General features: G+C 50.0%; 3 protein-coding genes across 10 annotated transcripts in view; 1 reads left to right on the top strand and 2 right to left on the bottom strand.

The window, feature by feature from the left end:
- Positions 1–51232, bottom strand: part of Dnm3 (dynamin 3) — a 448226-nt gene extending 396994 nt beyond the window's left edge. For all 5 annotated transcript variants that reach the window (XM_042674266.1, XM_042674267.1, XM_042674269.1 and 2 more), the window contains exon 1: positions 51072–51232. In XM_042674266.1, coding sequence (XP_042530200.1) covers positions 51072–51232 — 161 coding nt within the window. The remainder of the gene's footprint in view (positions 1–51071) is intronic.
- Positions 51233–87104: 35872 nt separating this feature from the next.
- Positions 87105–101749, bottom strand: Mettl13 (methyltransferase 13, eEF1A lysine and N-terminal methyltransferase). 2 transcript variants are annotated; one of them, XM_042674271.1, is made up of 8 exons: positions 101551–101749; positions 99183–99948; positions 97305–97504; positions 94961–95156; positions 93294–93461; positions 91586–91804; positions 89237–89368; positions 87105–87569 (listed from the first exon to the last, which is right to left on the bottom strand). In XM_042674271.1, exons 1-8 carry the CDS (start codon positions 101719–101721, stop codon positions 87295–87297), a joined length of 2127 nt encoding a protein of 708 aa, XP_042530205.1. In that variant the 5' UTR covers positions 101722–101749; the 3' UTR covers positions 87105–87294. The 2 variants fall into 2 exon arrangements, with proteins under 2 accessions (XP_042530205.1, XP_042530206.1); XM_042674272.1 differs by having other exon boundaries at positions 91589–91804.
- Positions 101750–117569: 15820 nt separating this feature from the next.
- Positions 117570–141224, top strand: Vamp4 (vesicle associated membrane protein 4). Of its 3 annotated transcripts, none has more exons than XM_042674273.1 (8): positions 117570–117688; positions 121952–122063; positions 123974–124020; positions 126808–126858; positions 133221–133321; positions 134259–134338; positions 135701–135752; positions 140657–141224. In XM_042674273.1, the coding sequence occupies exons 2-8, from the start codon at positions 121998–122000 to the stop codon at positions 140683–140685; spliced, it is 426 nt and encodes a 141-aa protein (XP_042530207.1). In that variant the 5' UTR covers positions 117570–117688; positions 121952–121997; the 3' UTR covers positions 140686–141224. The 3 variants fall into 3 exon arrangements, with proteins under 3 accessions (XP_042530207.1, XP_042530209.1, XP_042530208.1); XM_042674275.1 differs by lacking the exon at positions 140657–141224 and adding an exon at positions 138093–138716 and having other exon boundaries at positions 126811–126858; XM_042674274.1 differs by lacking the exon at positions 140657–141224 and adding an exon at positions 138093–138716 and having other exon boundaries at positions 117669–117688; positions 121953–122063.
- The last annotated feature ends 1298 nt before the right edge of the window (positions 141225–142522 follow it).

The raw sequence follows: 142522 nt of genomic DNA, 5'->3' as shown, positions 1-142522 counted from the left end.
TAAAACCTCTAGAAAGAGCTGGAAAGAATCTGAACTTTCCCCACGGAGGATCTGGGATGGCATGGATAAACCTAGACCTTAAAGGGCTACGTAATGTCAAGAAGTGGATCAGTAAAACATGTTCTTCACAACACAGCGAGGAACAATAGGGAGCAAGAGGAGGCTTCTGGCAAGGTCCTGGCGTAGGCCTTGAGTATGACTTCATCTTCAGGACGCAGGCTCAGTGGCAAGCCCTCTGAGCAGGCTGGTTCTCACCCTGGCAAGTAGCTGCGGCAGGCCTTTACATGCCTCTACTTCCATCTGGCCCTTGTTTAAGTTTATTAAGCAGGCAGAATTTGCCTTAGGAGTAAGGAATGGATGCAGGCATTCAATCCCATTCCTATGAATGCACGTTTCTGCTGGTTACCGGTCCTGCTCTAGTACTCCCTCCATGGCAGTGAAAAGATTGTGGAGCCAAATCTTCTATTTGTAAGTCTCTCCTGCGCTCACGGGAGTCTCTACACGCCACAGAAGCACTCCGAGACATATTCTCATAATGAAGAGTGAGACACTAATGTGACATCCTGGAAACAGGATGTCAGCTAAAAATCACACGCCCGGCACAGGCCAACAGCGTGCGCAAAGGGACAGGTGCAAATCACACGCCTGGCACAGGCCGACAGCGTGGCAAAGGGACAGGCCTTCCAGAGCGCTGCGAATGACAGCACCCCCATTTGGTGGTGTTGCTTTCTACTCAGTAACGTTGACTACAGCCCGGGTGTATATGGATCAAGTGAGGTGTAACCCAGGATTGAAAACCAGGCCTTATCAAATCCACTCCAATCGGGTACCCTGTGCCTTGCTTGTGGCTGGACCATCCAGACCTCGGCTGGGGGGTTCCAGACCTCGGCTAGGGGTTCCAGACCTTGGCTGGGGAGGTTCCAGACCTCGGCTGGGGGGTTCCAGACCTTGGCTGGGGGTTCCAGACCTCGGCTGGGGGTTCTAGACCTCAGCTAGGGGGTTCCAGACTTCGGCTGGGGGGTTCCAGACCTCAGCTGGGGGCGTCGTCCTCCCTGTGACACAGCAGCGAGCCCTGGCATCTGTCTTCCGTCAGGCTTCCCTCAGGGAGGCACTGGTCTGCGCTGCGACAACAGGGCAGGCAGCCCCTGTGTCCTGTGTCCTGTGCCCTGTGTCCTGTGCCCTGTGCCCTGTGTCCTGTGCCCTGTGCCCTGTGCCCTGTGCCCTGTGTCCTGTGCCCTGTGCCCTGTGCCCTGTGCCCTGTGTCCTGTGCCCTGTGCCCTGTGCCCTGTGTCCTGTGTCCTGTGCCCTGTGCCCTGTGCCCTGTGCCCTGTGGCCTGTGCCCTGTGCCCTGTGTCCTGTGCCCTGTGCCCTGTGTCCTGTGTCCTGTGTCCTGTGCCCTGTGTCCTGTGCCCTGTGTCCTGTGCCCTGTGTGTCTGTGCCCTGTGCCCTGTGCCCTGTGCCCTGTGTCCTGTGTGTCTGTGCCCTGTGCCCTGTGCCCTGTGCCCTGTGTCCTGTGTCCTGTGTCCTGTGCCCTGTGTCCTGTGACCTGTGCCTCTGTGCCCCTGTGCCCTGTGTGTCTGTGCCCTGTGCCCTGTGCCCTGTGCCCTGTGCCCTGTGTCCTGTGCCCTGTGCCCTGTGCCCTGTGCCCTGTGTCCTGTGTCCTGTGCCCTGTGCCCTGTGACCTGTGCCTCTGTGCCCCTGTGCCCTGTGTTCTGTGCCCTGTGTTCTGTGTCCTGTGTCCTGTGTCCTGTGCCCTGTGCCCTGTGTCCTGTGCCCTGTGCCCTGTGCCCTGTGCCCTGTGTCCTGTGCCCTGTGCCCTGTGCCCTGTGTCCTGTGTCCTGTGCCCTGTGCCCTGTGTCCTGTGTCCTGTGTCCTGTGTCCTGTGCCCTGTGCCCTGTGTCCTGTGTCCTGTGCCCTGTGGCCTGTGCCCTGTGCCCTGTGCCCTGTGCCCTGTGTCCTGTGTCCTGTGTCCTGTGCCCTGTGCCCTGTGCCCTGTGACCTGTGCCTCTGTGCCCCTGTGCCCTGTGCCCTGTGTCCTGTGTCCTGTGTCCTGTGCCCTGTGCCCTGTGCCCTGTGTTCTGTGTCCCTGTGTCCTGTGTCCTGTGTCCTGTGTCCTGTGTCCTGTGCCCTGTGCCCTGTGACCTGTGCCTCTGTGCCCCTGTGCCCTGTGTCCTGTGTCCTGTGTCCTGTGCCCTGTGTTCTGTGTCCCTGTGTCCTGTGTCCTGTGTCCTGTGCCCTGTGACCTGTGCCCTGTGCCCTGTGCCCTGTGTCCTGTGTCCTGTGTCCTGTGTCCTGTGTCCTGTGCCCTGTGCCCTGTGTTCTGTGTCCCTGTGTCCCTGTGTCCTGTGCCCTGTGCCCTGTGCCCTGTGCCCTGTGCCCTGTGCCCTGTGTCCTGTGTCCTGTGCCCTGTGCCCTGTGCCCTGTGCCCTGTGCCCTGTGTTCTGTGTCCCTGTGTCCCTGTGCCCTGTGCCCTGTGCCCTGTGCCCTGTGTCCTGTGTCCTGTGTCCTGTGTCCTGTGCCCTGTGTCCTGTGCCCTGTGCCCTGTGTCCTGTGTCCTGTGCCCTGTGCCCTGTGACCTGTGCCTCTGTGCCCCTGTGCCCTGTGCCCTGTGTCCTGTGTCCTGTGTCCTGTGTCCTGTGCCCTGTGCCCTGTGCCCTGTGCCCTGTGACCTGTGCCTCTGTGCCCCTGTGCCCTGTGCCCTGTGCCCTGTGCCCTGTGTCCTGTGCCCTGTGCCCTGTGCCCTGTGCCCTGTGTCCTGTGCCCTGTGCCCTGTGCCCTGTGTCCTGTGCCCTGTGCCCTGTGCCCTGTGCCCTGTGCCCTGTGCCCTGTGCCCTGTGTCCTGTGCCCTGTGCCCTGTGCCCTGTGTCCTGTGCCCTGTGTCCTGTGTCCTGTGTCCTGTGCCCTGTGCCCTGTGACCTGTGCCTCTGTGCCCCTGTGCCCTGTGCCCTGTGTCCTGTGTCCTGTGTCCTGTGCCCTGTGCCCTGTGTTCTGTGTCCCTGTGTCCTGTGTCCTGTGTCCTGTGCCCTGTGCCCTGTGCCCTGTGTCCTGTGTCCTGTGCCCCTGTGTCCTGTGCCCTGTGCCCTGTGTCCTGTGTCCTGTGTCCTGTGCCCCTGTGTCCTGTGCCCTGTGCCCTGTGTTCTGTGTCCCTGTGTCCTGTGTCCTGTGCCCTGTGTCCTGTGTCCTGTGTCCCTGTGTCCTGCGACCTGTGCCCCTGTGCCCTGTGCCCTGTGTCCTGTGTCCTGTGTCCTGTGCCCCTGTGTCCTGTGCCCTGTGCCCTGTGTCCTGTGCCCTGTGTCCTGTGCCCTGTGCCCTGTGCCCTGTGCCCTGTGCCCTGTGCCTCTGTGCCCTGTGCCCTGTGCCCTGTGTCCTGTGCCCTGTGCCCTGTGCCCTGTGCCCTGTGTCCTGTGTCCTGTGCCCTGTGCCCTGTGCCCTGTGCCCTGTGTCCTGTGTCCTGTGTCCTGTGCCCTGTGTCCTGTGTCCTGTGTCCTGTGTCCTGTGCCCTGTGCCCTGTGACCTGTGCCTCTGTGCCCCTGTGCCCTGTGCCCTGTGCCCTGTGTCCTGTGTCCTGTGCCCTGTGCCCTGTGTCCTGTGTCCTGTGCCCTGTGTCCTGTGTCCTGTGCCCTGTGCCCTGTGCCCTGTGTCCTGTGTCCTGTGTCCTGTGCCCTGTGCCCTGTGCTCTGTGTCCTGTGCCCTGTGTCCTGTGTCCTGTATCCTGTGTCCTGTGTCCTGTGCCCTGTGTCCTGTGTTCTGTGTCCCTGTGTCCTGTGTCCTGTGTCCTGTGCCCTGTGCCCTGTGCCCTGTGCCCTGTGTCCTGTGCCCTGTGTCCTGTGCCCTGTGCCCTGTGCCCTGTGACCTGTGCCTCTGTGCCCCTGTGCCCTGTGCCCTGTGTCCTGTGTCCTGTGTCCTGTGTCCTGTGCCCTGTGTCCTGTGTTCTGTGTCCCTGTGTCCTGTGTCCTGTGTCCTGTGCCCTGTGCCCTGTGTCCTGTGTCCTGTGTCCTGTGTCCCTGTGTCCTGTGTCCCTGTGCCCTGTGCCCTGTGTCCTGTGCCCTGTGTCCTGTGTCCTGTGCCCTGTGTCCTGTGTGCTGTGCCCTGTGCCCTGTGCCCTGTGTCCTGTGTCCTGTGCCCTGTGTCCTGTGTCCTGTGTCCCATGTCCCGTGTCCCGTGCCCTGTGCCCTGTGTCCTGTGCCCTGTGTCCTGTGCCCTATGCCCCTGTGCCCTGTGCCCTGTGCCCTAAGACTCAAACCTAAAGTCTTACTCTACAATCTTGAGCATTAAACTCTGCTATAGTGTTTACATTGAGGAGTAAGAGCTGAGGTGTGTATTTGGACATGTTGATCTTCAGGTGCCTGGGACAGGTCCAAGTAGAGACAACACAGTATACATTAAACTGAAGAGCTGCAATGTGGGTGACAATTATGTAGCCTTCCCCGGAGAGGGCGGTTGAAGTTCAGAGACTAAGTGCATAGGACAGGCTGGAAAGACTGAGATCATGGAGCTCAAAGACTGAGCACTTCCCAGAGCAACTCTGACAGGGACAGAAGCCACCTGATGTCACTCCCAGAGCAACTCTGACAGGGACAGAAGCCACCTGATGTCACTTCTAGAGATGACAAGAATCACTCTAGTACTTTCCACTGTCTTCATTGTGAGTCCTAAGTACTAGTATTACATAGAAAAAAATTAAATTTTCAACATTCCCACAGAGAAGCAGAGGCATCAGAAGCACAAACTCCTGGCAATTCATTTAGTCTTCTAGTGCAACAAACGCCCTCACACGCCTACCACATGCCGAAGTCGCTTCGGGTACTGAGGCAAAGTCACCGTACGGTAGAGCAGCCCTGCCTCCCGCAGAGGCCCGGCCACTCACGCTCAGCAAGGTGTCCTGGGTAAAGTCACTGTACAGTAGACCAGCCCCGCCTCCCGCAGAGGCCCGGCCACTCACGCTCAGCAAGGTGTCCTGGCGCCCTGGCACACCCACTCTCCTCCCTTCTTTGAATCTCCTCTCTCCTCTCACCTCCTTTTAGCCAACTCCTACTTAAACCTCAACACTCAGCCCCAGGCCATGTTTTCTGAGAGCCACAAGACTCTCATCACAAGTTTGTCTAGCTTTCAACACACACCTGTGACACGGTCTAGTTACAGGTTGGTTCTGCTACCTTCACCGGCCTCTTTCCATGACAGAGTATTAAATAGGTTTAACATTTTCTACCTACAATTTCAGGAAGATTCCACATTCCTCACATACCTTGAACACAGAGGGGAAACCTTCCTATATATAATTATTGAGTGGCGAACAGCTCCGTGGGATTATATAACAAGAAGAACAGGCAATATGACCTACACTGTGCCAAAATGTAGTATGGTCACTTAAATATTCTATGATGAGCATGCAAGGTCTAACAGTGTACACCAAAATGCAAAATACCACGTGGGTCAATATGCCTGACTTTCTAAATACATGGAACATATTTAGACTTTGAGGAATTTGAAGGAAACAAATTTTTTAATCTAAGCAATACTATGCTTTTGAAAGTTAGTCCTTCAAAACATAAAAATTTGTTTAAAATTGATCTTCAAAGTATAATTTTCTTTGTTCCAAAATAATGCCTATGTGATTACCATCTTTTTTTGTTGGTTTTTTTTTTTTGGTCGGTCATGGGGCCTGAACTCTGGGCCTGGGCGCTGCCTCTCAGCTCTTCAGCTCAAGGTGAGCACTCTACCGCTTGAGCCACAGCGCCACTTCCAGTTTTCTGGTGGTTTATTGGAGATAAGAGTTTCATGGACTTTCCTGCTTGCGCTGGCTTTGAACCACGATCCTCAGATCTTGGCCTCCTAAGTAGGTGGGATTACAGGCGTGAGCCATCATTGCCTGGCTTGTGATTACTATCTTAAAACACTTCAAAATGATAACCCAAGATGGAGAAAAAGATGAGGAAACAAGGAAAAGAGAAAAGAGAATAAAACAAGGAAAGGAGGAAGAAAGAGACACAGAGAAACAAAAGCAAATCACTATCCAGTACTTCTCATCCCTGCCCTGAGAAGCACTGAGATCAGAGATGTGACTCCAGCCCCTGAACACAATGGTGACATTAAAATGACTCTACTTGCATGCCCAGAGACTTGTCAACCATTACAATGCCACTTTAATTGCTAAAGGAAGTAATTATGCCAAAATCTACAGATTCAATTGGAAATTTTCCACTGCAGTTTCTTTTTTCTTCCAAAATTGTTGGCACACAGTAATTTTATTAGCACTTCCAGATTTGTAAAAAGAACATGCACACACACACACACACACACACACACACACACACACACACACACACACACTGGTGCCAGTGTGGCACCAGTGGATCCACCTGTAATCTTAGCTACTCAGGAAGCTGAGATCTTAGGATCAAGGCTCAAAGCCAGCCTGAGCAGAAAAGTCCATGAGACTCTTATCTCCAATTAAGCACCAAAAACTGTTAAAAGTGGAGCTGTGGCTCACATGGTAGCATGCTAGCACCCAGGCCTTAAGTTCAAGCCCAAGGACAGGCATACACACACACACACACACACACACACACACACACACACACACACACACACACACATACTTTTTAAACTTATTGTAAAGGTAATGAATACAGGGGTTACAGTTACAAAAGTACACACACATGTTTTGCCACTACCAGTTACTCTGCAGTCTAAAGTATTCAAGACTAGCATTGTTTTGTTAAGAAAACAAAAATAAAAAGTTATAAATCCATTAGCAAGAAACACAGGGTTTTTTATTAACATTTTAACAAATGTTAATATTTATCCACAAAACTCAAAATTTCTAAACAATGAAGTTTAATTAAATCTAATTACTCAGTAACTGATGGTTCCCATTGAAACATGTATAAAATATAAAAGTTTCTGGATTAGCAATCTGTACACTGAAGAAGCATATTCTCAGTTTACAAATCTTAGGTGCTCTGGCCAGCATTAAACACTTTACTGATAAAGCAGTGCATTCTAGAATTTATAGCAACAGATTAACAAGTCTTGACACAAGCTAGTCAGTCAGCATTTACCAGATTTCAAATCACAAACTATAACTGACCTAGTTAGTAGCCATGAAGACAAATGGCAAAAGAGATGACTGCTAAAGAGACTGCTGGTCAATCCCACTCTGGACATTTACCCAAATAACCACACATGAGGCCACCCTAAAGCTACCAGCACAACCATGGTCACTGCAGCATTATTTACCATAGCTAAGGTATGGAACTAACTCAGATGCCCCTCAGTAGATGAATGGATCAAGAAAATGCAATATATATATATGTATATATATATATATGCAATTTATGTATATATATAAATACATATATATATGGGAATTCTATGCCTCCATTAGAAAGAATGACATTGCCCCATTGGTTAGGAAATGGAAAGACTTGGAAAAAAAATTATATTACATGAAGTAAGCCAGACCCAAAGAAACATAGGTTCCATGGTTTCCCTCATTTGTGATAATTAGTATTGTGTCTAGGATATTCCTAGCAGAGGATCACAATAGTTCAATAGTTATGTATATATGACCATATAAAATGATGCTAATCAAAATGAACTCCAAGATATGGAAAGAAGAGGTTTGTGTTTGTTGTTGTTTTTAATGCACTGTGTGAAGTTATTTCTTTTTTCTTTTGTGTTTTTCCCCCTATGGTTTATCCCCTGTTGTAACTGTATTTGATTTTGCCATCCTGGGTAATATATATATATATATATATATATATATATATATATAATTCCAGAGGAGGGAGTTGGGGGGGAGGGAAAGAGGGAGAAAAAGGAGGAAGGGGGTAACAATGTTTGGCACGTAATGGACTCATTACCTTACTATGCAACTGTAACTCTCTTACATCACCTTGACAATAAGATTAAATTTTAAAAAGAAAATGAAATACTTTCTATTGAAAGGCAAAAATAAATAAATAAATAAATAACAAATCTTCTGGTAGCTTACCCAGTTTCCAGGTTTCATTTCATATTAACAGATTTCCAATTTCACCAGAAATGTTGCTTTGCCCAACTTTAATAGATAAATAGATCCTCCTGAATTTCCTAGCCTCCCCAGTGGAGGTCCATGCTACTTGGTTCTCGGCAGAAAGACGCCAACAGAGGTTGCTGAGGGAGACTGGGATGGTTCATTAAAGTGGTCTGATCTCACTGATTCGTACCTCTTTGCCCTTCCTTTCTTCTCCCTGTCAGCTACACATGGCAGGAGAATTGAAGCAACCATCTTAACACCACAAGGTGATTTTTACAGATTGAGGTTATGTGCCCAAAATAGCACAGTTTAAAAGGAAAGCCTTACAAAGAACCCAAGACAAAGTCATGACATTAAAAAGCAGCCAAGGAAAAGCAGGGAGAAGCATATGCCCTAGGCCGGTGTTTTCCACCCATGTTTTCATTACTGTCCCCTGAAACACCCTGGACCTTCCATCCGGCCAGCGGCCGGCCTGCCTGCAGTCTCCAAAGAGATGGCGTACAAGGACGACAGCCAGCCAGCTTTTCCTCAGAGCCAGTGAATTCCCTTTCACCCCTGGAACACGGGTGGGAGGGAGAGGAAGCCGCTCCACTTGAGAAAGAGGCAGAATCACCGTCTCTGACCCCTCTCCGTGAAGCACACACATGACAGGCCCTCTGAACCTTGCCAAGTTATCCTTACAAGAAGCCACCTGGAGATGTTCACACTGGGGGGGGGGGGGGGGGGGGAGGAGTGAGGGCAAAGGGCAAGCAAGCCCCCAGGAGGCAGCACCACGCAGGCCTTCCCCGGTGTCCAGGACTCAGATGAGGAGATAATACCTCATCACCATCCGGGGTCCCGGATCCTACGGCCAGCTCCTTGGCGGGGGCCTAGCAGGAATAATGTAAAAAACCAGTTCTGCGCTTTTCTAAGACAGTGGAAGAGAGACAAACAATGGTGCTGGAAAGTTACTGGAGGAAGTCCATAGCCACTGGTAGTTGAGAGAATGAGAAATGAAGGACAGAGCCGTATTAGTGGAACCATTCCATTCAAATTTCCCTTTCTAGATTAGTTTCATTAAATGAATCTACAGCACTGATTTTTTTTTTAAGTACTGTTAAACACTTCCTTTTAAAGTGCTAAAATGTGGTAGATTAGAACACAGACTCTAGCACTAAAATGCCTGGGTTTGAATTCAGTATCCAAAACTTCCAGCTCAGTTTCCTCATCTGTCGCTTGGGACAGGAGGAATACTACACTTTTACCTGCTGGTTAGCACACAAGATACTCTTGCACAAAATGTATACTGCACAACACCTCCAACACAGTCCAGCGCAGCATCTAGTACAAAATGCACCAATAATCCTACAACAAAACATGAATAAAGAGGTAACACAAACTGAAGCCTCAGTCACAGAGCTGACATTTGCCAGTAAATGAGTTTGGAGAACATGATGTTTCGCTAAATGAGTTACAAAAAAAACTATATTCGATTCTACATTATTAAATTGGAGAGGAGACTGAAGTAGTGTATTAATACCCAGTACACAGGAAGTAGTTAGGTACTATCATCAAAGATCGTCATTACTATCGTCATCAGTTTTAGAACTAGTGGTTATCTAGCAAATCGCTTAGTAATTATTCAGATTTGTTATGAAACTACTAGATTTACATATCAACCAGCCATGGTTATCTTTTGCTGGTCCTCGGTATCTGGGGTCAGGTAACTACAGCAGTTTGTCACACTGAACCTAGACTTGGGACACGGTGAATTAGATACTATGCCAAATGAACACCTGCTAACACTTCCACTATTTTCTTTGCTTCTTTGAGAGTCACCAGCTTCATTCCCTGGGATCTCTCAGTGCCATCATTACCCTGAACAAGAAAAGCACACACACACACACACACACCAACAAAAGCAGCAACACACGTTCCAACCACAGCATGCTCAATTCCAATACAGAATGAAATGAACCCCTGGGTATTCGGCGTATTCCCACACGTGGGGTGTCATTTCTAGTCACTTAGAAGCACAGTGAAAAGACTCCAATACATAGAAGAGACCTCCCCGCATGAGAGAGGCGTTATTAGCCCTTAATGGCCCTCTTTCATGGCCTCTCCACTGACGCATCTCTGATTATTCCAATTACAAGGAACGAAATCAGTAATCGTGAGCGTCTATGGCTGAGTGTGTGCATGGTGAAAGGAGCGCTTTAACACACACACCACATATGTAACTGCGCGGCAGTGCGGGATCCAGGAGGCACAGTCCTCCACAGAGGGGGCTGGTGGAACAGCCCTGGCGAGCCGCTCCCCAGTCTCCCTCCTGCGCCGGCTCTCTGCTCCCCGCTGCCCGGGGCTCTGGGGGGCATGCGCCCGTCCCCCGCCCTGGCTCTCTGCTCCCCGCTGCCCGGGCTCTGGGGGGCATGCGCCCGTCCCCCGCCCTGGCTCTCTGCTCCCCGCTGCCTGGGCTCTGGGGCGCCCCGCGCTCGTCCTGGTCTTGCACACGACGCGTCCGCTACTTGCAGCCCCTTGCCTCATTTGTCCTTCAAGAAACAACTCCCAAGCGGCTCTCCACACCTGCCTAGGGTGCCCCTAAAGTCCCACATTATCTGCGCAAACACCGTGCAGGCCGATGTGTGACTGGCAGGCCGGGGAGGAGAGCCACCTGCTCCCCGTGCGCCAGGCCCCCGGTCCCAGCACCCGCCGCCTCAACCTGAGGAACACCCCGTCCACATCTCTGTGTTGTCCCGGGATTCCAACAGGATTCCACTGAGGAAAGAGAGCGTCCTTGACCCTCAGACCGCGCTCGCCCCTCGCCCCTCACCCCTCTCCTCTCCAGAGACAGCAAAGGTTACACAAAGTGGACAGAGCAACCTGCGCATTGGCTCCGCCGTCACTGCCGCCCGGGGCAGTGGTCTCGCTGGCCAAGACCCAGTGTTGTCTTCCTCAGGACTAGGAGCAGGCGCATTCATGTCGGAAGGAGATCAGAAGCAGCTCACGAGCAAAAGCTCCCCATGAGGCTTGCAGGGGTCCTCCTGCGTGGACCGCACGGCGGGGGGGGGGCGCAGCACTGGGGCGAGGCAGACATGACACCGCCGGAGTCCTGCTGACTCCGTCCCCCTGCTCTCTCGGCAGGTCTGGGCACAGCCAGGCAACCGCCCCCCCCCCCCCCCATGGCAAAGCCAAGAGCTGCAGAGCTGGTCTCGCAGGCCTGCTGCCCTGCCCCCGCTGGGGTCACCGTCCAAGGCCACTGGTCCCCCCTTCCTCCTAAAAGGCAGAGCATGACATCTGCAGACGTCACGCTGCTTAAAATGAGCTCCGCTGGCAGCGCACTAACCTCCAGACATTAGCATGAAAACAAAAGCGGCCAGCCATTCGCAGGTGAAAACAGACACACACAGGGCCACTGGCCAACGCTTCTCTTTCCACACACACGTGTATTTTAAATCACAGAACAATCTAACAGAATGTGACAGACATCTATGCCACCGTGTTCAAGTGTTTAATTTCCAGATGACTGAATTACAACTGGTTCCTTTTCTTCTATTTTGTTCACGCTTTTTAAATACTTTGTGTGTGTGCAGGTCCTAGGGCTTCAACTCGGGGCCTGCACTCTCCGCCTGAGCTTCTTTGCTCAAGGCTAGCTTTTGATCACTTGAGCCACAAGCTTTTGTGGGTGGCTAATTGTCGCTGAGCCCCACAGGCTTTCCTGCCTGGCTCGTCACGGGTGAGCCCGGTGTGAGGTGCACGGCAGCTTCCTGCGCTGTCTGTGCACTTTTGCTCTAAGTCTGAACCGATGCTAAAAGAAAACATTTTATCTGGGAAAGGCTGTGTTTACCACAAATGATGGCTGCCAAGCTTTGACCTTCAGCCCCTCATGAAGGTCACCCGCACCCCCAGCCCCTCCTGCAGGACAGTCAGTGGGAGGGGCAGCGCCCTCACCTTCGGCTCCCCCTTGGGGCAGGCCACAGCCCCTCCCAGAACAACCCCGCTGCAAAACCACAAAGGCAACCATAGCCGGGCATGCTGGCACACACTCAGAACCCCAGCGTTTGAGGAGGCTGAGGCAGCGGGAGCATTCCGTTCAGAGCCAGCTGGACTACGTACGGAGACCTCACCTCAACAATAAAAAATGAAAGCAAATGTATGCAATGATTTTCAGAAACCCCATTTTTAAGATCAGACATTTTGGTAAGATTTCAGCAAGTGTGTGAAGTGATTATTAGAAACTACGTCCAGTGTTCTCACACCGCCAGCCCAGGATGTGTGACTTTCCCATTGACCTTTTAATAATCAGGAAACCAAAGACATCTTTCTAGGGAATTCGTGCTTCTTACGCCCCCACACACATGTGTGTGAACACTGTACTAACATGAACTATGCCATCTTAGTCATATGTGCAGAGCCAAAAAGACCAACTTAATGATATTTTCTTTTTTTTTGGGGGGGGGGGGGTCCGGGTCGTGGGGCCTGAACTCCGGGCCTGGGCGCTGTCCCTCAGCTCTTCAGCTCAAGGCTAGCGCTCTACCACTTGAGCCACAGCGCCACTTCCGGCTTTTTTTTTCTGCTTATGTGGTGCTGAGGAATCGAACCCAGGGCCTCATGCATGCAAGGCAAGCGCTCTACCACTGAGCCACCTTCCCAGTCCCTTAATGATATTTTCTCCCAAAGGAAGTTGCTTATAAATTAATCCTAATTGTTTGAATTAAAGCAATTCAAATAATTGAATGAATTATGAAATTTTTTCATTCAGAGAGTCAGGGTAGTAGCTATAACTTTGAACTATCTTCTTTTGAATTCATAATTTAAAGTCAACTTTACACAGGGATTCACTGACTCAATTTATATAGATTTAATTATGTTTTATTTCTAGGAAAGCATCTGGTGGTTTTCTAGGAAAATGAACCAATTAGTCATTTTTTTCTACTTAGCCAGAAATCATTTCCATAGGAGGATGGGGGAAAAAACTTGAAAAAAAGCCCAATCTTTAAATAAAACCAGAAAACCTGTATCGTCTGAGCAGCTTGCAAAGAGGACTGTGGTCCTGGCTGTGGGCTTGCCCCCACACCGCCTCTGGGCCGGGCCAGCACCCGCACCCGCACAGAGAGCGGGTGTCTGAAGGAGTATTGGCTCCTCCATGGCTGAGACAAATGGGGCTAGTTCCCTACTAGCTTTACTTGCACCCCAATCCTCAGTCTTCAATGTCACCACACATCTGAAACTTGTCCAAGCCAAAGCAACAGAGAACAAGACCAGCTCAGAGTCGATGACTCCAACCTATCTAGACATCCATGCACGCATGTAGCTTCATTACTGTGTGACATATTATCAATGCTGGAAGCAGACAGTGAAAGCCAGTCTCTCACTTTCTGTAACAATCCCTGGTATGTGCAGTCTCTGCTAGTACCGGTCTAGTACGGAAACGTTCTATGGAGGCTTTTCCATTTCCCTTAGCCAGTGACTATCTGAACCTTCTGTCTTCGAGGAGGGCATGTCCGCTTCATTTTAACCTGTTCTCGATTGCTGGTTTGGTTTAACCTTCCGTTGCCTGACTGTCTCCGTTCCCGCCCCCCCTTGCGTTGGCCTCCTTGCCTTCTCTGTCCCAGGGGGTGGCCCAGTGGGGCATCAGCCCAGACGCCCACACAGTGGTCAGCGATTGGACCGGAACCCAAGACCACAGTTCTGATCTGCATCCATGCACACGGCTGTCTGCTCTCCCTCCAGAGAATGTGTATTTTGAGGGCAGTCTTTCTCAAATGTAAAAACTTTTCCATAGTTTTCATTGATCCGTAATCTATGAAGCCAAGTCCTGTTTGGGGGTTGTTTTGCCATCATTGTTGCCAGAGCAACAAAACAATCCTATTTTTAACATCTTTTTGATCATTTATAGTAGATGAATAAAAAAATCTGCAGGGGAAAGAAGAGTGTTAACTTTTATGTGGCTTCTAAAAATATTATATACATTTTCATTGGGTATATGTTCTATTTTAAATTGTTTTTATTTTTTAATGTTCCTTCAGTAAAAAGCCTTATTTAAATGAAAAAAATCTGCAGGGTCTGGGAAGGTGGCTCAGTGGTAGAGCGCTTGCCTCACATGCATGAGGCCCTGGGTTCCATTCCTCAGCACCATGTAAACAGAAAAAGCGGGAAGTGGTGCTGTGGCTCAAGTGGTAGAGCGCTTGCCTTGAGCTGAAGACCTGAGGGACAGCGCCCAGGCTAATTCAGACCCCACGAACGACCAAAAAAAAAAAAAATCTGCAAATTTGCTTGCAAAAGATGTAAACAGGAGAGAAAGCTATGTGAGCAAGGTGGTCTAATGAAACCAATTTATTCACTTAGATAATTCTTGGAAAAGAAAGCATACAGAAAATGCACAAAATATCTAGGAAGGCAGAGGTAAGGAAAAATGCAAGAGGAGTGTTGATTTAAAACAGTATTGCTAACGTTCTTATAGAAGAATTAGCTTTAATGTATGTATTTAATAGAACACATTGCAAAATTAGAATAGCCACTAACAGCAGAGGGCTCTCTCCCTATTTGTTCACAGAATAGGGCTCAATTACAGACAGTCGGGGCGTCACCTGAGAGAAAAATGAAGCGGGTACGTGGTATGATGTTTTGCCTACAAGACACTTTTCCGGGGTTTCTTGTGGGGGTGGGCGGGTGTGCTGGGGTTTAGCTCCGCGCCTGACTGGCCCTGCTGGGCACTCACTCCGCCACCCAGCCCTCCTGCACTGGCTGTGCACACGCCCACCGTGTTTTCCCCATCGCCTCGGATGTCAAGTGCATGCCAGGGTGCTTAGCCATGATGAGATGGAATCTTGAAAATGACCACGGGCGGGGCAGGCTGGGGGGGAGATGCCAGAGCCATCAGGTTGTTTCTACGCCCGTCAACCTCCTAAACACCTTGCCTGGGGTCCACAGGAGAGTGCGAGGAGGTGGGAGCACGGCTGGCTTCAGTGTGATGCGCTCACGCCGTCTGGCTTCAGTGTGATGCGCTCACGCCGTCTGGCTTCAGTGTGATGTGTTCACGCCTCTGGCTTTAGTGTGATGTGTTCACGTCATCTGGCTTCAGTGCGAAGTGCTCACATCTGGCTTCAGTGTGATGTGTTCACGCCGTCTGGCTTCAGTGTGATGCGTTCACGTCGTCTGGCTTCAGTGTGATGCATTCACGTCGTCTGGCTTCAGTGTGATGCGTTCACGTCTGGCTTCAGTGTGATGTGTTCACGCCTCTGGCTTTAGTGTGATGTGTTCACGTCATCTGGCTTTCAGTGCGATGCGCTCACGCCTGGCTTCAGTGTGATGTGCTCACGTCTGGCTTCAGTGTGACGCGTTCACGTCTGGCTTTCAGTGTGACGTGCTCACGTCTGGCTTCAGTGTGATGCGTTCACGTCTGGCTTTCAGTGTGATGTGCTCACGTCTGGCTTCAGTGTGATGTGTTCACGTCTGGCTTTCCGTGTGATGTGTTCACGTCTGGCTTCGGTGTGATGTGTTCACACCGTCTGGCTTCAGTGTGACGTGCTCACGTTACCTGGCTTCAGTGTGATGTGTTCGCGTCTGGCTTTTCAGTGTGATGTGTTCATGTCTGGCTTCAGTGTGATGTGTTCATGTCTGGCTTCAGTGTGGCGTGCTCACGCCACTGGCTCAGTGTGATGTGTTCACGTCTGGCTTCAGTGTGATGTGTTCGCGTCTGGCTTTTCAGTGTGATGTGTTCATGTCTGGCTTCAGTGTGATGCGTTCATGTCTGGCTTTTCAGTGTGATGTGTTCATGCCTGGCTTCAGTGTGATGTGTTCATGCCTGGCTTCAGTGTGATGTGTTCACGACTGACTTCAGTGTGATGTGTTCACGTCTGGGCCTCAGTGTGATGTGTTCACGTCTGGCTTCAGTGTGATGTGTTCACGTCTGGCTTCAGTGTGATGTGTTCACGTCTGGCTTCAGTGTGACGTGTTCACGTCTGGCTCCCGTGTGATGTGCTCACGCCGTCTGGCTTCAGTGTGATGTGCTTCACGTCTGGCTTCAGTGTGATGCGTTCACGCCGTCTGGCTTCAGCGCGATGTGCCCACGCCTGCTTCCGTGTGATGTGTTCACGTCTGCTTCAGTGTGGTGTGTTCATGCCGTCTGGCTTTCAGTGTGATGTGCCCACATCTGGCTTCACTGTGATGCGCTCACACCATCTGGCTTCAGTGTGATGTGTTCATGTCTGGCTTCAGTGTGATGTGTTCGCGTCTGGCTTCAGTGTGATGTGTTCGCGTCTGGCTTCAGTGTGATGTGTTCACGTCTGGCTTCCGTGTGATGCGTTCACGTCTGGCTTCAGTGTGATGTGTTCACGTCCCCTGGCTTCCGTGTGATGTGGCTTTGGTGTGATGTGTTCACACCGTCTGGCTTCCGTGTGATGCGTTCACGCCCCCTGGCTTCCGTGTGATGTGGCTTCAGTGTGATGTGTTCACGTCGCCTGCACCCCCACCCCGTGGCTTGGCATATGATTGCTCTACATGACGGGATGTACAAGAATCAGAAACCTTTAAAGTTGTTACATGTCTCAGGATGTCCTCCTGGATGTTTCCGGAACTGTGGGCAAGGCATGGCCCCGTAGAAGCAGCCTGTGGAGGGCTGTGAGGACGATGGAAGCGTAGCCCAGACGGCCTAGTCACCAAGCAGGTGCCGGCAGCTGAGCCAGCGCCCTCCGTCCATGCGAGTGAGCCCGGTGGAAATCAGCTGAGCCCCACACAGACTGCTGACCCCACGGAATTATGAGCCAAGTTAATGGCTATTGTCCTAAGCCACCAGGTTTCAAGTCGTTGGTTGTGAAGCGCTCTTCTAACAAATACAAAACTCAAAGCCTTAGAGAGAGGCAGATACCATTCATTTGGACCAAAAATACATGGAGGTATAACAGAAGTGTAAGGGAAAACATCCCAGAGTAGATACTATCTATCGTTTACTGGACAAAGAACCACTTCAGGAAGAAACAGAATTAACCAAATCTCTCCTGCTTCCATCACTGCTACAAACATCCAAAAGGAAGAGGAGAACTCAATCAGAACCCAGAGAACAGGTACCCCTGGGCAGCTACGAGAAAGTCCTGCGACTGCAAAGCTCTTTGTCTCCCAGAGACCAGAGCAGCCACAAGCCCTGGAACCAAACAAGATCTTGAACACAGCCAACTGCACATCTGCTCAGATCCTCTACTCCGTGCCACCCGCGGTCACCCGCTGTCAGGCTGCAAATGAGTGCCGTCACGGCAGATGATGTGACAAGCACCTGCACAGACAGTCACTGAGAGGAAGCAGATCCTTACCCGGAGAAGGTCTACGGAAGCCAAACTGGGACATGTCCTTCACGTCTGCCAATTTAGTATCCGAAAGGAAAACCTAAGGTTTGGCTCCAAAAGTGTTACACAACGTTTTCCTGTCAACCAGCAAAGCCTTCCTGAGGAAATGGGTGAGGGGGAAGAGGCCGCCAGTGACCCCGTCCCTCTGCTCAAGGCTGCCCTGGCTGAGACTGGACTCTTTCCCACTGAGTGCTCACAAGCCCAGAGGCGCCTGGAACGCAGCCTTGGCCTGGGCTCTCACCTCCCGAGCCGTGTGGAGAGAGGACCCTTTCGGCACAACAGCCACAGCATCTCACCCGTGACCTTCCATCCCGGCCCGGCTCTGGGGCGCAGCCCTCTGCCTCTTCACAACGGCCCAGTCCTATGAACTTTCCCAAGCAAAACGACAACTATACCTCCCTACGCTCTCTTCTGTAGCTTCACCAGGAGAAGACAAAAGTGGACAGAAGAACTGTCCCACTAAGTAGCATGACACACTACCCATTTCCTTACATTTTATGTTACTGGCAGAAGAGGAAATACCTTAAATATATTCTCCATCATTCAAAAATATGATCACAAAAGTCACTCCTTAAAAATTATGTCCTTTGGGCTGGGAAGGCGGCTCAGTGGTAGAGCGCTTGCCTTGAGGTGAAGAGCTGAGGGACAGCACTCAGGTCCAGAGTTCAGGCCCCATGAGCGGACCCAAAAAAATAAATAAAATAAAAATCATGTCCCTCTATTGTCAAATGGTCATTGTGGTTCTTTTGATAAATCAGTGTTCTGGACAACTGTTTCGCATAGAATTATTTGAAGAGGTAAATAAATCAATATAATGTGAATACAACTTTGTTACAAAATTAAGAAAAGTCTCAAGAGGTTACAAATAGTTTCTAAAATAAGTATGCCCTGAAAATTGGGTAAGTACCTACAATACAAATTTCACAACAAAAATACTTTTCAATAAATTATTCACAAAACAGTGCAAGTTTACCACATTCTCTGTCCAAAGTCAGCAGATAGATAAAAAGTACATACATACATAAACACATACTTTTTACTATTTATTCAGCTATGTATTTTGAGTAGATATCCTAACTGACAAAAACTTAAATATTTCTTCTTTTCTTATAAATAGAATGGACTCATCTGATTTTAAAATTTTAATAAAAAGTCAACTGCAGTTCTACTATCCACCAATAAACGAGCCTTTCCAGGCAATCTTTGTGGGAGGAGGGGGTCTGATTCTAGACAGGGCTTCTCGGTCTCAGCTTTTTCAGTCATAGCTGGTGCTTTATTACTTCTAGCCTTTTGCTACTAAATTGGAGACAAGAGTCTCCTTAATTTATCTGTCTGGGCAGGCTTCAAATTACAATCCTCCAGATCTCAGCCTCCTGAATAGCTAGAATTATAGGGAGGAGCCCCCAGCCCAACCTTTCTAAACGTCTTTACAGTTTTCATGAAAATATTGTCACAGGCTGCATATTCTTCTGAAACTTGCTTTGTTCTCTCAGTCGAATGTTTTTCCTTGGATGGTAAATACACCTCTTCACCATCAGCTTTGCAGGCTGCAGTCTATTTTGAGATGGACCAAATGTCTGGCATTCCATTTGTTCCCATCGTCTTCTAACATACACTGTATTAATAAGCCGGTGTCTTAATGCTGCTGAGTGTTTCCAGAACCAAGCCTTCTCAGGACGGGGGACAGCGGCTGCGGCCCAGAGCTCCCAGCACAGCGGGACCCTGGCCGGAGGCTGGCTGACCGCCCTCTGCACCACCAGACGTCACCATCTATCAGCATAAAACAGACAGCGTGGCCAAGCAAGGCGTCTACATCCTCATGGATAAGACATCTTTATGTAGTAAATTGTGTTTGTACAGGAAAGATTGTCTCACTGATGCAGCCTGACCACTCACTATGCACATATTGTTAATGTCAACTCTCCTAAATAAGAGGAGTTTTTGTCCTTAATTTGTTTTAAAAATGAATAGACTGATGGAATGGCTACCTTAGCAGAAAACTGACCACAGGAAAGTCTTTGGGGGAATTTTTAAACCACACACAATGAGCCTAACCAAAGTGAACTGAATCTAAAAAGAGACCTGACAGATTATCTGGCTTTTCCCTCTTCAACTTTAGAAGACATCTGAATATCCGAAAGGCGAAGGGGCCAGACTCACGCCAAGGTCACTTGTTCAACACATAGTTACTGAAACTCTCCTGCTGGTATCGGGGCCCTGTGCACACACACCGCACAGAGAACTCGGGCTGAGTCTGTGTGTCTCCTGCTGCTGCATTACAGGACTAGCTCTCACCGCTATGACAGTGTGGGGTCACTGTCTGCTTCTACGCATTTGTCCAAATATTGAGCTTTCTCTGGTCTCCATTCCTGAGAAAATGAATCTGACCGGGGCCCTGAATAGAGCTAACGTTTTAATAAAGCACACAGGCAACTACTTCCATAAGACCGTGATAAGCACGGGAGGATGTTTGGGCGCATTCCACAGGACACAAGCGTGCCGTGGAAGAAGGCATCCGCCTCATCAAAAGAAGGGTTTTATTCATCCTTATCAAGAGGGTTGTCCTCTCGTTGCAATATGAAAACTACACAGTAGTTACATTTGTAGCATGAAGTAGACAAGTCTTTTGTCCATATACACAAATCAGGGCATTTTAAGCCTAAGTCACATGCGGCTCACAGGCTTCCTTTGTCCTGGTCTATCCCGCGCTGGGCTGGGTTAGGCTATCGAGCTTTACATATACGTCATGAAAAAGTCATTTCACTTCACGGGACAGAGTATACTCTAGCCAGCCTTTATCAACTCTGCATGGTCGGTATTTACTCAACTACCGCTGCCCATGCTCCAACTTTTCTACTTCAATGTTCACTGCGGCAAAAAGAAAACCACCTCAATTAAATGCACTAGCATAATCACCAATGGGAAAAGTATAACTTCAGAAGATAACCAAGCTTTAGAGAAGACATATGGAATTCTAACTATTAACACACGGAGATACCTGAACGACTCTGCATAAGTACTGATGAGACTCTTCTGGAAGCTTAGATAAAAAGAACTAAAGTCTATTTTAAGAGACTCAAATACGTAAGTTCTATATCTGATCATTGTTTCCTTCACAGAGACAAAATCTAGGTTTATGTCCCAGGCATCACAGTGAATTAACACAAGACCAACATGGCCAGCCGAACATCTGGTCCAAGCTCCTTATTTGCCTTCTTATACTACAGAAGATACACAGGAAGGGAGGGAGGGAGGAAGGAAAAGAGAGAATGAGAGAGAGAGGGAGGGAGGAAAGAAAGGAAGAGGGGGAGAGAGAGAAAGAAAGCACAGAAGCAAGTGAGTGCGAAAGAGAGAGACAAGAAAGAAGGAAAGAAAAAGAGAGAGAGAGAGAGAGAAAGACAGGAAGGAAGGAAAGAAGGAAGGAAGGAAGGAAAGAAGGTGGGCAGGAAGGAGGGAGAGAGGGAGGGAGGGAGGGAGGGAGGAAGGAGGGAAGGAAGGAAGGAAGGAAGGAAAGAAGGTGGGCAGGAGGGAGGGAGGGAGGGAGGGAGGGAGGGAGGGAGGGAGGAAGGAAGGAAGGAAGGAAGGAAGGAAGGAAGGTGGGCAGGAGGGAGGGAGAGAGGGAGGGAGGAAGGAGGGAAGGAGGGAAGGAAAGAAGGAAGGGAAAATGTAAAGCCTGATTTCACAGACCCCCTTGTAACTAGCCGGGCGACAAAGCTTGGGCGGAGCTGTAAGACTGCATATCGACTGGTTTCCATCAGCACTCCCGGGAGGCTCCCGCGGTCACGGCCAGGGTCACGCTAAGTGAGAGGAAGACAGATGCGCAGCACCCGTCTGCTGATACAGATGAGGCACCTACACAGCCCACAGTGCTCCAGTGCTCACAGCAGCCAGACCTCTGAACCACGGGAGAAGATTCCAGAAGGAGACACTTGCTTCATGACTCCTATTTGTGGCTAAGGTAGAATGATACTGAAACTAGCAGTTGGCACAAGACGTCCAGCAGGAAACCAAAGCAACACTCCTCCTGGTGATCAGCTATGAAACGTCTTCCTGGGAGCCAGTAATTGAGGCCAGACCAGAATCTGACTCTGTCATCTTGCCAGGGATTAGATTAGCAAGTACCTTGCTCCCTGTAGCTAATGGCTTTACTTTTATTATTCTATTTTCTTCTTAAATTGTCTTCACTGTCTGCCAGTGACATCTGAATGCCGAAGTATCAGAACAATTACTTGTAAGCATTTAACCATCTGAATATTCTCATCGTCTCAAACATTCAAAGTAAAGTGGTCTAGATTTGCTATAGAAAGCGCTGCTTACAGTACATTATGTGATTCTCAGCTCTGTTCTCTGAGCAGTAACAAAAAGAATTCTAGATGTAAAAATAGGTCATTTTTTGCTCAAACTCATGATTTGGAAGCTATCACAAAGGAAGAATGTTCTAAGAATTTCTCCTCTTCCTTCCTTAAACAACAGGACTTTTCATATGTCCAACTATAAATGTGTTAGCTGGACTGACTGAGCATAGGGAGAATAATACTAAGGAAAGATTCAAAGTAGTTCACAAGCTACATGTGTGTCTGTTTTTCAGTCAGGAATAGCCGATTGAATTATGAAGAAGGTCCATAAAGTTAAGTGCAGTAATATAAGATATAGTCATTCCACAACACAGCCTCTGTAGCAGAAGAGAAAGCACACTCACTGTTAGGGTTTAGGAAATTTCTACCAAGATGAGAATACTGTAATAATTTAATAATTTCCCATAGTGACAGAGAATCTGATCAGATAATTTCCTCAGCCTGTTTCTGGTCCCCCCCCCCCCCATAGGCTTCTGTTGCTTTTTTAGAAAAATAGATGAAGAGAAAAACAAGAATAAAATAGAAGAAAAACTGACCTTAAACCTGAGCAACACATGCGTGGAGGTAATAAAAGCTGTTTGACAAAGATCCCAAACCATACTTGTGTGTCCCTGGGGGCCAGCGTAACACTCGGCCGCCTCACAACCCTAAGAACAAACCAAAATATGATACAAAAGAAAGCCAAGTCCTGGCCACCTTGCCCTCTTTGACGATGAATGGGAACATCGGGGCTCAAGCCGAAGGGAACAGACAGCGCTGGATTTGGTCTCCTGTCAGTTAACCCGAGTCTGCTCTCCAGCTCATGGGAAACCAGCAGTAGCGCAGACCCTTTGACCAGAAACATGCTTGGCCCTGGGAAAAGTCTGCTGTAGTTACAAGCCCTTTTTCATGAATAAACTCTCTTAGTCCTATCCAAGAGATAACAGGCCAATCTTCCCCAGCTTCCGAAAAATTAAAGAATTAGCTTCAAATTAATATTTCAAGACTATTCCGTTTGTGCTCAGTAATTTTATTAATGGCCTTGGAGAAATATAACAGAATCATAAAGTTCCTAATCCTTCAAGATTTATGATTTAAAGATCAAGAAAAAGATCTCACTTTTTTTAATCTATGTTTAAAATTTTTTATAAGAATTTCATTACTCTTCTGTAAAATTAGAATGTTGTTGGACTTATCTTTAATCTACCTTCTCATGCTTCTTAATCCAGTGTCATAATTTAACTAAAAGTTTGGTTTTATTTCTAAATTCTTTCAGGACCATATTAGATAACTGGGAAAAAATATACTTAAATGAAAACTTATTTATGTTACAGATGAGGAGACTGGCTATAAATACAGATATTTTCTTTTACTTCTGTGGTTTTAAGACCTCTCCTAAAGAAAAGCAACCTTTTACAATGCAGGTTTTCTAAATTAACCTTTCGAATGGTATACTTTCCTTTGAGTCATAAAAATCTATAAATGGTTTTTTCCATTTATAGATCCATATTTTTATGTGGGTTCACAGATGAAAAAAATGGAAAACATGTTCAGATTCTCAGTATGCCATATTTATAATTCTGTAATTTCCTTGAAAACATAAAAAAAATGCCACACACAGCAAGGCATTCCAATATAAAGTTAAAAGTATTCCTATGTAGAACTACCATTACAAAACCCAAATAATCTTTCATCCCAAAATACTGTAATTTAGCACTAACGGTGATACAAAGCAGGATTTTTTCTTTTTCTGAATTAGACAATGAATGTCATTTGATCAACAAAGGTTGGAGGAGCACCTACTATGTGCAGGTTGTGTGTTCTAGGTGTTAGAAAGAAATTCTAGTCTACGTGGAGCTCAGGCTTGAAGAAAAGGACACTCGTAGGAAGAAGCGCAAAGCCCCAGAGCGCACCCATGCCCAGAAAGACTCCAGGCTGGGAGCAGGGGAGAGGAGCGCGGCGGCGGGGCGTGGGTTTTGAGGAGGGCTTTGGCTAAGACGGCGTGAAACCACCAAAAAAAAAAAAAAAAATAGAAAAGATACGATACAGATTTACATAAGAGGAGGGAGAAAAACAGGAAAGTAAGGCAGGAGCAAGCTGTCTTTTGGTGGTTGTTTTGACCACTATTTGGAAATGTTCAAGCTTTTGTATAAAGGAAGAGAACAGTGTAATACATACGATGTACAACTTAGTCACTATTGGCCCTAGGCAATTACTTCTCCTCCCAAATTATCTTCAAATAAACCCTATGTCCTATCATGTCATCATGCACTAAATGCACACATGCATGCATATATACATATATGCATATATATACAGACGTATATTTAAAATATAAGTACTTTAAGACTTGCTGTTGTTTCTATGTGTATTAGGTAAACATGTCCCACATGGTTTACCTCCTCCAAAACAATGATGGAAGGTAGCGTCAGACAGTGAATGCCAGGCGAGGAAGCCCAAGCACCCTTGTGCCGTCCAGCCAGCAGGGAGGCAGGATCCCAAGTCAGGTGTTCAGGCCCAGATCAAAGCTCTTAAACACTCCAGAACAATATTCTAACAGCAAATACTGGGTTTAATCTTTCAGAGGCGGAACATAAGTGTGCGTTTTATATTGTAACTTCCAATTTGTCTTTGAAAGAGATACTGATGGAAAAGGAGCAAGGTACACAACTATTCCATGAAATCACAGTATCTTTAGAAGACACAATTCTGACAGAGAAATGGTAAGGCAGCCAAATAAGTCTAATGATATCAAGCCACCAGGCTCACTAATGACGCATGAGCATTTGCCAAGCAGTAAACGGTTGTTTGACTAGCAAAGGTGGATGATAAAAGCACAGTGATGCCAGATTCCAAGCTGGGCATAGCAGGTCTCATCTGCCACCTCAGCTACTTGGGAGGAAGAGGCAGAGGATTGTGAGTTCAAGGCAAGTTTAAGGTCAACATCAGTGAAACCCAGTTTTCACAAGAAATTAACAAACAAAAAAGGCAGAGGTGCGTAGCTCAAGTGGTAGAGCTCTTGCCTAGCAGTGACAAGGCCCTGAGTTCCATTCCAGGCACTACAAAAAATAAAATCCCTTTTCCTTGAAACTTCTCAGCATAAAAACTGTCACAGACACCACTAAAACCCTCCGTTGAGATGACTTAGACAAATGTTACAATATAATTCTTTAAATTTAACTATAAACCCTACTGGTTTCCTCAAAATTTTTTCAAATAATCACAAAATTAAGTCAAATTATCGCTAAGACATGAATAGGTGCATATGATATACACAGTTGCATTTATATATATTAGTGCCATCCGAGTTTAGTATCTGAAAAATTATGCATGCTTTTCTATAAGTATGTGACTATGACATTCAGTTTTAAAAATATCAAGAAACAACTCTCCTCTGAAAAGGGATAGAAGAAAACCTACTTCATGTTGCCTAAGTTCTCTCGAGAGTTCCAGGAAAGGAACCGTCTGCTGTTGGCTAAATAATGCACTTAATGGGTACTTTAGCTGTGGCCGGCGTCCTGGGCACAGACCTCTCCCACGGTCAAGAGCACTCAGGGGAAACCTAGACACCTTGCCCAGCCATGACTTCATCACGACCGGCTACTGTGACAGAGCTAAATCCATGAGGAAGTAAAGAAAAGATCTCCTAAGGAATGCTCAGTTGACAGTTGTCGGAGGTAAGATAAAAGAACATTTTCTTGCCAGGCACCAGTGGCTCCATGCCTGCCATCCTAGCTACTCAGGAGGCTGAGATCTGAGGACTGCAGCTCAAAGCCAGCCCAAGCAGGAAAAGTCTGGGAGACATTTATCTCCAATCAATCATAAAATGCCAGAAGCAGAAGTGGAGCTGTGGGTCAAGGGGCAGAGTGCTCGCCTTGAGCCCAAGAGCTCACAGAAGCACCCAGGCCCCAAGTTCAAACACCAGGACACGCACCAAAAAAGAAGAAAAAGAAAAAAAAAGAACATTATTTTCTTTCTGGAGAAAAAGAGACAAAATGTGTACTTTTTTCCCATCAGGGAGTTTGTTTCCAGGGCTCAGCAGCTGGCCTTTAGGTCAAGGAGACTTAAACTCCTTTACCCTCCGTCCCAGGCGTATGACTGCTCGGGTCAGACAGGCCGCCCTCCTCCCCCGCCCGCCCCGCCCTCGCCCGCTCCGCCCGCCCTCCTCCCAAGCCCTGGCCCACCCGCCCCACACAGAACCCGGTTTGCGTCCCTGCCACCTGCTCTGGGTCTGGGCACTAACTGTACACAGGGGCTTCAGGCCTGCGGATGGGTGCGTTAATCACCTCAACTCCCTACTGCCAATCAGGCTTCTGTAAGAGCCACCTGCCTCTCGTCCTCAGACTCACCTAGCCTTCGCTGGAGACCCAACTGCTCCCAATCAAACTGGTTTATCCCAACACACGAAAGCCAGCGCGAGCCTGCGGGAAGAGACCCAGCGTGCTGTCCCCCCCCCTCCTCTGGTCCCGCCGCTTCCCGCCTGCACGTGCACGTGTCCGCCCCTTGGCTGCGTATGGACCTGTGCCTCTTCTTTGGTCCATGTAACTGACTCACTGTTGCCACTTTCTCTACCTCCCCAGTCAGAATGTGCCCCCTCAGCTCAGGGATGGCTCCAGGGACGTCCTTCTCTAACTCCTACAATAGCTGCAGATACATACGTGCTCAATAAAATCCGCTGGCTGCAGAGTTGAACCTCTGAAGAGTGAGATTTTTCTAGATAACGTTTAGTGGAGATGGAGCACCTATGAGAGCTGGGCCCTGCACGTGACCATCAAAGAAACGAGGAACTACGCTGACAACCAGACCACACTGCTGACAAGACAGTGCCATGGGAGACACCATCACTTCACGGCAAGGGACGACTACTCAAGATCTTCTCATCTTGTATGATCCAACTTGACTTCTTAGGACTGACACCATGACGTGGCCCAAATACTTAATCCATCCCATAACCGCACAATAAACTGTGGATGGACGAAGCTGCCCGAGAGTCTGCACAGGTCGGGTCAAGCAAGGACAATCACCATAGGATAATGAGGGACGATCTCTGACTCCCCCGTTGAGGGAGAGGTGCGTTTGCTTTTGGTTTGTAACCGTGGGGTTGGAACACAGGGCAGGTGCCCTTCTGCTACGCCAGGCCTCCAGCCTCTTCTGCGCCAGGTGAGATGGGATCTCAGTTCCTGCCAAGGCGAGTGTCTCTTCCATGATCCACCCCGGGGGGCGGGGGGGGGGCAGCCTCACTCATGAAGTTGGCCTCTTCTGCCCAGATCAGCCTACAACCAGGATCCTCCACACCCCAGCCCCCACAGAGCTAGAATGGCAACTGGGCATCAACATTTGCCCAGCTGTTGGTTGGGAAGGGTCTCATGACCTTTTCTGCTGAAGGACGGCAGTCTCAACCCACCATCCTCCCCCCTCAGGATCCCCAATAGCTAGGATTACAGGCTCAGCTCCCTCTCTCTGTCTTAGTAACACATGAATAATAATTTTGCAGAATGCCTTATAGTTCATATAGGCTTGTTACAAATATGAATGAACTTGTTCTAAACTATTAAAAATACATCGTGTTGCTCTTCATCTGGTCCAAATTGGCCCAAATGAGAAAAGGACACTCAGAAACAGAGGCCGCCTGAGTGGAGACTGCTATCACTTCCAGAGCAGATCATAACTTTCCGCCTTTCTCCTAAAGAACAACAGACTAGGAGAAAAGCAACAGAATTCTGCCCCTAGCCAGCAGAAGTCAGACCGAGAGAGCAGCAAGAGGCTCCCCTCGGGGGTCCTCGCTACTAATACCCTGACTTCACTCTTCCTAGGAAACGCAAGTGTAAACCATTTGAAACCAAGAATAAATCGTCATTTCTTCATACATTATTTTTATGTGAGGTCAAGTATGTTCAGTGAGCTGTGAGAAGCCCAGGGAAATCCAAGGTATAGCCTTCTCTCATAAACTAGTAAAGACAAAGAAATCTAAGAGAAAAAAAAAAGAAGAAAAACTATTCCAAGAAATATTGTGGGGCTGGAAAGGTGGCTCAGTGGCAGAGCGCTTGCCTTGCATGCGTGAGGCCCTGGGTTCGATTCCTCAGCACCACATCAGCACAAAAAGCCAGAGGTGGCGCTGTGGCTCAGGTGGTAGAGCGCTAACCTTGAGCTGAATAGCTGAGGGACAGCGCCCAGGCCCAGAGTTCAGCCCCACAACCAACAAAAAAAAAAAAAAGAAAGAAAGAAAGAAATATTGTACATTTGATCATTCACTGCAAAGTCTGTATAAATATGACTTGAAAATCATTTCAAATTCAAGTTTGTTATAAAATTATGCTGTTCTGAAATCCCATTAAAATTATACTTCCTATTAAAACTGAATTCAAGATCTAAGTCATGCTGGATGCTGGAGGCTCAGGAGGCTGAGATCTGAGGATCACGGTTCAAAGCCAGCCTGGGCAGGAAAGACTATGAGACTCTTATCTCCAGTTATCCACCAGAAAACCAGAAGTGGCGCTGTGGCTCAAAGCGGTACAACACTAGCCTTAAACAAAAGAGCCCTGAGTTCAAGCCTCAGGGCCAACCAAAAACCAAACACACAAAAACTGATCTATGTCATAGGTGAGGAGCTCCATCATTTTCTCTGTCCACTGCAAGGCTTGGTTACTCTCAAATTCTCGTTACTCACCTATCCCAAGTCTTTCCTGATATCAACCAGACAGGAGTCCGGGGACATAGCATGAACCTGCGTGTTGCCTGTGGCTTAGAAATTGTTGGCTTAACTGAAAGAAATGAAGAATTGACTAACTTTTAAACCCACAGGTTCTAATTCCCGGAGAGAACATTTGATACGTGGCTCTGACATTTTACATGTCCCCTTTGGACAAAACAACAATGAAATTCTAACAAAGAAAAGGAAGTTGAGGCATGTACCTTACCTCATCTCCGATAGCGCCAGCGGGCGGGGGTCCTGGGGGTCCTCTGTAACTGTCAGCCACCCTGCAGCCTTGGGAGAGGCCTGTACTCTGAGCCGTCATGCCCCATGCTCATGGTTTCCAGTCTTTTTTGCTCCACATCCTTATCAGGGAAGTTATCTGAGCCACAGTCTACTTTTTTTCTATATAAATGTCAAGGATTTAGGCTGTATTAGTAAAGCTTGAGGGCTGTAATCAAGTAAACTCACAGCGCTGTGCTTTGTTTCATTTGGAACCGTACAAAGAATTGTTCGGCATCTTGGGAAATGTCCCCTGTGGAGTTTGAATCACCAAAATAGCATGCTGGCATCCACGGGCTCCTCTGCTGTGGGCACTGAGTGGTCACGCACTTCCCGTTCCGCTGTGGTCTCCATTTCAGCCCCAATACTGCAGACCAAAGGCCATGGCAAACTTCGGACGTTGACACTAGAGCTCCGTTAGACTCGTCCCTTACCCCACACCCCACCGTCTGACCGCACTATTCCCAGGGAACGCCAAACTTTCTCATGGCTTTCGGTGTTTATTCATGTTTTTCCTCTTCCAGAGACACGGTCTGCCTTTCTCCCTTCCCAACTCTGACCCGTCTCCAGGGCCTACACCTCAAGTGATAATTATTTCCTAAACTCTTCCCAGGTACCACCTTCTAACGTGAATTTCCTCTGACAAATACAGGCTGCTTGGACAACAGACTGTGTTCAGTGTAGCACTGTTATACTTTTATGCTGTTTTCCTGGTAACTTATCTTTTCCCCAGAAGAATGCTATTTGAGGTTAGGGAATACTATAGACCTCATTTTGATATATAATCGATTTTCCCAAGTGTTAGGCATATAATTAGTGCTCAGTATAAAGGTGTTGGCTGAAGATTAACTCTCCACTTTTTAATTAAGTAACTTGGATCAGCCTTTCCCCGAGCCCGGGATGATAGCAGGTGAGGGACAGCTAGGTCCCAGGTGAGCATGGTACTCTCCAGCCATCACACTGCAATGAGAATATAAGCAAAATATTAGTTTGCAATTGGTCTCACCTGAAATCTAGCTCCAGCAATGAGTACTTAATGAGAATACAGTAAGAGCCCATGAAAATAAGTTACCAGGTTGACCTTCAATCAGTAAATATTATACAAAGAGCTATTCATGTGGAAAAGATAGTGCTCCACAGTCTTATAGGGGAAGTTATGTGAGGCAACACTTGTTCAAGGATAGCCGGGCGCCGTGGCGCACGCCTGTCATCCTAGCTACTCAGGAGGCTGAGATCTGAGGATTGTAGTTCAAAGCCAGCCCGGGCAGGAAAGTCCGTGAGAAAACAGGAAGTGGCGCTGTGGCTCAAGTGGTAGAGTGCTCGCCTCAAGCGAAAAAGCTCAGGGTCAGTGTCCAGGCCCCAAGTGCAAGCCCCATGACCAAACGAAAAAGAAAAAAAAAAAATCAAGGATGCAGACAATATTGCCAAACGCCCTGGGAATGCAACCATCATGTAAACTCAAGAGAAAACTGGAGTTTGTTTTGTTTGGAACCTTACAAAGGTTCGTTCAGCATTTTGCAAAAACATTCTTTGTGGAATCTGAGTTGCCAATCTGCGTGCTGGTAACCACCGAGCCTGGGGCCGTCGGCGCTGCGTGGCCACGCATGTCCAGGGGTGGTACTTCCCCAGAACAGAAAACAGATGGCAGATACAGCCGATTTTACAAGGTCCTGAAGCTCAGGCTCTGTCCTCCATGAGCAGGGCTAGCAGCTCCCACCACAGGGGCAAAATATAGCTCTACAACCCCAATGATTAGCGGATGCAAGTGGGTCCCACACGTTAGCTACTCGACAAACGTGACGGCATCCTGCATTTATAAATCAACGTAAAGCCGACCTAGCTCCACCTTTCAACAGGTGAAGGTTAAAGTAGCAGGTACTAAGTTCTTTTCTGTCCTGAGGTGTCCTATGAAAGATGCATTGTCCGTGAGCGTTACTTTTCATTTTCAACTAATTATTGCAAGGTGAAGAGGTGAAATATTTTAGCAACAATATCAGCATCACAACTCAACGAAACGAATGATTGCCAGGCAAGACTTGAACGTGTTCATAATTAAGTAAATGGGAAAAAAAATAAACATCTAGAAAATCTCAGGTCAAGAGTTGTTTCTACATGGATAGGAGTCCAAAAAATATGGTAAATAAAATTAGAGAAGAGAAATTCTGCCGTAAAACCAATACAACTTGACATTAAGTGCACCTTAATTGTACTCTTATAACTACCTGCTTCTCTTCCTGCCAAAGAAGTACCTCTGAACAAACCCACCCATGAGTGAACAGCCTACCCTGGACGTGGGGATGCGGCTGAGATCCAAATGGTGAGCAAGCAGATGAGCGACCGTGCTGTGGGCCTGAGGAGAGGGGCACAGGTGGGAAGGTGAAGGAAGAGCGCTTAGCCTGTGGACCAGGTGCTTTCACACACTTGGACTCAAATGGGAAAGCAACAGCCTGGGCCCTGAAGCACTCACAACGCAATTTTCTCCAGACAACCAGACACTTAATGTTCTGATGCACAGCCTTGGAAAGGCAAAGGCAAGAGCGATTTCCTCTGTGACTGTAGCTAAAGCAATCGTCTGCAGGACGCCACAAGGCATCTTTTGTTCCTTCTCCCATGCAATTGCTCTATCTGTGGACTAGTGAAAATCAAAAATGACGTTTCTCACTAGAGGGAAGCAACTCCTCGCTTGATACAGCAGGCCCAAGCTGTCCAGCAGCTAACTTAGAAAAGCGGCAATTCTCCTTTCTTTCTGCCTGAAAAAAGTGGCCTGTCTCAGTTGTGACATCTCTAACTCAATTATGCATGGCTGCGGAGATGTCATTAAATCGGTGGGTGTGAACGTTTCAAACAGACCTGGCATGAAGCCGTTTCTTGCTCAAAATTTTCCACTCATTCGGGCAATGTGCGCATTGCAGCGTTGAAGCGGAAAACAAGAAAAATCACTTGGCTGGCTACCAAGTGCTTTCGGGTGGCTCAGCGGGCCGGGGCCTGGGCGGGCCACGAGGAAGATGGATGCCCAGCATGCCACTGCTCAGCACCCTGGCCAGGACGGAGGGGCCAGGGCCAGAGCGGACCTCCAAACATGGTCAGCACGAAAATCCTTTCTCAATAAACAGTGCTGCTCCTACCCAAGCAGAAGCGACTCCCCATCCTCCTCCACGGCCGGGGGTTTACAGTGGGTACAGAATGGTGACACCGGAGGGTAAGTCCTACCAGTTAGACTCAATGCAAGAAAGTTTGGAAACCACTCACACTGATTTCATTTCATCATCTTGTCTATATATGCATAAGAGTGGCCTGTGTGCAAGGTGCCCATGGCTCACGCCTATAATCCTAAGTACTCAGGAGGCTGAGATTTGAGGATTGCAGTTCAAAGCCAGCCCAGGTAGGAAAATCCATGAGACTCTTATCTCTAATCAGCCACCAAAAGCTGGAAGTAGAACTGTGGCTCAAGTGGTAATGCACTAACCTTGGGCAAAAATGTTTCGGGACAGCACCCAGGCCCTGAGTTCAAGCCCCAAGGACTCACACACACACAAAACAAGGCGTATGATTTTTAAAAATCTATTGCTAGGGCTGGGAAGGTGGCTCAGTGTAGAGCGCTTGCCTTGCATGCCTGAGGCCCTGGGTTCGATTCCTCAGCACCACATAAGCAAAAAGAAAAAAGCCGGAAGTGGCGCTGTGGCTCAAGTGGTAGAGTGCTAGCCTTGAGCTGAAGAGCTGAGGGACAGCGCCCAGGCCCAGAGTTCAGGCCCCACGACCGGACCCAAAAAAAAAAAAAATCTATTGCTAACGTCAGCACTTTTCCCATAAATATGAAAACAAAATTCTAATTTACAAAAAAATGATGTCATAATCTAGTTGACAGTGATTTTCTTTTTGGTTATGCATAAAATATTGATGTGCAGCTGAAAATTTGGACATCTGCAGTAGACAGAGTATGGTAGGTTATCCTAAATACAGATCTACTGACCAAGGGTATATGACGGAAGCCTGAGGCACACATGGCAAGGCCTGCGTGGTGAGGACGCGGCTGGCAGCCGGACATGTAACTCTGAGGACTATTATTTTAAAACGGACAGTAAAAATGAGGTATGCCTTATTGTGAGTAAATGAAGTTTTATAAAAACAAATCTAAAACATGTGAAAAATTAGTGGAGATGCCAAAAACCTATGCAGAGTGTTTTGGGAGCATCTAGCGTATATAATGAACTTAGAGGAGGAAGCATCTGAAAGGAACGTCTGTGCCCTGCATCTCCCGTGTGATGTTACCTAGTTGTCCACGCATAGTCAAACCATGCACATTTCAAACAAACTACTACATCAACATTCGGTTTCTGTAAAATAAAACTATCATAGTCAGAGCAGGAAATGGTACTGATAAAGAATCACTAGCCATTCCCACCGTGGACTAGCTGTTATCCTATCGAATTTCAAAACCAGGCGCCTCGCACTGGATACAGACTGGCTCAAAGCTGTTCCCGGCTGCCTTTCAGCTCCTGGTCCTCTGGGGTGGCCTGTCCGGAGGACCTGAAGCCCAGACCAGGCCAGGCTCCTCTCTACACGGTCTGTGATACCCAGACCAGGCCAGGCCCCTCTCTACACGGTCTGTGATACCCAGACCAGGCCAGGCCCCTCTCTACACGGTCTGTGATACCCAGACCAGGCCAGGCCCCTCTCTACACGGTCTGTGCAGCTCTTGCTGACGTCCAAGGCTGCAGCCCTGCAGTTATGCACACTGCTCACAAGTTAAAAAAACATGGTCTTTATGAAAGCTTTTAAAATAGGACCTAAAAGTCACCCTTAAAATAAGACCCTAAAGGAAGAACTGAGTGAGTGTCTGACAACGATAGCATCTTGCCATGAGCTCTGGGTCATCTCATTTATACAACGATGGACAGTTCCTGTGAACATTGTAAACATAGTATGCATAAAGACCTAAGGATACACACAATGTGACACATAGAAGCTCATACCAAATAAGCTATACAGAATAATACTGTGCTAGCTTCTGTCACTATTACAAAATACATGAGATCAACACCCTTCGAGGGGGAAAGGTTTGTTGAAATGTTCTGAGCTACCCTCTCACACTCTGTCTGGTGTGAGATTCCAGCCCACCGTCACCTGACCCATTGTGGGCCTCCACTGAGCGACTGTGTCAGGTGTTAGATAGCGCATCAGGGAGAAGCCTCCCTTCAGAGCCAAGAGGGAAAGAAAAGGCAGAGGAGTCGGCGTCCAGGTCCTTTCAAGCCTCTCCTAAGACCCCATTTCTCTCTCTTATTTTTCACAAACCACTCACCTTACAGAGAGATGCTCAGCGTAAGTTAGGAAACTGAAGCAAAACTGAGACACAACCAGCAGCCAAAACTGAAAGTCTGGTGTAGTGCAAGTCCTAAGAACTGTTTACAAGGGTTCAATCCATGTTCGGTTTTTAAGGAGAGAAGCTACTGGAAAACGCCAAGCCCACCACGGCGCCCTCCCATTCCCAACGGGCACCTGCTCCATGTACATAAACTGTGACCTCTGTGCTGCCGTGGCTCCAGCTAATAGCAACGCTCCTTTTCTAAGCCCAGCGCCTCCACTCGACGCAGTCTTCCTTCCACAAGTCCTGTCTGTTCCGTAGACAGCCGCGAGTTTGTCCCCCTGCCTGGCACGCCTCCTCAGCTCCGCCGGGGCCTCCCCCACCCCCAGCCCTGCCCCTCCCTGGCACCGCGCCGCAGGGCTCGCACAGCTGGAGAACGTCATGGAGAACGTGCAGGGAAGATCCAGATACACCGATTTCCCTCTATCCAAAGGTGGCCTTCCATGCACCCCCCATCACCTCCCCCCCCGGGTCTAAACGCAAGAGGAAGAAATGGGGAAGCCGCCTTGAGGGACACATGCCCGTCGTTTGTCCAGCAGCGTGTGCCAACAGCACGCAGCATGCTTGCAAGTCCTGCAACAAAGGCAATCTCCTCTTTCTGTCCCATGCAAATCCAGTGTAAATACTATTGGTACACTGTCACTGCGTGTGGGGACATAATTAAGATAATGCACATGATCTTCCTTCTGCAGTCACGGAAGTAAATGTAGAGAGTCCCACGCGTGCGAGAGCCCTTGGCATTTTGCGCAGGATACAAGCCTCTTTGGGTGATTTTCTCGCAGCTAAACAACAACAAAAACCTCATCGCCTCAATTGTGCTCAGAAGTTTTGCGATGTCCATTTAGTGTACACCTTCCACCTGAGCACTTAGAGGAAGCTCTCTAGACGAGCTGGGATCTACTTCCTCAGATGCAAGCACAGTTAGCCAGGCAAGGGAGACCCTAAGGGGCCTTCCAGGTGGAGGAGAGTCTGCTGCGCCACGGAAGACACAGAAGGGCTTTGCTGTGCCCCCGGGGCCTGGCTAAGGGTGAGATGCTGCAAGCGATGGGAGCAGAGAGGACAGATGGACAGACGGACAAGGGTCCCTAGGGAAGGATACAGTCTGTCTTCACCTAATAAAATTGGCTTTTGGGAGAGTCTACAGTTGTTGACTTCTGAAAGGAACGATTCCACAAATAATTTTTCTCTAATAAATGCACGCTGCGATTTCCTCAGCTATTCTCCGAATACCTCTTCGTCTTTTTTGTTGTTAGTGATCGTGGGGCTTGAACTCGAGGCCTGGGCTCTGTCCCTGAGCTCTTTTGCTCACTCCTAGCGCTCTACCACTGTGCGCCTCAGCTCCATTCTAGTCTTTAGTGGTTCATTGGACACAAAGAGTCTCACAGACTTTCCTGCCCGGGCTGCCTTTGAACCGCGATCCTGCAGATCTCAGCCTCCTGAAAGGCTAGGATGACAGGCAGGGGCCACGGCGGCTGGCCCTTCTCCTCTTCTATTTGTGCCGCGGCTGCTTACGTGGGATGCCCCTCCTCACTCACGCCCACGGTGCCACACGTCCCTTTGGCCTCACGACTGCCTCTCGCATGAGGCCCTCCCCCCACGCACCCTGGATCCCACCCGGATGCACTTCCCCAGTGAGTCCTGCCTCTCCCAGGTCGTCCGTCTTCTCCCCGCAGCAAAGAGCTGCTCTGCCTGCCGTCCCCCATCACAGGCAGGTGCGCCTCTCCAGGAGAGTCTCCCACGGGACGCCCCGTGTGCCACGCCACGCCCGCTCGCTTCTCGCCTCCTGCCACGCCACGCCACCTGCCCTTCTCGCTGGGTCCTAATGCCTTCCTCTACCTTCCAGCTCCTTGGTAGCCATGTTCTTGCTCTCCTGTAAGGGTCTTCCTCCTAGTCTTCTTTTTCCTTCTTCTACATACTCTCCCCCCAAACAATTTAACCTAGTTTAAAGATTTTCTCTCAACTAAAATGCAAACCAGAAATGTTGCCCTTTCTAAGTGCACCAGCCAGTGGTTTTAGTGTATTCGTGGTGATCTACGACCATCAGCACTACCTAATTCAACACTATTTTCACCACTCGCATACAAGGCCCCCGCTGCCTGCGGCTCGGCCTCTTCTAGTATTGCACATAATCACAACCTCTCAAGATACAGCGTTTAGATCTGACTTCTTTCGCTCGGTGTGGTGCTTTCAAGGTTCATCTATATTGTAGCACTTATCAATACGTTTATAACTGAATGCCTCAATTCATCTCCTCAGCTAAACCCTCCTCCGCGCCCAGACCTCTGAGAACTTACAGTTCATTCCCACACCTACATCCACACTCAGTGTCCAGCTCCCAACCTTTTCCTCATTCTTTCCTCTTTTAGGAAAAGGTAATAACTGACATCCGGCCACACGGTAGGAAGCTGAGCATTCTATTTCATTCTCCCTCTCTAATCTGCTGCAAATGGCGATGGTTCTACTTCCAAAATGCATACAGAGACGGGCGCCCGTGGCTCACGCCTGTAATCCTAGCTACTCAGGAAGCTGAGATCTGAGGATCACAGTTCAAAGCCAGCCCAAAGCTAGCCTGGGCAGGAAAGTTCCTGAGACTCTTATCTCCAATAAGCAGCTAGAAAACCTGGAATGGTGCTGTGGCTCAAACGGTAGAGAGCTTGCCTTGAGCTGAAGACCACAGCGACAGTGACCAAGGCCAGAGGTCAAGCCCTATGACCGACAAAAAAAAAAAAATGCATACAGGCTTTGTATTTCTGTTTCCACTGTCACCTCCTCCATGAAGATACAGTGGCAGCCACCTAAACAACTGTAAACCAAAGGATCCCTAACCCAACTCTCTGCTACTGCACTGCCTGCCCAACCCATTATCCTAACAGCATCTAGTGTTGTGCAGGAAAGCGGGAAGAGAACGTTAGCCACCTTCGTGATTCACTTATTTGCTGTCCTGGGATTCAAACTCATGCTAAGGAAGTGCTCGACCACTTGAGCCTCCCCCTCTAGACACTTAAATAAGTGTAAATGTTTTAGTAGCCACTTGAGAAAGAATGGCAAAGGAAACAAGCACACTACATTTCACAATACCTGTTATTCAACCCAACTTCTTCAAAATAATATTTCAATTCATATAAAAATAATAACAGTTCATGTATTTTTTTCAGAGAAAAATCTTTGAAAATTGGTGAGCTCTAAATGCAGAGTATGTCTCACGTTGGATACTCAATTTTCATCAAGATGCCTGATTCATATTTAACCATCATAAAGTTTATATAAAGTAGCTTCGTGCACTTCAGTTTTCCGGGAGTCAAACCCAATGTGCTTTTTCAAGTAGGCTTAAAACTGTATAAAGTTGCAGATTCAGCTGTATGGAAACACTGGCTACAATGGCTGCCTGAGGTCGAAAAAACACTGACCTACAGTGATCTATCTATCCAAGATGTAAAGCAGATTATGTCACCGCCCTGATTAAAATCCTCTCTTCCCCTGCTTGCTGTAGCCCTCTGGATAAACTCCTTACCTATTTCTGGCAGCCACAAAGCCTACCCACAACCCCTTTCCTCTCCCTTTCCTAGCCACACAGCTTCTTTGCCTCCAGGCTCCAGTGCCAGGGACTTACCTTAGGTTCTACCGATAAACCTAGCTCTGGGACATCAGTCCTTAGATCTCAGCCTCCTAATTAGCGAGGATTACAGGCGTAAGATGCTAGCGCACCCGTAGGTGAAGGTTCTTGAGAAGGACACGCATGAAAGGTGTGCTTTGGACAGATTGAGGGGAGCAGTCAGACTGGCAAGGCAGGTAAATGGGAGGGGGGGGGCGCCGCTGTCCAAGGGTATGTCCAGCCGACATTACAATAGTCGATCTGAGAGTAAAGAACAAAAGGGGGCTGAGAATTTTTTAAAATGGCAGTATGAATATTTGGGAGGAAGACTTTTAAAATGGAGAAAATGATTACATCATATTTAACTTACGTCATATACAATACATATCATATATATGTGTGTGTGTGTGTGTATAAAGTTTTTAGTTTGGCAACTAAAACAAATGAGACTGTTAGGAAAAGATTTCAAAACTTTTTTTACCAAAGAATACAGTTTATCGCTAACACCAACGGACATACTCATACCCTACGTCCCTGAGTACCTTGCGGAATGAGCCATCCCACACGCAATGCCCTTTTCTCTACGCGCACACTTGATCTCCGTAGCTAGCCGCTGAAAGCTCCTATGAGCAGACCCAGGGAGGTCTTCGCAGTGCTGTACAGCTTCCACTCTCACCTATCCCTAGAGACGTGCTCCAAACAACACACATTTTGCTGGAGTTGGTGGTTCACATGTGAAATCCTAGCTACTCAGTGGCTGAGATCTGAGGATCATGGCGGGAAGCCAGGTTGGGACAGGAAGGTCTGTGAGAGCATTATCTCTAATTAACCATCAAAAAGCCAGAAGTGGGGCTGGGGCTCCAAGGGTAGAGCACTAACCTCGAGCAAACAAGCTCACAGACAGTGCCCAGGCCCTGAGTTCAAGCCTCAGGCTTGGCACACATGCATGCACACACACACACACACACACACACCATAAGATTTTAAAACCATGTTCCTCTCTGGCACTTATCAAGTGGAACCATAGGTTTCAAGCTGAAAAGAATCCAAGTCCTTTTCCTCAACTCTCTCCCAACTATACGACATCTAGCTGCTGGCCGGCCACAAGTCCCCGGTCCCCGGTCTCTATCCTCAAGCTGGATGCTCACGCCTTCTCCGACAACACATTTGGACTGTTCAAGTCACCTTTATGTCACATTTAAATTTATCTGACGGGTAACTTGTACATTAACCTAATTCTGAGTTTTGGAGACATGTAGACTCACTCTGAGCCCGTTCCAGCAGACAGCTCCTCAGATACCTGGAGATGAGTGGCATCCTGACACAACTCCCGGGCTTCTCACAGACGCGCCTCCTAAGAACGGACGGCCTCTTTGCCCTCACAATGACAGCAGCGTGAAGAGCCATTTTTACTGAGTCATTGGGTTCTTTGAGGGAGAAGCTGGGTCCTTAGAGCTTCGCATAGTTCCAAGCATACACTGTTCTTTGTAAAGGACTCCATCAGCAAACGAGCTCATCTGCTAATGCAGTTTTCAAGCATGACCTTTCCCAACTGGCACTATCATCTCCCAACAAACAAGCTTAGGAAGCTCGCTTTGCCCTCAGAAATCAAATGAATTTCAGATAATGAAAATAGAAGCCCAGAAGCAATATTTGGCAGGCATGCACATTAATGAAACATCTTGAAAAAGGCAATTTTTACTGCAGACACATTTGAGATGTTTGAATTTTTATGGCATCTACATATTACTTTTCCATTAAAAGACAGTTAATTCAACAAAATACAAATAAAATTATGTTTCCACTGATCCTAGTTGAATAGAAGAGTGTAATATGAATTGCCCTGGCTGTCACAGAAAGATATGTCCAACTATCCAAATGTAGAACCATGAATTGGTCCAGAGCAGCCCTCATTTCAATAACTTATAGTAAGAAATAGATTTATGTTGTAGCTTAGAATGTACATAGACATGTACAAGACTGTGCAAGGCGTGTCACAGCTATGCGAGACATGATCTGACACTTTACCAAATACGCTGGCGTGAGGGCACGCTGAGAGGTCGTGAGAGGTCACAGCCCCCAGTGTGAAGACCACTGGTAACAGTTACTTCTGCCCTGCGGCTGTTCAAAGCCGACTCACAGCTGGGGATGGCTCGTCTCAGCCTGGGGTCATCTTGTGCAGTCACAAGGCGGCTGCCGCCTGGCAGCATCTCAGGGACATGATGAGATTGCAGCCCCTGACCCCTTTAGCCCCTGCAACAGGCAGGCCAGCCACACAGTCAGATTCTGGGGCAGCCAAATAGGGGCCGGGCCTGCAGAGCGCTCTGAAGCCACAGGCAGCCGGGAAAGACCCGGCCCAGATGGCGGGGACTGGGCAAACCCCGCTCTGCTCCTCCATCCACCTCCCTCACCTGAGGTCTCCCTCCCCAGGGTAAACCAAACCTCCGCTCACCTGGGGTCTCCCTCCCCAGGGTAAACCAAACCACCACCAACACACCCCCTTGCTCCTAACTCTAGCAGCAGGTAGACTCCCTTTTTCTTCTTCTTCCCATTACCTTGCCATAGACACTCAAGGGAGCCAGGGCCTCTCCCTCCCGCCCCCCCCCCCCCCCCCCCCCCCCCCCCCGCTCCTCAAGAAGAGACTCCAGACCTCCCGCCACTCCCCTTTCTTCAGACAGACACCATCCAGGAGGAAGTGGAAATTCAAAGTACATACTTCATAGCCAGTAGGCGCCTCCCAGTAGTACTTGGCAGGGCTTCTTATTTATTTTTTTGAAGATTAAGTAAAGCAGACTAGTCAAGTTTCTTAAGTTGGACCCCTAAGACTGCATTTTCCAGAGAGCTGCATCCACCCACATCCTACAGGAGGAAGCCGAACGCTCACCACAGCGTGGCTGCGGCTCAGCCGGTGTGGAGCAGGGGTCTGAGTGCAAACACTCTGCAGGGCTCTGCTCTGCCCTCTTTTACTACAGGACAAGAACAGGCTTCAGCTTCATCAGCCAAAAACCCTGGGCTCACAGCACATGGAAGGCTCGAGACCTCCTGGAGAGAAAACGCACCACACTGTCCTCCACAAAGCTTCTAGGACAGAGCACAGAGGTAACAGCACTCCAGCGACAGCCAGCCCACTGGTCCGGAGCCAAATCTGATGGCCAGCAAAGCAGGATTATCCGGAAGGTAGGCCGGGAACCAGCCTTCCGTGGCAAATAGCACGAAGGGGCATTATTTCAACATCCATTATTAAAGTTTTGGTTCTTCTTTCCTGGGCTGAAAAAAACCCTTTGACCAGCTGTCTCCTGACCCTGCAGGGTCCCCAACTGACGACGCCCTCCTGCGCCCAAGCCTTTGGCTGCTGCACCCCCCCCCCCCCCGCCTGCAATTCCTCTAACATTGCTACAAGGGTGGGAGACGTGCTAACTTCACAAGATCCGTCCCTTCCCTTCCCTAAGACGTCAGCCAGACGCACTCCACTGCGCTCTGTGAGCCCAAGTCTGTTATGCTCGTTAGCTGGGCAGCCTGTGACTCTTGGGGTGTTGCTGGTTTCCATTGTGATACATCTCATTTATAAGTTAAAATTGACAGGCATTGTTTTACTATCCTGTCAGGGATTCGGTTAAGGACTCATGAATTAAGGCAAGAAACCACGTTGTGGAACTCTTGGATGTGACGGGTCATACAAACTAGATGCCGGGCATGCATTTGAAGAAAAAGTTACCCGTGATCGTGCTAAGTGTGGGCACGGCCTTCGTCACCGAGGAAGACACACTCCACGCCAGCCACAGCAGAAGTCGGCCTTGGCGTTGGGGTTTTCCTTTGCCTGGGCTGAGGTTTGAACTCAGTCCCCCGCATTTGTGCCTCTGGCGAGCTTGACCCTGTGCCGGGCCTTGGGTCTAGAAGCCGGTGTCTGCTCTCCTGTGCATTCAACGGGACATCAGCCTGCTGAGAACCGCCATTCCCTCTTCAGATGAGGCTGCCACAGGTCAGTGGAGCCAGCTCTTTATGACGCCACGCCACCAGCAAGAGTCAGAGTGGCCCCTCAGCCCTGAGCAGAGGAGCGCTCCAGCCAGCGCCACACCACGCTGACCCCCTGCCAGTATTTGCTCTGAGGGGAGTTTAAGGAAACAAACGCTGGAGACAAATTGAATTGACCACTCTTTTATCTACTTAAATGCATTCATCTCCTCAATTCCACAACACAGACTCGATAGGCAATGAGTTTGGTCAGAAGCTGTACCTGTTCCAGCACCGTCAGATATGCTACTCAGGATTAGGTAATGACCTTGAAACACTGGGAAATGCAAGTGACAAACTGTCCACAGCAGCACCCAGCCCCCACCCCCCACTGCAGCTGGAGAACTAAGTTGAGCAGTGACACTGGAGCAAAGCCAGAGCCAAAGCAATCCTGGGCTTCCGAAGGTCCGGGTGGAATACACCCTCTCCTCCCTCCACTCCTGAGATAATTTCCATGATCAAAACAGACTTTCACTGGAGGAATGTAAATCCTTAAGAGAGAGCAAGACTATCACCAGGCAAAGTGAAGGCTGTGGAGTTGGTACACTGATACATTTCTGTTTAAATAGTGATATTTGCACTCATGAGATCTTCTTGACACACAATTTTGTGGAAACGTCTCCATTACAGCAAGGCCGAGCCCTGGCCATCACAACACAACTTCCTAGGTACTGCTCAGCTAGTAAATCATAAACTCACACTTTTTGAGACTGCACCTCTCTAGGTCGCCAAGACTGGCTTCCAACTCACACTGTTTGCTAGCACCAAACTGTGTTCCTCCTACCTCAGCCTCCCAAGCGCTGGGATTGCAGGTGCGTGTCACCAGAGCTGCCTAGAATTCACGCGTTAGCCATACACTTGGGCTAAGTCCGAAATCAAGATTCTGTTCAACGATGCTGAGGACTGGGAAGAGGAGGAGGCAGAGTGAGGAGTGGGCGGCTGACTCCAGGCTCCAAATCCTGAACCCCAAGTTCCACATTATCTAGCTGTGAGGGATTCTGACCTTGGACAGATCTCTTGCGTTCTCCTTCTGTGTACCCTGATGGGCTCCAGGAAGTTAGTGACAGTTCAGCCACGGGCAAGTTTCTTTCAGTGACCAAGTGAAATGCCACTTACGCTTCTGAAGAAGAAAACCCAAGCTGTCTACAATCTCCCCCACCAACCACACCCATGCACACCTCATGAACGGGGTACTCACAGGGTTAATTTACCAAAAACTGCTCTTCATTTATGCAATGCACATCATTTGGAAATTTTTCAGGTTTGCCTATTAAATATTTTCCCTGATTTTTTTTTGGGGGGGTGGAATATGCATACTAGTCTAGGACTTAAAGTCAGGGTCTTGAGGTCCTGCTTGGCTTTTTCCACTAACGGCTAGAACGCTACCACTTGAACCACACCTCCACATCTGACTTTTTGGTGGTTAATTGAAGATAACAATCGCTCAGATTTGTTTGCCTGGGCCAGGGTCAGCCTCCTGAGGAGCTGGGATTACAGGCGTGAGCTACTGGTGACCAGCTCCCAGAGAGTTTTTTTGTCTTCAGTGTATTCCACAACTTCAACTCTATGCCTTGCTCCAAAGGCAGCGCAGTGCCGTTGAGCCCCACCCCGGCCCCACATTTATGCTTTAATCTCCCAGTGCCTTGGCCTGCTCGCTACTCTTCTCTAGGCCCTATCCAAATAGTACAGTATCTCTGTGACAAGTGACAGGCCAAGTTCAAGGCCTTGTTGTTAAGTCAGACACAGAGACAGACCCCCCTCCCTGCTCCAACACCGAGACTTCAGTACATGCAGCCTTGAGCTAGAACGATACTGGCTGCCAAGTGGCAAGAACTCATACACGCTCTGCTTCCCACTTATATCCCAGTTCAATTTCAGAACTGGAGTTTGAAATTAATTGGCTCCAAGTTTTATCCCATTTAATTTGCACTGTGTTCAAAGGTCCTTGTTTCACAATTTGTTTAAAAGTTTATCCTGACCATTCTCTTTACATACCCATATCAGCTTCTAGGTGTTTCAATGTCTTGTATATTTTTACCCGAAATGCTAATAATTCAGGAAATGCACGCTCATTTACATTGCCAGCTCATCTGACCCTGGCGTTCCAGTAGGAGCCATCAGAATGCAAGGCCAGAGCTAAGCTTGGTCACTCACTAGCCATGCAATCCTGGACAAGTAATTTGCCTCTCTGAGTTCCCTCCTCTGTTGGTATGCAGATGTTAAAGAACAGGTCAGGATAGGAAGGGATGGGAAGGGAAACAAAGCAGGAGGCTGCAGTGCTTGATAAGAAATGTGCTCATTATCTTACCCATGTCATTGTAACCCCTCTGTACAGTATTTTCACAATAAAAATATATAAAAAAAAAAAAGAACAGGTCAGGAATAGAAGAGCTGGATATACCTGTTACCAGTAAAGGTTAAACAAATGTGTGTGTGTGTGTGTGTGTGTGTGTATAAGGGATCATGGTTCAAGGCCAGCCTAAGCAAAAAGACCCCATCTCAGCAAACAAGGAAGACATGCACCTGTAATTCTAGCTAAGTGAGAGGCACAGGTGGAGGATTGGAGTCTGATGTCCATCTTGTGGGGGCAGGGGAAGCACCAAACTGTGTGAAAAATAACTAAAGGAAGAAAAGAAACAGTGAGGTAAAACTTGCCTAGTGAGCCTGTGGCCCTGCGTTCAGATCCCAGCACTGCACATAAACAAGTAAATACAGCTGTGCGGGGAGAGGGAGAAAGAAGACCACACTGCTCTGTACCAGGCAGTGGCTGTCAGCTCTGGTAGGAGGGGGCAGTCTTCTTAAAACTGCGCATGACAGTCTATGAAACCTCCTCAGGTAACTCTACTTATCAGCCTTGCAAATGTGTTGCGATGGTCTGGGTGTGTCCTGGGGTGACCCTGTGAGGAGAGACCGCCGTGGGGGAGCTGGAGCGGGAGGCGACAAAGGCCACTGGGCGCTCTTCTCAGGGGAAGGGGACATGAGTGGGCTGCGAGCGCAGAGCAGGACCGGCCCCCTCCTCCCTCCACCTCCCTGTCCCGTGGTGAACCGGGTCCCCCAGGCACACGTTCCCGGCACAAGGCCATCCGCATGAGGCGCAGCAGAAACACAACGTGCTGTCTGAATGCTCTGCCGCTAAAACATGAATGGAAGAAACCTCTTTTCTTTATAAAATTCCCAGCTAAGACATACACGAGATTTAGGCTCTGCCCACAGAACAGCCAGTACCATGTTCTCCAACATAAATACTCAATGTTCCAGGCCTGGGGCTCTGGAGGACTATCTGCCTGACTTCGTTCTTTTTTGAGAGGACTAGTCAGTACTGTGGTTTGAACTCAGGGCTTCAAGCTTGCTAGGAAGGTGATCCACGGCTTGGACCTGGTATCCAGCCCTTTTAGTTCTGATCATTTTAGAGACAGGATCTCACTTTGTTCCCCGGCCAGCTGGACAAAGGTTCTACTTACACTTTCTACCACAGCATAGGCCACAGCACACAACTTGTGCAGCTGAGGTGGATCGCATGGACTTTTTGCCCAGACTGGTCTCAAACTGCAATCCTCCCAGTTTCTGCCTTCCAAGTAGCTAGTTGTACAGGCATGAGCCACTGATGCCCAGCTCCAACTTCATCCTTAGAAAGTCAAGTGCACTGTTGGAATCTGCCAGTCACAAGTCAATTCCAAAACAGGTATTTTACCCAGCCATGTTCCCCTAGATGCTTCTCAAACATTAACAACAAAGTTACTGTGATAATTAAATCCTACCAACTGCAAATTTATGATAACCTAAAAATACATTATATAAAGCTGATTCAGCAAAAATGTCTTGTGATTTCAAATTATAACAAACTAACCCTTTGATGAAGAATAGTTCATTTTGATTTTTATTGAACTGATCCTCAGGGATCTCAGAACCAGGGTTTTAATAGTTCCCACATATTGCCAGCACCATTCATTTAACAACTATAATCTTGGAATCATTTCTTTTCTTTTTTTTTTTTTTTGGGTCCGGTGGTGGGGCCTGAACTCTGGGCCTGGGCGCTGTCCCTCAGCTCTTCAGCTCAAGGCTAGCACTCTACCACTTGAGCCACAGTGCCCCTTCGGGCTTTTTTCTTTTTGCTTATGTGGTGCTGAGGAATCGAACCCAGGGCCTCAGGCATGCAAGGCAAGCGCTGTACCACTGAGCCACCTTCCCAGCCCTGGAACCATTTCTTGAAGGGAAAAAAACCCAGATGATTTCATATTTTAACAAAACCCTTTCATTTAATACAACATATCCTTAAATTAGTCAATTTTATTTGTTTCTGTATTTGAGTATTTCTGTGCCTGCTCTCATTTGCAATCAGAGGAGGTTTCCCTACTCAGTCTACATTCTTACAATCAGGCAAAGAATTTAAGAATGGCATCTAAGCTATATAAGTGATTTTTAGAGTTTTTAAATTATCTGGTCATGTCCAATCACAGTATCAAATGCCAACATTAGCATCAATAATCAACATCTTCATCACCTTCACAAGTAAATGAAACAATGTTTGAACAATCCCACATTGCAATAAACTCTCATCAGGGTAGCTGCTGTTTAGAAATCTTCCATTTGGTTTCTATTAACCACATAACCTTTTCTCGTGCAGAACTGGAACTCCATTTACCACTCAGGCTAGAATACAATGATGTGGAGTCTTCTGGCTACATAATCAGCATTGAAGAACTAATGTTTCTAACAAGTATACCATTAAAAATCGTTTGTGCATTAGCAACTCATGCAGTTTTCACTTAGCACTTCTATAAACCGGTTATACGCATTCCAAACACATATTTAAATAAAAAGCCCAATTACATTTTAGAAGGCTCTTCAGGAACGTCATATATAGCAAAAAAAAATGTTTATCTTTTACCTAATCCTATACCCAAGGAGTTGCCTCAAAACCCCTGCAAATGAGCAAGGCAGGGCACACACCAGGACGAGTGGAGCTATTAACTCAGCCTCTGTCTGTATACGCAGCATGCCCACAGGACACAGAAGAAGCCATTGAAAGCATTTACCAGAGAAATAACCTTCAAAGTGCTGACACAAATAGTAGAGAGGTGTTGAGAGTATGGATTAGAGAGTTTGAACACTTCTGGTCACTGCTTTGAATTAAGCATGTGAGAGTCTTAAACTTGCCACATTCTAATTTACTAATAGTTCTTCTCTTTGAGGTTTCTCCAGCTGAACCAATGGGCACAGTGAGTAAGCCTGTAATCCCAGCTACGGGAAGCACAGCGGCCGTGTGCAGCCGCGCATGCCTCTTGCCCCCTGCCTCCCAGCACAAGGGACACACGCAGGAGGATGGTAGCAAGACTCTTCCCTCCAAGATGGCCAAGGCAAGCGAGGGCCTCGCAGTGTGGTAACAGTGTTAGAGCACCAGCCTGGCAAGCACAAATCCACGTTCCAGCCTCAGTGCCACAAAAAGAAGGGAAAACAAAAGCAGCTTACAATATTCAATACAAACCGTCAGACTCAAGCCAACCAGCGAATACTCCAAGCATGGTCTCAGTATCTACTCGAGCCCTGAAGCCGCTCCTCTGTGCCAGCACATACTTCAGCCTGAACAACCCAGGGTCCTCAGGCTACACACACTGATAAACACATCACTTCAGCAAGGGAATCACAAACAAGCAGTTCGTGCGTGACTCAAAAATGGGTTTCTCGGGTGTTAGTCGCTCACGCCTGTAGCCTTAGCCGCTCAGGAGACTGAGATCTGAGGACTGAGGTTCAAAGCCAACATAGGCAGAAAAGTCTTACCTCCAATTAATCACTAAAAAGCTGGAAATGGAGCTGTGGCTCAGTTGGAAGAGCTCTATCTTTGAGCACAAAAGTTCAGGTATAGCTCCCAGTTCAAACCCAAAGAGTAGCATGCATGTGTACATACACATACTCACACACACATACACACACACACACACACACACACCATTGGTTTAAACAACTATAGTAAAATGAATTAAACACGTTAAATTCACTCAGTGGTGTCAAAAAAATCAATGAAGTAAACTGAGGGGGAAAGATGTGGTTAATCCACCAAATGAGGATTCTTCAGCATAAAAGAAACAAACAAAATACAAAAAAAATTACTTGGAAGAGAACATGCCAAACTCATGAACAAACAGTTTTTCACAAGCCATGTCTCTGGGTTTATGACTAAATTCATGAATCACACACTTGGTCAGGTCTTAAACAAAAACAGCTACATATAAAAGAAAAGGCCATTATTGATTACATAATTCCCAGACAAGAAAACACTATAAAGGGTTATAACTGGAATAAGAATAATGCTTCCTCTGATAAGGTTGAATTTGTCACCACAAATAGTGAACTTCACTTCCCCCAAGGTTGGGTTATAATTAAGACATGAAACTCCTCTGTAATTCAATAAACCAGAGTCTTTTTCATTCCAATTTTCTTCTAAATATATAAACTCTTCTAAATATATAGACCCTGATATGAAGATGCCACTTCTATAGATAATAAAGACTTTAGTATTTGTTGAGTATTTCCCCTCTGTATTTATTCTCTATTATTCAAATAGTAATTGATCATTGTTAAGAATTTTTAAAAGCACATTTCTCGTGCATTCTGATAAATGCTTTGGTTTTGATATTCATAATGCTTATTTTTCATTCCTTTATGAAAAATGTTCAAGCTTGACTATCTTACTCTTCTATATCTTTTTTTAACAAAATTCTCATTCTCATTACAAAATAAGATAAGGCAATCGGTGAGCAAAGGGACATGTGCCAATTTTATTATAAGGATTACTAGAATTTGCAAACTTGGCAAGAATTGAGATGGCCGCTGTGCCCTTAAAGTATAGACTCGTCCAAGTAAATGAAAGAAAAATGCATAAAAAGATGGCAATTGCACCTGGGAAACAAGTGCAAATCTTTGTCTAATATCCAGATGTAGCTACAAGACTCCAGCTGCTCAGGCCAGGAGACCAAGATGACCAAGGCAAAATATTTATCACCCCTTTCTCATCTATTCAGTGAATCACAAAAATGAAGCAGCCAGGCTCACTGCAGAGGACAGGCCCCATCTCATTTACGATTCGTCACCGTGTTCCTTGTCTTTCTCCTTCCCTCCAGGGGAGAACAGAAATGAAGAGCATCCTCTGAGAGACAGAGACAGGTGAGCGTCCTCTGAGAGACCAGAACGAGTGTCCAGCAGCACCACCATCGCCAGGCGTGTGCAAGATCCAGCTCGCCTTTCATACACGCTGCTAGGCACTGAGGAGACAGACAGAGACACAGAGGGACACACAAAGAGAGACAGAGAGAGACAGACAGAGAGACAGAGACAGAGGCAGACAAACAGAGACAGACAGACAGACAGGCAGAGACAGCCAGAAACAGAGACAGAGACAGAGAGACAGACAGAGACAAAGGCAGACAAGACAGGCAGGCAGGCAGCGGCAGAGGCCGGGCAGAGGCTGGACCGAGGGACACCGCAGGGAGCGGCGCTGCGAGCAGGCGCTAGGGCGGTAAAGGACTCCTAGCAGAGCGCGTCCCCCCAACCCCGCCCCGCGCGGTGTGGTGCTCGTGTGCGGCGCTGAGTGTGCGGTTGGATTCGGTGTGTGGCCTGAGGCCCGATCCCTCCACCCCCACCAGGGAAGGGCGGGGCTGCGGGAGGCCTGCAGACTTCCAGAAAGATCCCTGTTGGGCAGGGAGAGGTGCAGGCGCGACCCGGCCTTGCCCACACCCGTCCACGCCCCGCCCGGGGGCGCACGGCAGGCACACGCCAGCACATGCGCGCATGGGCGCACGGGCGCACGGACGCAGGGGCACACGCGGGCACACGGGCGCACGGGCACACGGGCGCACGCGGGCACACGGGCACACGGGCACACGCGGGCACACGCGGGCACACGGGCACACGGGCACACGCGGGCACACGCGGGCACACGGGCACACGCGGGCAGACGGGCGTACGGGCGCGCGGGCACACGGGCACACGCGGGCACACGGGCACACGCGGGCACACGGGCACACGCGGGCACACGGTCGCACAGGCGCGCGGGCACACGGGCACACGCGGGCACACAGGCACACGGGCGCACGGGCACACGCGGGCACACGCGGGCACACGCGGGCACACAGGCACACGGGCGCACGGGCACACGCGGGCACACGGGCACACGGGCGTACGGGCGCACGGGCACACGCGGGCACGCGGGCGCGCGGGCACACAGGCACACGGGCGCACGGGCGCACGGGCACACGGGAGCACGTGCGCACGGGCACACGCGGGCACACGGGCGCACGGGCGCACGGGCACACGCAAGCACACGCGGCCCCTCCTCCACAGGCGTCCCTCCCTCCCCACACTCGCCTCCCCAATAGGGAGGGGATGGAGGTGAGGGGGACGGGGGCGGGGCTCAGCCTTGCGGAGGTGAGCTGAGAGGGTGGAGGACGCGGAGATCAGGCGGGTGCGGATGGGAAGGGGCGCTGCGCACCCCGGGGCCGGCGGGGGAGGGAGGAGGGCGGTCAGCGGATCCCAGGGCGGGGGGGGGCGGTCAGCGGATCCCGGGGCGGGGGGGGGGAGGTCAGCGGATCCTGGGGCGGGGGGGGCGGTCAGCGGATCCCAGGGCGGGGGGGGCGGTCAGCGGATCCCAGGGCGGGGGGGGGCGGTCAGCGGATCCCGGGGCGGGGGGGGGGAGGTCAGCGGATCCTGGGGCGGGGGGGGGCGGTCAGCGGATCCCGGGGCGGGGGGGGGGGAGGTCAGCGGATCCCGGGGCGGGGGGGGGCGGTCAGCGGATCCCGGGGCGGGGGGGGGCGGTCAGCGGATCCCAGGGCTGGGGGGGCGGTCAGCGGATCCCGGGGCGGGGAGGGGGGGAGGTCAGCGGATCCCGGGGCGGGGGGGGGGCGGTCAGCGGATCCCAGGGCGGGGGGGGGCGGTCAGCGGATCCCAGGGCTGGGGGGGCGGTCAGCGGATCCCGGGGCGGGGGGGGGGGCGGTCAGCGGATCCCGGGGCGGGGGGGGAGGAGGTCAGCGGATCCCGGGGCGGGGGGGGCGGTCAGCGGATCCCGGGGCGGGGGGGGGCGGTCAGCGGATCCCGGGGCGGGGAGGGGGGGAGGTCAGCGGATCCCGGGGCGGGGGGGGGGCGGTCAGCGGATCCCAGGGCTGGGGGGGCGGTCAGCGGATCCCGGGGCGGCGGGGGGCGGTCAGCGGATCCCGGGGCGGGGGGGGGGCGGTCAGCGGATCCCGGGGCGGGGGGGGGGGCGGTCAGCGGATCCCGGGGTGGGGCGGTCAGCGGATCCCGGGGCGGACCCCTCACCCCCCCCCCAGACGCCCCGCCGGAGGGCGGGGAGGAAACGGCTTTGTATGGCAGGATGAAAGGGGGGGCAGCGGACCGGGCGCCCAGCGGCCGAGACCCGCCCGCCCCGCCCCTCCCGCCAACGGCCGCCCCCGCCGCGCCCCGCCCCGCGCTCACCTGCCCACGAAGTTCTCGAGCACCGAGCTCTTGCCGGCGCTCTGGCCGCCCACCACGGCGATCTGCGGCAGCTCCAGCAGGCAGCTCTGCCCCAGCGCCGAGAAGGCGTCCTGCAGGCGGTTCACCAGCGGGATCAGCTCCTCCATCTCCCGGTTCCCCATCTCCGCACAGGCCCGCCGCCCCGAGCCCCGCCCGGGCCGCGCCCCTGAGCCCGGCTGCGGGCCGCGCCGCCTGCCCGCACCGAGGTCGCCGCTGCTGCGCGGGGCTCGGACCCGCACAGTCCGGAGAGGTCCCGCCGCCGGGCCGCCGGGCTGACAGCTAACGGCCCGCAGCGCGCCTGCGCTCCGAGGTGGCCCCGCCCCCGGCCCCGCCCTCAGAGGTGGCCACGCCTCCGATCCGCCCCCGGCGGAGGCCCCGCCCCCGACGGCGGCCCCGCCCCGGCGTTCCCGCTCCGCCGTCCCAGCCCTGCGCGCGCACTGCCTCCCCGCTGCGACCCCGCGCTGCCGCCACCGCACGGCAGGGACGGGCCTCCAGCAGTGGCCGGGGTCCCGCCCGCCGCGACAAAGCCGGGTAGAAAGCTTCCAACGGCGGCAGGTGCAAACCCCCACCCCCCCGTGCGCTGCCAAAGCCCCCCAGTGCCCCAGGACCCTCACCAAAGCCCCCCAGTACCCCAGGACCTTCACCAAAGCCCCCCAGTGCCCCAGGACCCTCACCAAAGCCCCCCAGTACCCCAGGACCTTCACCAAAGCCCCCCAGTGCCCCAGGACCTTCACCAAAGCCCCCCCAGTGCCCCAGGACCCTCCCCAAAGCCCCCCAGTGCCCCAGGACCCTCCCCAAAGCCCCCCAGTGCCCCAGGACCTTCCCCAAAGCCCCCCAGTGCCCCAGGACCCTCACCAAAGCTCCCCAGTGCCCCAGGACCCTCACCAAAGCCCCCCAGTGCCCCAGGACCCTCACCAAAGTGCTCTTACCCTTCTCCACGACAGACCCCAACGGGGTTCCCGCCTGAGGAGGGGCACAGCCCACCCAGGTAGGCTCTCACTACCAGTCTTCTGACTCCTCCCGCCCCCCACCAGCTGCCACATTTAGTCTGACCTTTGACCTGCCCTCTGCCATCCACCCTGTCTCCTGAAGAGGATGAGATGGACGGGCCTCTCGCCAGGTCCTCCCCACCCTCTGTCCAGGGATAGGGAAATCAATGTCCTCCAGCTTCCTTAGAGCCTCTTTCCTCCACTTTCCGAATGTTACTGCCTCTCACCACTTGGTATATACACTGCAATATGCACCTGTGGTTGCTTCCATCTACCCCAAGACTTTCCTGTGCTATAACTCAACGTAAGTCCAGAGGAAGCTAAATTATGGTGCCATGTCCTCTTCCTGTCTGTACTTGATTGTCCCAAGAGAACCTCCAGCTTACTCCAATCTAAGCTCCTCTTTTCCAATCTCAGCATTTAAAGTGATACCTTGCCCTCTGGTCCTAAACTATAAGACATATAAACTGTTCACAATCATCAAAAAATACCATCAATCCAAATGTCCATCACTTGTGTGTTGAATGAATAAACCAACGTGATAAGTTCACATGGTGAAGTATTCTCTGCAACAATCAATGCATTTGGATTGCAGATGCATTATGTAGAATGAAAAAGGTCAGAAAACCTATCACTCAACTTTATTTATATGAAGTTTTACAATAGGCAAAGCTAGTCTACCATGGTAGAAATCAGGAACTGCAGTTGCCGTTGAAGGATGTAGACTGGTTGCAGAAAACAAACCTTTCTAGAACCACAGTTCTGGGATAGAATGACAAATGATAGAACGGAGATGATACAGATCATCTAGAAATCGGTTGGGATATGGACATATATTTGTCAGAAATTATGAAACTATAGCATTGACATTCTTGGCATGTCCCAACTTGTTTGAAGAGAAGACAAACGGCATTATCATCAACGGGTGTCAACCAGAACCATGCCTGGCTCTCCTGCTCAGGGCCTCCATCTGGCCAGGCAGGTGCTCCCCAACCCTGAGTCCCCTCCGAAAGACTCCCCCTCCATCCACACACACGGCAGCCAGAGCCTTGGTTTTTTCAGAGGACATAAAGCCACACAGGTCTCTCTCTAGCCACAGCTGTGCACACCAGAATGAGGCCTGACTCAGCCGCTATCCATCAAAGCCTTTCCTGGGAATGTGGGATCGAACATGAGATTGGCCATTATCTGATAGCCAGAGTACAGATGAGGAGTGAAACTGGCAACTATGCAAACATTTCCACCGATCGAATAGAGATGCCAATGATGCTGGTCATCACAGAAAGAGACAAGTTTTAAAAAAAGAGACAAAGAGGAATGCAGAAGGGTAGCAGACAATCCCAATGGGACTGTGTCCTCATTGCAGTTCATTTCTGATGTCCAGCTCAGTCCTTGAATACCAGGTGTTTTTCTCTGCCTCAAATGTACAAAATTCTCTTCTTCACCTAATATAATTCAACTTAGATACCTTTTGTTTACAACCAAAAAAAAAAAACAAACCTTTATGTGCATCCTAGAATATACACCAGCCAGCTTCTGGTGGCTCACGCCTGGTATCCTAGCTACTCAGGAGGCTGAGATCTGAGGATCCTGGTTCAAAGCCAGCCTGGGCAGGAAACTGGAGATACTTATCTCCAGTTAACCACCAGGAAACCTGAAGTGGAGCTATGGCTCAAGGTGGTAGAGTTCTACTAGCCTTGACAAAAAAAAAAAAAAAATCCCAGGGACAGCGCCCAGGCCCTTAGCTCAAGCCCCATGACTGACCAAAAAAATGTGTGTATATATTATGTTATTATATACTATATATACTATATATATATATATATATATTCTAGTGTTCTCCTTATCTCCATAAAAGGCCTGCCCCATCTAGACAACCTAGAAGCCCCCCTAACTCATCCTTTCTCCCCCTCATCCCATATGCCAGCTTAGCCACCCAATGATGTCCATTCTAGACCTCTGGGAACCATCTCCAGTTCATTCCTGGTGTTACCACTTTAGTCATGTCTGATCGCTGTCAATCATCTTCCTCTATACTACTCATTTATATGTTTCTGAATAGATTCTGTCATTGCACTGGGCACATTATATTAAGTCACTGATTTATACATCACTGCCTCTCACTAATTTGTTAGGCAGAATAGTAACTATGCAAAGAGACCCAATTTCTAAGCGCTGGAACTTGAGCTGCCTGAAGTAATAAGCAGAGTTCTGTAGATGTGATGAAAGTTACACATTTTTCCTTCCAGAAACTATAAAGTCGGTCTGAACATGTTTTTGCATCATCGTGTACTTAGTGTTGCTATTTTGAGATCATAAAAGATTCTTTGCGGGAAGGAAGGGAGTCAAGGATGATAGGATGGGAAATTCTTCTGGTCTATCCTCCAGTCCCAGTCCAACAAGGTCCACATGAATCTTAAGAACCCATTTCAGCTGTGTCATCTGACTATGAAAGACTGGTCATGGAGATGCAGTTTTGCTGGCCTTGGAGATGGAGAAATGGGGTCGTAATCCAAGAAATGCAAGCATCCTCTAGAAATGGGAAAGGACAAAGAAACACATTCTCCTAGACTCTCTGACCAAGAGCCTCCAAAACAACCCGGTCAACACTTGAGTTTCAGTCTGACTTCTGGCCATACTTCTGTAGAATAAGCTGATACTACAGAATAATAAACTTGTGTTGTTTTAAAGCAATAGGTTTGTGGGAATGGGTTACATGACTTTCAGTACCCAGTCCAGTGCTTAGCACCTTAGAAGACTGACTAGTTTGCTAGAGAAAGAGATAGCAAATTATATCATCTAATAAAGTTCCCAGATTCCACAACTCTGAGAGAAAAAGTGTCTGCTCTGTGGTATTTTGTTACAGCAAATTCACTTACAGTGCACATTTTGCTTAAACGACTGTTAAGGTGGAAATCAGGACTGAAGTAACAATTCTGTCAGGGGAGGTTCAGAGAAAAGATAGGCCTTGGACTCTGTGACATAAATTGGGAATACTAGCTCTTGCCCAAACTATTTTGCATCCTAATGTGCAGGACAAGGCTACTGTGCATTGGACAGGAAATGCATAGCCACTGTTCATTCATGTGCACGGAAGCAATGCGTATTGTCTTGTTCTCTAGGACTTAGCTCAAGTTGGTCCAGTGAAACTCACCATCCGGAGCTACTCTTGCTCACCCCTGCCCTTCCTTGCTTCCCATCCCAAAATCAGTTCTGCAAAAACACAGAACCAAGAGAAACTGACACACACCAAAATAGTCAAGTTCTTCCTAGATATAAACCTTTTCTCATCAATTAATCTAGATAAAACAAGTAGAAAAGGGGGAAATGTGAAGGGGAAAAGGAGAGGGGGAAAATGTGCCCGTTTCCATGATTCACCGCTTGTATTACGGGAGATCGAACCCAGGGCCTTGCATATAGTAGCAAAGCACTGAGCCACAACCCCAGCCTTTTCTTTCCCAGTCGCCTTCTTACTCCTTTCCCTTTCCTCCCTCCCCATCTTCTTCCTCCCTTTTCTCTTCCCCTTTCTTTCCCCCTCTTCCCTTTCTCTCTCTTCCCCTTTCCCTCCTTTTCATACAACTGCCACATTGAAGGCAGGTGCTGAAGGTGAGTCCCGCCAGACACACAGCTTATTGACCATACATATAACTTCAACCCTTTCAGCACAAACAGCCCCACGACTCACAGCTGTTTCCATAACCACCTCCCTAGCAGGTAGAAGGTTCCTCAAGGAACAAACCTTCTTCAGATATGGCTCAGCATGTAAGTAGTTAGAACTTAATATATATCAGACTTGCATGTAATTGAATACTTTTCTTCAGGGCTCTTTTGAGAAGAGACAATGCAATAATGTCACCATTTCACACCAGACAAGTGAAATTCCTCCCTTGAAATTAACATATTTAAAAAAAATACTAGTCTCATACAGTCACACTTCCTCTTACATGAGAATACTATCCATCTTGATCTCCTATAGCATTAGAGGGCTTAGCACCAAATAGCTTACCTAGTTCCAAAAAACAATCAATACACATATATATATATATACACATATATATTTATTTGTGCATATATATAGTATACATACATAGACCTATTTTCATGTGCTAAAAGAAAGTTCTTAAAGCTCTGAGCTAAAAAAATGACATGAACTTGAATACCTGAATTTAGGAACTCATGGTTTTCAAAACTAAATAACATTACTGCACATAATATATTTCCCACATATTGGGCTCAGTGTGCTATAAAATTTTATGAACCAGATTTTTAAGCATTTGTCATGTTTTCTATTGTAGCACTGGGTAAGTAATATTACTCTAAATGCAATTTAAGATCTATTTGGATCTTTCTGTTCTTTCTCCAGAGGTTTTCTCTTGGATAGATTTTAGGTCTTACTGAAAATCAACCTGCTGCAGACATATTTTGTGTTCTGTTAAACTCAATAGATGTCCAAAAGAAATAAATAGATTTCTACAAATTGCAGCCATTATTGTTGATGCTTAAATCTCCCAGAGTTTCTCTCCTTTGGGTCACAGGGATGGTAAGGGAATAAAGAATCCCAATATTTATCGTTCAAGTTCTTCATCAGCTGCCATAGGGAAGAAAACCAATTGTGGAAGAACCCCTCCAGGTCTCCTATTCGAAGCACTTCCATTTGAGATCTGACAGATGGAAACTCGCCGGTGGTCCAGTCAAAGCCTGGCTAAACTGACACACATGCTGAGCAGGAAATGGTGGATGGGCACGCTTACAATGTTGAGAATGAGGGCTAGGATGACCTCTATAACTTGTGTCTGATTCGACGCTAGTTTGTGCTTCTATCAAGTAGTATAGCTGTGGTCTCTCTAAGAATAATCCATATATACTGAAGGGAATCGGTAATCACTGTGGATTTCCTTTGAAAGGGAGAATATCCTAGAGCTTTTTTAATCACATTTGTTAAGTTTGGTCTCTTGACAAATACCTATCTACATCATATATTACATACATGTTTACATATGTACATGTGGGACTACATACATAGATCTCAGGTAGAGAGATGGCTAGGTTTAATCCCTGTGTCGGCTGAGGGATCCTTCAGTATTTTTGTATCCTATCTTGGCTCCATGTTAGAGAGAGGAGAACTAGGTCATGCTAGCCGCAGGAAAGGAGAGTCACCAGAAGAAGAGAGAGTTTTCCTACATAGCCATCGGTCATCCGTACCCTCCATGTGAGACCTTTATGATTCTCATCACACTGCGGGGGTCTGGATCTTCTCCTCCTGCTTTCTCCTAGAACCCTCCACCATGACCCCCGTGTCCATCCCACAGCCCATTCAGAATGAAATTGCCTCTATCCTCAACTTTCCTTGTGGTTCCTCATGAGACAGTTTCTTCTAGAGGGATCTCAACTGGTTGTGGTCATCTCCCTTATGCGTCCTGAAAGTAGGAAGTAGGTCGTGAATGGAGTCGGTGAAGCTGAGGCTCCCTGTTGCTGCTTCTAAATCAGCCTTCCCCCCTTTTCCCAAGGCTTTCCAGCTTTTCATCTGTTGCCGGGCTCTCCTCGTCCCTGCCTCTTTGTGTCAGCATCTGCCAATCCCAGCCCTGGGCCATCCCGCACTGTGCGTCACGGATCGCATCTCTTGACTCTCAGCCAGTCTCTAACGTGTCTATTCCAAGTCCACACTGAGGGTGCTCGGATGATGGCCTTGTGTTCTCGGTCTCTTCTCCTCCATCTCAGCCAGTCCTCATGGCATCTTGCAGCCCTTGTCATTACTGAAATCTACACTGACCCATCGCCCCAGATTCAAACTCTCTCAGCACTGTCTATTCTCGTCCCTCATTCCCGTCCGTCCCTTACAGGGCCTATCTGCACCGAGCCATTAATTCCATCACTTGCTTGCTATCCTTAACCCTTCATGTCCTTGGTTCCCCAATCCTGCCTAATTGCCAAGATCTGTCTTTGTGAAAAGCCTCTTCCACATACCTGATCTGAGGATCACAGTCTGAAGCCAGCCAGGGTAGGAAAGACCACGAGACTCTGTTCTCCAATAAACCATTTAGAAAAAGCTGGAAGTAGTAGTGCTGAGGCTCAAGTGGTAGAGCACTACCCATGAACACAAAGAGGTCCGGGACACGGCCCAGGCCCTCAGGTCAAGCCCCAGGACCAAAAATAAAAACAAAAACAAACCACTAAATAAGTAACCTAAAAGCAAAAAGGGCTAAGGACATGTCTGAAATGACAACTCATTTACCTAGTAAACACAAGGCCTGAGTTCAAACTCCAGTGCTACGTTACCAAAGAGAAGCCATAGGAATATTGCTTTTGGAAGTTAGGAATATTTCCCAACTTACCAAGCTGTCTGTTGATTATGTTTCCTTTTCTTGTCTCTAGTAATTTAGTTAGGATAAAATGGTTTCACTTGAGCTGAGCATCATGGTCTGCACTTGGAACTCCAGTACTCTGGAACTGGAGGCCAGAAGATAGAGAGTCTACGACCAACCCAAGCTACGTAGTCAGTTCAAGGTTAATCTGTGCCTCAAAGAAAGACCCTATCTCAACAGCCGGGCACTGGTGGCTCACGCCTATAATCCTAGCTACTCAGGAGGCTGAGATCTGAGGATCATGGTTCAAAGCCAGCCCAGGCAGGAAACTCCGTGAAACTCTTATCTCCAATAAACCACCAGAAAACTGGAAGTGGCGCTGTGGCTCAAGTGGTACAGTGCTCGCCTTGAGCTGAAGAGCTGAGGGACAGCGCCCAGGCCCAGAGTTCAAGCCCCTCAACGGACAAAAGAAAAAAAAAAAGAAAGAAAGACCCTGTCTCAAAAAAACAACAACAAAACTGATCTCACTTGCTGCATGTTAATGAGATAGGCTATTTACATAACAAATGTATAGATCCCCAAATGCACAATAGCTTTAAAGCAATAGAAATTGATTTTAGTTTTTGCTAACCTATCAACTGTACAGGAAAGTGAGACTGTTTGAATGGGTCTTCCATGCAGTTACGTCTACCAGATGCATTGCTCACTGCAACAGGCAGCTTCCTCCGTCACCTTGAAAGTTCTACCCAACAAGCTCACCAAACGAGGGGCAGTAAGCAAGAGTGCCCATGGAAGGTCGGCACGTGCCTCTTACTTCACACACATTCCACGGATGGAAGCAGTCATGTGACCACATCCATCCGCCAGGGACGCTGGGTAGTGCAGGCCGCCTCCAGGAAAGAGGGTTGTCAAAATTAGGAAAATACAAAACAAAGACACCTTGTATCTCTCTGGAAATCTTGCTATAGAGAACATTTCTATTGACTACAATGCTCAGAGAGAAATTAGATCCCACTGTACATGTGTATATACGATACACACACACACACACACACACACACACACATATACATATAACTCATTTGGTCTGAGATTGGGACTCCTCAGTCTCTATCACTTCTGCTCACTGGCTGCACTCTATCACCTGAGCCACGCCTCCAACCACAAGTGACTATGTATAACTAAGTGTAGCTATTTGAGTCCTACAGTTCTAAGTTACCAAGTTGTTTTCATTTATGGCAAGTTATTTTTCTCCTCTGTTTTTATTTACCTATTTATTTTGTGATGGTAGTGAGTGGGGCTTGAACTCAGGGCCTGGGAGCTGGCCTTTTAGCTTCTTCTGCTCAAAACTAGTGCTCTACCACGTGAGCCACACAGCTCCTCTTCCTCACCACATAATCCCTCATCTGTTCCAGTCCTTCTGTCTGAAGGTGTCTCCCAGGGGTCAGGTGTTGGATACCTCCAGTGAATGGATAACAAAGTTATGAGGAGAGCGGCGGGCTCATCGCTACAGAAGGAGCTTCTGTCATAGGACGATACGAGAAGGCCTTTGACCTTGATATTGGCCTTCCCATCCTCCAGAACTGGAAACCATAAATCCCTACTATTTGCATGTTATCCAAGTTGTGTTACTCTGTTATAGGGCACAAAATAAATTAAAAGAGTAACTAACAATGTTCAGTACAAGTTTGCAACAACTTAAAGTCAGCACGAACCGCTCAGAACCTCTACCAGCCTGGAACTCACAAAGGAGTCCTGAGAGGCCCTTAGATTCAAGAGGCAAGCAGTCCGGACAATGGGGAATGATGACATGTCCAGTCCAGCTGTCATTCCACATCCGGAAAGATCTCACAATCCACTCATCAACGATTATGAATGCTCTACAACACCTCCAGCCAGTGACAGCTTGAAATCGCGTTTCTTTTTATGGCCAAATGTTCAATCTTATACATCGTTCATAGAAAACAGAAGATGAAGAAAGCAGTTTTTAGGCTCTGCATAACAGTGAGAACTCTGCCATGATCTCCCCCTGCCAAGAAAATCGTTTTAGAAGCAACTTCACCTGCAGGATAATGAGGATTCTAACAATTTTCTTTCTTACCGGGGACATCCAGAGAGCCTAGTAACTTCATTACCTCAAGGAACACTCGCTGTGATTGGCAGTGGCAGACAGTATGATTTCTTGAAAACAAGGTTTCCTTTTTTTTTTTTAATTGTATGAAGGTTTGGTCTCAGCCCTCCCTCAGTTGAAGACATTTCAGAATATTCCAAATTTTCAGAGGAAGGATTAAGCATTAGAAAGGAAATTTGAGTTCTAACAGTAAACACAAATACAATGAGCAAGAAAAACCTAATCAGGACCTGATTAGAGATCTGACCTTACAATAATACATCACTCGGGTCAGCTGACACTGAAGTGAGGTACTATTTACTTCCTGAATGTCAAACTTGATTCTAAAGAGCTAACCTACTTATTTTTTTCCAGTTAATTTTCTAATCTTATTTTAAAACATAGCACCCAATATGGTTTCTATTCTCATATCATTTTCCACATCTATCTTTGTAGCCAAAAAAGCCCACGAGATGTGCTACTCTTCTAAGGATGTTCCGTTTTACCTTTTTTCTAATGGGAGGCTTATTGGTGTGCGTTCACCTTGGGAAGCTGCCATCATGGGAGGTCCTGGCCCGGTTGAAGGGGGACCAAACCAAGGCCGACAGGGGGAGATGGATGGCTCCCTTCCAAAGAACTCCCCAGCCTCCTAGTTAGTTCTTGCGTAGGTTCCTTTCTGAGACGTTCATCAGCATCACCCGCACCTGAGCTGAGCGGCGAGAAGCTCGTGAAGCGCAGGCAGGAGTTGCTGGTGGAAGGCAAGTTGGAAGCCTTGTCAGAGGTCACTCAGCAACAAAAGCAAGTCAAAACCCTTGGGTTTCAGGTAAGTCGCTGAGATACACTCAAGCCCAGGAACTGAATGAGGGAGGTGTCAATTATCCCATTTGTTTTTCTAGAATAGTACATTTTCCAAGCAAAAGTAAATGTGAAATGAATGGCCCTGTCTTAATAAAGACTGCCTCTGGTCGGGCGCCGGTGGCTCACACCTGTCATCCTAGCTACTCAGGAGGCTGAGATCTGAGGATGGAGGTTCAAAGCCGGCCTGGGCAGGAAAAGTTCATGAGACTCCTATCTCCAATGAACCACCAGAAAATTGGAAGTAGTGCTGCGGCTCAAGTGGTAGAGTGCTCGCCCAGGCCCAGAGGTCAGGCCCCACGACCGACTGCAAGAACAAAAAAAGACTGCCGCTGGAAACCCCTTCATCTGACCTCTTCACCTGGTTGAAAACGGCACCCTGTTCCCCGTGGTTAGCGGAGACAGGGTGAAATTCTGCTGTGCTGTCTTGCTAGAACTCCACTCAAGGGAGAAAATACATCAATTTACAGATTTTCTCTTGAATTAAAATGCAACAAGAATGAAAAGATACTCAAGTTGTGCAGTCTTCAGGGAAATGCGCTCAAAACCATACAGAAGGGAAGGGAAGGGAAGGGAAGGAACAGAGGGGAGGGAGACTGGTTTGGAAATAAATGTTCGGAACCATGGAGATACTGAAACCCTCAGACACCACTGACAGAGAAATATGCTGCCAATGTGTGTGAGAAAATGTCTGTCAAAGTAGTTTGCTTCTTTTCTGTGAATCTTGGAAGAATTATTTTTCTGGAAGGTTCCTACTTTGGCCAGGTGGCTTGGCCCTTGTTAATTACATTTTACATACCTCCTCTTCCTGAGCACTTTAATTAAGACATCCTATTAGAAGCTCCTTGCGGGTGTGTGTGTGTGTGTTTTCCGGTCATGGGGCTTGAACTCTGGGCCTGGGCGCTGTCCCTCAGCTCTTCAGCTCAAGGCGAGCGCGCTACCACTTGAGCCACCTTTCCAGGCTGCTCCTTGAGTTTTAATAACATCCTATTTATTAAGCTTTCTGCAAGCTTGAGCCTGGGTCAGCCAATGGGAGGAAAGGGGCGGGGCCTGCGGGGTTAGGGATGAAGAAGAGCCCCCTGCCAGCTGCCTGCTTGCTGGCTGGACTTTTTGCATCCTTTTGCAGAAGTAAACTCTGCTGTGTTGAGTTCCTTTTGAGTTAGTGTCTTATTATTATTATTAGTGGTAGTGGTGGTGGTCCTGTGGCTTGAACTCAGGGCCTGGGTGTTATCACTGAGCTCTTTTGCTCAAGGCTAGTGCTCTACCACTCCAAGCCACAGCCCCACTTCTGATTTTCTGGTGGTTAATTAGAAATAAAGAGTCTCATGGACTTTCCTGCCCAGGCCGTCTTTGAACCGCGATCCTCAGAGTCTGAATAGCTAGGAGTACAGGTGTAAGCCACCAGCACCCAGCAAGTTGGTGTCTTTATTCTTATGTGATACCCCAACACCCTGAGCTATTACGAATATATGGAAGACAGTTTGGTAATTCCTCAGCAAGATAAAACAATTACCCTATGACCCAGCAAATCCACACCTAGGTGTACACCTGGAAAACAGCTGTAAAAAGAAATTATAAGGGGCTGGGAGTGTGGCTTAGTGGTAGAGCGCTTACCTAACATGCATGAAGCCCTGGGTTCGATTCCTTGGTACCACATAAAGAGGAGAAAGCTGAAAGTGGCACTGTGGCTCAAGTGGTAGAGCGCTAGCCTTGAGCAAAAGAAGCTCAGGGAAGTGCCCAGGCCCTGAGTTCAAGCCCCAGAACTGGCAAAAAAAAAAATGTAAGCCACACACTGGTGGCTCATTTTTGTAATTCTGTTTACTAAGGATGTTGATATCCAGATCACAGCTCAAAGCCAACCTAGGAAGAAAGTCCGTAAGTCTCGCATCTCCAATTAACCAGCCAAATGCCATGGCTTACATGATCAAAACACAAGATGTGAGCAAGAAAGCCAAGTGCAAATAGAAAGCCCTGACTTCAGGTCCTGGAATTGGCGGAGGGAAAACAATCTTGTATGCCAGTGTTCATAGCAGCATGGTTTACAACGGTCAAAACATAGAACCAACCCAATTTCTATCAACATATAGGTGGGGAAAATGTGGCATACCACACCCTAAAAAATTACGTAGCCATAGAAAGGGATGAAGCACCAACACCTGTCAACATGGGTGGATGTTTAACAAACAAAACAGTAAGTGAAAAATCTGGAATAAAATAGTCAATACTGTACGGTCGCACCAATATGAAATAGCTAGGATAAACCTAGGAGCAGGACCGCATCTAGCAGAGGGGAGAATGAAGGGCGTTAGTGTGATACGTAAGGCTCATTTGGGGGTGGGAGGTGTAGGGCACTGTGTCAGAAGCAGGTGACAGTGACAGCTGCCCGCACTGAGTTGCTAAATGCCATTCGTTGCAGCTCAGAGTGGTTCAGATGCTGTGACAAGATGAGAAGACCAAGACGCCTTGAGTTCCTAAACTGCTTCATCACACGGGGCTGCTGTGTGCACTGCTCAAGCACAAAACAAAACTTCCAAAGGCAGGAAAGTTCAGCAGAGAGGGCCCACCAACGCACAGACAGACAGGGAGCCCACCAACACAGACAGACAGACAGGGAGGGCCCACCAACGCACAGACAGACAGAGAGGGCCCACCAACGCACAGACAGACAGACAGAGAGCCCACCAACACAGACAGACAGACAGAGAGCCCACCAACACAGACAGACAGACAGGGAGGGCCCACCAACGCACAGACAGACAGAGAGCCCACCAACACACAAACAGACAGAGGGCCCACCAACACACAGACAGACAGACAGAGAGCCCACCAACACAGACAGACAGACAGAGAGCCCACCAACACAGAAAGACAGACAGGGAGGGCCCACCAACGCACAGACAGACAGAGAGCCCACCAACACACAGACAGACAGAGAGGGCCCACCAACACACAGACAGACAGACAGGGCCCACCAACACACAGACAGACAGAGAGGGCCCACCAACGCACAGACAGACAGACAGAGCCCACCAACACAGACAGACAGACAGGGAGGGCCCACCAACGCACAGACAGACAGAGAGCCCACCAACGCACAGACAGACAGAGAGCCCACCAACGCACAGACAGACAGAGAGCCCACCAACACAGACAGACAGACAGGGAGGGCCCACCAACACACAGACAGACAGAGAGGGCCCACCAACGCACAGACAGACAGAGAGCCCACCAACACAGACAGACAGAGAGCCCACCAACACAGACAGACAGACAGGGAGGGCCCACCAACACACAGACAGACAGAGAGCCCACCAACACAGACAGACAGACAGGGAGGGCCCACCAACACACAGACAGACAGAGAGCCCACCAACACAGACAGACAGACAGGTAGGGCCCACCAACACACAGACAGACAGAGAGCCCACCAACACAGACAGACAGAGAGAGCCCACCAATGCACAGACAGACAGAGAGCCCACCAACACACAGACAGACAGAGAGGGCCCATCAACACAGACAGACAGACAGAGAGCCCACCAACACACAGACAGACAGAGAGCCCACCAACACAGACAGACAGACAGGGAGGGCCCACCAACACACAGACAGACAGAGAGCCCACCAACACAGACAGACAGAGAGGGCCCATCAACACAGACAGACAGAGAGGGCCCACCAACACACAGACAGACAGAGAGGGCCCACCAACACACAGACAGACAGACAGAGCCCACCAACGCACAGACAGACAGACAGAGAGGGCCCATCAACACACAGACAGACAGAGAGGGCCCACCAACACACAGACAGACAGACAGAGAGGGCCCACCAACACAGACAGACAGAGAGGGCCCACCAACACAGACAGACAGAGAGGGCCACCAACGCATAGACAGACAGAGAGCCCACCAACACACAGACAGACAGAGAGCCCACCAACACAGACAGACAGAGAGAGCCCACCAACGCACAGACAGAGAGAGAGCCCACCAATGCACAGACAGACAGACAGAGCCCACCAACGCACAGACAGACAGAGAGGGCCCACCAACACAGACAGACAGAGAGGGCCACCAACGCACAGACAGACAGAGAGGGCCCACCAACGCACAGACAGACAGACAGAGAGCCCACCAACGCACAGACAGACAGAGAGGGCCCACCAACACACAGACAGACAGAGAGCTCACCAACACACAGACAGACAGAGAGAGCCCACCAACACACACAGACAGAGAGGGCCCACCAACACAGACAGACAGAGAGCCCACCAACACACAGACAGACAGACAGAGAGCCCACCAACGCACAGACAGACAGAGAGCCCACCAACACACAGACAGACAGAGAGGGCCCACCAACACAGACAGACAGAGAGGGCCCACCAACACACAGACAGACAGACAGAGAGGGCCCACCAACGCACAGACAGACAGAGAGGGCCCACCAACACACAGACAGACAGACAGAGCCCACCAACGCACAGACAGACAGAGAGGGCCCACCAACACACACAGACAGAGAGGGCCCACCAACACAGACAGACAGAGAGCCCACCAATGCACAGACAGACAGACAGAGCCCACCAACACACAGACAGACAGAGAGGGCCCACCAACGCACAGACAGACAGAGAGCCCACCAACACACAGACAGACAGAGAGGGCCCACCAACACAGACAGACAGAGAGGGCCCACCAACACACAGACAGACAGAGAGCTCACCAACACACAGACAGACAGAGAGAGCCCACCAACACACACAGACAGAGAGGGCCCACCAACACAGACAGACAGAGAGCCCACCAACACACAGACAGACAGACAGAGAGCCCACCAACGCACAGACAGACAGAGAGCCCACCAACACACAGACAGACAGAGAGGGCCCACCAACACAGACAGACAGAGAGGGCCCACCAACACACAGACAGACAGACAGAGAGGGCCCACCAACGCACAGACAGACAGAGAGGGCCCACCAACACACAGACAGACAGACAGAGCCCACCAACGCACAGACAGACAGAGAGGGCCCACCAACACACACAGACAGAGAGGGCCCACCAACACAGACAGACAGAGAGCCCACCAATGCACAGACAGACAGACAGAGCCCACCAACACACAGACAGACAGAGAGGGCCCACCAACGCACAGACAGACAGAGAGCCCACCAACACACAGACAGACAGAGAGGGCCCACCAACACAGACAGACAGAGAGGGCCCACCAACACACAGACAGACAGACAGAGAGGGCCCACCAACGCACAGACAGACAGAGAGGGCCCACCAACACACAGACAGACAGACAGAGCCCACCAACGCACAGACAGACAGAGAGGGCCCACCAACACACACAGACAGAGAGGGCCCACCAACACAGACAGACAGAGAGCCCACCAATGCACAGACAGACAGACAGAGCCCACCAACACACAGACAGACAGAGAGGGCCCACCAACGCACAGACAGACAGAGAGCCCACCAACACACAGACAGACAGAGAGGGCCCACCAACACAGACAGACAGAGAGGGCCCACCAACACACAGACAGACAGACAGAGAGGGCCCACCAACGCACAGACAGACAGAGAGGGCCCACCAACACACAGACAGACAGACAGAGCCCACCAACGCACAGACAGACAGACAGAGAGGGCCCATCAACACAGACAGACAGAGAGGGCCCACCAACACAGACAGACAGACAGAGAGGGCCCACCAACACACAGACAGACAGACAGAGAGGGCCCACCAACACAGACAGACAGACAGAGAGGGCCCACCAACACACAGACAGACAGAGAGCCCACCAACGCACAGACAGACAGCGAGGGCCCACCAACACACACAGACAGACAGAGAGGGCCCACCAACACACAGACAGACAGACAGAGCCCACCAACGCACAGACAGACAGAGAGGGCCCACCAACGCACAGACAGACAGAGAGGGCCCACCAACACACAGACAGACAGAGAGCCCACCAACACAGACAGACAGAGAGAGCCCACCAACACACAGACAGACAGAGAGGGCCCACCAACACAGACAGACAGAGAGCCCACCAACACAGACAGACAGACAGAGAGGGCCCACCAACACACAGACAGACAGAGAGCCCACCAACGCACAGACAGACAGAGAGGGCCCACCAACGCACAGACAGACAGAGAGCCCACCAACACACAGACAGACAGAGAGCCCACCAACACAGACAGACAGACAGAGAGGGCCCACCAACACACAGACAGACAGAGAGGGCCCACCAACGCGCAGACGAGCCCTCCGCAGCGGCCTTCGACTACCACGACGGTGGTAGTTCTGGAATCGCACGCTTGTGTGTGCATTGGTGGGCTCTCTGTCTGTCTGTGTTGGTGGGCCCTCTCTGTCTGTCTGTCTGTGTTGGTGGGCCCTCTCTGTCTGTCTGTGCGTTGGTGGGCCCTCTCTGTCTGTCTGTGTGTTGGTGGGCTCTGTCTGTCTGTCTGTGCATTGGTGGGCCCTCTCTGTCTGTGTGTGTTGGTGGGCTCTCTGTCTGTCTGTCTGTGTTGGTGGGCTCTCTGTCTGTCTGTGCGTTGGTGGCCCTCTCTGTCTGTCTGTGTTGGTGGGCCCTCTCTGTCTGTCTGTGTTGGTGGGCCCTCTCTGTCTGTCTGTCTGTGTTGGTGGGCTCTCTGTCTGTCTGTGCATTGGTGGGCCCTCTCTGTCTGTCTGTGTTGGTGGGCCCTCTCTGTCTGTCTGTGTTGGTGGGCCCTCTCTGTCTGTCTGTCTGTGTTGGTGGGCTCTCTGTCTGTCTGTGCATTGGTGGGCCCTCTCTGTCTGTCTGTGTTGGTGGGCCCTCTCTGTCTGTCTGTGCGTTGGTCGGCCCTCTCTGTCTGTCTGTGTAGGTGGGCTCTCTGTCTGTCTGTGCGTTGGTGGGCCCTCTCTGTCTGTCTGTGTGTTGGTGGGCTCTCTGTCTGTCTGTGCGTTGGTGGGCTCTCTGTCTGTCTGTGTTGGTGGGCCCTCTCTGTCTGTCTGTCTGTGTTGGTGGGCCCTCTCTGTCTGTCTGTGTTGGTGGGCTCTCTGTCTGTCTGTGCGTTGGTGGGCCCTCTCTGTCTGTCTGTGTGTTGGTGGGCTCTCTGTCTGTCTGTGCGTTGGTGGGCTCTCTGTCTGTCTGTGTTGGTGGGCCCTCTCTGTCTGTCTGTCTGTGTTGGTGGGCCCTCTCTGTCTGTCTGTGTTGGTGGGCTCTCTCTGTCTGTCTGTGTGTGTTGGTGGGCTCTCTGTCTGTCTGTGTGTTGGTGGGCCCTCTCTGTCTGTCTGTGTGTTGGTGGGCCCTCTCTGTCTGTCTGTCTGTGTTGGTGGGCCCTCTCTGTCTGTCTGTCTGTGCGTTGGTGGGCCCTCTCTGTCTGTCTGTGTTGGTGGGCCCTCTCTGTCTGTCTGTGTGTTGGTGGGCTCTCTGTCTGTCTGTCTGTGTTGGTGGGCCCTCTCTGTCTGTCTGTGTGTTGGTGGGCTCTCTGTCTGTCTGTGCGTTGGTGGGCTCTCTCTGTCTGTCTGTGTTGGTGGGCCCTCTCTGTCTGTGTGTGTTGGTGGGCTCTCTGTCTGTCTGTGCGTTGGTGGGCCCTCTCTGTCTGTGTTGGTGGGCCCTCTCTGTCTGTCTGTCTGTGCGTTGGTGGGCCCTCTCTGTCTGTCTGTCTGTGTTGGTGGGCCCTCTCTGTCTGTCTGTGTGTTGGTGGGCCCTCTCTGTCTGTCTGTCTGTGTTGGTGGGCCCTCTCTGTCTGTCTGTCTGTGCGTTGGTGGGCCCTCTCTGTCTGTCTGTGTTGGTGGGCCCTCTCTGTCTGTCTGTGTGTTGGTGGGCTCTCTGTCTGTCTGTCTGTGTTGGTGGGCCCTCTCTGTCTGTCTGTGTGTTGGTGGGCTCTCTGTCTGTCTGTGCGTTGGTGGGCTCTCTCTGTCTGTCTGTGTTGGTGGGCCCTCTCTGTCTGTCTGTCTGTGTTGGTGGGCCCTCTCTGTCTGTGTGTGTTGGTGGGCTCTCTGTCTGTCTGTGCGTTGGTGGGCCCTCTCTGTCTGTGTTGGTGGGCCCTCTCTGTCTGTCTGTCTGTGCGTTGGTGGTCCCTCTCTGTCTGTCTGTCTGTGTTGGTGGGCCCTCTCTGTCTGTCTGTCTGTGTTGGTGGGCCCTCTCTGTCTGTCTGTCTGTGCGTTGGTGGGCCCTCTCTGTCTGTCTGTGTTGGTGGGCCCTCTCTGTCTGTCTGTGTGTTGGTGGGCTCTCTGTCTGTCTGTCTGTGTTGGTGGGCCCTCTCTGTCTGTCTGTGTGTTGGTGGGCTCTCTGTCTGTCTGTGCGTTGGTGGGCTCTCTCTGTCTGTCTGTGTTGGTGGGCCCTCTCTGTCTGTCTGTCTGTGTTGGTGGGCCCTCTCTGTCTGTGTGTGTTGGTGGGCTCTCTGTCTGTCTGTGCGTTGGTGGGCCCTCTCTGTCTGTGTTGGTGGGCCCTCTCTGTCTGTCTGTCTGTGCGTTGGTGGTCCCTCTCTGTCTGTCTGTCTGTGTTGGTGGGCCCTCTCTGTCTGTCTGTCTGTGCGTTGGTGGGCCCTCTCTGTCTGTCTGTGCGTTGGTGGGCCCTCTCTGTCTGTCTGTGTTGGTGGGCCCTCTCTGTCTGTCTGTGTGTTGGTGGGCTCTCTGTCTGTCTGTGCGTTGGTGGGCTCTCTCTGTCTGTCTGTGTTGGTGGGCCCTCCCTGTCTGTCTGTCTGTGTTGGTGGGCCCTCTCTGTCTGTCTGTGTTGGTGGGCTCTCTCTCTGTCTGTCTGTGTGTTGGTGGGCTCTCTCTGTCTGTCTGTCTGTGTTGATGGGCCCTCTCTGTCTGTCTGTGTTGGTGGGCCCTCTCTGTCTGTCTGTGTTGGTGGGCCCTCTCTGTCTGTCTGTGTTGGTGGGCTCTCTCTGTCTGTCTGTGTGTTGGTGGGCTCTCTCTGTCTGTCTGTCTGTGTTGATGGGCCCTCTCTGTCTGTCTGTGTTGGTGGGCCCTCTCTGTCTGTCTGTGTGTTGGTGGGCCCTCTCTGTCTGTCTGTGTTGGTGGGCCCTCTCTGTCTGTCTGTGTTGGTGGGCCCTCTCTGTCTGTCTGTGCGTTGGTGGGCCCTCTCTGTCTGTCTGTGTTGGTGGGCCCTCTCTGTCTGTCTGTGCGTTGGTGGGCTCTCTGTCTGTCTGTCTGTGTGTTGGTGGGCTCTCTGTCTGTCTGTGCGTTGGTGGGCCCTCTCTCTCTGTCTGTCTGTGTGTTGGTGGGCCCTCTCTGTCTGTCTGTGCGTTGGTGGGCCCTCTCTGTCTGTCTGTGTGCGTTGGTGGGCCCTCTCTGTCTGTCTGTGTGTTGGTGGGCCCTCTCTGTCTGTCTGTCTGTGCGTTGGTGGGCCATCTCTGTCTGTCTGTGTGTTGGTGGGCCCTCTCTGTCTGTCTGTCTGTGCGTTGGTGGGCCATCTCTGTCTGTCTGTGTTGGTGGGCCCTCTCTGTCTGTCTGTGCGTTGGTGAGCTCTCTCTGTCTGTCTGTCTCTGTCTGTCTTTGCAAAGAAGAGACTAGGGTTTGCTGACAGCTTCTCCTGAATGGGCCAGCCATTCTCTCTCTCTCTCTGTCTCTCTCTCTCTCTCTGTCTCTCTCTCTGTCTCTCTGTCTCTGTTCCTCTCTTTCTCTGTCTCTCTCTTCTATGTGGAGATGGTAGATTGGGGTTGCATTGTTCCTCCATTGCCAGCAATTTCACAAGCTCCTCCTACCACTGATGCAGCTCCATGACCACGAATTCTTGCACTGCTCTGACACTCGGTTCCCTGGGTTGGGCCCAGCAAGCCTGTGTGTACAGTAACGTTCCTCGACTTCCCAGGCTGCCCTGGCCAGTGACGTTTGCCCCAAGAGACACTGCTGCGTTCTGGTTCCTTGACACTTCCCGCGCAAAGTCCCCGGGGCATTACATGACATTCTGAATTTTTGTTTCATTGTTAAGGTGGTGTACCAAGGGGTTACACTTACACCGTGAGTACGTTTCTTATCAAACTTGCTACCCTTTCCCTCAATTTGCTCCTGCTTTTCCTTCCCCCCAACCCCCGATATTTTTAACAAAATATTTTTGTTATCCTTAAGTAGTCGTACAAAAGGGCTGCGACTCAACAAAGCGGTCACGGAAACAGTGTCCTCGTCAACCCCTTCATCATTCTCCCGGCCTGACAGCCCAGCCCCTCGGTTCTCGTTTTTGTGTGTGTGTGTGTGTGCACATGTGCGTGCACGTGTGTGTGTGTGTGTGCGCGCGCGCGCATGCTGTGTGCTAGGCTTGGGGCTTGAGCTGAGGACACTGAAGGCCTGGGCGCTGTCCCTGAGATTTTCGTCCAAAGCTAGTGCTCGACCACTTGAGCCGCACACAGCTCCACTTGTTAATTTTTTTTTTTTTTTTTGGTGGTTAATCAGAGATATGTGTTTCATGGATGTTCCTGCCCAGGCTGGCTTTGAACTACAATCCTCAGATCTCAGAACAGCCAGAATCACAGGTATGAGATTCCAGTACCGCGCGTTACTCTGTGAGGTGTGTGGCATCATGACTGCCCCCACTTCCTCGAGGTGATTCTAACTTTGCAATCGTGTCAGCATCGCCCTTACTTGCTCTCTCTCTCCAAAGCTTCAGAAATGGAGGAAGCAGCCGCGGGCCGGCTCCCCACAGCTCTGCAAACGGCATCCTCTACCCAGCAGGCATCTTCTGCCAGGAAATCTTTTCTTCAAAGACTGCAGACTGTGCACGCACTAATTTTATGTAAATCACTGATGCACAGAAGCTGAGCTCCCTGGCTTCTCCTCGGCTAACTCGACGGTATTTTACACAGCATTCCCACAGGAGCTGCTACAAGTAGACTCTGTGGCACACATTCTTTTTTCCCATTGAGTAAGATAGCACAGATACTGCATGGTTTTACTGCTTCATTGAACCAGCATTTCAGAACACCATGTCCGGCACTGGACATAAGGCTTGAGCCTGTAATCCTAGACTTCGGGGGTAGCAGTTCAAGACCAGACCAGTGAGAAAAGTTCCCAAGTAGGGCTGGGAAGGTGGCTCAGTGGTAGAGCACTTGCCTTGCATGCCTGAGGCCCTGGGTTCGATTCCTCGGCACCACATAAGCAAAAAAAAGCCGGAAGTGGTGCTGTGGCTCAGGTGGTAGAGCGCTAGCCTTGAGCTGAAGAGCTGAGGGATAGTGCCCAGGCCCAGAGTTCAGGCCCCACAACCAGACCCCCCCCCCCCAAAAAAAAAAAGAAAGAAAAAAGAAAAGCTCCCAAGTATCCATAGCAACCCTGAACTTGGTCTGAGGATGCATGCCTGTTATCCCAGCATGAATAAGAGGACTGTGGCCCAGGCTAGCCCCTGTACAAAGCAAGATCCTATCTAGAACATTTTGTTGGTGGTGGTGGTGGTCGTCGTCGTGGGGCTTGAACTCTGGGCCTGGGCACTATCCCTGTGCTCTTCAGTTCAAGATGAGTGCTCTACCACCTGAGCCACAGCACCACTTCCAGCAAATATCTCAAATATAACCAAAGCAAGCCAGGCACCAGTGGCTCACACTGTAATCCTAACTATCCAAGAGCCTAAGATCTGAGGATGTTGGTTCAAAGTCAGCCCAGGCAGGAAAGCCCATGAGACTCCTATCTCCAGTTAACCACCAAAAAGCTAGGAGTAGAGCTGTGGTTCAAGTGGTAGAGCACCAGCTGTGAGGGGAAAACCCAAGGAACGGTGCCTAAACCTTGAGCGCAGGCCACCCTAATGGCACACAAAGAAATAAGGTTGGTGGAGCGGCTCAAGTGGCAGAGCCAGTCAGAAAGCACTAGATCCCAAGTTCAACAAGTCCAATGTCCAATACCACCCCAAAAATGTCAGCGCCTTTTCTAAACACTGTTTCTGGACGAAGATCCATTGTTTCACTTTGCAAGTGTGGCTGTGTCACTTTTAGGAAGCCAGAGTAAAACGGCTTTTTCCTAGCCTGTGTCTCTTCTTTGGGTACGGGGTTTTGAACTCTAGGCTTTCTAGGCTGGAGTTCTCTCCGCTGAGTAACACCTCCAGCCTGTTTTGCTTTAGGCCATCTTTCATTCGGGGTCTCACATTTTTGTCGGGGGGGGGCAGGACCGTAAGCCTCCTACCTGGCCCCCCTCCCCCACATAGTTCTCATCACCGATGTGATCACCACCTGTGTGTTGGCACGGAGCGGGCAGGAGTGGGGGGTCTTACTAACATGTGCTGGGGCTGGCCTTGAACCACAATCCTCCGCATCTCTGCTTCCAAGAGGCTGTGATTACAGACATGGGCTACCAGGCCCAGCCTACTAGTAGCAGGAGAGGCCAGTTTCCCCAAGTTGCAGGTGAACCAACTGAGTTACAAGTGCTGACTGCCGGGCCTGGCGAGGGACGTGCGGCGGACATTCCCTGTGTGTCCCCGAAAGCCGTCTCCCCTCCTCTTCCCCGGGGCCAGACCTGAGCAGGGGCACACAGGGTCTGCCGTTGGGTTTGGCCAATGGAAAGGTCTCTCCCTCGCTTCTTGGGCCAAGTCACGACTGCCCAACTTGCTTTCCCTGAGACCCTGCGGCCGCCCTCATGGTTTTCCAGAGCCAGGCCCACACCTTTGTGAGTAGACTCTCTCTTCAATGCTCCTCAGTGGCCGAGGGTGGATGGGCCTCCTGTGTTGCTGGGATGTACGACCTGTTCCCAGTTTCTAGTCCTTGGAGCGAGTCCTCGCAGACAACCGCAGCTCTGTCTGTCAAGAAGCCAGCGCAGCGGGCCGGAGGCTGGGCCTGCGTGCAGGCAGGACAATTAGCCAGCTGCGGAGCTGCGGTCACCTGACCCCCTGTGACTCACCCTCTGTGGTCAACAGGCCCTGTGCTGAACAAACACAGACGCAGCCAGAGCTGCTGGGAATCAAGGCGTTCAAGAAGGCCCTGGGAATACTGCTCGGCCTGGGCCTCCTCCCTGGGGCCTTCCCCATCAGCCCTCCAAGCCACCCCTGCCCCCCGCCAGGAGCACAGATGGCTGAGAATGAGTCCGACAGAGGTGTGGGTGCGCTGCAGAGATCAGCAGCCCGGCCCCCGCAGCCCTGCCTCTTGCCTTCAACCTTAGCTTCAACAAGACCATGGGAAAGGCAAGTACCTGCCCTGGACTGGCTGGTCATCCAGTCTCTTCCCTATTTCCTGTCTTGGTTGAGGCTCCCTAAGATTTCTTTTTGAGTATAGCAGCTAGATGGCGTGATGGGTCGTAGCCTGTTCAAGGAGACCAGTACCAGAGGTCCAACATTGCAATAATGGTTGAAAGAGTAAACCACTACCTAGGCACTGGTGGTTCACACCTGTAATGTTAGATCCTCAGGAGGCTGAGATCTGAGGATCAAAGCTTGAAGCCAGCCCATGCAGGAAAGTCTGTGAGACTCTTACCTCCAATGAACACCAGAAAACTGGAAGTGGCGCTGTGGCTCAAGTGGTAGAGCACTAGCCTTCATCTGAAGAGCTCAGGGACAGCGCCCAGACCCAAAGATCAACGACTGACAAAAAAAGAAAAAGAGATGGCCTCATTATCTGACTTATGAAACGGTCACCCCTCTGTACATCACCTTTATGATAACTGTAAAAAGTAAACCATCTAAAAGGAACACACGGAAAGAAACCGTGTCCCCTGCCTGACCCTGCCCTTATAACCCTCCCAGCACCCAGCAGCTAACCAGGCAGACTTGTAGTACCGTATCACACAAGCCAAGCTGACTATCCACACCCACATACCTCCTCCCTAAGCTCTGTTAAAGAAGCACTGACCTGCGGAAAGTAAAATAGACATCCTTAGCATTCAAGGGAGTGCTTTACTTGGACCATTTTTCTTGTTTGCCATCCTGCATGGATGGCCTTCCACGCACCATTGCACCTGCTGGTCACGAGGCTATTGTGGACGTGAGGAGACAGGAGCCCTGGAAAGGGCATGGGGCTTGTCCAGCACAGACAGCTCGTGGTGTCAGAACCAGGAGGAGGACACCGCCTCTCCGGAGTCCCGTTCCACTCATCTGGGGACCAGGACTGGAGACCCAGCTCTTCCTCTGTGCTCAGCCACCCAGTCTCATTGGGTCCTTAACAAATGCACAATGCATACCCTCTTCTCCACCCCCAGCTCCAGCTCCTTCTGTGGCCCGCTCATTCCTCTCCTAGTCAGTAACTAGCTCTCTAGGGCTCTCTGCGCTGATGTCCAATGTATTCTCCACAGCTGGGGTCCTCTCTCTAAGACACAAATCCACGGCGTCTCCACTTCACAGACCTCTTCTGTCTTTGCTAAGAGTCAAACCTAATAATACCCTAGTATGGCTGGAACCCAGCTAGAACTCATGCTTGTCAACCTTCCTGCCGCACACCTAACTGTTACGGTAGCATCCAACCATCCCAAGTTTCTGGAACCCTCCAGCTCTTTCTTGTTCTCAGGCCTTACCCAGTCGAGTCCTCTGTCTAAAATGTTCATCCCTCTCTCAGCAAACTTCTCAGCCTACAGCTCATGCAATTAACACCTTTTCTGGAAGCTATTCTTGCCTCTACCAAACACGCGTGGATCCTTTTGTCCTATGTGTTCTGGGTGTTTCCCCTCACCCCCCATAGTTCATAATTTGTTTGTTCCACAAAATTTATATGCTCTGAAATGTAATCGCCAAGGTCATAGGTCAGTGATATCTGCAGGTAAGATTGGAGGGAGGTACTGAGCTGCGTGGTAGGGCTGTTTTGGATAAAGGAGTGTCTTTATAGACTAATCTGTCATCAGAGGAGTGGCGGCTTGGTTATGAAGGCCAGCTCTCTCCAGCAGGTGTCTACAGAGTCACAAGCAAGAAGATGACAAGATGAGGCCACTTGAGCTGACACCAATTTCTCTTCTTGATAAATTACCTGAGTTATTCAGAGGGCATACGGAGCCATGAGGGAGAATCAAGGGACCCTCAACTGAACCAACAAGGTCACAAAGGCACATTTTACCTACTTCCAAATGCTGACTTCACCAGGTCCAGATTCGCACACATCTACAGAAACCATGACTTGACCAGTCTTACACTATGCTACACAGTCAGCAAGGAAGACAGTTTTGCCAGGAGCCAGTGGCAATCCATTTAAATACAGCAGTTGTAAGTGCTGAAGAGGCAGATTCAAGAAATCTGAAATGTGGTCTGCTTCGTGGAGACACTTCAACCAGAATGAGAATGCACTTTTAAATAATGGGAACTGTATGACTAGTAACAGCGGCTCCAATGTCTTTAGTGTAGCTGCCGCTTTTATACATCTAATCCCCTAGACTCACAAAGCAGCGTCCCTGCAAAGTGGCTATACTTACTTCACAGACAGGAAAACAGGCAGAGAGGTCAAGATTGTTACTGATCAATCCTGCCTCCCAAACAAGGTTTTCCTGACATCAGAAATAGTATCTGGCTACATGTGCTTCTGCTAAGAGCTAAAGTAAGTGTTATTTGAGTCATAAAGATCCTATTCAGAAAAAATGGGGCAGAGAGAAGAACACTTGGACAAAAGTTAACACACCAAAATTAGGTGGTTCACCTTAGTTAGCTTCTAGAGTATTTGATAATTCCCTTAAACGTTCCCAGCATCTCTAGAGCTATTATAAAGATGAAATGTCTTAAACAGGTAGCTAGAACTAAGCATGTGCTTTTAAGTAGGAATTTTGATAAGCAAATACAAATTATAAAGTGTTGAGATCATGCTGCATACATCCATCATGGGATGGACTGTCTAATGATAGAACTCAATTCTAACAGTGATAGATTCTTCAAGATGTGGTGGAGGGTGGGAATAGAACGTGAAAGGGTAGAGAACCTTTGGGTTCTCTGGGAGTGATCAGGGGGCCTGTCTGAATGATCAGTAGCTCTCCAAATCTAACCCCATTAACACGATGCTCTTTGACCTGACTCAGGGCTAAAGGCCCCGAATTCTACCCACCAGGAAACTGAAGACCGTCTCTGTGAGTCACGGCGCTGGGCAGGTATGTGGCTGAGCTTGGAGTCATCAGTTGGGCAGAGCTGGACAGGCGCCAGGGCGAGACTCTGCAATTGGCTCTGGAACCGCCGCACGAGGGTGTGGCTGTTGGGAGGGGCACAGATGGACCGGTGGGCGGTGGGTGTGCGGGGTGGGGCGGGGCAGAACTTTCTATCCTGGCCTCTCCCTCTCATTCCACAGCCCCTGAGAGGAAAAGTGCTCCGGAGAGTACTGGAAAGGGGACTTTAATCATCATCGCATCATCCGGTCAGCGGGGGCCGTTCATCCACAGGGTCTTCTAGAGGGAGAAGGGTCCTTTTATTCATCTCAAGGCTTTTTAGCCAACAGATGACATTTACAGACGAAACCTAGTAACAATCAGAAGCTCAGACTTCGGTTTCTGACTTGAAGGAACAAAAAAATGACCACTTTCCATCCATTGCCGTAGTCCATGTCTCTTTTCGCCTCGTAGTTCAGTGTACTGAGAAGTTTGCTCCCCTGTGAATTCTTACAAATTCAAAACTCTTGGTAAAAGGGTGAGAGAAAGAACAAAGTCAGAGGTCTTGCGTGAGTGAGTGAGGGCCCAAAACCTGCATCATGGATGCCTGGGGATTTCACTGGGACCCAGGGACGGCAGAAATGTGGACTCAGCCACGGGACGCTTGAGAGGAGGCAGGGAAGGGAGTGGCCAGCCTCGCACCTACTCAGAGCCCCGCTCCCCACACAGCCATGGGAATCCTGGTAGCACGCCAGAGGCTAAACCCTTGGGGAGGAAAGTCATTTTTAAAGAGAAAAAATACTTATTGGATAATGCTATCTATTTAAAGGAAATAGAAAACCAGGATGAAATTATAGGGTATGAAGAGAAGCCAGGTGCGCCCTAAAAGATGGCCCTGGGGCAGAGCATGGCAGGGCGCCCTGGTGTTTCCTGGACTGGCCAGCAACTCAACCAGCATCCACATCAGATGGCTCTTTGTGGTTAGCCTTGAATGCTGTCGATGATGCTGTGAGCCTTGTACAGTGTGAAGAACTCAGATTTCAGGGGGGAAATGTGTGTGTGTGTGTGTGTGTGTGTGTGTATTATTAAAACCCTAAGTTTAGCCTTAGCTTAAAACTAAAACTTTTGAAGCCATAGTTTTTCTCAAATAGGGAAAAAGATGGCTAAAAAATTCTTCATAAGATGAAAGTCTTATCTGAATTCTATTACATGCTGTGATTTCTATTTCCAAGGAAGATGGACTCATAGGGACCAGATTTTTCTTTCCTAGTTGAAAAACTTAAGATACAAGACAATACTGGGCGCCGGTGGCTCAGGCCTGTCATCCTAGCTTCTCAGGAGGCTGAGATCTGAGGATCCCGGTTCAAAGCCAGCCCAGGCAGGAAAGTCTGTGAGACTCTTATCTCCAAGAAAGCACTAGAAAACAGAAATGGTGCTGTGGCTCAAGTGGTAGAGCACTCGCCTTGAGCTGAAGAGCTGAGGGACAGCACCCAGGCCCAGAGTTCAAGTCCCATTACCGACAAAAAAAAAAAAAAGAAAGAAAAAAGAGAAACATCATTCACAACAGCCATCGAAACAAAATATTTCAGAATAAATTTAGGCAAGAAAGTGAAAGAACTCTATAATGAAAATTACAAATCACTGAAGAAAAATTATAAAGGATACAAAATAATCAAAAAAAATCTATGCTCATGAACTGATTTAATGTTGTTAAAATGACAAAACTATTCAAAGCATTCTATGACTTAATGAAATTCTCATCAAAATAACAAAGACTTTGTTCACAGAAACAGAAATTTCAAAAATCTCTATATGGAAGCACAAAAGACCCAGAATGACCAAAGCAAACCTGAGCAAGACAAAAGTTAGAAACATCACAACACCTGACTCTAAAACAGCCTACGTAAGTTATTATAAGAACCGAAACTGCATCATACCAACATATAGACCAACGGAACAGAATAAAGAACCCAGGAATTAGCCCACACACATATAACTAACAGATTATTTTGTTTTCGTAGTACTAGAGACTGAACCTAAGGACTATGCAAGCTAACACAGCTATCACAGACACAGCCCCCAGCTCCGGCCAGCTGACTTTTGGCAAAGGCATCAAGAACAGAAAGAAGGCACAGTCTCTTCAATAAAAAGTTGGCAAAGACACCCCAAAAGGAGTACAACTAGATCCCTTTCCCACATTATACACAAGTAGCAACTCAAAATGAACAAAGACCTAAATGTAAAACCTGAAACATAGAAATATTTCAAGACACCGTAGGTGATTTTTTTAGACAGAATACCCTCCCCACAAATAAATAAATAAATGGGATCCTACCAACCTTGTTTTCCTAACAAGAAAAAAAAAATGACCAACACTGGGAGGAGACAACCCACAGAATGGAGAAAACATTAAGAAAATATTAAGAAATGGTTTCTTAATAAAGATTACCCAGAATTCATAAAGAACTCAAAAAACTGATCACCAAAAGGATACTTACTTTCTTGTTGATTGCAATGCTATTGGCAATAGTTAAAATATGGAATCAGACGTCTATCAGTGGATAAATATGTGTACATGTGCATGTGTGTCAGATTATTCAACCATAACCATGAAATCCTACTACCATTGGCAGGAGCAAGGATGAAATTGGAGGTCATGGTGTCAAGCAAAAATAAAACCAGACCGAAAGACAGGTTCTGCACATTGGCATTCATTTGTGTGATCTAAAATACCATCCAAGAGCACAATGGAATCGTGTTCACTACGGACTGGAGAAGCCAAGGAGGAGGGAGGCAGGGAGATCAGTAAGGAATACAAAGCACAGACAGGGGAAATTCATTCCGGTTTCTGTCAGTGAAAGCAACCTCTATTCCAAGAGTAGGAAATTTCCCAGTGCATAAAATGGTCCATGTGTAAGGAGATGCAAGCTTCTATCAGCTTGCCATAAAACAGCCCATAAAGATATACGACTATTATATCTCAATTTAAAAAAAAATGTTTACATCTTGGCCAAGACCTTGCAGAGAATATCAACTTGGACCCTGATGAGTAGTATATTTGTATGTCTTATTTCTAGCTTCCAGTTCCTTTGTCTTCTTAACACCCTCCCATTGCTGTTTTCTAACATCAGAAATGTGGCCCAGAGAGCTCCGTGTGTGCTCTTCAGAGACCATAGCGAACACAGCGCGCTCTCCTCATACCGAGGGAAGATCAGGTGCACTGGGTGACTTGGGAGAAAATCAGGCGACATCTGCCTTCTAAGAACCGGGGCCTGCCCTTCAGGAGAGACAGCGCCCTGGCCTTGTTTTGCTTCCCCGTGGAAAATTTTATGGGTGATTTCTAGGGCCCTCTAGTGGGAAGCATGGGAACTGGCCCAGAGCTGAGTGAGACCAGCAGAATCGGAGCAGGGTTACTTGGAGGGGGAATTGTATTGCAACTGGACCCTTTGGGGTCCTGGCAGGGACCTAAGAGGAGCCCAGGGTCGCCGTGTGATGGCATTCTAGCTACCCTCACCCCTGGCGAGCCGGGGCTTCCAAAACTCATCGTTGCACTGTCTCCACAGCAGGAAAGAGCTGTGCCTTTCCTCCCGGATCCTTTCCGTACGCTGGCACAAACCACCTCTAGAAGAACGATGACAAACGTGCCTGGTGGCTATAGAAGAGGGAAATCCAATGACCCTGTGTCCCAGCCGCGGGACACGGTGATGGAGGCGGGTGGGGGCATGGTGATGGAGGCGGGTGGGGGCATGGTATTGGAGGCGGGTGGGGGCATGGTGATGGAGGTGGGTGGGGACATGGTGATGGAGGCGGGTGGGGGCATGGTGATGGAGGCGGGTGGGGGCATGGTGATGGAGGCGGGTGGGGACATGGTGATGGAGGCGGGTGGGGGCATGGTGATGGAGGCGGGTGGGGACATGGTGGATGGGAGGCAGGGGGGGCATGGTGATGGAGGCGGGTGGGGGCATGGTGATGGAGGCGGGTGGGGGCATGGTGATGGAGGCGGGTGGGGGCATGGTGATGGAGGCGGGTGGGGACATGGTGGATGGGAGGCAGGGGGGGCATGGTGATGGAGGCGGGTGGGGGCATGGTGATGGAGGCGGGTGGGGGCATGGTGATGGGAGGCGGGTGGGGGCATGGTGATGGAGGCGGGTGGGGACATGGTGATGGAGGCGGGTGGGGACATGGTGATGGAGGCGGGTGGGGGACGCTGGATGGGAGGCGGGTGGGGGCATGGTGATGGAGGCGGGTGGGGGCATGGTGATGGAGGCGGGTGGGGGCATGGTGATGGGAGGCGGGTGGGGGCATGGTGATGGAGGCGGGTGGGGGCATCGTGATGGGAGGCGGGTGGGGACATGGTGATGGAGGCGGGTGGGGGCATGGTGATGGAGGTGGGTGGGGGCATGGTGATGGAGGCGGGTGGGGGCATGGTGATGGGAGGCGGGTGGGGGCATGGTGATGGAGGCGGGTGGGGGCATCGTGATGGGAGGCGGGTGGGGACATGGTGATGGAGGCGGGTGGGGGCATGGTGATGGAGGCGGGTGGGGGCATGGTGATGGAGGCGGGTGGGGACATGGTGATGGAGGCGGGTGGGGGCATGGTGATGGAGGCGGGTGGGGGCATGGTGATGGAGGCGGGTGGGGACATGGTGATGGAGGCGGGTGGGGGCATGGTGATGGAGGCGGGTGGGGACATGGTGATGGAGGCGGGTGGGGACATGGTGATGGAGGCGGGTGGGGGCATGGTGATGGAGGCGGGTGGGGACATGGTGATGGGAGGTGGGTGGGGACATGGTGATGGAGGCGGGTGGGGACATGGTGATGGAGGCGGGTGGGGGCATGGTGATGGGAGGCGGGTGGGGACATGGTGATGGAGGCGGGTGGGGGCATGGTGATGGAGGCGGGTGGGGGCATGGTGATGGAGGCGGGTGGGGGCATGGTGATGGAGGCGGGTGGGGGCATGGTGATGGAGGCGGGTGGGGGCATGGTGATGGGAGGCGGGTGGGGGCATGGTGATGGGAGGCGGGTGGGGGCATGGTGATGGAGGCGGGTGGGGACATGGTGATGGGAGGTGGGTGGGGGCATGGTGATGGAGGCGGGTAGGGACATGGTGATGGAGGCGGGTGGGGGCATGGTGATGGAGGCAGGTGGGGACATGGTGATGGGAGGCGGGTGGGGGCATGGTGATGGAGGCGGGTGGGGACATGGTGATGGAGGCGGGTGGGGGCATGGTGATGGGAGGCGGGTGGGGGCATGGTGATGGAGGCAGGTGGGGGCATGGTGGATGGGAGGCGGGTGGGGACATGGTGATGGAGGCGGGTGGGGGCATGGTGATGGAGGCGGGTGGCAGCATGGTGATGGGAGGCGGGTGGGGGCATGGTGATGGAGGCGGGTGGGGGCATGGTGATGGAGGCGGGTGGGGACATGGTGATGGAGGCGGGTGGGGGCATGGTGATGGAGGCGGGTGGGGGCATGGTGATGGAGGCGGGTGGGGACATGGTGATGGAGGCGGGTGGGGGCATGGTATTGGAGGCGGGTGGGGGCATGGTGATGGGAGGCGGGTGGGGGCATGGTGATGGAGGCGGGTGGGGACATGGTGATGGGAGGTGGGTGAGGGCATGGTGATGGAGGCGGGTGGGGACATGGTGATGGAGGCGGGTGGGGACATGGTGATGGAGGCGGGTGGGGGACGCTGGATGGGAGGCAGGTGGGGGCATGGTGATGGAGGCGGGTGGGGGCATGGTGATGGAGGCGGGTGGCAGCATGGTGATGGGAGGCGGGTGGGGGCATGGTGATGGAGGCGGGTGGTGGCATGGTGATGGAGGCGGGTGGTGGCATGGTGATGGAGGCGGGTGGGGGCATGGTGATGGAGGCGGGTGGGGGCATGGTGATGGAGGCGGGTGGGGGCATGGTGATGGAGGCGGGTGGGGGCATGGTGATGGAGGCGGGTGGGGGCATGGTGATGGGAGGTGGGTGGGGGACGCTGGATGGGAGGCAGGTGGGGACATGGTGATGGAGGCGGGTGGGGGCATGGTGATGGAGGCGGGTGGTGGCATGGTGATGGAGGCGGGTGGGGGCATGGTGATGGGAGGCGGGTGGGGGCATGGTGATGGAGGCGGGTGGGGGCATGGTGATGGAGGCGGGTGGGGGCATGGTGATGGGAGGTGGGTGGGGGACGCTGGATGGGAGGCGGGTGGGGACATGGTGATGGAGGCGGGTGGGGGCATGGTGATGGAGGCGGGTGGTGGCATGGTGATGGAGGCGGGTGGGGGCATGGTGATGGGAGGCAGGGGGGGCATGGTGATGGAGGCGGGTGGGGACATGGTGATGGGAGGTGGGTGGGGGCATGGTGATGGAGGCGGGTGGGGACATGGTGATGGAGGCGGGTGGGGACATGGTGATGGAGGCGGGTGGGGGACGCTGGATGGGAGGCAGGTGGGGACATGGTGATGGAGGCGGGTGGGGGCATGGTGATGGGAGGCGGGTGGGGACATGGTGATGGAGGCGGGGGGGGCATGGTGATGGAGGCGGGTGGGGGCATGGTGATGGAGGCAGGTGGGGGCATGGTGATGGAGGCGGGTGGGGACATGGTGATGGAGGCGGGTGGGGGCATGGTGATGGGAGGTGGGTGGGGGCATGGTGATGGGAGGCGGGTGGGGGCATGGTGATGGAGGCGGGTGGGGACATGGTGATGGGAGTCGGGTGGGGGACGCTGGATGGAAGGCGGGTGGGGACATGGTGATGGAGGCGGGTGGGGGCATGGTGATGGAGGCGGGTGGGGACATGGTGATGGGAGGCGGGTGGGGACATGGTGATGGAGGCGGGTGGGGACATGGTGATGGAGGCGGGTGGGGACATGGTGATGGAGGTGGGGGGGCATGGTGATGGAGGCGGGTGGGGACATGGTGATGGAGGCGGGTGGGGACATGGTGATGGAGGCGGGTGGGGGCATGGTGATGGAGGCGGGTGGGGGACGCTGGATGGGAGGCAGGTGGGGACATGGTGATGGAGGCGGGTGGGGGCATGGTGATGGAGGCGGGTGGGGGCATGGTGATGGAGGCGGGCGGGGGCATGGTGATGGGAGGCGGGTGGGGGCATGGTGATGGAGGCGGGTGGGGCATGGTGATGGAGGCGGGTGGGGGCATGGTGATGGAGGCGGGTGGGGGCATGGTGATGGGAGGCGGGTGGGGGCATGGTGATGGAGGCGGGTGGGGGACGCTGGATGGGAGGCGGGTGGGGGCATGGTGATGGAGGCAGGTGGGAACATGGTGATGGAGGCGGGTGGGGACATGGTGGATGGGAGGCAGGGGGGGCATGGTGATGGAGGCGGGTGGGGGCATGGTGATGGAGGCGGGTGGGGGCATGGTGATGGAGGCGGGGGGGGGGGGGGGCATGGTGATGGAGGCGGGTGGGGAACGGCACGAGTTGAGCTGCGTGGCTGTGCCTGGCCGGCCGTACTGGGACGTCACTCTGTGCGCACGGACCTCCCAGGTCCACCGTGGCAGGAGCTCGCGTGGGCTCAGCGTGGGCAGTGAGGGCGGGGCTCTGCCTACAGAGGGCTTGCTTCACTTGGGACGCGGGCCAAGCTGGTCTCCTCACGGGGCAGAGCGGCTCTGTCCTCGCACCAATCACGGAACCCCAGTGGTCCCCACCTTTGGCCGTACAACAGTTATCACCCAGAGATCTAGATCCCAGTGCGCAGGCTGCACCCCAGACCAACGACTTCGTTACCTCCATCCCTTTGGGGGGTGGGAAGAGGTCACCACAGACCTAAACTAGAGGAAACGCATGACCTCGCAAGCTCCCAACGCCACGGGACCCAATACAACAGCCAGCAGCACCTTTCCCTAGAACGCCTCCCCCACTCTAGGCTCCGCAGGCTCCGCTGGCCCACCGCGATGCAGCGCCGGCGAGCGCCACCTCCAGCGCCAGCAGCGGCTCCCTCCGAGCCTGCTCCCGCCGGCGTGAAGACCCTCGTGAGGGCCTGGGCCATCCTCCCGACCTCCAAGCCCACCTGCTGCGGCCAGCTCGTCACAGCGGCTGAGACGCTGGTTCTGCTGGTTCTCCTGCGTAGCAGGCCAAGTGACGCCGTGCGGTGCGGCGTAGCACATGTATCCACGCAGGCGCGGCCCTCCCCACCAGCTGCAACCGGTAGAGGACACTAAGGTCGCAAGGCACGTGGGCTGAGCACCACCACCTGGCGACTTGTAGCTTGAGTTTGTTCCCACTCCAAGCCTGGGTATGTCAGGCTCTGGAACATTCTGATGTTCCCCTAGAGTATCCTCTAGAGTAGAACATAAAGTTTTCTGACTCCCAAGTTGAATATAGCTTGAAGATTCGTTTTGATTGGCACCTTTTTTGTTGTTGTTGGTCGTGGGGCCTGAACTCTGGGCCTGGGCGCTGTCCCTCAGCTCTTCAGCTCAAGGTGAGCACTCTACCACTTGAGCCACAGCGCCACTTCCAGTTTTCTGGTGGTTTATTGGCGATCAGAGTCTCACGAAGTTTCCTGCCTGGGCTGGCTTTGAACCGGGATCCTCAGATCTCAGCCTCCTGAGTAGCTAGGATTACAGGCGTGAGCCACTGGCGCCTGGCTCAGCTTACAGTTCTTTACATAGGGTCTGGCATGTGTTGTCACTCAGTATATGCAGTGTAAACAAGAAGCAGAGACATGGGTCTGCCAGGCCTCTCCTACGCAGTAACAGGACTAGCGGCAAACACCCACCCCACTGAGAAGAAAACTAGCATGGCTTGGGCCACTGGGTTAAAGGAAGCTGTTGAACAGTGAGCTGACAAATCCCTAAGATTGGAATGATTTTTCTGACAGTTCCACCTGCAGAAAGCACAGATCTCTTATTGCTTCACCTTTGGGTTCAAGCACGCTCTGTCGAGAGGTGAAAGGTTTGCTGGCCTCTGGCGGCCATTTCTCTGCCAATCACAGGGTCAGGCTACGGCAGCTGCTGCGGTCGGGAGGCACGGGCGGCGTGGCAAGCCTGGAGGTGAGCCTGCTGCAGGAGGCGCCTGCGACCAGCTGACATCTCCACCCCAAGCCTTTCCTCGGGGGCCTGCCCGGAAAGCCAGTGCTGGTGAACGTAAGCGGGGACTGGCGTGCAAAGGCTACCTGGTGTCCGCGGTGGGCATGTGCCCATGCAGCCTGCGGACACGGACAAGCACAGGCGGCACGGCAGGCCAGACTGGCGAAGCGCAGATGAGAGGGGACATGCCCTTCCCGCCAGAGGCGTTGCAGAAAGGTGGGGAGACGTGCGTGCGTGTGCGCGTGCGTGTGCAAGTGTGTATGCACGCGTCTGTGTTTCTGGACAATAGTTCTTTTCCAATAGAACTGTGACAACGTGTTGAAGGATGGGAAATGGCGCCTTTTGTGGGGACTTACATATCATACAATATATATATAGTGTATTTACAATGTACATAGATGATGTGTGTATACATAAAATGTATACTTTTTCCTCTACATTTGTCAGCCTGAACAAGAGTGCTCTGCTTTTCCTTCCAGAACCGAGAGAGCGCTAACAAACACAAACCAATAAACAGGTGCAGTCAGCACAGTCTCCAGCCCCTACTGGGCACCGGGCACTGGGCACTGGGCACCGGGCATGTGCTCCTTAAGGCACACAGGCCTCTGGGATCTCCAGCAAGGGAGGACATGTTGTGGACATGAAGTCAGCCAAGCTACACTACCACGGAGGGCAGGGCGAGGCCGGGCGTGGGGCACTCGGGGTCCCACGCGGGGTCTATACTGAGACACTGTGAGGAAGGGCAGGACTTTTATTTGCCCAGATCTTCAGGCAACCTTAGCGAGCTGCAGGCTGCATGTAGCCGAGTATGAAACCAAGAAAAATGCCAAGGTCTAAAGTATTGTGCAGGGACGGGGCTCCCTCAGCGGCAGGTGGACCGGGAGCTGGAGGTGAGCTGGGCTGAGGCGGCCGCCAGCCGCAGCCCTCACACGATCTTCACAGTCTTGAGCATATCCGACAGGACGTAGCTGTCATCCCAACCCCTCCCAGGCCTTTTCAGGGTCCGCTCCAAGGTCTGGGCCATGTCCAGGAGCTCTGGGGTGGCGAGTTTCTGCGCCGGGGACAGCTGACAGAACAGGATCTCGTTCACCTCTCCCTCGATTCGCCGGACATACAGGAGAGGGAACACCGCCTTGAGGTCCGCCAGAACAGACTCCTTTAGCGCCGAGTCTCGGCACACGAGGTTGAGGATGAAGACGCCTGCAGCGTGGGAAGAGTAGAGGACCACAGATCAGCAGACGAGACAGAGACAAGGGCCGTGCTGGAGAAGGCCGGCCGCCGGCCCTCGGAGGCCACGGCGAAGCAGACACGGCCACCGCGGCAGGAAGCTTGCTGGGAAGACTTCAGAAGACACATCCGCCTCACTTCTTGCTCTTCTGTGTGGCTAACACATTCCCATTCTCTATGCCTCAGTTTCCCAAGAACTGTTCTGATAAAGAAGTCACTAACTGGGCACCGACAGCTCACATCTGTAATCCTAACTATCTGGGAGGCAGAGATCAGGAAAATTGCAATTTGAGGCCAGACTGGACAGCAAGTTTCCAAAACCAACAGCTCTGTAGGGGACTGAGCTCAGGAAGGCTGCAGATCAAAGCCAACCCAGGTAAAAGAAGTTTGCGAGACCTCCATCTCAACAGGAAGAGCTGGGTACAGTGGAACATGCCTGCCATCTCTGGTACAACACAAGCACACATAAAAGCAGTGTAATTCAGGCCAGTCTGGGTAAAAAGCAGGACCCTGTCTCTTTGCCAGAGTGAAAAAGACTATAAAGACGTGGCTCAAGCAAACAGAGCAGTTGCCTAACAAGCACAAGTCCCAAGTTCAAATCCCACACACACACACACACACAAATAGTAATTCACATCTCCAAGAAAATAACACCTGGTCAGCTCCACAGGCTGCTGCGTCCTAGCCCGACACCGCGCGGCGCTCACTGGCTAGTGAGTGAGAAGGCCACCCAGAGCGACTCGAGTCCTGGTTAAGCCCAGGGCACCACAGGACTTGACACCAAGCCCAAGACCTAGAGGGAGCCGGGCGTCGGTGGCTCACACCTGTCATCCTAGCTACTCAGGAGGCCGAGCTCTGAGGATCGCAGTTCAAAGCCAGCCCGGGCAGGAAACTCCGTGAAACTCTTATCTCCAATAAACCACCAGAAAACCAGAAGTGGCGCTGTGGCTCAAGTGGTAGAGCGCTAGCCTTGAACTGAAGAGCTGAGGGACAGCGCCCAGGCCCAGAGTTCAGGTCCCACAACCAACCCTCTCCCCCCACCTCCCCCCAAAAAAAAAGACCTAGAGGGCTGTGACTTTGGAGATTGAGAGCTTCAGAGCTGGACACGTGGCTCAGTGGTAGAGCATCTGCCTAGCAACATGAGGTCCTGAGTTCAAACCCCAGTACTGTCAAGAAAAAGAAGAGTAGGAGTAAGCCTTCCGCCTGCTCTCTCCCGAGCTCAGAGTAGATGAAGCACTCCAGTGGTCGCCAGTGTCGCACCGTGCGTGTGCGGCAGGGTCTACGCATGTGCACAGTACAGACCACGCTGTGTGTACACCAAGAGACTCACAAATACTCCACCCAACGGTGTGGACTGGACGAGAAACCGGAAACCACCCCCGCCCTGACAGTGGAGATGTGCAGTCACGTATGCACGACCCCCACAGCCAGGCGCCGGGTAACCGAGTCCCACCGACGTGCCTGCCAGGGCTGCTCTGAATCAGGTTCTTCAGACCTCAGCCTCCTGAGCAGCTAGGACTGCAGGTGTGCGCCACTGAGCCTGGCTGCCTGCATTTTTTTTCTTTTTAATCAAAGTAAAGATTGTTCCTAAGCCCGCCCGCTCTTCCTTCTGTAGTTCTGCGACGTGTGCTTCAGCATACCTTCAGGAGTCAGGAGGCTTCTGACCTTCTGCAGGAAAGACAACTCCACAAACGCCGGGGGTGGGCAGCTCATCCCCACGGCGGGGTCCTTGCTGTCTACATCAAACATTACCACGTCATAGGCGGGCCGGGCTGGAAAAGAGAAGCCAAAGTGGCCACAAAAGCTAAGAAGGAGGACGTGATTTGCCCAGACCACTGATGGCCCTGCCCAAGAATCCTTGCCATCCGAGTTAACCGTCCCACGGTGAACCTCCACACATCCAAACACGCCCTCCACGGGCGCAAACCGAGGGCCCATCCTAGGCTGGGGCTGGGGGGGGGAGCTGGGGGGAGTCAACCCTGGCAGAATCTGAGAATCAGCTTGAAAAGTGTCTACATCCTCAAGAAAATGTAGATTACATTCCTGACCAAGGAAAAAATTCTGGGATGGTGGGAAGTAGATGAGAAAAGAGATGGGAATTTCCCTCTGCAATTTTCTTCTCTCTAGGGGGGCTGAGAACTGGTGATCGAGACAAAGCAGCCGAGTAGGCATTTAAGCGCTGGCCCGGCCAAGAGTCACTTCCTCAACTCTGAAAACAGCTCCTGTTCCAGGAGAGAAGTCAACGCTGTGACACTGGAAGCCAGCGGTATCTCTTCCAGTTCCGGGAGCAAGAGCTGGCTCAAGAGACAAACCATCGGGCTGGGAAGGTGGCTCAGTGGTAGAGTGCTTGCCTTGCAAGCCTGAGGCCCCGGGTTCGATTCCTCAGCACCACATAAGCAAAAAGAAAAAAGCCGGAAGTGGCGCTGTGGCTCAAGTGGTAGAGCGCTAGCCTTGAGCTGAAGAGCTGAGGGACAGCGCCCAGGCCCAGAGTTCAGGCCCCACGACCGGACCCAAAAAAAAAAAAAAAAAAAAAAAAAAAAGAGACAAACCATCTTGCTGAGCGGATGAGAAGGAACGTGATCTGCTCCCTCCCAGGAGGTGCGAGCGGCGGCAGGCGGCGCGCCGTGACCCTGAGCTGGTGACTCTGCCATCGGGGTGCACTCTGGGGCGTGGCATGCCAAGAACTGATGCAGACTTGATCGGACGTTGATTACCCTGCCTGCTCTCGGCGCTCAACCCTGAGCCCAGAATCCCGCACAAGGTGGGCAAGCACTCTACCGCTGGACCCTTACACTAGCCTTGATTTTGGTTTCTTTGCAAAAACAACAACAAAAAAACCCACAAAAACAAAAACTATTTGGCAGGCCGACATGCAAGGAAAAGCATGGAGGCGGAGTCAGCACAGTGGTCAGGACCCAGCGCTGGACGCCGCCCGCAACGCCAGCAGGGCACCAGTGTTACCTGAAGGTCTACCACACACCCGACAGCCAGACAGACACTTCGTGTGGTTTGGCCGTCTTCGGCCTGACACAGTGATGGAACCGGAAGAGTCACAGGTAGGTTCAGGTGACAAGGGAAAACCTCAAGACTGTCACCTGCGCATTCCAGCCCCCACGCCTCCCGGCAGGCCTCCGTTTGCCACACCCTTCCGGAAAGACAGCCTAGCCTCGGGGTAACTAGGGCACCCACGACTGAGCAGGCAGACCGGGGAAGGCAGCCTGAGCTCCCCGGCGAGCCTAGCTGCAGCGCTATGAAAGGGGCAGAGCAGTTCCCAGTGCTAGGAAGAAATGAACAGGCCTTTACCTAAGTCCAGGGCACAATCAGAGCAGAACGGAGCCTTAATTCCAGCCGCGGGAGGACTAGCAACAAGTCATGGCCGCATCGGGCTGGCTCAGCCTCAGCCCGGCCGCCTCTGGGGCCGCAGTGCTGCCAAGGCCGCCTGCCTGTGCCTGCCTGTGCCACCCCCCCCCCCGGGGCGGGGGAGGGGGAGTGGAGGGGGGAGGGAGGGGGGACCTCGAGCCACTCAGAGCCTCTCCACACTGGGAGCAGCTGCCTCCCCACACCCCACTTCTGGGACAATGAAAACTGTGTCTGCGGATGCTGTCGACTGTCCTGGGCCAGCGCGGAGCTGCGCGGACACTGGGCACCCGTGTCTGACTGATTCCACCTTCAACTGAAGGCTTCACCAAACGCCCCAACAGCCACCTCAGCTGTTTCCACGTTTTTCTTCCCTTTTCGCGTACCCAGCGAGGCTTCCACTCCCTTGCAAGGGTGAGGAGTGGCAGGGTCAAGGGTCAAGGAAAAAGGGTACGTCAGAACGCGAAGGCCGCCACAGTCCTCCGGTCCTCAGCACCGCGCTAAGCAGACGCCAACCAATATGGACCCATCAACCAATCACTGGACGGCAAGGACTGGCGCGGAGGAGAGGAATTCCGGGGGCCTTCGGGCCAGTGTCTGCTAGCGCCCCTCCCCGCGTCCCCCCTCAGTACCTCCTTCTGCCCCCGCCAGGCTGGTAATATAATCCAGGCCGTCTGCAATGTGGACTCTCATCCGGTCACTCTGCGAGAAGCCAAACCACCGGGTGGCCACTTCCAACATGGAGGGGTCGATCTCCACGGCGTCCAGGCAGGACTTTGGGAAGTGGTCGTGGACGAACAGGGGGAGGCTGCCTCCACCCAGGCCCACCACCAGCAAGGCCAGAGGGCTGTCTGTAGGGAGAGAGAGGTGTCACCATGCCCTGCTCCGGCTGCAGAGTGCGGCGCCCCCTGAGCGGGGCTGACGGTGTCAGCGCTGCTCACAAACGCAAGGCTCAAAGCACTGGCCTCCCTCCCTCAGACCAGAAAGTGAGAGTCAACTGACACCTGCAAACTGACCCTGAAGATGTTTCATGAGTTAGCATTATGGGCTCTTAAAGATCTCTAAGCACTCTGCTTCACGGTATCAGAAGATTTCCTGGAGACACCCACATCGCAGGAGATGGAGAACAATAGCCCCATTCCCTTATTCCTGATCCTGCCGTAGGGCAGGGGCGATGCCCCTTGACTGACTCTGGACTCCACAGTCCGGAACTGCCTTTTCAGACATCCTGACCAAATAAGGGTCATCTGTCCAGTTTTGTACATCCCAAGAAAACGCTGAAGGCCCAGGTCCTAGCCCTAATCACAAAGAAAACTCAGCAACCACAGAAGAAGGGACGCAAGACAGGACAATCCCCGAAAGGAGCTAGGCCCTAGGACGAAAGCTAAGAAATGAGATTTCAGGCACATAACACAGAGCATTTCAGTAGGGGTATTTGAGGACTTCAGACAAACACATTTCTAAGTGTGAAACGTCTTCTAATGAGGTTAGACCCAGATAGTCATAAAACTATCTCTGCACTGACCATAATAAGGATTTTTAGGTTAAAATTCAACAATTTTCATCTTGTGCTCAAGGAATACACTACCGAAAAACCACATTATCAAAGGCTCTGGACATCTAATTTTTAAATCTAGTTAACATGGATATATAAAACGTAAAATTTCATCAAACTGAGCACTTAATCCAAATACTTTTCATTTGGTAATTTTTTTATACCTTAATTTTCAAAAGAAATGAAAAAGCTGGGTGCTGGTGGCTCACACCTGTAATCCTAGCTACTCAGGAGGCTGAGACTTGAAGATCGAGGTTCAAAGCCAGTCCAAGCGAGAAGGTCTATAATATTATCTCCAATTAACCACCAAAAAGCCAGAAACAGAGCTGTATCTCAAGTGGTAGAGTGTCTACCTTGAACACAAAAGCTCAGGAAGAGTGCTCAGGCCCTCAGACTGGAAAGCAAGGAAGCGAGGAAGGGAGGGAGGGAGGGGGGAGAGGGGGAAGGAAAAGAGGGAAGGAGGGAGGGAGGGAGGGAGAAAGGAGGGAGGGAGGAAGAAGGGAGGGAGGGAGAAAGGAAATGGAAGGAAGGAAGGAAGGAAGGAAGGAAGGAAGGAAGGAAGGAAGGAAGGAAGGAAGGAAGGAAGGAAGGAAGGGAGGGAGGGAGGAAGGGAGGAAGGAAGGAAGGGAGGGAAGAAAGGACTTATGCATCAACACGTGCAGCCATTTCAAGATGACAGGCTGAAACACCCAGAGACGCAGCGACTGCCAGTTTGCAATCACTGCCCAGCTACTTCTCTAGGCTCCCAGGCTCCCCCTTGTGGCGGGCGGTGGCATCTCGCTCACCTAGGAGGCGCTCCGGGTTCCTGAGCAGGGTGAGGCCGGCGATCATGGCTTTGTGGTGCTCACAGCAGAGGTAACTCTTATCGATGGACTGCCCAGGGGCAGGAGGGAGGTCCTCGGAAGCATTCGTAGATCGCTGCTTCTTCTTTTCCTTTTTCCGTTTCTTCTGGGCTGGATGAGAGATTTACACTAATGAAATACTACTATGCTTCTTACTCTAGTCCTTGGACATAAAGGTTACAGGTATCAGTGTGCAGATATTGGCTTGAACAGACTTGAAAGCCAACTGTTAAAGAGGCAAGAATTTGCTGGGTGTTCACACTTGTAATCCTAGCTAATGAGGAGGCCGGGATCTGAGTACTGCCATTCTAGGACAGCCTGGGCAGGAACATCTGTGAAACTCTTATCTCCAATAAACTACTCAGAAAAAGCTGGAAGTAGCTTTGTAGCTCAAGAGCCCTAGCCTTAAGCAAAAGAAGCTTAGAGTCAGCACCCAGTCACATACAGTCACACTCCTTCAGGTACCTGCATGGCAGTGAAGCGAGATCTGATGAGACTGGCTTGGGAAGGAAAAGGGAGAATGACAGAAGAGGTAACTCTGATCAAGATAAGATCACTGTACACATAACCGTGCGCGCTGAAATGAAACGCCTTTGTACAACTAATTCAGACTAATACAAAATGAGTAACTGGTTTTTAAAAAAAAGACCACCTTGCCAGGTACTGGTGGCTCATGCTTATAATCCTAGCTACTTAGGAGGCTAAGGTCTGAGGTTCAAAGACTATGAGACTCTTAACCGCAAATGAACAGCAAAATGTCACAAGTGGAAGTGTGGCTTATGGGATGGAGTACCAGCCTTGAGCAAAAGAGCCAAGCAGGAGCTCAACTCCCCGACTTCAAGCCCAAGTAACAGCCTTCTGAGGGATTAATGCACTGATGGAGAAAAGTATACTCCTAAATGCTTCTAGAGGAGATGTACAGCTACTAACCTATTCTGTGCCAATTACTGTACCAAAACTTTTGTCTTTTATCTTTTACAACAACCTATCTTTCCAGTTCTTGGTACATAAGAAAACTGAGTTCTAAGGAAATAGGGACAGCATTAGTTAAGTGATTCAGACAAAATACATCTTCTGGGAAAGTGGCTTGCCTAGCATGCATGAGGCCCTGAGTTCAATTCCTCAGCATCACATACCCAGGAAAGGCCAGAAGTGGCCTTTGGGTAGAACGCTAATGGTAGAACACTAGCTTTGAGCAAAAGAACTCAGAGACAGTGCTCAGGCCCCGAGTTGAAGCCCCATGATCGACAAAAAACAGATTTCAAAAGCCCCTCTCCAGCAGGTGAGGTGGGCAACAGAGGCCAGCCAGCTCCCCGCTGCTGGGTCAGCTCCTGAGCACCAGTGCAGACCTGAAGGCTCTGAAGTATCACCACACTTACTCTGGCAGACCACGCCCGCTCCCTATCATTTCAGAAGGAAAGAAATACCTCCACTCTGCCACTCGCCGCCAGCGCCCGGAGGGCCCGGGCGGTAAGATGGGCTGTCCTGGCAGCCGCGTGGCCTGGGACACAGGCTCCAGCTCCCACCTGGACCGGTGTCACCTCACGCCACCAGCCTCTCCTCCCCTCGCCCACCCGGCGGCTCCCACGGCCGGGCCTACGACGCCTCACCTCTATGAGACGCGTCCTTCAGCAGCCGGGCCTCAGACTGCACCACGTTCCTGCTGCTGAGGAAGATCAGCCGCCGAAAGAATCGCCGGTCATCCCCTTGGACGTCTTCGATGACATACTCGCCGCTCAGGGGGCTGCAGGCTTGGTGCTGGACGGTCCGGACACCGATGTCCCCCCCCACAGATAGAAAGGGCACCTGGAGACATGGCCAGAGACACACCAGCTCAGTTAGGAAACACGAGAAGCCACCCATCCCTTGCTGGGTTTCAACAAGAGGACCTCCTGCCAGGGCTGTGGAGAGTGTCCCTGAAGATCTCCATCTACTACGCTTCTTGTCTGCCGGCTCTTTAAAAGTTCAATTCACCTTCTGCAAATTGTGACTGCAAAAACATCTCCTGAGCTACTATTGAAATATAATTAATTCTTCCCACCAAAAATGTAAGAACTCATTCGTAACCACTAAAAGACCTCTCAATGCCCGGGAGAATGAAAAAATAATAATAATGAAAGCTAGAAGGAAGCCTCAGGAAGGGGCTGCATTTATGAGGAATCTGGATAAGGGTAATGGCCACGAAGAGGGGAAAACACCCCCTAAATCTGCAAGTATTTCTCTGTTCCCCCAGTTATTTTCTTTATTCAAATTTTTGTAAACCTTAGGAGAAAAATATATTTCCCTCTAAAACTTCTTACCTCCTCCACCACCTTTACAACTATTTTTTTTCCTCTTTATGTTTTGAGACAGGGTCTTACAATGTAGCCTAGGCTGGCATCAACCTGTGATCCTCCTTTCCAAATGCAGAAATTATACACATTTACCACCATAAATACCATCATGGCTACCTCCTAATTATCAGCAATTTCTGACCTTTCAGAGATCACAGAGGAAGCTTCCGGAGGATCTGGGTCTCCCTGACATAATGTCTGGCTCATGGATACCAACTCAGCCAGGAAAAATCAAGCACACATTTGTCCATGGTCTGGAGTATGGTCTGGAAACGCAGGGTTTGTATTTCTTGTGTATGTGTTTGTGCTGGTCCTGGGGCTTGAACTGTCAAGGCACTGTCCCTGAGCTTCCCTGCTCAAGGCTAGCAACTCTACCACTTAAGCCCCAGTTCCTCTCCCAGCTATTCTGGTGCTTGCCTATAGACTTTCCTGCCTGGGCTGGCTTCAAACCCTGATCCTCAGATCTCAGCCACCAGAGGAGCTAGGATTACGGGCGTGAGCCACTCATGCCCAGCAAGGGACTTGCACTTTTACAGTAGTCCTCCAGATACGTGGGCTTTTCCATCTGTCAAAAAATAAAAAAAGCTGCCTGTCAATTACTCATGTAATGAGTAACTGACAAGATGTCAAAGTAGAAGGTATAACTGATGATCCTGTATCATTATTTTGCAACTTTAAAGCCAGCAATGCTAATACTCTGAAATCGCACTGAGCTGTTGGGTCCTTTCCATTTTATACCTCAGATAATGACAGTTCAGAGGAGCAAGACAGGTGAAGATGACTTTTTCTTTTTTTGGGGTTCGGTCGTGGGGCCTGAACTCTGGGCCTGGGCGCTGTCCCTCAGCTCTTCAGCTCAAGGCTAGCACTCTACCACTTGAGCCACAGCGCCACTTCTGGCTTTTTTCTTTTTGCTTATGTGGTGCTGAGGAATCGAACCCAGGGAGGGCCTCATGCATGCAAGGCAAGCGCTCTACCACTGAGCCACCTTCCCAGCCCCAAGATGTCTTTTTCAAAAGCAAGCAAAGAGAAACAGTCTCAACAATCAGCAGTTTGAAGAGCTAGAGGCAGCAAGATGTACAGCATTTCCATCTTGTCATCTCTATGCAGGCAGACAGACAGACACGCATGCATGCACAACCATGCTGCTATGGTTCTTAATAAAAGCAACTATTCAACTTTGTCTCTCTACTCCAGGGCAGGAGAAGACTGTTGTTGTCTTGGGTTCTGTTGGCTGCCTTGGTGCTGGTCCTGAAGCTAGGACCCAAGGCCTCCTGTGCTCACTTGGCTTTCGTGCTTGCCTCTGACGTGCTACCACTGGAGCCACATCTCCACTTCCAGCTTTTTGCTGGCTAATTGGAGATAAGCACTGCACAGACTCTTCTTCCCAGGCAGGCTTCAAACAATGATCCTCAGTTCTCAGCCTCCTGAGTAGCTAGGATTTCAGGAGTGAGACCCCAGCACCCCACAAGAAAATGTTTTCTGCCCGTTTAACACTAAGCTAACACACCTCAAAGGACCAAACTAAGGTCAGATTCCCGTTCTTCCAAGGCTCTTTCTGCCCTCCTGGCTGCTAGGGTGGGTGCAGAGATCAGGGAAAGCTGCTATCCGCCCGCGCTGGTACCTTCTGCTGGGAGGGCATTCTGGCCGGGACCAGCTCCATGACGCTGGCCGACAGCTCCGCCTGAATGCTGTCCATGCCGTCGTACTGCTGACCTCGATGGAGGGACACCGTGATCAGCCTCCGGAAGCCCGCGCTAGCTGCCAACTGCTTCCGGCCTTCCTCCGTGCCGAAGAGCCACTCAGTCTCACGGCCCTGGGGGACTGAAAAGGAGGGACGTGGTCACAGGGAGACCTGGCCGGAGCGGCCAGACCCACAGCAGTGTGGTCCCCGTGGCAGGCACGTGGCTCCCGTGACCCACACAGGGGCTGCTGACACCCCAGCACACAGGGAGCCCACGGGACACGGGACAGGACCCAAGGTGCGTCAGAGTGCAGGCATGGCAGGCATGGCGGAAGGGAGCAACAAAGGCGATTACTGTCAATGCTTTCTCCACACCAGGTGTGACTCCAAGCAGTTTACAAACATAAAGTAATAGATCTTCACAACACCCGAGACGCAGGCGGCATTCTCCTCGTTTAAAAAAAAAAAAGAAGGGAAAGGGAACTGAGGCACAGAAACTGCGTGATTCCCGTCAATTCATACGGCTGGGAAATGGCAGGGCTGCACCGAGACCCAGGCAGCCCACCCGGCTCTAGGCTCACATCCATTACACGATTCTCTCCCAAACGAGGACAGACAGGATCACAGAATACTTGGAAAATGGCTCTGTTGTCAGAAACAAATCACCGGGGGCTGTGAAAGTGGCTCAGTGGTAGAGAGAATACTTGGAAAATGGCTCTGTTGTCAGAAACAAATCACCGGGGGCTGTGAAAGTGGCTCAGTGGTAGAGAGCTTGCCTTGCATGCATGAGGCCCTGGGTTCGAGTCCTCAGCACCACATAAGCATAAAAGGCTGGGAGTGGCACTGTGGCTCAAAGTGGTAGAGCGCTAGCCTTGAGCTGAAGAGCTGAGGGACAGTGTCCAGGCCCAGAGTTCAGGCCCCGTGACCAACAGAAAAACACACAGACAAAGAAACAAATCACCCGCACGACTGTTAGCATCTAGCATTTGTTTAGAATTTCCTACAACGGAGGCATGTCCTCATGCTATCTCCTGACCCTCATTAGGTAAGCAAGGTATCTTTTACTCTTTGATAACACTTATGCAAAGCATTTATCCTATCATATACCAAGCACAAGCTCTCTGGCAGGGCTAGGGTTTAAACTCGGCAGTGTGCACCCGCAGGCCGTGAGATTAGGGCCTGAACCCGGGCCAGGCCCTCCTGCACGCTAGACAAGCGCTCTTCCATCTGAGCTATTCTCCCAACCACGCCAGGGACTGTTTCTAAGAGCTTTTATATATGTCTTGTAACTACAGAAGAGTTAAACCCTATTTCATCGGGGAGGAAACGGAGGTACCCGCAATAAAAGCAGCTTGTGTGACGCGGCACTATCAGCAAGGAGCCTCGCCAGGACTGCAATGCACAGTCTTGTTTCCAGAGCTTACTTTTTTTTCAGGTGCTACACTGAACCACCTCCCTAAAATCTGCAGAGAAGCACAGGCTGCTCACACCCCACAGTTCAGAGGCCAGCGCTGGGGCCAGAGCCTACCCCGCAGCGCCATAGCCAACAGGCCCCCGCACGGGGTGTATTAGCTACCAGACAGACCTCTGTTCCCCTCCCTACACAGATCCACTCTCACACCCCATGGGGCCTTTGCGACGGAAGATGAGAAAGAAGCAGCCTCCAATCTAAGCACACGTGGGGAGCCTTGGCCTAACGCTCTGGAGATAGCATTCTCTGAAAATCAGAAAGACGAACACAGCAAGCCATACCCATCCATCAAGCCCAGCTCCAGCCCCAGCCCCTCCAGGGAAGGAGAGGGAGCCGTCCCGACTCACTGATGAAAATGGCACAATGGTTGTCCCGCGCTGGCTTCACGGAGGGGCTGTCCACCACGTGGAGGGTGTAGCGTGGCTCGCCCGTGTGGCCACTGCACAGGTCCAGAGACACGCTCCTCCCCAGCCCGGCCCCGGCCGCGCGCAGCTGCCCGCACAGCCAGGCATGCTGCTGCTGCTCACGCACGGCCGCCACCAGCCGCTCGGCACTGTCCAGCCGCACGGGCTGGCCCTGCTCCTGAGCACACAGCTCAAAGATCTGGGGGGCCGCGCCAGGGACGGGCCTGAACTTGGTCATGATGAATGCAAAGACAGGCAGGGAGAACTGAGGCTCTGCCTCCGACGCCGGGTCCCGGCCGTGGGCGACTTGATGCACCCGCACCATCCACCCCTCCCGAGAGAAGTGACCCACTGCTTTCTTCAGGATGTGAGCCTGGGCCAGGGAGATGCAGAGGTAGCGACCGCCCACCTGCAGGACACGGCCCACCTCGGCCAGCATCCTGTCCACCAGCTGCAGCGTCTCCTCCTCCTCTCCTGTCAGGACAGCATCCAGGGTGCCCTTGTCCAACACCACCTGGAATGAGGCGTCGGGAAACTCCATCTGTGTCATGTCCATCTTCAAGAAGCTCATCCGGGGCCTTCGACTGGCATTGCGCTCCTTCATCTGCCTGATGACGACCTCGCTGATGTCAATGTTCACTATATCCTGATATCCCACATCATACAGCTGCTCACTCAGCTCCGAGTTGCCACACCCGATCACCAGAACCTAGAGGAAAAACACACACAGACACACACAAAAACCGATGAAAGGAGGGTGTCCGGTGCCTCAGGAAACTGAGCTCTGAGGATCACCCGTTCAAAGCCAGCCTGGGCAGGGAACTATGGGACTCTCCAATTAGGTACCAAAAAAGCTGGAAGTGGAGCTGTGGCTCAAGAGGCAGAGAAGAAAAGTAGTTGAGCCAAAAAGCTCAGGACAGCACCCAAGCCCTGAGTTCAAGCCCAGTACTGACACAACAATACATAAATAAATACATAAATAAAAGGGAGCTAATCAAGGCTAAGGAATGTGCTTCAAATATTTCAAGATCTTGGCTGTTCCGGGTTTCAGAAGACAGAGATGGTATTGTCACGAAAAAGGCAACTTTACAGTTGACTCTTATCACTAGTGAAAACCACACTTAGCAACAAAATAGGTCATGTGAGAATGGGGCTGTGTGCTGTAGAAACAATATCGTAGTCCTTTTCTCTGAAACGGAGCACCCAGTTCTCAGAAATTAACACAAAAGCACAGAATCCAAACACATTAGTTATAGCTAGGATCTTGTTTTACTCCCAACTTCATCCATCCATTAGTGCCTTTGGCTTCACAGGTAACAAACTACATCTTGTGAGGGTTCAAATTTTGCACCCATCAGATTTTACCTCATGGTATTTCGGAAGCCAACTTAAAACACAAACTGTTGACTCCCTTTCTGTGGAGCCATCTCTAATCTATTCTTCAAAATTCTGCTCACATGTTACCATCTCTGGCTAACGCATGACTTGATGGGAAGTGTGTAAGCTCGGGCACAAACCAGAGTTAAAACCTCAGTGACCACTTACAGTGCGGTCTCCCAGGTCACCTGGAAGACAAACATGTGTGGGACTGCTGGGTGCCGGCGGCTCAAGCCATTCGGGCTCCTACTCAGGAGGCTGAGGACCACAGTTCAAAGGCAGCGGGGGGGGGGGGGGGGGGGGGGGGGGGGGGGCAGGAAAGTCCGTGAATGGAGCTGTGGTCCAAGTGGTAGAGCACCAGCCTTGAGCACCGACGCTCAGGTCCCAAGACTGAGACCAAACAAGGCACACCAGGTGTCTGACTACTCACCTCCAGTTATGAGACCTGGAGGAATGTGCACACACACTTGCACACACACACGCTCACACACTCGGCTTAGCACGGAGGCTTCCTCCACCAACGCTCCCGGTCTCCCCTGGTTCTAGTGAGGTCTCCGCACGCACCAACCGCACAAACCCATTCCGCTGCGGTATTCCCGCGCGCGCCCGGTGCTCAGGGCTCGCACTGGCTCCCGCAGGGCTGCGTCCCGCACATCGCCCCTTGTGCAACCGACTCTCACGAGTGTGCGTTCCCCGCGCCGGCGCGGGAGCGGCTCCACACGCGCACGCCTGGAGGCGCGCCCGGGACCCCGAGACGGGGCGGGCGGCGAGCCCGTCCCACCGCGGGTGTCAGCGCCGGAGGGGCGCAGGGCGGCCTGCGGGCGGCCCTCCCCGGCCCCGCCATCGGCCCCGCCGCGCCCCCGTGTCCCCCGGCCCCGCCATCGGCCCCGCGATCGGCCCCGCCGCGCCCCCGGGCGCCCCGCCGCGCCCTCACCTTCTCCCGGGGCCGGATGTACTTGTGCAGCAGCCCGCACAGGTCCAGGTAGCTCCCGTACCACTCGAAAGCCTTCTTGCCCCGCAGCTGGAAAAACTTCTCCCAGTAGTCCGCCGAGCCGAAGTCCCGGGAGCTCTTCGGCAGGAGACCCGCGCTCCCCGCGCCCGCCATGCGCCCTGGCGGTCACGCCCGGCGGGGCCGCGCGAGGCCGCACCGGCTCCGGGGCACCGCCGACTCGCGTCCGCAGACGGACGGACGGACGGACACGCGGACCCGCCTCCCAGCGCTCAGAACGCGAAGGGGCTGGGAAGACGCTGACGGCCAGCGCAGGGCCCCCGCCCGCCCGCCCACTCCCGGGCGCCGCACGTGCAGGCGCTTCCCAAGCTCGGTCCCCGAACTCAGCAACCATATCCGGTGCGAGGCCTCGTGATTGGGCAGCCTCCCAGGCGATCCCAGCATCTCATTGGTCACCGCGTCTCCTTCCTGACACCTCATTGGCTGGGACACGCTAAGTCTCGCAGCTACTGGCGGCTGCGTCGCAGCGGCGCGCACTGCTGACGTAAGACGCGGAGCCGGGATGGGGCGGGGCCGGAGGTGGGGCGGGGCCGAGGGCGGGGCCGGAGGCTGTCCGGGGGCGGGGCCAGGGCCTTCCAGGAAGGGGCGGGGCGGGGGCCGGGGCGGGGGCCGGGCCGGGCCGGGCCGGGCCGGGGCGGGGCGGGCCGGGGCGGGCCGGGGCGGGCCGGGGCGGGCCGGGGCGGGGCCGGCGGTCTGGGGCACCGCTGTAGCGCGGCCTTCCGGCCCCGGGCTCTGCATCCCGGATCCCGCGCGCGGGCGGCCGGTCTCGGTCTCCGTAACCCCAGTATACGTCACCTCGGTAATAACCGTAAAGTGAGCTAATTTCTTATAAAAGGCGAGAAGGCGTGACAGCGGGGCTCCGGGTGCCTTCCCCCTTCCTGTCCTCCCCCCCCCCCCGGGCCTCACCCCCGACCCCCCCTCGTGCCCCCCTGGGCCTCCCCCCGACCCCCCCTCGTGCCCCCCCCGGGCCTCCCCTCCCGGCCCCCCCCGTACCTATCCCCTATGTCCCCCCGGGCCCCCCCCGGGCCTCCCCCCCGGGCCCCCCCATCTTCCCCCTCCGTGCCTCCCCCCATGTGCCTCCCACCTCCCGGCAACTGCACCCAGCAGACCAGCAGACCCCCTGGCCTTAGCTGTGGCTCCGGTTGGGGCGTGGCCCTGCGGAGGTGTGAGTCCCAGCAGGCAGCCGGGTACATTGCACACCTAGGGGAAGTGTGCAGGGGTGTGGTGTGGCTGTGGGGGGGAGGTGTGCAGGGGTGTGGTGTGGCTGTGGAGGTGTGCAGGGGTGTGGTGGGGCTGTGGGGGAGGTGTGCAGGGGTGTGGTGGGGCTGTGGAGGTGTGCAGGGGTGTGTGGTGGGGCTGTGGGGGAGGTGTGCAGGGGTGTGGTGTGGCTGTGGAGGTGTGCAGGGGTGTGGTGTGGCTGTGGAGGTGTGCAGGGGTGTGGTGGGGCTGTGGGGGAGGTGTGCAGGGGTGTGGTGTGGCTGTGGAGGTGTGCAGGGGTGTGGTGTGGCCGTGGAGGTGTGCAGGGGTGTGGTGTGGCCGTGGAGTTGTGCAGGGGTGTGGTGTGGCCGTGGAGGTGTGCAGGGGTGTGGTGTGGCTGTGGAGGTGTGCAGGGGTGTGGTGGGGCTGTGGGGGAGGTGTGCAGGGGTGTGGTGTGGCTGTGGAGGTGTGCAGGGGTGTGGTGTGGCTGTGGAGGTGTGCAGGGGTGTGGTGGGGCTGTGGGGGAGGTGTGCAGGGGTGTGGTGTGGCTGTGGAGGTGTGCAGGGGTGTGGTGTGGCTGTGGAGGTGTGCAGGGGTGTGGTGTGGCTGTGGAGGTGTGCAGGGGTGTGTGGTGGGGCTGTGGGGGAGGTGTGCAGGGGTGTGGTGGGGTTGTGGGGGGGGAGGTGTGCAGGGGTGTGGTGTGGCTGTGGGGGGTGGTGTGCAGGGGTGTGGTGTGGCTGTGGCAGGGAGATGTGCTGGGGTGTGGTGGAGTGTTGGTCTCAGACCAAAAATAGGAAATCTAATTGATAGGCATGAACCATAATGAGTATGGTTCATTTAAGTCAATTAGATGCTTCAGTGCTTTGTTTTCTTAAGATCCCTAATTATTGTTATTATTCCCTATTATTACATTGCTTTATATTACCTGTGTGATTTAAAATAAAGACTGTATTTATATAAGGACATTTAATATTGTCGAGTTTACTTCCAAAACTATAAACCCAGATTTACATAATTTTCAAGTTAATCTTAACATATATAAAGTTTGATAAGGGTGTACAGTTTGCTACTAAAATTAGCTGTGAAATAAGGAATGAGAAGCTAAGCACTTTTCTGATCATTTAGGCTAGAACATCTTAAAGACAGGATAATAACCCTCCAAAGACGTCCACATCCTAATCACCAGCTTGTGGGACTATGTTACATTGCAAAAGAGAATTGAGGCTGTCGATGCAATTAAGGTTACTAATCAGTTCATATTAAAATAGGAAGATTAGACTGTCGGAGTAAACCAGTGTCAGGGCAAGGGTCTTCTTAAATAGAGAGGCAGAACAGGCGATGGGACAGGACGAAAATGATTTGGCCTGGTTTTGATGGCTTTGGGGGAGGGAAGGGCCCTACGCCCAGGAAAGGGAGAAAGGAGAAGGAAAGTTCTCCTATCATGCCTGCAGAAGGACACCGGTTTTCGTGTCCAGCCGACACCTGTGTCAGCTTTCTGAGAACTACGAGCTAATACGTGTATCCTTTTGTGGCACTAAGTTTTTGGCAATTTATGACTGTAGCAATAAAAATCTAAAACAAAAAAATACATATGAAAGGAAGGAACATAGGGTTGGAGGCCTGGCCCAGTTGGTATAGTGCCCATCAATGAACAAAAGTTTAAGGTACGGAGTTTGAGTCCAGGTCTTGAACCTAAAAAAAATTAATGAATAATAAATAAATAAAGGAAGAAACAAAATTTAAGGTTGGGGCAGAAGTTTACCGTGGCAGCAGCTGATCAAATGAGAAACTGCGTCAAACAAGCTTTGGAGGTGTCTTTTATTCCAAACACTTAAATAAGCCTTCAAGGTACAAGAAGCCAACAGAGAACAGGGTCGCGATAGCTGGAAAGACAGTTATCTGAGAATTATGCTTGAGAAAGACTGAAGTGTTTGGTGACTTGCTGGAGGCAGGAAATGAAGGCCGCAATCCCTACACGGTTGCCACGTCGCCCGCTAGATGGCCCAGAAGACGAAAGGGCATCGTTTGTAGAAGGGTGAGTTGTGAGGAATGTGGCGGTCATTGTGCCAGCGACACTCAGAACCAGAGTGCGTGCTGGTCTCCTCACCCCGCACGCGGTCCTCTCCCCTTCTCCCACAGCCACCCAGTGGGACTCAGAGTACTTCACGGGTGGGCTGTACGCTGGGTAAAGGGCATCTCTCCTTGGTGTACAGGGAGTGGCTCATATAATACTAGAAACTATTCATCCTGGCCATCTTGGAAAATAGGTTTGTTTTCCACATTTGAGATGTTGAGAAATCAACAGTTCTGTTTCTTGGAATAACAAGACAGGCACCAAGCTCCAGGGTAATACTATACCTTCTTATTAGCTGGGTGTCAACAATTTCTTGAAGAAAAGGTTGACCTGGGAAATCACTCTCAAACTAATAGTAGATTCTTATGATTGGGAGAATAGTGTTTCTTAATTTGTAAAACATTTGTCATTTGCTAAGAATCTTTCTCATATAATATTCTGAATTTACAGGAAGGAAATTCAGACTTAGGGTGCTAATTTTCACGTTAGCAGACTTGATCCCTCTGCCTACAACAACATTAGTTAGTGTCATCCTAAGAGATGGTTATAACCGATTTCTCATACACACACTCAAACTGATCAATAATAAATGGAAATGTCTCATTTGTGACCGGGAGTGAAGTCAGCCATACTGCCACTGGGTATTATATTTGATTCCCAGGATTTTCTTCATTCGGTGACTTTCTATTCTGGGTGTACAGATTTCCTCATATGGCTACACTGCAAAGCATTATGTACTCTTTGAGAGGAGGAAAGGACATATATAGGAAGTTGCTGGTCTTTGGGGCCAAGAGGCAATTCATGGGAAGAACTGGGAAGTGGGGGCAGAGGAGAGAAAGTCTCTGAGGCCTGTGTCTGGGGCAAGAACCACATGAAGGGTCTCCAGGCCCCCTGTGGGCTTTCTCAGGGCGTGAATTTTGTGAAACTCCTCACCAGCTCTATTGCCTGATTTCATCTCTTGTTTACAACAATCCATTTACCACACAAAACCCCAAGTGGTGTTGTAAACTAATGCCATTTAAAAAAATTGAAATATGGGCTGGGAAGGTGGCTCAGTGATAGAGCGCTTGCCTCGCCTGCATGAGGCCCTGGGTTCGATTCCTCAGCACCACATAAGCAGAAAAATCTGGAAGTGGCGCTGTGGCTCAAGTGGTAGAGCTGCTCGCCTTGAGCTGAAGAGCTGAGGGACAGCGCCCAGGCCCAGAGTTCAGGCCCCACGACCGACAAAAAAGAAAAAAGAAAAGCACTTACAAAACAACTTATTTTTCTCCTAAACTCTCCACTCGTCACTCTCAGTCAGGAGCACCTCATGTAACCACCACCCCTGTTTTTGGATGATCTCTGTCCACAACACACACCAAAATATTTTTTTCACCACCAAGAGAATGGATTTCAAAACAGAATTTAATAAATAAAATGTATCCAAGTGCTCCACCCAACATGTTTTTCTTCAACGTTCAGATCCAGAGCCCTCAAAGAATGTTTTTAAAAATTCCCTTTAGTCCAACAAAAAAAGTTATGTGGAATCCTTCCCCCCAAATAAAATGTTTTTCTTGCCCACGAGAGTGAAGAAAGTCTTTTTATTTCCCCTAAGGAGAATTTCAAATTACAGTGCCAGAACTTTCACTTTCCTTGATGCATCTTTTAATCATGTATTTTTATCCTCATTGATCTGACTTTTGGTACAAAGACTTCCCCAGTATAAGGAACTTCCCTCCTTGCTATACTGTTTTGAAAATTCAGAAGATCAATGTCCTCAGAGAATATAGCGTGGTATTTCTAGAGACAGCTGGCAGGAGAGGAAATCCTATTTATGCAAAAACCATTTAGCACAGAGGATGGTGTTTGGAATTAGAAAAATCCACTGCTTTCTCAGAGTGTGAATTTTGTGAGACTTCCTGCCAGGGTCTATTGTCTGATGGCCTGTTTTCATGTCTTATTCACAACAATTCATTCAAAACCCAAAGTAAAAAAAATTTAACTATTACCACTGCAAAAATTAAAATATACTTCACATGCCATGCAATTTAAAGTATATACTTTGTCAGCTATCAATACATTTATGATGCTTTGCAATCAACACCACTATCTGATTCTAGAACTTTTGTTTGTTTATTGTTCCAGTCCTGGGCTTGAACTCAGGGCCTGGACACTGTCCCTAGTGTTTTGTGCTTTTTGTTTGTTTGTCGGTCATGGGGCTTGAACTCTGGACCTGGTTGCTGTCCCTCAGCTCTTCAGCTCAAGGCTAGTGCTTTACCACTTGAGCCACAGTGCCACTTCCGGCTTTTTCTGCTTATGGGGTGCTAAGGAATCAAACCCATGGCCTCATGCATGTGAGGCAAGTGCTCTACCACTGAGCCACCTTCCCAGCCCCTTTCCTTTTTTTTTGCTCAAGACTAGCACTCTACCACTTGAGCCACACCTCCACTTCTGGATTTTTCTGTGATTAATTGGAGATAAGGAGTCTTACAGACTTGCCTGCCAGGGCTGGCTTCAAATTGCAATCCTTATATCTTAGCCTCCTAGGTAGCTAGGATGACAGGTGTGAGCTACCAGAGCCTAGCTCCAGAACATCATTATAAGCACAAAAAGAACCTGCCTACGATCGTTAATCCTATTTCCCCGGCCTCCTTCTGTTCCACAAACCCCAGATGTCCCTCACTTTCTGTCTCTTTAGATGTCTGGTTTGGAAGTTTCACATAAACAGAATGGCCGTGTGTCGTCTGCCGTGACTGGCTTCTATGACTTTGCACAATATTTCCAAGTTTCATCCATGATATAGTAGGTAACAGTGCTGCTGTCCATTTTATGACTGATTAATACTCTATTGTGTATTCTCCTGTGTAGATGGATGTAGTGCATCCATTTGGCAATAGATGGGCACTGGATTGTTTCTGCTTTGGGATTATTACTATCTTAACTGTATTTGAGTGTACAGATGAATGGTATCAACTACTTTCACCTGGTTGTTCTACAGGTGTCTAAGACTTTTCATTTTGCACAACACAATCCTACTCTCGACCTGCATGTATTTGACTACTTCAGAAGCCTCATGGTAAGTGGAGCTGTGCACTATTCATCTGTGATTAATTTACTTCTTGTAGCATAATGTGTTTAAGGTTCATTGATAGTGTAGTATGTGACAGGACTGTTCCCCCACACACACACACGCACACACTTTACAGAGGAAGTGGTAGGACAGCGCCTGATGTTTGGTAAAGAGAGGGAATAGCAGAGGATGATATTGGATCGCAGAGAACAGTTAAGATGATAAGTTTTAAGTGATTTTAACGCTGTTTTTTTAAAATATGGAACGCTTTGCAAATCTGCTCTCCGTCCTGGTGGGGGCCGGCTGACCTCTGCCTCAGTCCGATCTTAGCTGCCGAAGCGAGCGCCTAACACTATTTTTTAAAATAAATTTTAGTGCCAAATTCTTTCCTGCCTAACAGCTTTTGTTCTGGCTGTCCTTCTACCAGGAACACCCTCTCCCTGGCTGCTTAGTGATTGCTTGCTTTTCCTACTCTTGGCTTCAGCTTCAAAGTGCTCTCTTTAGAGATACTTCCCTTACGGCCCCCTGGAGTCTGCCTCAGACATTTGTTTGTTCTTTCTGAAATACTCATCACAAATTGTAATTACATAACTTATTTACTTTTGTCAGTTTTTTTTTCTTGCTACAATAGGAAGTCTGCAAGGACAGCAACTGGGTCTGCATTCCGAACTGCACACCTGGCTGAGTGACAGACGCGTCAACAACCACCACCACCACCACCCAAGTCTTTGCACACCAGAAGGAGTGGCGTGTGTCTCCTGGGATTATTTTGAGGGTCAGGCACACCCACGCCCCCGTCTCAGGGCTGCCACACCAGAAAAACTTGACCGTTCTGTTAATGCAAGATTTTTGTGTGATGCTGCGGAAGACTGAATGTGCACATGCTGAGGACAAGCTCTACCACTTTGTTAGACCTCAGCCAAGGCAAGATTTGTCTCAGATGACTTTTAAATGTCAGTTCCACCCAGGAACGGTGCAAGGCACTGCAGAGGGGCGCTGTGTGCTAGGAGCAAGCCAGATGCTTGCAATGGAGCAGGGAGCCGGGTGCTGCCAGCAGGTGGCCTCGTCCACACCTGGGACCTATGACTGCCGCAGCTTTTCTTGGTTCAGATTTGACTTTGGAGTTGTCCAAACCTTATGGAAAAGGATGAAATATTTAAAGCAGGCATTCTAAGTCTAGGGATGCCTGAGTAGAATTCCAAGGCTCTGTGACCTTGGAGGGGGGAAGAAACACATTTATTGACATTAACTTGTACCACGAGCTTAGCACTTCTTTCCCCTATAAATGTAGCCGCCCTCAGAGAGGATGGGCAGAGTGTCCGTGCGGAATCCTAAGCGATTTCATTTAGTTAAAGACAAGGACACGGGCAGTGCTTTAAATTGATTGTCTCGTTTCCTTTTATTCATTTTATCATTGTAAGACACAAATTTTTATTCCCCTTTCTGGTCTTGAAGTGCCAAGAGGAAATCAATGCCAATAGGCCCAAAGCCTTTTTAACCCATCTATAATAATCAAACAGTGCAGGAAAGCGCAGCAAATCTATAACATTGGGGAGATTCTACATTATCTTGTCTATGAGGTGAGCAAAAGAATCTGAAGATATTTTATTAAGTGCAGGGTGATAGTCTTAAAACAGAATTTTTTTTTAGAAGCAGAGATGTTCTCCCCTCGCCCCTCCTCCCCCTCCCCCACCCCCAACATACACTGTTTTGGTGTCTGGGAAATTAAACCTGTGCTGAAAATGTCACTTTGTAAAGGTCATTATGCAACGCACGTCTGGCTCCTATGCCTAGGATTCAGAATTTTTCTAGCTTTCACTTTCCTTAGTTTCTTTTTTCCCTCATCTTTTCCTCTTGAAAGAAAACTTTGTAAAATTAGAACCAGCTCAACAAATATTTACTGGGTGATTAATCTGTGCAGAGTACCAGGAGAAGTAAAAGGAATCTAAGCAGAGCCCTTGATTTAAAGGAGCAATTTAAAAATCATTAGTTTGCCAGATACTGGTGGCTCACTCCTAGCTACTCAGGAGGCTGACATATGAGGATCACAGTTTGAAGCCATCCTGGGCAGCAAAGTCTGTGAAACTCTTATCTCTAGCAAATCACCGGAAGTGGCTGTTGGCTTATAGACAGTGCCCAGGCCCTGAGTTCAAACCCCATAACCACCACCGTCAACAACAACAAAAAGGTGATCCTAGATATTCAGGAGACTGAAATCTGAGGACTGTGGTTCGAAGCCAGCCCAAGCAGAAAAGTCTGAGACTCTTACCAGAAAAAGCCACAAGTGGTGTTGTGGCTCAAGTGGTAGAATACTAGCCTTGAACAAAAGCAGCTCAGGGACAGCGTCCAGGCCCTGGGTTCAAGCCCCAGGACCAGAAAAAGAAATCAGTTCAATCTAGCTTGCACCCTTATAGTTCCAGAAGCATACTTATGTTCAAATACTCTGCTTAGAGATTAAGCGGTGGAGCTGTGTGGGGCAGTTATTAGGAGTGACATAGGCACCAGCCTAGAGAGCCCTGTCCCTGGGCTCTGCTCTTGGAAGGGGTTGCTATTGGCGTCAGAGTTAAATGTAACCAAGGAACACGACCTAGCCTCCCGGTGCTGGTTTCCTGTCTTACCACGTGGCCTGTCCTCAGATGTGCCATTACCTGTGCCACTGCTATGGTGCCGTCTACCACATTGTAACCAAGGAGAAGCTCATCATAGGCCAAACTGATAAACCTGCCGGATGCTGGACTCTCAAGCTCCACAGTTTAGCTAAGGGAACATTTTTTTCCTTATAAAGTACCCAGATTCCAGTGGTTTCTAATAGCAATGTAATGCAGACTAAGACATGCTTGTGTACACATGGTTGTATACACTCACTCTTCCTTGGATTCCTCTTCATACAGAGTAGGTGGGAGGTTTCTCTTGCTCTGAGAATGCTGTTATTCTCTTCAAAGTGTAGAGCAGGCATTGGTGGCTCACACCTATAACTACTCAGGAGGCTGAGATCTGAGGATTGCAGTTTGAAGCCAACCTAGGTAGGAAAGTCCATGAGTCTTGTATTTCCAAGTAACCAGCAACAAGCCAGAAGTGGAGCTGTGGCTAGAAGTGGTAGAGCACTAGCATTGTGCAAAAGTGCTCAAGACCCTGAGTTGACAGAGCCCTGACCCTGAGTTCAAGCCCCAGGACTGGTACCAGATGAAAAAAGAGGAGGAAGAGAGAAAGAAGGAAAGTCAAAGTGCAGAAAAAGTAAGCCTCCATCGTTTTGCTTTCTGTCTTCCTTTACAGTCCACTTAGTGGGAGGGTCAGAGGTCAGGAAGGTGCTGGCAGGGGCTGCACCACAGCACTAACAAGTCACAGTTGTATTTGACTTTCAGGAAAAGAAGGCCTCCTCAATCGAGTAAGGTCCTCCCAAGCATTAAGTGTGATAGAGTCTGCCTCTGTGCTGTTCAAGAGCAAACTGCCTTACTTCTATTTTAGGCCCAGTATGTGGTCTACTTATTAGATAAAGCATTTATCCCACCTTACTTTCAGCTTACAACTCTGCAACCTTGACTCATGCGCCCATTCTCTAACCTTGGACAAATTACATAAAGTCATCTCAGAAGCTTGGTTTCTAAATCAATAAAATGAGGGAAACGATATTGAACATTAGTGGGTTGTTATGCGGAAACACAGAGTATGTGTTGATCATAAAAACAGCATTTACAACCAGGCATTTGGTAGATAGTGGCCATTTTATCTTTGAGAGAAGTATTAAGCACTATACACCAAGGACAGGTTCCAAGACTGTGATAACGAAATGCAGTGGGCTGGTTGGCTTCTTAAACATTTCACTGTCTCAGTTCTGGAGGATAAAGGTTCGTGATGGAGGCTGGTTTCGGGTGAGGCTTCTCTCCTCCAATTATAGCCGCTTCCTCACCTTGTCCCCAGTCTCCTTTCTCTGTCCGCAAACTTGCATACCATGCGCGCTTCATTTAAGTACAGTCACTGCTATAAAAGTCTCATCTTCAAATACACTCGGGGAAAGGGCTTCAGCGTATGAATTCAGAAGGAACACAATTCAGTTCCTAGACTACCAGGTCTCGTTTGTGTGTGAATGTGACACAAGTAGCATCTCCTTGTTTTTCTCACCTATAGCCACAAACCACAGAGGTGCTCCATGCCGGTACATATGGATCTATCTGGTTCATTTCAGCGACTGCGTACTATTCCATTCATGGATATACCATACTTATTTTTCAAAAGTCCTATTTCTTGAAAGTTAAGAGATTTTTTTCCACAGGCTTGCTATTAAAAAATAAATCTTCAGCAGGGCATCTATGGCTCACACCTGTAATCCTAGCTACTCAGGAGACCGAGATCTGAGGATCACAGTTCGAAGCTAGCAGAAAGTCCATGAGATTCTTTTATCTCCAATTAATCACCAAAAGAGCTGGAAGTGGCGCTGTGGCTCAAGTGGTAGAGTGCAAGTGGTAGAGTGCAAGCCTTGAGCAAAAGAATCTCAGGGATAGTGCGCAGGCCCTGTGTTCAAGCCTCTGTAGAACACACACACACACACACACACACACACACACACACACACACACACACACACACAATCTGCAAAGACTGTTTACAGAACCCTTTTATAAATCTATGGCATAAAGTTTAGAAGTCAAATTACTAGATCAAATGAACTTTACCTATCTGTTACAACATAGCCCCTGCTTCATTAAAACGAAATAAAACAAAGAAAAATAAAGCCAACATGATTCCTTTACTGAGGACACCAGGTTCACATATGTGAAAACAAGGTTTCACAGTGGAAAATAGAAAACAAAGAAAATTAAATGAATAACATCGGAGGAAATGGAGGTCATGAAGAAATAAGGTAGGGGAGGAAATAAGCAAGTAGCTTGAGTTGACTGGAGTTTTGATTCTCAATGCTACTTATAATCTTTAAGGCTTACTGGTCTATTTGATTCAAAATTTGCTGTAAAATGACGTTTTCTAAGTTTTCACAGATGTTGGGGATAGTCAAAGGGGCTGTATTCAGGAGAGTAGATGGTAGGGCTTAAAAAAAAAAAAATCCTCTCCCACCGGGTACTAGCGGCTCACACCTGTAATCCTAACTACTCAGGAGGCTGAGATCTGAGGACTGCAGTTCGAAGCTAGCCCAGAAAGAAAGTCCATGACTCTCATCTCCAATTAACTACCCAAAGAGCTGGAAGTGGAGCTGTGGCTCATGTGGGAGAATGCTAGCCCCGAGCAAAAAAGCTCAGGGACAGGGCCCAGCCGAGTTCAAACCCTAGCTCTGGAAGGCACGTACACACAAATATCCCATCTATAAGCAATGAAACCAAAAACAATCAGCAGCACGAAAGGATGGTGGCTGAAAAGAAACCTGAAAGCAGTCAGATATTCGTAAAAGCTACACAGTGACATGCCTATTCTGAGCAATAATCACATTTCCTTAAGCTGTCCAAGAACTGAGACTGTAATTGGCTAAAGTTCCAGTCAGTGAAGGTAGCAAAGCAGGTAAGACCCACCCCCCAACATATGCAAATATGCAGACACAAGATGAACCCTAAGAGGGAATAAGGTAAGTTCAGGGTCTGGGTGCAGTGGCCGTCACAGCCACAATACAAAGAAGCATCCATTCCATGAGCCACTGCATTCCAAACCAGCCCAGGTCTCCAGTGCCTGTGTAGCTTACCATTTCACAGCATCTCAGAACAATTAAATCAGAATCTAAGTAATGCCTACCCATTTGCAGATGATACAACCCGGGCTATTTGCCTAAAGTTGCACATGCCTTAGACAAGGTATCTTTCATTAGTGTGTGTGTGTGTGTGTGTGTGTGTGTGTGGTGTGTGTTGCCAGTCCTGGGGCCTGAACTCAGGGCCTGGGCGCTGTACCTGAGCTTCTTTTTGCTTAAGGCTAGTACTCTACCACTTGAGCCACAGTGCCACTTCCAACGTTTTCCTGTTTATGTGGTACCAAGGAACCGAACCCAGGGTTTCAAGCGTGCTAGGCAAGCACTCTACCACTGAGCCACCTTCCCTGCCTCGCCCCCTAGTGTATTCTTTTTGTTGTTGTTATTGTTGGTTATGGGGCCTGAACTCTGGGCCTGGGCGCTGTCCCTCAGCTTTTCGGCTCAAGGCTAGCTCTCTACCACTTGAGCCACAGTGCCACTTCCAGTTTTCTGATGATTAATTAGAGATGAATCTCACAGACTTTCCTGCCTGGGCTGCTTTGAACTGTGATCCTCAGATCTCAGCCTCCTGAGTAGCTAGGATTACAGGGGTGAGCCACCGGCTCCCGGTAGGTCATGGGGCTTGAACTCTGGGCTTGGGCACTGTCCCTCAGCTCTTCAGCTCAAAGCCAGCGCTCTACCACTTGAGCTACAGTGCCACTTCCTGCTCTAGTGTATTCTTAAGTCAAAATAATTCCTGACCAATGTTCTCAGAAAATTCCTCTTTTTCTCTTCTTGAACACTGTTTCTTATTTTTATGTCTTTATAAAGTCCCTGGCACAATATATCCAAGAAAAAACAAATGACTCATGTTAGGTTTAAAAGGTATATAGTAGCTGGGTGCTGGTGGCTCACACCTGTTATGCTAGCTACTCAGAAGGCTGAGATATGAGGACCGTGATTTGAACCCTGTGAAACTCTTAACTCCAATTAATCACTCAAAAAACAGAAGTGGAGCTGTGGCTCAAAGTGGTAGAGTGCTAGCCTTGAACAAAAGCTCAGGGACAGAGACCAGGCCCTAAGTTCAAGCCCCACAACTGACTCTCCCCCAAAAAAAGGTGTACAGTAAACTGCTGGGTGCTGGTGGTTTACACTTAGGAGGCTGAGTTCTGGGGATTATGGTTCAAAGCCAGCTCTGGTAGGAAAGTCCATGAAATTATTTTCTCCAGTTAACCAGCAGAAAAAGCCAGGAGTAGAGTTGTGGCTCAAGTGGTAAAGTGCTAGCCTTAAGTGAAAAAAACTCAGGGACAGCACCCAGGCCACGAGGTCAAGCCCCATGGGCACAGAAAAGGTATATACTAAACATCGTTTTTAAAAACGTTTTTAAAAACGAAGGTAACCCCAGCAAGAACGTGGGAGCCTCGCTAATACAATGAGAAAGCAAAACAAAATGTGAACTTTGGACTCCTCTGCCCAGTTACTTTCTAGGTTTGAGGTTTAAACAAATATACCAGTTACATTGGGAGCTGTGTGACTGGGCCAGGGTGCTGGGCCTGCCTGGGCGGTTTCCGAAGGAGGGAAGGAGTAGGAGAAACGAGGTCAGGACAGAGCCAGGAATTCAGACACAGACACTGCATCAATGGACAGCTGGATCAAGAGCACACAGGCACCATTTTCTTTCCCTTAGCTCACTCACTCCTGTGACCTACAATATTCAGGAAAAGGAAAAGAAGAAAAAGGGACAAAAGGATCATCCCTCTGACCTGGTCTGCTGGTCAGATTTCTGTTGGCCTGGGAACTGAACATGGCTATCTTTAAAACAAAACGTGTATCTTGGAGAACGCTCAGGGAAAATGACTCCTGAAGCATCTGGCAGAATCCAGGCTTTGTGTGTGACATACATTTATGTCCTAGTAACCCAGAGTGAATGCACCGAGTTTGAAATCCACAGGCCCAACTGAGGAGCTAGTGGACAGCTGTGCCCAGCTCACTCTGGCGAGGTGATCAGCCCTGTGTGTCACACGCCTAGCCTGGTATCACACGCCTGGTGTCACACGCCGAGGTGGCCAGCCCCGTGTCACACGCCACACGCTAAGGTACCAGCCTGGTGTCACGTGCCGAGGTGACCAGCCCTGTGTGTCACACGCCTAGCCTGGTATCACACGCCTGGTGTCATGCGCCGAGGTGGCCAGCCCCGTGTCACACGCCACACGCTAAGGTACCAGCCTGGTGTCACGTGCCGAGGTGACCAGCCCTGTGTGTCACACGCCTAGCCTGGTATCACACGCCTGGTGTCATGCGCCGAGGTGGCCAGCCCCGTGTCACACGCCGAGGTGACCAGCCCTGTGTGTCACACGCCGAGGTGGCCAGCCCCGTGTCACACGCCTAGCCCAGTGTCACACGCCTAGCCTGGCGTCACGCGCAGAGGTGGCCAGCCCCGTGTCACACGCCTAGCCTGGTATCACACGCCTAGCCTGGTGTCATGCGCCGAGGTGACCAGCCCTGTGTCACACGCCACACGCTGAGGTACCAACCTGGTGTCACGCACAGAGGTGGCCAGCCCCGTGTCACAAGCCGAGGTGGCCAGTCCCGTGTCACACGCCGAGGTGGCCAGTCCCGTGTCACACGGCTCCGGGCGGTGTCACCTTCCTGTACACTGGGTCGCCGCCTGTGTGCTCAGCTTTTTCTTGAATTAAAAGACATGTTTACTGTTATGATAAAGGTGGGGTTCGGGGTCACAGACATGTTAGGGAACGGCCACATTTCTTTGGGGACCCTGTCACCCCTCCCTCGCGCTCCCCATTTCCCCCACCCCGTTCCCCCCACAAGTTTTAGACTTTGGTAAATGTAGTGTCTGAGAACCGCGGCTGCAGCCGTTCATCCTCTGTCCCCCACCCTCTGTCCCCCCACGTCCCCCGTCCCCCACGTCCCCCGTCCCCCACGTCCCCCGTCCCCCACGTCCCACGTCCCCCACGTCCCCCGTCCCCCACGTCCCCCGTCCCCCACGTCCCCCGTCCCCCACGTCTCCCGTCCCCCACGTCCCCCACGTCCCCTGTCCCCCACGTCCCCCACGTCCCCCGTCCCCCACGTCCCCCGTCCCCCACGTCCCCCGTCCCCCACGTCCCCCGTCCCCCACTCTCTGTCCCCCACGTCCCCTGTCCCCCACTCTCTGTCCCCCACATCCCCCGTCCCCCACGTCCCCCGTCCCCCACGTCCCCCGTCCCCCACCCTCTGTCCCCCACGTCCCCCGTCCCCCACGTCCCGTCCCCCACCCTCTGTCCCCCACGTCCCCCGTCCCCCACGTCCCCCGTCCCCCACCCTCTGTCCCCCACCCTCTGTCCCCCACGTCCCCTGTCCCCCACGTCCCCCACATCCCCCGTCCCCCACGTCCCCCGTCCCCCACCCTCTGTCCCCCACCCTCTGTCCCCCACGTCCCCCACATCCCCTGTCCCCCACGTCCCCCGTCCCCCACCCTCTGTCCCCCACCCTCTGTCCCCCACGTCCCCCGTCCCCCACGTCCCCCACATCCCCCGTCCCCCACGTCCCCCGTCCCCCACCCTCTGTCCCCCACCCTCTGTCCCCCACGTCCCCTGTCCCCCACGTCCCCCGTCCCCCACCCTCTGTCCCCCACCCTCTGTCCCCCACGTCCCCTGTCCCCCACGTCCCCCGTCCCCCACCCTCTGTCCCCCACCCCCTGTCCCCCACGTCCCCTGTCCCCCACGTCCCCCGTCCCCCACGTCCCCCGTCCCCCACGCCTCCTGTCCCACCCCCGCCCGGGCGGCTCCGGGGGTCGCCCGCTCCGGTCCTGCAGGGCCGGGCACAGGCCCTCGGCTATTGCCGGCCCATCGACTCCCTCGGCGATGGTCTGCGCGGCCTGGGCCCGCCCCCCCCCCCCCCCCCCCCCCCCGCCCCGCCGGGCGCCAGGCCGCCGAGCGCCGAGCGGCTCGATGCCGAGCGGGGGCGCAGCCGCGGCGCAGCGGCCGACGCGGGGTCCGCGCCCACCGTCGCCGGCCCGGCCTCCTCCGCGCTCGGCGCCCGCCCGCGCCTTCCTCCGCCCGCCCGGACTCCTCGGGAGCCCCAGGTACCGGCGCCGGCTGGGCGGGGACGACGCCCCGGCCTCGTCGCCCCACAACGTCCGGCGGGGGCTCGGGCCTGGCGGGGCGGGGTCCGGGGAGGAGGGAGGGGGCTGCGCGGTGAGGGGCACCGGGAGATGGCGGGGGGGGGGGGCACGGAGCGGGGGGGGGGGCGGTGGAGGGGGTGAGTGGGGGGGATGATGAGGGAGGGGGATGGAGGGGGGGGATGATGAGGGAGGAGGATGGAGGGGGGGATGATGAGGGAGGGGGGTGGAGGGGGTGAGTGGGGAGGATGATGAGGGAGGAGGATGGAGGGGGGGATGATGAGGGAGGGGGATGATGAGGGAGGGGGATGGAGGGGGGATGATGAGGGAGGGGGATGGAGGGGGGGATGATGAGGGAGGGGGATGGAGGGGGGATGATGAGGGAGGGGGATGATGAGGGAGGGGGATGGAGGGGGGATGATGAGGGAGGGGGGTGGAGGGGGTGGGTGGGGGGATGATGAGGGAGGGGGTGGGGGGGGATGATGAGGGAGGGGTGCGTGGGGGGATGAGTAGGGGTGGAGCCGGGGCGCCCCTGACGTTCCCGGGGAGCAGGCCGAGGCCGAGGCCGGGCCCGCCGCCTGCTGAGATTCCGGGTCTGGGTCCCGAGCTTGACCCGAGCGGGCGGCGGGGCGGCGGGGCGGCGGGGCGGCGGGGCGGCGGGGCGGCGGGGCGGCGGGGCGGCGCGCTTGGTTGTTGGGGGTGAGCGTGAGCGTGTGAGTGCGTGAGCGTGTGAGTGCGTGAGCGTGTGAGTGCGTGTGAGCGAGCGTGAGCGTGTGAGCGTGTGAGCGTGTGAGCGAGCGTGAGCGTGTGCGTGGGGGAAGCCGCCCGCGGGGCCGAGCCGCGACGCCCGGCGCGGGGGGGGGGGGGCCTCGGCGTGGGGAGCGCGGGGCGGCGGCGCGCGGGGGTGACGCGGTGCCGCCACGACCGGCGTTGATGACGTTGTGATGACGTCGTCGATGCTGACATCGCCGATGACGTTGATGTGTTGTGGCGGGGGTCGGGCCTTGACCTCGGGCCCGCCGACCCGGGCTGACCCGCTCCCTGCGCTCTCGCCCTGCGCTCTCCGGCAGGCGGGCGTGGAAGCGGGCGTGGGCCGGGTCCGCGCCCCGCGGGGTTGGGTCGCAGGCGCCGTCCGTCCGTGTCCGTCCATCCGTCCGGTGGCCAGCGCCCCGCCGCCTGCCCCGGGCAGGCAGGTGTCGGAGCGGAGCGCGGGATCCCGAGGCCCGGACCGTCCGCCTCACTGCTGGGACCTGGAGTTGTCTGCGTCCGTGCTGCCGGGCCTGGGCCTTGAACTCGGGTCTTCCATCGAGGCTGGCGCTCCACCGCGTGAGCCACAGCGCCGCTTCCGGTCTTGCGTGCTGTACTGGAGATGAGAGTCTCAGGGCCTTTCCTGCCCGGGCTGGCTTTGAACCGCGGTCCTCGGACCTCAGCCTCCTGCGTGGCTGGGGCGACGGGCGGGTGTGAGCCGGGCGCCCGGCTGGCCTGTCATATGAGCCGGCACGCGGATGGCAGTAGGCGCCTCTTCTCGTGGAAGAGGGTGGGGATGCCGGGCTGCTGCAGAGAAGGGCATCTTGAGTTGAGTAAATATGAAAGCTAATAACGCATCCACGAACAATGGATGCAGGCCTGTTCTCACTCCAGCAAGTGCGGTGGCCCACAGGTACTCATCTTCAAGTTAAGTATCTTTCGCACCTAGGTCCTGCTTTCTCTTAGTTTCTTAATCTTTCCTTGAAAGGTGCATGGAAAGGGAAATAGACCTGGTGCAGGTGCCTCAGGCCCAGAGTTTTAGCTCTTTGGGAAGCTGAGATCACATTTGCAGTTTGTGACCAGCCTTGGAGACACTGAGACACCTCCTCAACCATAACAGGATGTGGTGGCACTGCCATGAGCCTGGCTGTGGGGAAAGGGAGGGGGCGGGTTGGCCTAGGAAAATTGTAGTTCCAGGCCAGCCTAGGCCAAAAAGCTCCTGAGGGCCCATCTCAGTGAAAGTCACTGGAGGCTGTGGTGCTTGCCGGCCATCCCAGCTACAGTGGGCAACTTAAAACAGCAGGATCACATTTAGGTGCACAGCTGGGCAGGAAGCAGGATCCTGTCTCAAAACTAACCAGTGTAGCTGGGCTCTGGTGGCTCACCCCTGCAATCCCAGCCACTCAGGTGGCTGAGATCTGATGATGTCAGTTTGAAGCCAGCCTAGACAAGGAAAGCCTGAGACTCTTTACCTCCAAATAAACACAAACACACACTCACACACTCAGGGACAGTACTCAGGCCCAGGGTTCAAGCCCCAGGACTAACAGACAAACAAACCCATAAACAAGAAACTAACCGGTGCGAAAGAAAGGCGAAGGGGCTGAAGCACTAGAACACCTGCCACACAAGTGTGAAGCCCCCAGTACAACACCCGGGTACCCCAAATAGAGGAAAATGAATTGGTGTTTACTACTGAGTACTAAAATACTAATGCGTTGCTGAGAAATGCATACGTATGTGCTCAGCACAGTGAACACTCGGTGCCTCAGCTATGTTCTGCCATCCTCTGGTCCACATACTGGAAACTTCTATTTGCATAGGACAGCTTTGTGTGATTGGGGGCGGGGTGGGGGGGTTGGGGGGGAGGAATGCTAATCCTGAGACTTGAACTCAGCATGTAGGTGCTGTCCCTGAGCTTTTTTTGCTCAAGGTTAGCACTCTTCCACTTGAGCTATAGCTCCACTTACAGCTTTTTTTTTGTGGTTCATTAAAGAGTCCCATAGACTTTCCTGCCTGGGCTGCCTTCAAGCCAGCATCCTCAAATCTCAGCCTCCTGAGTCACTGGTATGACAAGCACAAATCATCAGCACCCAACATGCACAGCTACTTCTTGAGAAAACTTTGATGATGTTTCTTATGCAAGTAGTTCCCCGTAAAATCACACTGCATATTAGCATATCAACGTCTATGAGATAGCAAAGGAAATGGACTTTGTTTAATCTAGTCTTAATGTATGAAAACATTTTCTTCTTCCTCATAACACAGAGCTCTCCCATTAAATCCCACATTTTATATGAAGATTTCTCTCCTCCAGAAATCAAGCAGTTTTGCATCCGATTTTTGAGCAGAAATCAACTTGTGATGCGATCTACTTGAAGATCGTGTCAGATGCTATAAGCTGAAGGCTGTCTCCCAGGTGCCTCCGCTTCAGACCCGATCACAAGCCTCCGGTGGTTCAGTCTGTGCTTCTGATTGATCAGCTACAAATTGGGGCAACTACAATGCTAGTCTTAGAGACTAAGGGTGACACCTAAGTTTGCTGGTTTAGCGTAAAGGATGCGGCAAAGGGTGTGGGCAGATAGATGTCTTAGGTGCCTAGGGAAAGGTGTGGGAGAAGAGCTTCCACGCACTTCCACTCTCACACAACACTGTGTGTCCACTTCCCTGGGAGCTCTCTGGAGTGCCGACTCTTGGATGTTTAAGGAAGCTTCATTTGTAGGTCTCCTGGATTACGTTGGCCACTGGGAGTCAACTCAACCTGCAGCCCAGAGACTGAGAGGGCTGAGACGTCCCAGCCTTTTAATCATGCCCTGGTCTTTGCTGCTGGAGCACTCATTCTAACGCTGGGGCCGTCTGCTGCCAGTCAGGAGCACGCGAGACTTCCCCATACTGCCTTCAAAACAGGAGGAGTGCCCAGACAGACAGACAGACAGATAGAGAGAGAGACAGACAGACAGACAGAGCTTAAGTACTTTTACTTTGTGAGTGAATATATGTACACAAATACATAACTATTATAATACATTACTCTATCACACTAGTACCTACACAACTTAGCCCTCTTCCTGCAGCACCAGTGGAATATGAGTTTGAATGTTTCTGTGTGCATTATCTTGTGACCACCCAAATTTATGCAAAAGCATAGAAATGACTTTCTGTTTTAGGTGAGGAAACAGAACCATTGCTTACCCAGCTAATTAAAAATGAGGAACGATTGTCATCAGCTACAAGATAAAATCATTGAGCAAAACATTTTCGGGATCCACCCCTATCTCTTCTTTCATTTTACAAACTCCTACAGAGACCTATTTCCTCCAGGTATTTTCTTAGGGAAGTATACTCTGTCTTGAAGGTTTTCGTGTTTCTAAAGTGGTGACCGGGAGGAGGGCCGCAGCACACGGGGCCTTGTGGGCCGCCGCCGATGATTTACCCTCGGCCCAGAGGTTCCCTGCCTGATAGGATTTATTTTCTCTTTAGGGTGAATACTGCCTCTGCTGGGAAATAGAAGAGTGTGAGTAGAAATATGCCCCCCAAGTTCAAGCGCCACCTCAACGATGATGATGTTACTGGCTCGGTGAAAAGCGAAAGGGTGAGTTCAGAATCTTAACTTCAAAAAAGAGATGTTTGTATTCCCTTTGCAAAGTCACAGAAAAAAATAACAACTAAAGTTCATGGCCACTGCCGGGCAGTAAAAGGGATGTGCCTCCTGCTTACCCTGACTGGTCACTGCTGACATACGAGGTGTCAAAAGACAGGTTAACAGGAGAAAGAGTAATGATTTATTTGTTCTTAGTCTTACATGACATGGGAGCCTTCAGATTTAAGACCCAAAGAACAAGGTTGACGCCATTTTCTTTTTTTCTTTTGGTCCATCTTGGGGCTTGAACTCGGCCTGGGCGCTGTCCCTGAGTTCTTCAGCTCAAGGCCAGCACACTACCACTTCAGCCACAGCACCACTTCCGGTTTTCTGGTGGTTTATTGGAGATAAGTCTCATGGACTTGCTTGCCCGGGCTGGCTTTGAACCAGGATCCTCAGATCTCAGCTTCCTGAGTAGCTAGGATGACAGGCGTGAGCCACCGGTGCCCGGCCAGGTTGACTCCATTTTTATGCCTCAGTTCAATGAAGCATGGACAGCCATGCAGAAATATGATGATACAAAAATGATATGATCTAGTGTAATATAAGTGGGAGGGAGGGAAACTTTTTGAGGCCTGTCTGTCCAGATTCTTCCAGCCTCTCTTTGAATCATTACTTCCTTCTGGGTACGAGGCAGGCTCCCTTGTGGAATGGGGGTCTCATGATGTCAGTCAAACAAGGTAGGTCAGAGAATCTTTTATGGACAGCTTTTAAGTAGCAAGGTAGGGGACGATTAGGGCAGTGCTTTCTAACTTTCATGGCTGGCTTTGCGGAACGGAGGTTCTGTTTCCTTCTTCCCTGGGGAAGAATTCTAGTGTCTGTGGCTTTCCTGGAGGAAGGATGCGGGATAAAACAGGAGGTCAGGAACCAGGAATTCCTGAAGTCTTAGGGTATCATTTTTCTGAGCTGCCAATGCCCCCCCCCCTCAAAAAAAAAAAGAGTCTGAAGAACTTTCTTTCCCAGTCTGGCTTTGCACTGCGATCCTCAGACCTCAGATCCTCACTGTCCTGAGGAGGAGCTAGGGTTCTAGATGTGAGCCACCGGGGTGGGGCTGTATAGCTTTTATTCTTGAATACAGAACTCAGACCACTGACAGTCACGTGATAACTAATAGGTGTGGACTTGTGCACCAGTCCATCCTCTGCTGGCCCTTCACCCTGGTATTTGGATGGCACACTTGTCAGCCGGGCCTCAACTCAGACTTCATCCCTCACAATGAGTCTCCATGGCCGAGTCAGCTCATCGCTGTCTGTTTCACTGAGGTCTTATTTCTGGCGTAGCATGCAGGGGTGTGTGTGTATGCCTGAGCCAGTGTGCATGTGCACCAGCACTGAGCTTGAGCGCAGGACTCACTCTCTGGCGTGGCTTTCTTCCGCATAGTTGGCACTCTACCACTTCAGCTATGCCTTCAGTCTATGGTTGATTTTTTTCAGTGAGAACTCAGACTGTCTGTCTTGTTCACAACTAGTGCTTGGTGTGTTGAATAATGCCCTAGCATGTGAAAATACTCAACAAGAATTGTTAGGTGACTATTTAATTTTTCTACTGTTAATCGTGTTAAATTCTATTTTACATAATGACATTCATTATCTTACATTCATTACTTACGTATTTCCCCTCTTTTATACCTTTTGCTAGGTTGGGTTTTTTCCCTGGCCTCTCTATCCCAGGGGCCTCTCCCCCCTGTCTGACGCACTCACATTATATTTTGCCCACCATCCTTCAGTAGTGCGCTGTCAACGCTCCACACTCGGCACTGCGCCTTTACTCGCAGTGCCCTTCTTCCAGGCCTCTGAGACGTTACAAGGTAACAGCTTCTCACTCTCAATCTGAAATCTCAGTGTTTCTCTTTTTTTTGACAGAGAAATCTTTTGGAAGATGATTCAGATGAAGAAGAGGACTTTTTTCTGTAAGTTTTTCTTTTTTTTTTTTTAAACAAATTTATCAGGGTCCAATTGACATACAACAAAACAATAAAATGCATGTATTCAGAATGCATAGTATGAGATATAACATGTATTATAAACTTAGGAAATCATCACCAAAATCAATCATGAACAAGAGTATCACCCCCAAAGTGTCTCCATAGCTCTTAGTAATCCAGTCCAGAGTAATCACTACTCTGCTTTCTATAATTATGGAACCTAGAGTTTGTGTTTTCTAGAACTTTCTATAAATGAAATTATAAAATATGTCCCTTCTTTTTTTTTGGTCTGGTTGTGGGGCCTGAACTCTGGGCCTTTGTGCTGTCCCTCGACTCTTCAGCTCAAGGCTAGCGCTCTACCACTGGAGCCACAGCACCACTTCCGGCTTTTTTCTTTTTGCTTATGTGGTGCTGAGGAATCGAACCCAGGGCCTCAGGCATGCAAGGCAAGCGCTCTACCACTGAACCACCTTCCCAGCTCCTCCCCTTTTTTTTTAACTTCATATGTTCAGAATAAATTATTTTGAGGATTCATCCATGTATCCATAGTTAGGAGTTTTCCAAGTAGTACTCATTTATGAATATATATTCATATGAAGTGGTAATTACTTTAATTTTGCAGTAAGTATTGCAGTTGATTGTTTCAATTATTGATACTGCAATATCATAAATATTGAAATTTACTCACTTCCCATTTGTTTCTAGTTTTGACTGTTACAAATAAAGGGGCTGTAAACATTAGTGTATATTTTTCTTTTTTTTTGTTTTTGTCTTGTTAGTCGTGGGGCCTGAACTCTGGGCCTGGGCACTCACTGTTTCTCAGCTCTTCAGCTCAAGGCTGGCGCTCTACCACTTGAGCTACAGCACCACTTCCAGCTTTTTCTGCTTAATGTAGTGCTGAGGAATTGAACCCAGGGCCTCATGCATGCAAGGCAAGTACTCTACCACTGAGCCACCTTCCCAGCCCAAGTGTATGTTTTTCTGTGGACATAATGCTAATATCTAGAAGTGAAAGGCAGGCTAGTCTACATTTACAACTACTTTCCAAAATGGCTATACCATTTTATATTCTCCGTAGCAGTATATAAGAGTTTTAATTGCTCCAACTGCTCACTCATACCACACAGCCCGCCTGTCTCACTCAGCTGGTCTAGAGGGAATCAGGTAACACCTCATTGTGGTTTTAGTTTGCATTTCACTAATGACAGATAATGTTGGACGTCTTCAGTGTACTTGTTTTCCATTCTTACGCCTCCTTTGATGAAGTCTGTTTTCTAGTCTTTACTGTTTTCTCTTTTCAGCGCTGGGGCTCAAGCCTTAAGGCCTTGTGCGTGATTAATGGGTGCTCTTTCCCTATATCCTCAGCCCTTACCTGTTGTTAATTTGTCTTCTAACTAAGTTGTAAGAGTTTTTCAAATTCAGTAGAGAAGTTCTTGGTCGGATACATGCTTTGCACATGTTTGCTGCTAACCTTTTAATTTTTATAATAGTATCGTTGGAAGGGTAAAGCTTTGAGGTTTTTCCTTGCGTTTTGTGTTTTGTTTTTGGCCGTTCTGGGGTGGAGGCCAGGGCCTTCAACTCTAGGCCAGCGTCCTCTTGCTGAAGCCTCCCCTCCAGACTGTGTGTGTTTGTCTTGTTTTTTGCGACAAGGTCTTGCTAATGTTGCCCAGCTGTTCAGACTCTCAGCGCCCCTCTGGACGGCTCAGTGCTGGGATGGCAGCACCGCCAGCCCGCATCCCTTTTCCATTGAGGGGGTCTCGGTCCTGTGCCCAGCTGTTCAGACTCTCAGCGCCCCTCTGGACGGCTCAGTGCTGGGATGGCAGCACCGCCAGCCCGCATCCCTTTTCCATGGAGGGGGTCTCGGTCCTGTGCCTGTTTAAACAGGCAGTGCAAAGGCCAGACTTCAGTGTCTTTAGTGAAGCTTTTGCTCTGTCTCTCTCTCAGTCAGCATTTCATCCTAGCCTGAATTCAAGGTGAACTCCGACTTCTAGTGTCTTGTAACTCACTGGCAGTTTAATTGGTGTGGTGTAGGTGCCAGGTTTTGTTTTGTTGATACTGTGACATTGCTCGCATATCATATTTCAGAATTTAATGAGTAAGCCCTGCACCAGTAGCTCATACCTATGATCCTAGCTGCTCAGGAAACTGAGACCTGAGGATCACAGTTCAAAGCCAGCCTGGGCAGGAAATTTCATGAGACTCTTACCTCCAATAAGCTACTCAGAAAAAGCCAGAAGTGGTGCTGTGGCTCAAGTGGTAGAGCACTCAGGGACAGTGCCCCGGCCCTGAATTCAAGCCCCAGGACCAATAAAAGACAAAGAAGATTAATGATTAGGAAAAAACTATATACCACTAAGGATTATATAAGCCCTAATTTCTCAGAAAGTTTTCACATTGAAGATAATTAGGTTAGTTATGGCTGCCAGTGTACCAGTACAGTAGAAACATGACTATGTAGTAGATGCTGAGCATCAAACAGGGTTCCAAGGAGACTGCCTGCAAGGAGAAATGCTTGAGCACAGAGTTCTGAGCGCGCCCGCCTGACACCGCACCTTTCAACAACCCGAATGTTGCCACCTTCTCACTTGACTTTTACCACGCTTTTGGGACCAGGCTTATTTCCACAGAGTTAGGGGCAGGGAGACTGGTAGACCACACAGGAATTTCCCTATCTGGGCTGGCAATAACACGTAATCCGACTGATGAGGTGTGTGGATGTGTGCTTTCTGTTCTGTTGTTTTATCATTCCTAATACTGATGTTTTCTTTTCAGAAGGGGACCATCTGGACCAAGATTTGGACCTAGAAATGATCAAATTAAGCAGTAAGTTCCCTAGCTACTCATTTGTTTAAACGATTGTCATATTTCTACATGGACCAGGAACTGGAAAACTGGAAAACTACAGTGTAGGCCATGTCTTGCCCCTGCCCGTCCTTGTGAACAAAGTGTTATTGGAACATGGCCCTGTTTGTTTTCACATTATCTCTGTTTCTTTTTAAGCAGCAGCAGCAGCAGGATTGAGTGTTCTCACAACTAACTGAGAATTATGGGCCAAAAAGTTAAACTACCTGATGTTTGATCTCGTACAGAAAAAAAATATCGTTACCTGGATGTGGTAGCACATGCCTACAATCCCAGCACTCAGGAGAGTGCTGAGTTCAAAGCAGCTCTGGGTTACAGAGAAAAACCCTGACTTAAAAAAAAAAAGGTGGCAGGAGGAGAAAGAGCAACAGAAATGGTTGGTCCTTCACATAGACTAAATGTAACCTAATTCTTTTTATTTTTACAAAGCTACCTCTGAACTATCTCAGTACTGCAAGATTTGGGTTTTTTCTTGATTATCTTATGTCAGATCTATTAGTGCAACCTGAAGATCTATTTTGGCTTTTAATTATATTTCCATTTTCAGAGTCATAAAAGAAAATAGGTAATTTTCTATAGCATTTTTTAATCTACTTCCACAAGTTCTTTCATATTTGTAACTAACCCTAATGCATATTTTAGATTCAGGCTTTATTACTTTTATGACAATTTTTAGTTTAAAATTTTTGCTATGTGTATCAGGTGATGCTAGATGATGAGCAATATGCTATGGTGATATCTAATGTTGAAAAGACATTAATTCTGATGTAAAAGGAAAAGGAGTAGATAGCAGTAAATCACTTGATTCCAATTCAGACAGTCTATCACACAGAAAAGGAAGAGGCGCCCTTTCTAGACTGCAGTTAAGTGGGTTTGGTGGGTTGTTCCTGTCAGTTGTGGGGCTTGAACTCAGGGCCTGGGCGCTGTCCCTGAGTGCTTTTGCTCAAGATTAGTGCCTTATCACTTTGAGCCAGAGCTTCACATCTGGTTTTCTGGTGGTTAATTGTTGATAAGAGTCTCACAAACTTTGCTGACTGGGCTAGTTTTGAACTGCAATCCTTAGATCACAGCCTCCTGAGTCACTAGGATCACAGGGGTGAGCCATCAGCGCCCTGCTTAGTTAAGTGGTTTTTATATTCTGCAAATATTGCCTGCAGAATGTGTTCATACTTCATCAGTACCTGGACCGTGATTGGAAACCGTTTTATGACAGTCTCCTAAGGGAGACATGGATGTGAGTGGAAGATGGCTTCAGGTTACCCCTCAAGATTCTAGAGGAATCTACCAAGAGTCAGAGTTGCTGTGTTCAGTCACGCCTATCTGCAGTGTGTGAATGCCTGCAAGGGTACCAGGATGTTAGAGCTGAGCCAGAGTGACCTCTGCGTCCACGCACACCTGTGTCCATACCTGTGCCTCCTTCTCGTATACTTCAATTGTTGATGAAGTAGAGGAATGTACTGATGACATGCCGTGTCTCTGCCCTGCCAGTTACGCTTTACCTATCTGATAATCCCATAGAGAAGATTTTCCAATTGAATCTTAAAACCACTGCGGTTGTACGTAGTAGTTAATGTAGATTATATGTATATTTATCTATGTTATCAAGTGTCAAACACAAATGGATCTGTATCTGTATTTAAAGTCTTACAATAACTTTGTCAGTCGCAGAATTTTAGAGGACTTGTTGAGAAAATATAATGGCTTTTACTGTGAAGCTGGAGACTGGCCAAAAGGAATTAGAAGTCAGTCATCAGGATGGCTCAGCCTCACGAATTGCTGATCAAAACAGGACCACATTCACCATGTGCCCAGCATGGCAGACATAACCTTTCACACCAGTTCCTCAAGAAAACCTCTGGCATTAGTTTAGTACCTAAAATTGATCATTATCATTAAGCTATTTTATTACCACTTAACATCTCAAAAGCAAATTTCTTTTTTTTTTCTTCTTTGGCAGTGCTAGGGTTTGAACTCAGGCCCTCATTCTTACTAGGCAGGTGCTCTGCTATTGAGCCATGGGTCCAACCCTTTTTGCAGTAGTTATTTTTGTCCCTGGACTATGATCCTCCTTGCTCACACTTCCTGCTGTGGCAGGGGCTGAGGTAGAGTCTTGCTGCTTCTCTGGCTGGGTTTGTCTGGAGCTGCAGTCCCCCCTTCTCGCCTTGCGTTAGCTGGGGTGACAGGAACAGCCATTACAGCCATGACAGTGTTTCCTGGGCTGGCCTCCAACCATACGTTCACAATCTCAGCCTCCCAGTAGTTGCTACAGATGTGAGCCACCAGCACCTAAGGGAGTATTCCTTGACTATCTAGATCATCAGCACTGTTGCTTTGACAATGATTGTCCACTCATTATTAATGCTGAGAACAGATTAATATAACAAAAATAACCAGGATCCCTTTTTAGGGTATTTGGAGGAGCAAGATTTTAGTTATTTGTGTGTATATAAAGATTTTGGTGTTTTTTGTTTTGTTTTGTTTTTTTGGGTCGTGGGGCCTGAACTCTGGGCCTGGGCGCTGTCCCTCAGCTCTTCAGCTCAAGGCTAGCGCTCTACCACTTGAGCCACAGCGCCACTTCCAGCTTTTCTTTTTGCTTATGTGGTGCTAAGGAATCGAACCCAGGGCCTCAGGCATGCAAGGCAAGCGCTCTGCCACTGAGCCACCTTCCCAGCCCCAAAGATTTTGTTTTTCTTTGGAGTGTTTTCTTTGCTTTTTAGTTAATAACATTTTTAATACTACTCTGCTGAATGGTTAATATTCATGAATAAATAATCTCCCAACTATGAACAAGAGATGTAGTTGCAACAGTAAAACAGAATGTTAAAACTTCTTTTGTCAACAGTACCTGAAAAGACCACAAGATGGGGATGTTAATGATGAAAATACATGTTTTCCTTACAAAATAAGGGAGGAGTATGTCTTGTAGAGCACAGATTTTTTCTAGTGGAAAAGCACATGCTTAGGCATTATGCTAAGTCTTTGACAAACTATGACTTTTAACTCTATCAACAGAAATTACCACCATCATTTCAATGTTGAGAAAAATGCAAGGCTAAAAGAGACTTGCAGAGTGGCGTCTGTAATCACAAACATAATGAGCGATAAGCTGGATTGCAAAGCCAAATATGAATTTACAGTCTCTGTTCTACTACAAGAGGATGAAAAACAACATTGGAAATGCCTTTTTCTGTATGTTCTGTATCCTTTCTTCCATATGACCTTCATGCCTGATTTACAGACTTGCTTTTCCACGGAGTGTCCTTTTCTATTTCAGTTAAATGCCATTATCTTTCTACTGTCACTCAGCTGCACAGGTTATGAACTTAGTTATTACTTTTTTTTGGGGGGGGGTCCGGTCATGGGGCCTGAACTCTGGGCCTGGGCGCTGTCCCTCAGCTCTTCAGCTCAAGGCTAGTGCTCTACCACTTGAGCCACAGCGCCACTTCCGGCTTTTTTCTGTTTGCTTATGTGGTGCTGAGGAATTGAACCCAGGGCCTCAGGCATGCAAGGCAAGCGCTCTACCACTGAGCCACCTTCCCAGCCCCTTATTACGTATTTTTTGTCCCCACTTCTTTACCCTATCTATCATTTAGGGTAAGTGCCCTGAAATGCCCCTAATCTTACAGGGAATGAGGCTGGTAGCATGCGTTCCTTTTTTCATCTCATAGGAAGTGGCCCACACCATTCAGCTGTGTGTTGTTAGGCTCAATGTGCTTGAATGTGTTCTGCACTGTCATATGCTGCTGAGCTCTAGTTTTATTTAACTGTGGTCAGACAACACAAGGAATTATGTCAGCATATGTCTGTCTGCTCAGATTGCTGTAAGTACCAGGACGTGATCTATTTTGGAGAAGGGTCCACGGGCTGCAGAGAATGTATATTGAATACAATACTCTGTAGCTATCTTAAATGCAGTTGGTCTATTGTGCTATTTTGTTTTAATTAGTTCAGTTTTAATTGATTTTCTTTGTTTGGGTGACTTACCTCTTGGCGAGAGGACATTGTGCTGGGGTCTTGCGTCGTGTAGTGTCTGTTTAATTCGCTTGGCTGTGGTGCTGTTTGACGCATTTAAGTTAGCAATCACCTTCTCTTGTTGGATCATTCCCTTAACAAGAAGTGACCTTTAGGGCTGGGAAGGTGGCTCAGTGGTAGAGCGCTTGCCTAGCATGCAGAGAGGCTCAGGGATGGTGCCCAGGGCCTGAGGTCAAACCCAAGACTGGCAAAAAAAAGAACTGACCTTTGTTATTCTGACTGACTTTGGCTTGAAGTCCACTTACCGTACGTCAGTGTGGGCACCCTGCCTGGTGGGCGCTGTCTGCTGCCTTTCCACGCTCGCCAGCCAATGAGTTGGTCTCTGCTTATTTATAGGGTTAGTATAAAGGCAATCAGTGCATCACCACTTCTGTCCCCACCCGAACATAGTACCTAGTGAGTGTCACTGCTGCATTTGTTCACCCTCACGTCCCTCCATCTTCGTGGAGATGTGTTCTTAGAGGCGACAAATAATTGAATCGTGGTTTTTGGTCCAAGTTGCCATTTTGCTGCTTTACTTTAGCCTATTATCATCAGTTATATAAAATAAAAATCACTACCTAGAAATTGCAGGTTTTGTTCTTGGTGAACATAGATTGAAATCTGTCTTATTATAGTTAAGTGTAAGTCTCTACAATTACTGCTTAAATCTGTCACTTAAGTCTCTCTCCTCTCCCTCTCTCTCTCTCTCTTTCTCTCTCTCTCTCTCTCTCTCTCACACACACACACACACACACATCCGTACACCAATATTGTAGCTTGAACTCAGGGCTTTATACTATTGATTAGCTTTTTCACTCAATGTTGGCAGTGGAGCAGTACCTCCACTTCCTGTATTTCTTTCTCAAGCTAAATCTGCTTGGCAGGAATCATGCTCAGTTTCTTCATTTATTAAAGAAATACTAGTACCTATTTTGCACAGAGTATTATAGTGGAGTTCTAATGTAGACAAAATAGCCAGTATTCCTGCATTCATTGAACTTACCTTCTAGTTGGGAGAGGCAGAAAATAAGCATGTAAGTAAGTTAACAGACAATTGTACTTTGTGTTAAACACGGAGATCAATTGACGGGGTTGTCCATTTTATTCTTTGTTGTTTCCTAGTACCTAAAACAGGACATCATAGATGTTTATTACTTTGTTGGAAATAGTGATTGAAAAAATAAGTATTTATGAACTGCTGTTATATAGGAAAAAGCTCCTTAGCTCTCTGCTTAGGTAAGTGATAGTAGCAACAAGACATCTAGAGGCTCAGGAGCTATTTCAGATCTTTGGGAAGAAAAGCACTCTGCATGTTGTTGCGAGGTTGGGCTTTGGTCTTAAATCCTTCTGCAGAATAATGTGTGGGAAGCATGGAGCTCTGGGAAGTTGTAATGACTCCTGAAGACTAAGTGCAGATAATCAGTGGGTGTGACTATTAGCACGTACAGTAATTGGTATTTAAGTGTGGGGGTGCTTCTGACTCTACCTGTATCTAAACGGGCTTCCATTTTGCTTTTTGACGCAAACTCTTTGAGGGCACAGCTCAAAGGAGAGAGATCTTTTTCAGAATTACACACAACCGTGCCTCAGCTCTAAGTCTCAGGGTTAGTTTGAAGGGGATAAGATGGGGTAGAGGGCAGAGAAGAAGTGTGTATTACGAAGTTTTTATTTAAAAAGCTCCCCGCTGATACACATTTTTCCTCCCCAACTAGAAACAACCACGTCCTTATTTACTTAAATACACATACCTATTTAATAATTAGTTGCTAATAATCTAATGCACTTCACACATTTTTGTGTTATAAGAAGTAGAAGTTCACTGTACGTCTTTTCAAACAGTTATTGTGTTGTGATTATTTCATACAGTGAACTTCAGATCGTTTTTTGTATTGTAGTTAGGGCATCAAAGGGAGGCTGGACACTTGAGCAATCTCTATTGAGCTGTCTCTAACAAAGAGTTAGGAAATGTGGAGTTAACAAATGGTGGTGGTTAAGAACCAATGTTAATGTTTAAGTTTGGATATATTTGCATAGAACAGTCTGAAGTTTGGTTTGAGTGGGCTCTGATACCTAATAAAAAGGAGAAAAACATTTTCATTTTGGAGAATTATAAAAGCAAGTTTTTTCATTTTTGTTTCCCACTCGGCACTTGTGAGTGTTCTCAGTTGTTTTAACCCCTCTACGTTTAAGAGAAAATTAGAACTCTGTGAGAATTTGCTAGTCTTTATTACATCCAAAAAAAAAACATTTCAGAAGTTATGAACAGTCTTAGTAGGGTAATAAATGATTTATATCTTCTTTTAAACTAGTGTGCAGAGCCAGGTGGATGAAGTTATTGATGTCATGCAAGAAAATATCACAAAGGTAATTGAAAGAGGGGAGAGACTGGATGAGCTGCAGGACAAATCAGGTACGGACACCTCACATGCTTGCCGACATTATGAACCCCTGTTTTCTTAATGTATGTCTCCTATTCGTTTAGCCTTGTTTAAGAATCTTGACTTAGTCAGTTAATATTTGATCCTGAAAGTTACAGTTTTTCATGACATAATTTCAGTTCCCTTTACTTTGAGCATCTAATCATTGAATCACTTCCTAATTGCTCAGCCAGGAATGGACACTTTTAAATGCATTGTTAGAGAGCGATTTTTTCTTTTTTGACTTGCTACATTGCTGTGCCTTGTGTTTGTCATGTGAAAGCTAAGGTCTGATGCCTTTTTTTTTTTTTGGGTCCAGTCATGGGGCCTGAACTCTGGGCCTGGGCGCTGTCCCTCAGCTCTTCAGCTCAAGGCTAGCACTCTACCACATGAGCCACGGTGCCACTTCCGGCTTTTTTCTTTTTGCTTATGTGGTGCTGAGGAATTGAACCCAGGGCCTCATGCATGCAAGGCAAGCGCTCTACCACTGAGCCACCTTCACAGCCCTCTGATGCCTTTTTAAAACATGTACTTGAAGCATATCTGATACTGTTATTTGTGCTCTCCGATACGTCATTAACCTTTCTTTACAGACTGATATTGGCCATAGCGCGGTAACTCCTCCTGGCATATATTAGATATGCAAATGGTGAATGGTTATGTCTCGACAGATTTGCTTGACCAAAAAATGCAATCTTTTAAAAAATTGATAGTTTTCCTTCAAAATGACTTACTTAAGCATTTCTCAGAATCGAATCATTCCCATGAGTAATTTTTCTCTAGGGATGTCCCAAGCCTTTTTGTTTTTGTTTCTTACACTGGGAATTAATTTGCAGCTATAGGAATGAATATGTTCTCATCTTTGTGGGACTGGGTTAAAGAATCCTGTTCTGTTATTTAATCTTCCTTTCCACCCTCTATGTGATACAGAAAGCTTATCGGACAATGCAACTGCTTTTAGCAACAGATCGAAACAACTTCGAAGGCAGATGTGGTGGCGAGGCTGCAAGGTAAGGAGGCCAGTAAATACTGTGGAGCTTGGTCAGCTCCCAAGTAGCTGCCAAGGGCTTGAGGGAAGGGGAGCCCTGGAACGTAAGCTCTCTGAGGACAGGGATTGGAATGGCCTTGCTCATCTTTTTTTCTTCTGAGCTGGGGCCATGGTGGGAAGTCGGGACATATATGTTGGGTTAATCAGTTACTCTGGGGACGGGACTAAGGAAAGGACTCAAGCTGTGCCTAAAAGGCGGTTTGGCTAGCTTGCTTCATGAGAGTAACACACACCTTACCCATAATGAAGCCAACTCTTTCTATAGTTTTTTTCCTGGCAATACTGTCTTCAACTAATCACAGAAAAAAGCTGGAAGTAATGCTGTGGGTCAGGTGGGAAAGAGCCAGCCTTGAGCAACAGATGCTTAGGGACAGCACCCAGGTCCAGGATCGGCATAAAACATTTAAAATAAGAGCTAGAGAAAAAATTGATTTTCTGTTCAGAGGGGACAAATTTAAAGCATTGCATAGTCAGAATCTCTACTGACAAAAGGGTTAAGGGAAAAAATCCCATTGTCCCTCATTATCCCAGAGAAATAATGCTTTGACAAGAGAAATACAGAATCACTGCACTACAGACACTACATCCCTGCAGGGTACCCCATGGGAGCGAGCCTACTCTTAAGTCAAGGAAGACCACTGATCATTAAACAGATTTTATAGTGAATCTCATGTCCTGTGAGCAAATCTGTTTTTCCTCCTTATTCTAGGTTTAATCAAAAAATCACAGACATGAATACTATGATCTCCCATTTTTAAGTTCAGAAGTAACTTTTTAACCCAGACTTTGCCATATGCTAAGGGTTTCTCCCAAAGGTCATATAGAGGAACAGTTATATAGACTTGGTACTGTCTGGTCTCCGGCATTCACTGGGCAGGCACAATCACGAGGTTATAAATATCACATAAGGACGGACCCTGGACTGTTAAACTCTGGGTTTGCTGTCTCTGTTCCTCACATTATGACACTTGTACAGAGCTGCTAAAGGATCACACACCTTTCCTGATCTCAAGGTAGAAATAGCATAAGAAACAGAGCATGCGCAGACATTTGAAAAGGCCTGGCTGGAATGCTTTGTTAGAACAGTTTTTCTGCAGTGCAGCCTTGAATGACAAAGTCCAGTGAAGTAAAAAGCTTCAAATTAAGGGAACTCCTAATTATTTACAAAAGGCTGCAAACTCATAGGAGAAACAAATTGGAAATCTTTCAAGGAATGTTCCTGTTGCATGCTGAACCTCTTATATGGTGACTAGGAGAACAGATAGTCCTGGCTTTGCTGTCAGATGGAGCAGCACCTCTCATGTGCTCTTTTTGTGTATTGTAGATAAAAGCCATCATGGCTTTGGTTGCCGTCATCCTTTTGCTAGTGATTATCAGTAAGTATTTATTGGCTTAATTCTTCCTGGGTTACTTATTTTGCAGTTCATCTTAATTCCTTTTAACTTCAGATGACACGGGTATATCTAAAACAAGATTGAATAATGACTTCTGACTTGTGAGTCTTTAACCTACAATGTATGAAAATGTTCTTAAAGTGGTTGTGAGACTTTATGTGCACATGCACATGTTTTTATCTTTGTCAGATTCTTACAGAGAACTCATTTCCTCCTCTTTGCCCACACCCCAAACAAGGCAAGTCTGGTTCCTGTTATACCAGAATATTCATTTTTTTGTTTACTGCTAACTTCCAGGTACCTTTTTTGTACCTAATAATGCGGTTTGGGAAGGGCCCAGCCAGTGAAATTCCTTAGGTAGCTTTTTTTGGTGTGTGCATGTTTTGGAATTGAACTTGATTTGGAACATTAAAGCATAATTTATCCTTAATGTTCTTTGTGCACCTGCTGGGCCTGGAACTCAGAGCTTGTGCACCTGCTTGGCTTTTTCATTCAAGATTTGTGCTCTAACACTTGAGCCATACTTCTAGTATTTGCTGGTTATTTGGAGGTAAGGGTCTTTCAGATTTGTCTGTCCAGACTGGCTCTAAACCTCAAATCTCACATCTCAGCCTCCTGAATAGCTTAGTGGTTTTTTTTTAAGGGCAAATCATTTCCAGTATTTACTTTTTGTTTAGCATTTCCTTGTCTGAAGTTTTAGGAAGCTATTCTTTTTTGTTTGCTTATGGTACTGAACTCAGGGGTCTCTAATTGCTAGGTTGGAACTCTGTTACCTGAACCGTATTTCCAGCCTGCATTTTTGCTGGTTATTTTGGGTCAGTCAGACTTTTCTTACCTTGACTGACTTCAGGATGCACTCTTGGCTCTCTGGCTCCCGAGCCCAAGCGTAAGCCTGCAGCAGCAGCTCTTCTGTTTTGAAAAAAATACTTATGTGTGGATTGTAAATTTGTTGACTAGTAGAAACATAGCTGCCATCCCGAAATCAATCTTCATGTTACTTTTGCAGTCATTTGTAAGAGTTGAGAGCTGCAAAAAATTTCACTGTCCTGACCTGCAGGTCTCCAGCGAAAGCCAAGCAAGGCGGTTTTGGCCTTTTTGTTTCAGTTCTTATTGCTTAGATAAGCATCCTTTACATAATCCATCCACATTTTTGTGCTCTGCGTTGAATTTGCAGTTTAAAATGGACCCCAAGCACAATCCGGAAGCAGTCTACTAAGTGCATGAAAGTTGGGAGTGCTTAACAGAATACGTGTGTCTTTATTTAAAAAGCACACCTAAAACCAAGCTTATATATGCATTATTGACAAAAATGTGTTAGCCAGAGCCTCATCCAAATGTAATCCTATATTTTCCCTAAGAGAAATGGTTCAGGCTGGGCACCGGTGGAGACTCAGGCCTACTCAGGAAGCTGAGAGCTGAGGATCATGGTTCAAAGCCAGGAAAGTCCATGAGACTCTTACCTCTAGTTAACCCCAAAGCTGGAAATGGATCTGAGGCTCAAGTGGTAGAATGCCATGAGGGAGCGAGAAAAAACAACAACAAAAAACCTAGGGTCCCAGAACTGGTACAAAAGAGAAGAGAAAAGAAAAAGTTCAGAACTTCCTAATGCAGCGGGGTTTTTTCCATTTTTTGTAACTATTTCTAGTAATAAGAACCAACAGTATATACTAGACAACGTTGAAAATGTGGTATAAAGGAAAAAAATTGACTAATCTCAGCACACAGAGATAGTTATTATTAATAAACTATGGTAGGCTGGGAAGGTGGCTCAGTGGTAGAGCGCTTGCCTTGCATGCCTGAGGCCCTGGGTTCAATTCCTCAGCACCACATAAGCAAAAAGAAAAAAGCCGGAAGTGGCGCTGTGGCTCAAGTGGTAGAGCGCTAGCCTTGAGCTGAAGAGCTGAGGGACAGCGCCCAGGCCCAGAGTTCAGGTCCTATGACTGACAAAAAATAAACAAACAAAATAAACTATGGTATATCCATCCAGTCTTCCCTATCAGTGTATCGGCATGCGTTTCACAAACTGAGATCGTGTTTTCTAACTGCATGTATTGTACTATCTTCCCATGCTATTAAGTAGTTTCAGTATTTCAGCAGGTGTTTGCTGCCATTGTGCCATACTTTAATTGGGGTGCCAGAGTTAGACATTTGGGTTGTTTAATTTGTTGTTTTCTTTGGTTATTTATTATCTCAGATAAAAGTTTAGTCATTGGCCCTTTTTAAAAGTGGACACACATATATTTAGGAATATTGCATCTAACACAGCAGATAAATCAGATTTTGATAAATATATTTTTTTTTTACTTTTTTTTTCTCTTACAGTTCTTATAGTTGTGAAATACCGTACTTGATTTGATGACAGAGATCCTCATTAAACAAGATCTGGGACAATAATAATAATAAAAGATTGCTGCATAATTTAAATGAAATCTATGTATATAACTTCCCAAACTTCTTTTTCAAGAAATTAAGAGGCAAGTATCCCTTCAAATTGGAGCATTGAGAATGTCCAATTATTGTCTTTCCTTCTAACAAAATCTCCTTTGTATAATTATGTTTAAGGCAAAGATAACTATTTTGCTGTATTCCAAGGATCTAATTTGAAGCTAGATACTTGCCAGTTCATTGTTGGTGTATATAGCTAAACATTGGTGACAGTATTTCATACTAGTATGTTAGTGATATAAGGACTTGAATTACTGCATCAAACGGGGGCAAGACTGGGGTCCGGAAGCCTCTGTTGAGTACCAAGTTAGTGTGCTAAACGCAGTGCGTAACACTTCCTCAGCACTTGCAAGAATGCCCTTCTCTTCCTGTTGGAATTGCTTTGCCAGCGCTTTCCACATGTGTGTGGAGTTGTAACAAAGGCTAAATGTTGTAAATGTTTCTGTCTTCAACCATCACTAAAAGCACTCCAGTAAACTTACTTTTGCTTGTATAAGGGAATATGTTAGTAATTCTTTTGATAGTTGGATTATGGAAATGGGAAATTTGAACAGTGTGAAAATAGCATGGTATCCTAAAACTGGAGACAATAAAATTATTGGAAAATGCCACTGGCGAGTTTGGAAATGACCACGATGCAGCTACCAGCCGTGATCTAGTCTGTAAGGCGAGAACAGCCCTGATGTAAGGAGAGTCACAGGCGACTTTTTCCTGGTTTTGTTTTGTTGCTTGTCTAATCATCAGCTCCCAGTTTTCTACCTGTGCCTCCTCTGAGCCCCGTCAGGAGGTGGACGTTGCACAGAAATGAGCAGGCAACCGTGGGAAGCACTGTACGGCAGGGAGGGAGCGAGAGGCAAATGCTAGGGGCTGCCAGACCACAGCTGCTTTTCAGAACAGTCCAGCGTGCCAACGCTTTGTGTTGCTGGAGCAGGTCAAAGTGATCAGCTTCACGAGTCTGCAGATGTTTTTGTTTTTGTTTTTTTTTGGGGGTCCAGTCGTAGGGCCTGAACTCTGGGCCTGGGCGCTGTCCCTCAGCTCTTCAGCTCAAGGCTAGTGCTCTACCACTTGAGCCACAGCGCCACTTCCAGCTTTTTTCTTTTTGCTTATGTGTGCTGAGGAATCGAACCCAGGGCCTCAGGCATGCAAGGCAAGCACTCTACCACTGAGCCACCTTCCCAGCCCGAGTCTGCAGATGTTTGTACCCATGGCCGTCTTAAGTTAGAAATAGGGTTAGTAGAAAATAATGATCCTATATAACATTTTATCTATTTGGTCATTGTAATTCAAAATGTATAAAACAGAATCTACATTTGTTTCATTTTGCAGTAATTAGTGCAAAGAGGCAAAATGTTCTCTTTAGAATGGAAAGACATTTAAAGGCATTTTAAATGATGTTTAAGACAATTGAAAGAGAAAAATCTAAATAGAATTGCCAAAGTTTATGGTTTCCTTAAAGCATTTGAAAATAGGTAACCATCTTGGTAATTACACAATGCTGCCAGTGTAATGCTGCCTCCTCTGGTTGATGCTCCGGACTGGGAGCCGCGTCTGAATTGCTGATAACTCCTTTGACAAAAGTGCTGAAGAAAAGGAGCATTTTTACAACTGCAGCAGCTAATAGTTTAAGGATAGAAACATTTTTAACTGAAAGGGCAGAATCCGTCCTAACACAATACGTGCGTCCTTTACTGGGCTAGAGCTAGACTTGAGTAGTTTGTGCGTCCTTTACTGGGCTAGAGCTAGACTTGAGTAGTTTGTGCGTCCTTTACTGGGCTAGAGCTAGACTTGAGTAGTTTGTGCGTCCTTTACTGGGCTAGAGCTAGACTTGAGTAGTTTGTGCGTCCTTTACTGGGCTAGAGCTAGACTTGAGTAGTTTGTGTGTCCTTTACTGGGTTAGAGCTAGACTTGAGTAGTTTGTGCGTCCTTTACTGGGCTAGAACTAGACTTGAGTAGTTTTCTGTTAGTTGGTGTTGAAATCTGGTTTCTCCACAATATCTGCTAGTGAAGATAAAGATGATTTCTTTAATTTCTAGTTCTTCCTTTAATACAGTGTGCCACTTTTCAAGAAACAATTATAAAAATAAAATCATAAAATATTTTTTAAATCTTAATCATAAAAATAAAGAAAATATTTATATAAAAACATTGTATATATGTAGTTGTCTTTGTATTTAAGTTCGCTGCGGCTGGGCGCACTGGTGGTGGCACGTGACCCCTAGCCCTTGGCAGTGATGGCTTGGCTCCTGGGTTACTTAGCCTCCTGTCCCCCAATCCTGAGTCAGCCCCGAGAGCCTTCAAACGGCTGGCATGTATCTCTGTGACAGCCCTGTGGCACTGTGAGTGACGCGGGCTTCCTAAAGTCAGAAACAAGGGGAATGGTTGTTCAGATTGTCGCCAGCCTGCTTTGGTTCCTTCCCTTAACCATTGTTTCTCTCATTCAGCTCAGATCATCCTGCACTTGAAAAACTGAAGTTACACCGTCATCAGAACAGTCATTCTTTAACAACAGTGAAGATGAACAGAAAAATCCAAGTAGCTTTGCAAATAGTAGTTGGAACTGAGTGAAATCCAGTCACTGTTCTTATGCCTGAAATGTAACCTTGTGATTTGTGTTTAATTCCAGCCGCCTGTTGCCTGGCAGCCTTTTTGGCATTACAATTCTGATTAACCAGTTCCTCCTTCTGATCATAACATAATAATACGTATAGTCTTTTGGCTCCTCTGTCCTAACAGAGCACACTATAAATTTCCCTAAGGTTTTGTAAACTTGGAGATTTTTTTTTTAATCTTTTGGAGGATTTCTTGATTCAAAGAAAGTTCAATATTGAAGATGGACCAATGTCTAAAGTGGAGGGAGAGAAATTAACACATTATATATGTATATAAAAATGCCCTCTGGGAGCTCTCCTGTAGACTACCTGTCGCTATAGTCCTTTCTGTATATTTCTGTACTCTGCATTTGAAAATTATAACGTTGGCATCATTAAAGCAAAAAGTGTTACCTTTCAACTGTGTGTAGCATGCGGGTGCCCTATAAATGCTTACCGTGTGCAGGCCTGAGCGAGGCCCCACCCACAGCCACCTGGTGTCCCGTAGATACTTGGTGACTAGGAAATGTGCAAGACATGTTCTTCCATGTTGAGAACCAACGCCATCAGATGCCCTTCACTGTATCGAGTCACTGTTATTACACCCATTGGATGGTGAAAGGAGATTTGAGTCAATCTTACTTTTCTATGATTGGGCGAGCGGGGAAGAGCATGAATCAGTCTACATTTCTGAGCATGCAGTGTATGTAGTACTTAATGTTATACAGACAATTGCCACAAAACTGGTTGGAAAGAACCTGAAAGTGCTATTCACCTCATCCATCGTGTGGGGTTTCCCAGGTGGGAAACGCCCAGCACGTAGCCATGTAAGGCCCTCAAAACCATTTGGCACGTGGCAAGACAGACGTTGAATGTTCCTCGTTGGCTGGTATGGCCGACTGTGTATTGGTGATTTTGTATGGCGTGTAAGGATGTTATGCCCTCGGCAGGAAAACAAGCTCCTCTCCCCCTGTGGGGCTTGGGGTTTTTAATTTTGTATTTTTTGAGACTGTGTAACCGTATAGCTAAGGCAGTTTCCAAACTTCCTGTCCTCCTGCCTCAGCCTCCTCCTCAATGCTGGAATTACAGGCCTGCACAACCATACCAGTCTGAGATGGAGTCTTTCTAGATCACCCAGGCTGGTCTCAAATCCTGGGCTCAAGAAATTCTGCCTTAGTCTCCTGCATAGCTGGAGCCATAGGTGTGCAGCCCTGGATCTGGGTGGGCCTTCTTTTTTAAGTTTGATGTTCGTCTGAGTTTTTTTTTTTTTTTCTATAAATTAAACAGAATGAAGGGTGGGGGTCACAGACGCTTTTCCTCTGGCTCTTGCATTAGGTGAGTAGGAATTCAGAGGGAAGTGGGGGTGGCCCGTTACAGGGGTGAGTGTGTGAAGGCAGGGATTGCCCATGTGTTAGCACAGTGCCGCATGTCCCTGGTGATGCCAGGCCAGACGGTGTGGCACAGTCGGCTCACAGCCATAGGGGCGGCCGGTGGGTGGACAGGGGCTGACCTCGAGATCTTATAGTTCAGTGCAGAAACAAGTCTGGTTTCGCAAGTTACTGTTTCATTTGAAAAGGTGATGAAATGAAACCATGTGTTTGTTTTAAAGCTGCACAGTAAGTCAGGAATTTGGTAAAGTGTCAGAAACTCAGCTGTAACTCCACGCCCTGAGTTGATGCCGTGCTTTCACGCCTGACTCCGCGTCCACCATTTGATAAG

The sequence above is a fragment of the Dipodomys spectabilis genome, unplaced genomic scaffold (genome assembly GCF_019054845.1).
Source record: "Dipodomys spectabilis isolate Male_0828 unplaced genomic scaffold, ASM1905484v1 ptg000019l, whole genome shotgun sequence".
Classification (NCBI taxonomy): Eukaryota; Metazoa; Chordata; class Mammalia; order Rodentia; family Heteromyidae; genus Dipodomys; species Dipodomys spectabilis.
Note: the sequence above shows the minus strand (reverse complement) of the source record. Positions and strands in the feature narration are given on the sequence as shown.

What these genes read in the sequence shown, in the direction of transcription:
- Vamp4 (XM_042674273.1), top strand. Translation starts at nt 121,998, where the DNA reads ATGCCCCCCAAGTTCAAGCGCCACCTCAACGATGATGATGTTACTGGC. An exon ending in GCTCGGTGAAAAGCGAAAGG is followed by an intron (nt 122,064 to 123,973) that starts GTGAGTTCAGAA and finishes TTTTTTTGACAG; the next exon opens with AGAAATCTTTTGGAAGATGA. An exon ending in TGTGGTGGCGAGGCTGCAAG is followed by an intron (nt 134,339 to 135,700) that starts GTAAGGAGGCCA and finishes TGTGTATTGTAG; the next exon opens with ATAAAAGCCATCATGGCTTT.
- Mettl13 (XM_042674271.1), bottom strand. Translation starts at nt 101,721, where the DNA reads ATGGCGGGCGCGGGGAGCGCGGGTCTCCTGCCGAAGAGCTCCCGGGAC. An exon ending in GAACCCGGAGCGCCTCCTAG is followed by an intron (nt 91,805 to 93,293) that starts GTGAGCGAGATG and finishes CTCTCCCTACAG; the next exon opens with ACAGCCCTCTGGCCTTGCTG. An exon ending in AAGCCTCCTGACTCCTGAAG is followed by an intron (nt 87,570 to 89,236) that starts GTATGCTGAAGC and finishes CCCACGCTGCAG; the next exon opens with GCGTCTTCATCCTCAACCTC.